At 49.9% G+C, this 144,179-nt stretch overlaps 1 protein-coding gene across 2 annotated transcripts; it reads right to left on the bottom strand.

Moving 5' to 3' along the window:
- Nucleotides 1-54,267: 54,267 nt before the first annotated feature.
- LOC136605486 (nuclear receptor coactivator 3-like) lies at nucleotides 54,268-112,369 on the bottom strand. Of its 2 annotated transcripts, none has more exons than XM_066588962.1 (22): nucleotides 112,323-112,369; nucleotides 110,430-110,537; nucleotides 108,361-108,533; nucleotides 108,076-108,176; nucleotides 107,200-107,374; nucleotides 106,893-107,081; nucleotides 106,702-106,803; nucleotides 106,475-106,615; nucleotides 106,193-106,331; nucleotides 105,659-106,047; nucleotides 104,595-105,466; nucleotides 73,914-74,049; nucleotides 67,994-68,182; nucleotides 67,684-67,917; nucleotides 63,607-63,730; nucleotides 63,354-63,525; nucleotides 62,962-63,264; nucleotides 62,763-62,867; nucleotides 62,406-62,631; nucleotides 62,144-62,309; nucleotides 56,465-56,603; nucleotides 54,268-55,973 (listed from the first exon to the last, which is right to left on the bottom strand). In XM_066588962.1, the coding sequence occupies exons 2-22, from the start codon at nucleotides 110,519-110,521 to the stop codon at nucleotides 55,962-55,964; spliced, it is 4,179 nt and encodes a 1,392-aa protein (XP_066445059.1). In that variant the 5' UTR covers nucleotides 110,522-110,537; nucleotides 112,323-112,369; the 3' UTR covers nucleotides 54,268-55,961. The 2 variants fall into 2 exon arrangements, with proteins under 2 accessions (XP_066445059.1, XP_066445060.1); XM_066588963.1 differs by having other exon boundaries at nucleotides 62,406-62,628.
- Nucleotides 112,370-144,179: the final 31,810 nt, after the last annotated feature.

Here is a 144,179-nt window from a genome sequence, read left to right as displayed (position 1 = left end):
GTCAGCGAGTCGGTCAGCGAGTCGGTCAGCGAGTCGGTCAGCGAGTCGGTCAGTGAGTCGGTCAGTGAGTCGGTCAGTGAGTCGGTCAGTGAGTCGGTCAGTGAGTCGGTCAGTGAGTCAGTCAGTGAGTCAGTCAGTGAGTCAGTCAGTGAGTCAGTCAGTGAGTCAGTCAGTGAGTCAGTCAGTGAGTCAGTCAGTGAGTCAGTCAGTGAGTCAGTCAGTGAGTCAGTCGGTCAGTGAGTCGGTCAGTGAGTCGGTGAGTGGGTCAGTCGGTCAGTGAGTGAGTCAGTCGGTCGGTCAGTGAGTCAGTCGGTCAGTGAGTCGGTCAGTGAGTCGGTGAGTGGGTCAGTCGGTCAGTGAGTGAGTCAGTCGGTCGGTCAGTGAGTCAGTCAGTGAGTCAGTCAGTGAGTCGGTCGGTCAGTGAGTCGGTCAGTGAGTGAGTGAGTCAGTCGGTCGGTGAGTCGGTCAGTGAGTCTGTCAGCAAGCGAGTGAGCCAGACAGCCTCGCTGACTCATAGTGAGCGAGTCAGTCAATGACTGACTGACTGACTGGCTGACTCACTCACTCACTGACTCGCTGGCTTGCTCACTCACTGGCTGACTGACTGACTGACTTGCTGAGTCACTCGCTGACTGACTCACTGCCTCACTGACTGACTGGCTGCCTCACTGACTGGCTGACTCACTGCCGGTCACTGGTCGGTCGGCGAGTCTGTGAGTGAGTGAGTCAGCCAGCCAGTCGGCGAGTCAGCCAATCGGCGAGTGAGTCAGTCGGTCGGTCAGCGAGTCAGTCAGCGAGTGGGTCAGTCGGTCGGTGATTCGGTCAGCCGGTCAGTGATTCAGTCAATCAATGAGTCGGTGAGTCAGTCAGCGAGTCAGCCAATCAGTCAGTGAGTGAGTGAGTAAGTGAGTGAGCCAGTCAGTCAGGCAACGAGTCAGTGAGTGAGCCAGTCAGTCAGGCAACGAGTCAGTGAGCGAGTCGGGCAGTCAGCGAGTCGGGCAGTCAGCGAGTCGGGCAGTCAGCGAGTCAGTCAGCCAGTCAATCGGTGAGTTAGTCAATCGGTGAATCAGTGAGTTAGTCAGCCAGTCAGTGAGTCAATCAGTGAGTCAGCCAGTGAGTGCGTCAGTGAGTGAGTGAGTGAGTCAGTCAGTCAGTCAGTGAGTTAGTCAACCAGTCAGTGAGTCGGTCAGTGATTCAGTCATTCGGTCAGTGAGTCAGTCAGTGATTCGGTCAGTGAGTCAGTCAGTCAGCGAATTAGTGAGTCAGCGAGCCAGTCAGTCAATCGGTGAGTTAGTCAATCGGTGAATCAGTGAGTTAGTCAGCCAGTCAGTGAGTCAGTCAGTGAGCGAGTCAGTCAATCAGTGCGTCAGTGAGTGAGTCTGAGTGAGTGAGTCAACCAGTCAGTCAATCAGTGAGTTAGTCAACCAGTCAGTCAGTGAGTCAGCAAGTGAGTCAGTCAGCAAGTGAGTCAATCAGCGAGTCAGTCGGTCAGTGAGTCAGCGAGTCAGTCAGCAAGTGAGTCAATCAGCGAGTCAATCAGCGAGTCAATCGGCGAGTCGGTCGGCGAGGCAGCCAGTCGGCGAGGCAGCCAGTCAGCGAGTGACTCAGCTAGTCAGTCAGCGAATTAGTGAGTCAGTCAGTGAGTGAGCAAGCCAGCGAGTCAGTGAGGGAGTCAGCCAGTGAGTCAGCCAGTGAGTCAGTCAGCGAGTCAGTCAGTCACTCACTGACTCAGTCAGTCAGTCAGTCAGTCATTGACTGACTCGCTCACTATGAGTCAGCGAGTCAGTTAGCGAGGCTGTCTGGCTCACTCGCTTGCTGACTGGCTCACTTGCTCGCTGACTGACCGACTGGCTGCCTCGCTGACCGACTGGCTGCCTCGCTGACCGACTGGCTGCCTCGCTGACCGACTGGCTGACTCGCTGACCGACTGGCTGACTCGCTGACCGACTGGCTGACTCGCTGACCGACTGGCTGACTGACTCGCTGGCCGACTGGCTGACTCGCTGACCGACTCGCTGACCCGCTGACCGACTGGCCGACTCGCTGAACGACTCGCTGACCGACTGGCCGACTCGCTGACCGACTGGCCGACTCGCTGACCGACTGGCCGACTCGCTGACCGACTGGCCGACTCGCTGACCGACTGGCCGACTCGCTGACCGACTGGCCGACTCGCTGACCGACTGGCCGACTCGCTGACCGACTGGCCGACTCGCTGACCGACTCGCTGACCGACTCGTTGACCCGCTGACCGACTGGCCGACTCGCTGACCGACTGGCCGACTCGCTGACCGACTCGCTGACTCGGCTGGCTGGCTGACTGGCTGACTCGCTGACTGGCTGACTGACTCGCTGACTGACTGACTCGCTGACTGACTCGCTGACTGGCTGACTGACTGGCTGACTGACTGGCTGACTCGCTGACTGAATCGCTGACTCGCTGACTGAATCGCTGACTCGCTGACTGAATCGCTGACTCACTGACTGAATCGCTGACTCGCTGACTGAATCGCTGACTGAATCGCTGACTGAATCGCTGACTCGCTGACTGAATCGCTGACTCGCTGACTGACTCGCTGACTCGCTGACTGAATCGCTGACTCGCTGACTGACTCGCTGACTGAATCGCTGACTCGCTGACTGACTCGCTGACTGAATCGCTGACTCGCTGACTGAATCGCTGACTCGCTGACTGAATCGCTGACTCGCTGACTGAATCGCTGACTCGCTGACTGAATCGCTGACTCGCTGACTGAATCGCTGACTCGCTGACTGAATCGCTGACTCGCTGACTGAATCGCTGACTCGCTGACTGAATCGCTGACTGAATCGCTGACTCGCTGACTGACTCGCTGACTGAATCACTAACCGACTAGTCAGTCAGTCGGCGGGCGGGTCGGCCGGCCGGTCGGCGAGTCAGTCAGCGAGTGGGCCAGTCAGTCAGGCAACGAGTCAGCGAGTGAGTCGGGCAGTCAGCGGGCCGGCCGGCGGGTCGGCCGGCCGGCCGGCGGGTCGGTCGGCCGGCCGGCGAGTCAGTGAGTGCGTCAGGGAGTCTGTGAGTGAGTGCGTCAGGGAGTCTGTGAGTCAGCCAGTCGGGGAGTCAGCCAATCGGCGAGTGAGTGAGTCGGTCGGCGAGTGAGTCGGTCGGTCGGCGAGTGAGTCGGTCGGTCGGCGAGTGAGTCGGTCGGTCGGCGAGTGAGTCGGTCGGTCGGCGAGTGAGTCAGTCGGTCGGTCAGCGAGTGAGTCAGTCAGTCGGTCGGTGATTCGGTCAGCCGGTCAGTGATTCGGTCAGTCAATGAGTCGGTGAGTCAGCCAGTCAGTCAGTGAGTGAGTGAGTGAGTCAGCGAGTGAGCCAGTCAGTCAGGCAACGAGTCAGTGAGTGAGTCGGGCAGTCAGCGAGTCGGGCAGTCGGCCGGCCGGTCGGCGAGTCTGTGAGTGAGTGAGTCAGCCAGTCGGCGAGTGAGTCAGTCGGTCAGTCAGCGAGTCAGTCGGTCGGTGATTCGGTCAGTGATTCGGTCAGCCGGTCAGTGATCCAGTCAATCAATGAGTCGGTGAGTCAGTCAGCGAGTCAACCAATCAGTGAGTGAGTGAGCCAGTCAGGCAACGAGTCAGTGACTGAGTCAGTGAGTGAGCCAGTCAGTCAGTGAGCGAGTCGGGCAGTCAGCGGGTCGGCCGGCCGGCGAGTCAGTCAGTTGGTCGGTCGGCGAGTCAGTGAGTGCGTCAGGGAGTCTGTGAGTGAGTGAGTGAGTCAGCCAGTCGGTGAGTGAGTCAGTCGGTCAGTCAGTCAGCGAGTCAGTTAGCCGGTCGGTGATTCGGTCAGCCGGTCAGTGATTCGGTGAGTCGGTCAGTGATTCAGTCAATCAATGAGTCGGTGAGTCAGCCAGTCAGTCAGCGAGCGAGCGAGTGAGTCAGCGAGTCAGCCAGTCAGTGAGTTTGACTGACTGACTGTCTAACTGACTTACTTGCTGACTGACTCGCTGACTGACTGACTCACTGAATGGTTGACTGTCAGCGAGTCAGCCAGCCAGCCAGTCAGTCAGTCAGTGAGTCAGTCAATCGGTGAGTCAGTCAGTCAATGAGTCATCGAGTCAGTCAGTAAGGCAGCCAGTCAGTCAGCGAGTTAGCCAGTCAGTCAGTGTGTCAGTCAGCAAGTCAGTCAGCCACTCGGTGAGTCAGTGAGTCGGTCAGTCAGTGAATTAGTGAGCCAGTCAGTCAGCGAGTAGGTCAGCCAGTCAGTCAGCAAATCAGTGAGCCAGTCAGCGAGTCAGTCAGTCAGCGAGTCAGTCAGTCAGCGAGTCAGCGAGTTAGTCAACCAGTCAGTCAGCGAGTCAGTCAGTGAGTCAGCGAGTTAGCCAGTCAGTCAGTGAGTGAGTGAGTCAGCGAGTTAGCCAGTCAGTGAATTAGCTAGTCAGTGAGTCAGCCAGTCAATCGGTGAGTTAGTGAGTTAGTCAGCCAGTCAGTGAGTCAGCCAGTCAATCGGTGAGTTAGTGAGTCAGTCAGCCAGTCAGTGAGTCAGCCAGTCAATCGGTGAGTTAGTGAGTTAGTCAGCCAGTCAGTGAGTCAGTCAATCAGTGAGTCAGCCAGTCAGTGAGTCAGTCAATCAGTGAGTCAGTCAATCAGTGAGTCAGTCAGTCAGTGAGTGCGTCTGTGAGTGAGTCTGTGAGTGAGTCAGTCAATCAGTGAGTCAGTTAGTCAACCAGTCAGTTAGTCAACCAGTCAGTCAGCGAGTCAGTCAGTCAGCGAGTCAGCGAGTGAGTCAGCCAGCGAGTCAGTCGGTCGGTCAGCGAGTCAGTCAGTCGGTCGGTCAGCGAGTCAGTCAGTCGGTCGGTCAGCGAGTCAGTCAGTCGGTCGGTCAGCGAGTCAGTCAGTCGGTCGGTCAGCGAGTCAGTCAGTCGGTCGGTCAGCGAGTCAGTCAGTCGGTCGGTCAGCGAGTCAGTCAGTCGGTCGGTCAGCGAGTCAGTCAGTCGGTCGGTCAGCGAGTCAGTCAGTCGGTCGGTCAGCGAGTCAGTCAGTCGGTCGGTCAGCGAGTCAGTCAGTCGGTCGGTCGGTCAGCGAGTCAGTCAGTCGGTCGGTCGGTCAGCGAGTCAGTCAGTCGGTCGGTCAGCGAGTCTGTCGGTCGGTCAGCGAGTCTGTCGGTCGGTCAGCGAGTCTGTCGGTCGGTCAGCGAGTCGGTCAGTCAGCGAGTCAGTCGGTCGGTGATTCGGTCAGTGATTCGGTCAGCCGGTCAGTGATCCAGTCAATCAATGAGTCGGTGAGTCAGTCAGCGAGTCAACCAATCAGTGAGTGAGTGAGCCAGCCAGTCAGGCAACGAGTCAGTGAGCGAGTCGGGCAGTCAGCGGGTCGGGCAGTCAGCGGGTCGGCCGGCGGGTCGGTCGGCCGGCGAGTCAGTCAGTTGGTCGGTCGGCGAGTCAGTGAGTGCGTCAGGGAGTCGGCGAGTCAGTGAGTGCGTCAGGGAGTCAGCCAGTCGGTGAGTCAGCCAGTCGGTGAGTGAGTCAGTCGGTCAGTCAGTCAGCGAGTCAGTTAGCCGGTCGGTGATTCGGTCAGCCGGTCAGTGATTCGGTGAGTCGGTCAGTGATTCAGTCAATCAATGAGTCGGTGAGTCAGTCAGCCAGTCAGTCAGTCAGCGAGCGAGCGAGCGAGTCAGTCAGCGAGTCAGCCAGTCAGTGAGTTTGACTGACTGACTGTCTCACTGACTTACTTGCTGACTGACTCGCTGACTGACTGACTCACTGAATGGTTGACTGTCAGCGAGTCAGCCAGCCAGCCAGTCAGTCATTCAGTCAGTCAGTGAGTCAGTCAATCGGTGAGTCAGTCAGTCAATGAGTCATCGAGTCAGTCAGTGAGTCAGTCAGTAAGGCAGCCAGTCAGTCAGCGAGTTAGCCAGTCAGTCAGTGTGTCAGTCAGCGAGTCAGTCAGTCAGTGGGTCAGCCACTCGGTGAGTCAGCCACTCAGTGAGTCGGTCAGTCAGTGAATTAGTGAGCCAGTCAGCCAGTCAGTCAGCAAATCAGTGAGTCAGTCGGCGAGTCAGTCAGGTAGTCGGTGAGTCAGCCAGTCGGTGAGTCAGCCAGTCGGTGAGTCAGCCAGTCGGTGAGTCAGCCAGTCGGCGAGTCAGCCAGTCGGCGAGTCAGCCAGTCGGCGAGTCAGTCAGTCAGCGAGTCAGTCAGTCAGCGAGTCAGTCAGTCAGCGAGTCAGTCAGTCAGCGAGTCAGTGAGTCAGTGAGTCAGCGAGTTAGCCAGTCAGTCAGTGAGTGAGTGAGTCAGCGAGTTAGCCAGTCAGTGAATTAGCTAGTCAGTGAGTCAGCCAGTCAATCGGTGAGTTAGTGAGTCAGTCAGCCAGTCAGTGAGTCAGCCAGTCAATCGGTGAGTTAGTGAGTTAGTCAGCCAGTCAGTGAGTCAGTCAATCAGTGAGTCAGCCAGTCAGTGAGTCAGTCAATCAGTGAGTCAGTCAATCAGTGAGTCAGTCAGTCAGTGAGTGCGTCTGTGAGTGAGTCTGTGAGTGTCAGTCAATCAGTGAGTCAGTTAGTCAACCAGTCAGTTAGTCAACCAGTCAGTCAGCAAGTCAGTCAGTCAGCGAGTGAGTCAGCCAGCGAGTCAGTCGGTCGGTCAGCGAGTCAGTCAGTCGGTCGGTCAGCGAGTCAGTCAGTCGGTCGGTCAGCGAGTCAGTCAGTCGGTCGGTCAGCGAGTCAGTCAGTCGGTCGGTCAGCGAGTCAGTCAGTCGGTCGGTCAGCGAGTCAGTCAGTCGGTCGGTCAGCGAGTCAGTCAGTCGGTCGGTCAGCGAGTCAGTCAGTCGGTCGGTCAGCGAGTCAGTCAGTCGGTCGGTCAGCGAGTCAGTCAGTCGGTCGGTCAGCGAGTCGGTCGGTCGGTCAGCGAGTCGGTCGGTCGGTCAGCGAGTCGGTCGGTCGGTCAGCGAGTCGGTCGGTCGGTCAGCGAGTCGGTCGGTCAGCGAGTCGGTCGGTCAGCGAGTCAGTCGGTCGGTCAGCGAGTCAGTCGGTCGGTCAGCGGGTCAGTCGGTCGGTCAGCGAGTCAGTCGGTCGGTCAGCGAGTCGGTCGGTCGGTCAGCGAGTCAGTCAGCGAGTCAGTCAGTCGGTCAGCGAGTCAGTCAGCGAGTCAGTCGGTCGGTCAGCGAGTCAGTCGGTCGGTCAGCGAGTCGGTCAGCGAGTCAGTCGGTCGGTCAGCGAGTCAGTCAGCGAGTTAGTCAGTCAGTCGGTCGGTCGGTCAGCGAGTCAGTCGGTCGGTCAGCGATTCAGTCAGTCAGCGAGTCAGGTAGTCAGTGAGTCAGCCAGTCAGTCAGTCAGCGAGTCAGCCAGCCAGTCAGTCAGTGAGTCAGTCAGCCAGCGAGTCAGTCAGTCAGTGAGGCAGCGAGTCAACCAGCCAGTGAGTCAGCCATCCAGCCAGCGAGGCAGTGAGTGAGTCAGTGAGGCAGTCAGTACATTAGTGAGTCAGCCAGTCAGTGAGTCAGTCAGTCAGCGAGTCAGCCAGTACATTAGTGAGTCAGCCAGTCAGTGAGTCAGTGAGTTTGACTGACTGACTGACTGTCTCGCTGACTTACTTGCTGACTGACTCGCTGACTGACTGACTCACTGAATGGTTGACTGTCAGTGAGTCAGTCAGCCAGCGAGTCAGCCAATCAATGAGTCAGTCAGTTAGTCAGCGAGCCAATCAGCGAATCAGTGAGTCAGTCAGCGAGTCAGTCAGGTAGTCAGTGAGTCAGCCCGTCAGTCAGCGAGTCAGTCAGTCAGCGAGTCAGTCAGTCAGCCAGCGAGTCAGTCAGCCAGCGAGTCAGCCAGCCAGTGAGCCAGCCAGCCAGTGAGTCAGCCAGTCAGTGAATGAGTCAGTGAGTGAGTCAGGCAGTCAGTCAGCGAGTCAGTCAGTACATTAGTGAGTCAGTCAGTCAGCCAGCCAGTCAGTGAGTCAGCCAGCCAGTCAGTGAGTCAGTTAGCCAGTCAGTGAGTCAGCCAGCCAGTCAGTGAGTCAGTTAGTCAGTGAGTCAGTCAGCCAGCCAGTCAGTGAGTCAGTTAGCCAGTCAGTGAGTCAGTCAGCCAGCCAGTCAGTGAGTCAGCCAGTCAGTGAGTCAGCCAGTCAGTGAGTCAGCCAGTCAGCGAGTTTGACTGACTGACTGTCTCACTGACTTACTTGCTGACTGACTCGCTGACTGACTGACTCACTGAATGGTTGACTGTCAGCGAGTCAGTCAGCCAGCGAGTCAGTCAGCCAGCGAGTCAGTCAGCCAGCGAGTCAGGCAGTCAGCGAGTCAGCCAATCAGCGAGTCAGCCAATCAGCGAGTCAGCCAATCAATGAGTCAGTCAGTAAGTCAGTCAGTGAGTCAGCGAGCCAATCAGCGAATCAGTGTGTCAGTCAGCGAGTCAGTAAGGTAGTCAGTGAGTCAGTCAGTCAGCCAGTCGGCGATTCAGCCAGTCGGCGATTCAGCCAGTCGGCGAGTCAGCCAGTCGGCGAGTCAGCCAGTCGGCGAGTCAGCCAGTCGGCGATTCAGCCAGTCAGTCGGCGAGGCAGTCGGTCGGCGAGTCAGTCGGTCAGCCAGTCAGTCAGTCGGTCAGCGAGTCAGTCAGTCAGTGAATCAGCGAGTCAGTCAGTCAGTGAATCAGCGAGTCAGTCAGTGAATCAGCGAGTCAGTCAGCGAGGCAGTCAATCAGCGAGTCAGTCAGCGAGGCAGTCAATCAGCGAGTCGGTCAGCGAGGCAGTCAATCAGCGAGTCGGTCAGCGAGGCATTCAATCAGCGAGTCGGTCAGCGAGTCAGTCAATCAGCGAGTCGGTCAGCGAGTCGGTCAGCGCGTCAGTCAGTCGGTCAGCGAGTCAGTAAGTCAATGAGTCAGCGAGTCAGTCAGTCAATGAGTCAGCGAGTCAGTCAGTCAATGAGTCAGCGAGTGAGTCAGCCAGTCAGTGAGTCAGTCAGTGATTCAGTCAGTCGGTCAACGAATCAGTGACTCAGTCATTCAGTGAGTGAGTCAGTGAGTGAATCAGCTAGTCAGTGAGTCAGTGAGCCACCCAGTCAGTGAGTCAGCCAGTCAATCGGTGAGTTAGTCAATCGGTGAGTCAGTGAGTTAGTCAGTCAGTGAGTTAGTCAGCCAGTCAGTGAGTGCGTCAGTGAGTCTGTGAGTGAGTGTCAGTCAATCAGAGAGTCAGTCAATCAGAGTGTCAGTCAATCAGAGAGTCAGTCAATCAGAGAGTCAGTCAATCAGTGAGTCAGTCAATCAGTGAGTCAGCGAGTCAGTCAGTCAGCGAGTCAGTCAATCAGTGCGTCAGTGAGTGCGTCAGTGAGTCAGTCAATCAGTGAGTCAGCGAGTTAGTCAACCAGTCAGTCAGCCAGTCAGCGAGTCAGTCAGTCAGTGAGTCAGTCAATCAATCAGTGAGCCAGTCAGCGAGTCAGTGAGTCAGTCAATCGGTGAGTCAGTCAATGAGTCAGCGAGTGAGTCAGCCAGTCAGTGAGTCAGTCAGTGAGTCAGTCAGTCGGTCAGCGAGTCAGTGACTCAGTCATTCAGTGAGTGAGTCAGTGAGTCAGCCAGCCAATCGGTGAGTTAGTCAATCGGTGAGTCAGTCAGCCAGTCAGTGAGTGCGTCAGTGAGTCTGTGAGTGAGTGTCAGTCAGTCAGAGAGTCAGTCAATCAGAGAGTCAGTCAATCAGAGAGTCAGTCAATCAGTGACTCAGTCATTCAGTGAGTGAGTCAGTGAGTGAGCCAGCCAGTCAGTGAGTCAGCCAGTCAATCGGTGAGTTAGTCAATCGGTGAGTCAGTCAGCCAGTCAGTGAGTGCGTCAGTGAGTCTGTGAGTGAGTGTCAGCCAGTCAGAGAGTCAGTCAATCAGTGAGTCAGTCAATCAGAGAGTCAGTCAATCAGAGAGTCAGTCAATCAGTGAGTCAGCGAGTCAGTCGGTCAGCGAGTCAGTCAATCAGTGCGTCAGTGAGTGAGTGAGTCAGTCAATCAGTGAGTCAGTGAGTCAGTCAGCGAGTCAGTCAGTGAGTCAGCCAGTCAGTCAGTGAGTCAGTGAGTGAGTCAGTCAGTGAGTGCGCCAGTGAGTCTGTGAGTGAGTGTCAGCCAGTCAGTGAGTCGGAGAGTCAGTCAATCGGAGAGTCAGTCAATCGGTGAGTCAGTCAATGAGTCAGCGAGTGAGTCAGTCAATCAGTGAGTCAGTCAATCGGTGAGTCAGTCAATGAGTCAGCGAGTGAGTCAGCCAGTCAGTGAGTCAGTCAGTGATTCAGTCAGTCGGTCAGCGAGTCAGTGACTCAGTCATTCAGTGAGTGAGTCAGTGAGTGAGTCAGCTAGTCAGTGAGCCAGCCAGTCAGTGAGTCAGCCAGTCAATCGGTGAGTTAGTCAATCGGTGAGTTAGTCAATCGGTGAGTTAGTGAGTTAGTCAGCCAGTCAGTGAGTGCGTCAGTGAGTCTGTGAGTGAGTGTCAGTCAGTCAGAGAGTCAGTCAATCAGAGAGTCAGTCAATCAGAGAGTCAGTCAATCAGTGACTCAGTCATTCAGTGAGTGAGTCAGTGAGTGAGCCAGCCAGTCAGTGAGTCAGCCAGTCAATCGGTGAGTCAGTCAGCCAGTCAGTGAGTGCGTCAGTGAGTCTGTGAGTGAGTGTCAGCCAGTCAGAGAGTCAGTCAATCAGAGAGTCAGTCAATCAGAGAGTCAGTCAATCAGTGAGTCAGCGAGTCAGTCGGTCAGCGAGTCAGTCAATCAGTGCGTCAGTGAGTGAGTCAGTCAATCAGTGAGTCAGTGAGTCAGTGAGTCAGTCAGCGAGTCAGTCAGTGAGTCAGCCAGTCAGTCAGTGAGTCAGTGAGTGAGTGAGTCAGTCAGTGAGTGCGCCAGTGAGTCTGTGAGTGAGTGTCAGCCAGTCAGTGAGTCGGAGAGTCAGTCAATCGGAGAGTCAGTCAATCGGTGAGTCAGTCAATGAGTCAGCGAGTGAGTCAGTCAATCAGTGAGTCAGTCAATCGGTGAGTCAGTCAATGAGTCAGTCAGTCGGTCAGCGAGTCAGTGACTCAGTCATTCAGTGAGTGAGTCAGTGAGTGAGTCAGCTAGTCAGTGAGCCAGCCAGTCAGTGAGTCAGCCAGTCAATCGGTGAGTTAGTGAGTTAGTCAGCCAGTCAGTGAGTGCGTCAGTGAGTCTGTGAGTCTGTGAGTGTGTCAGTGAGTCAGTCAATCAGCGAGTCAGTCAATCAGCGAGTCAGTCAATCAGCGAGTCAGTCAATCAGCGAGTCAGTCAATCAGCGAGTCAGTCGGTCAGCGAGTCAGTCGGTCAGCGAGTCAGTCAATCAGTGCGTCAGTGAGTGAGTCAGTGAGTTAGTCAACAAGTCAGTCAGTGAGTCAGCCAGTCAGTGAGTGAGTCAGTTAGTCAGTGAGCCAGCCAGTCAGTGAGCCAGCCAGTCAATCGGTGAGTTAGTCAATCGGTGAGTCAGTGAGTTAGTCAGCCAGTCAGTGAGTGCGCCAGTGAGTCTGTGAGTGAGTGTCAGCCAGTCAGAGAGTCAGTCAATCGGAGAGTGTCAATCGGAGAGTCAGTCAGCCAGTCAGTGAGTCAGTCAATCAGAGAGTCAGTCAGCGAGTCAGTCAATCAGCGAGTCAGTCGGTCAGCGAGTCAGCAAGTGAGTCGGTCAGCGAGTCAGTCAGTCGGTCAGCGAGTCAGTCAGTACCTTAGTAAGTCAGCCAGTCAGTGAGTCAGTCAGCCAGTCAGTGAGTCAGTGAGTTTGACTGACTGACTGTCTCGCTGACTTACTTGCTGACTGATTCGCTGACTGACTGACTCACTGAATGGTTGACTGTCAGCGAGTCAGTCAGTCAGCCAGCGAGTCAGTCAGTCAGCGAGTCAGCCAATCAATGAGTCAGTCAGTCAGTCAGTGAGTCAGCGAGCCAATCAGCGAATCAGTGAGTCAGTCAGCCAGCCAGCGAGTCAGTCAGCCAGCGAGTCAGTCAGCCAGCCAGTGAGTCAGCCAGCCAGTGAGTCAGCCAGCCAGTGAGTCAGCCAGCCAGTGAGCGAGTCAGTGAGTTAGACTGACTGACTGTCTCACTGACTTACTTGCTGACTGACTCGCTGACTGACTGACTCACTGAATGGTTGACTGTCAGCGAGTCACTCAGCAAATCAGTCAGTGAGTCAGTCAGTCAGTGAGTCAGTCAGTCGGTGAGTCAGTCAGTCGGTGAGTCATCGAGTCAGTCAGCCAGCCAGCGAGTCAGTGAGTCAGTCAGTCAGTGAGTGAGTCTGTGAGTGAGTCAGTAAGGCAGCCAGTCAGTCAGCGAGTTAGTCAGTCAGTGAATTAGTGAGTCAGTGAGTGAGTCAGTCAGCTAGTCAGTGAGTCAGCCAGTCGGTGAGTCAGCCAGTCGGTGAGTCAGCCAGTCGGTGAGTCAGCCAGTCGGCGAGTGAATTAGTGAGCCAGTCAGTCAGCGAGTCGGTCAGCCAGCCAGTCAGTCAGTGAGTCAGTGAGCCAGTCAGCCAGTCGGCGAGTCAGCCAGTCGGCGAGTCAGCCAGTCGGCGAGGCAGCCAGTCGGCGAGGCAGCCAGTCGGCGAGGCAGCCAGTCGGCGAGGCAGCCAGTCGGCGAGGCAGTCAGTCGGCGAGGCAGTCAGTCGGCGAGGCAGTCAGTCAGTGAATCAGCGAGTCAGTAAGTCAATGAGTCAGCGAGTCAGTCAGTGAATCAGCGAGTCGGTCAGCGAGGCAGTCAATCAGCGAGTCGGTCAGCGAGTCAGTCAGCGAGGCAGTCAATCAGCGAGTCGGTCAGTGAGGCAGTCAATCAGCGAGTCGGTCAGCGAGGCAGTCAATCAGCGAGTCGGTCAGCGAGGCAGTCAATCAGCGAGTCGGTCAGCGAGGCAGTCAATCAGCGAGTCGGTCAGCGAGTCAGTCAATCAGCGAGTCGGTCAGCGCGTCAGTCAGTCGGTCAGCGAGTCAGTCAGTGAATCAGCGAGTCAGTAAGTCAATGAGTCAGCGAGTCAGTCAGTCAATGAGTCAGTCAATCGGTGAGTCAGTCAATGAGTCAGCGAGTCAGTCAGTGAGTGAGTCAGCCAGTCAGTGAGTCAGTCAGTGATTCAGTCAGTCGGTCAGCGAGTCAGTGACTCAGTCATTCAGTGAGTGAGTCAGTGAGTGAATCAGCTAGTCAGTGAGTCAGCCAGTCAATCGGTGAGTTAGTCAATCGGTGAGTCAGTGAGTTAGTCAGCCAGTCAGTGAGTGCGTCAGTGAGTCTGTGAGTGAGTGTCAGTCAATCAGAGAGTCAGTCAATCAGAGAGTCAGTCAATCAGTGAGTCAGCGAGTCAGTCAGTCAGCGAGTGCGTCAGTGAGTCAGTCAATCAGTGAGTCAGCGAGTTAGTCAACCAGTCAGTCAGCCAGTCAGCGAGTCAGTCAATCAATCAGTGAGTCAGTCAGTCAGCCAGTCAGTGAGTCAGTCAATCAGTGAGTCAGTCAATCGGTGAGTCAGTCAATGAGTCAGCGAGTGAGTCAGCCAGTCAGTGAGTCAGTCAGTGATTCAGTCAGTCGGTCAGCGAGTCAGTGACTCAGTCATTCAGTGAGTGAGTCAGTGAGTGAGCCAGCCAGTCAGTGAGTCAGCCAGTCAATCAGTGAGTTAGTCAATCGGTGAGTCAGTCAGCCAGTCAGTGAGTGCGTCAGTGAGTCTGTGAGTGAGTGTCAGTCAGTCAGAGAGTCAGTCAATCAGAGAGTCAGTCAATCAGAGAGTCAGTCAATCAGAGAGTCAGTCAATCAGAGAGTCAGTGAGTCAGTCGGTCAGCGAGTCAGTCAATCAGTGCGTCAGTGAGTGAGTGAGTCAGTCAATCAGTGAGTCAGCGAGTCAGTGAGTTAGTCAGCGAGTCAGTCAGTGAGTCAGCCAGTCAGTGAGTGAGTCAGTGAGTGAGCGAGTCAGTCAGTGAGTGCGCCAGTGAGTCTGTGAGTGAGTGTCAGCCAGTCAGTCAATCGGAGAGTCAGTCAATCGGAGAGTCAGTCAATCGGAGAGTCAGTCAGCGAGTGCGCCAGTGAGTCAGTGAGTGAGTGTCAGCCAGTCAGTGAGTGAGTCAGTCAATCAGAGAGTCAGTCAATCAGAGAGTCAGTCAATCAGAGAGTCAATCAGCGAGTCAGTCGGTCAGCGAGTCAGTCAGTCGGTCAGCGAGTCAGTCAGTGATTCGGTCAGTGAGTCAGCAAGTGAGTCAATCAGCGAGTCAGTCGGTCAGCGAGTCAGTCAGTCGGTCAGCGAGTCAGTCAGTACATTAGTGAGTCAGCCAGTCAGTGAGTCAGTCAGCCAGTCAGTGAGACTGACTGACTGACTGTCTCGCTGACTGACTCGCTGACTGACTGACTCACTGAATGGTTGACTGTCAGCGAGTCAGTCAGCCAGCGAGTCAGTCAGTCAGGCAGTCAGCGAGTCAGCCAATCAATGAGTCAGTCAGTCATTCATTCAGTGAGTCAGCGAGCCAATCAGCGAATCAGTGAGTCAGTCAGGTAGTCAGTGAGTCAGTCAGCCAGCCAGTGAGTCAGTCAGCCAGCCAGTGAGTCAGCCAGCCAGTGAGTCAGCCAGCCAGTGAGTCAGTCAGTACATTAGTGAGTCAGCCAGTCAGTGAGTCAGTCAGTGAGTTAGACTGACTGACTGTCTCACTGACTTACTTGCTGACTGACTCGCTGACTGACTGACTCACTGAATGGTTGACTGTCAGCGAGTCACTCAGCAAATCAGTCAGTGAGTCAGTCAGCCAGCGAGTCAGTCAGTCATTCAGTCAGTGAGTCAGACAATCAATGAGTCAGACAATCAATGAGTCATCGAGTCAGTCAGCGAGTCAGCCAGTCAGTCAATGAGTCAGTGAGTCAGTCAATCAGTGAGTCAGTCAATCAATCGGTGAGTCAGTCAATCGGTGAGTCAGTCAGTCAATGAGTCATTGAGTCAGTCAGCCAGCGAGTCAGTCAGTCAGTCAGTGAGTGAGTCTGTGAGTGAGTCAGTAAGGCAGCCAGTCAGTCAGCGAGTTAGTCAGTCAGTGAATTAGTGAGTCAGTGAGTGAGTCAGTCAGCTAGTCAGTGAGTCAGCCAGTCGGTGAGTCAGCCAGTCGGTGAGTCAGCCAGTCGGTGAGTCAGCCAGTCGGTAAGTCAGCCAGTCGGTGAGTCAGCCAGTCGGCCAGTGAATTAGTGAGCCAGTCAGCGAGTCGGTCAGCCAGTCAGCGAGTCAGCCAGCCAGCCAGTCAGTCAGTGAGCCAGTCGGCGAGTCAGCCAGTCAGCGAGTCAGCCAGTCGGCGATTCAGCCAGTCGGCGATTCAGCCAGTCGGCGATTCGGCCAGTCGGCGATTCGGCCAGTCGGCGATTCGGCCAGTCGGCGATTCGGCCAGTCGGCGAGGCAGCCAGTCGGCGAGGCAGTCAATCAGCGAGGCAGTCAGTCAGCGAGTCGGTCAGCGAGGCAGTCAATCAGCGAGTCAGTCAGTCAGTGAATCAGCGAGTCAGTAAGTCAATGAGTCAGCGAGTCAGTCAGTGAATCAGCAAGTCAGTCAGTGAGCCAGTCAATCAGCGAGTCGGTCAGCGAGTCAGTCAGTCGGTCAGCGAGTCAGTCAGTCGGTCAGCGAGTCAGTCAGTCGGTCAGCGAGTCAGTCAGTCGGTCAGCGAGTCAGTCAGTCGGTCAGCGAGTCAGTCAGTCGGTCAGCGAGTCAGTCAGTCGGTCAGCGAGTCAGTCAGTCGGTCAGCGAGTCAGTCAGTCAGTGAATCAGCGAGTCAGTCAGTCAGTGAGTCAGCGAGTCAGTCAGTGAATCAGCGAGTCAGTCAGTCAATGAGTCAGCGAGTCAGTCAATCAGTGAGTCAGTCAATCGGTGAGTCAGTCAATGAGTCAGCGAGTGAGTCAGCGAGTCAGTGAGTCAGTCAGTGATTCAGTCAGTCGGTCAGCGAGTCAGTGACTCAGTCATTCAGTGAGTGAGTCAGTGAGTGAGTCAGCTAGTCAGTGAGCCAGCCAGTCAGTGAGTCAGCCAGTCAATCGGTGAGTTAGTCAATCGGTGAGTTAGTCAGCCAGTCAGTGAGTGCGTCAGTGAGTCTGTGAGTGAGTGTCAGCCAGTCAGTGAGTCAGTCAATCAGTGAGTCAGTCAATCAGTGAGTCAGCGAGTCAGTCGGTCAGCGAGTCAGTCGGTCAGCGAGTCAGTCAATCAGTGCGTCAGTGAGTGCGTCAGTGAGTGAGTGAGTCAGCGAGTCAGTCAGTGAGTCAGTCAGTCAGTCAGTCAGTCAGCCAGTCAGTCAATCAGTGAGTCAGCGAGTCAGTCAGTGAGTGCGCCAGTGAGTCTGTGAGTGAGTGTCAGTCAATCAGAGAGTCAGTCAATCAGAGAGTCAGTCAGCAAGTGAGTCAGTCAGCAAGTGAGTCAATCAGCGAGTGAGTCGGTCAGTGAGTCAGTCAGTCGGTCAGTGAGTCAGTCAGTCAGCCAGTCAATCAGTGAGTTAGTCAATCGGTGAGTCAGTCAGTCAGTCAGTGAGTCAGCCAGTGAGTGCGTCAGTGAGTGAGTGAGTCAGCCAGTGAGTGAGTCAGTGAGTGAGTCTGTGAGTGAGTGAGTGAGTCAGCCAATCAGTGAGTTAGTGAGTTAGTCAGCGAGTCAGTCATTCGGTCAGCGAGTCAGTCATTCGGACAGCGAGTCAGTGATTCGGTCAGCGAGTCAGTGATTCGGTCAGCGAGTCAGTCATTCGGACAGCGAGTCAGTGATTCGGTCAGCGAGTCAGTCAGTCGGTCAGCGAGTCAGCCCAGTCGGTGAGTCAGTCAATCGGTGAGTCAGTGAGTTAGTCAGCCAGTCAGTGAGTCAGTCAATCAGTGAGTCATGAGTCAGTCAGTGAGTGCGTCAGTGAGTCTGTGAGTGTCAGCCAGTCAGTGTGTCAGTCAACCAGAGAGTCAGTCAACCAGAGAGTCAGTCAACCAGAGTCAGTCAATCAGTGAGTCAGTCAGTCGGTCAGTGATTCAGTCAGTCGGTCAGTGAGTCAGTCAGTCGGTCAGTGAGTCAGTCAGTCGGTCAGTGAGTCAGTCAGTCGGTCAGTGAGTCAGTCAGTCGGTCAGTGAGTCAGTCAGTCGGTCAGTGAGTCAGTCAGTCGGTCAGTGAGTCAGTCAGTCGGTCAGCGAGTGGGTCGGTCAGCGAGTGGGTCGGTCAGCGAGTGGGTCGGTCAGCGAGTGGGTCGGTCAGCGAGTGGGTCGGTCAGCGAGTGGGTCGGTCAGCGAGTGGGTCGGTCAGCGAGTGGGTCGGTCAGCGAGTGGGTCGGTCAATCAGCGAGTCGGTCGGTCAATCAGCGAGTCGGTCGGCGAGTCAGCCAGCCGGTCGACGAGTCAGCCAGCCGGTCGGCGAGTTAGTCAATCGGTGAATCGGTGAGTCAGTGAGTTAGTCAGTCAATCAGCGAGTCAGTCAGTCAGCGAGTCAGTCAGCCAGCGAGTCAGTCAGCCAGCGAGTCAGTCAGCCAGCGAGTCAGGCAGTCACGAGTCAGTGAGTGAGTCAGTGAGGCAGCCAGTCAGTCAGCGAGTTAGCCAGTCAGTCAGTGAATTAGTGAGTGAGTCAGCTAGTCAGCGAGGCAGCTAGTCAGTGAGGCAGCGAGTCAGCCAGCGAGTGAGTCAGCCAGTCAGTGAGTCAGCCAGTCAGTGAGTCAGCCAGTCAATCGGTAGGTTAGTCAATCAGTGAGTCAGTCAGTCAGCGAGTCAGTGAGTCAGTCAGTCGGTCAGTGAGTCAGGCAGTCGGTCAGTGAGTCAGGCAGTCGGTCAGTGAGTCAGGCAGTCGGTCAGTGAGTCAGGCAGTCGGTCAGTGAGTCAGGCAGTCGGTCAGTGAGTCGGTCAGTGAGTCAGGCAGTCGGTCAGTGAGTCAGTCAGTGAGTCAGGCAGTCACGAGTCAGTGAGTGAGTCAGTGAGGCAGCCAGTCAGTCAGCGAGTTAGCCAGTCAGTCAGTGAATTAGTGAGTCAGTCAGCGAGTCAGCTAGTCAGTGAGGCAGCGAGTCAGCCAGCGAGTCAGTCAGCCAGTCAGTGAGTCAGCCAGTCAGTGAGTCAGCCAGTCAATCGGTGAGTTAGTCAATCGGTGAGTCAGTCAGTCAGCGAGTCAGTCAATCAGTGAGTCAGTGAGTGCGTCAGTGAGTGAGTCTGTGAGTGAGTCAGTGAGTTAGTCAACCAGTCAGTCAGCGAGTGAGTTAGTCAACCTGTCAGTCAGCGAGTGAGTTAGTCAACCAGTCAGTCAGCGAGTGAGTCAGTCAGCGAGTGAGTCAGTCAGCGAGTGAGTCAGTCAGTCGGTCAGTCGGTCAGTGAGTCAGTGAGTCGGTCAGTGAGTCAGTCAGTCGGTCAGTGAGTCAGGAAGTCAGGGAGTCGGTCAGTCAGTCGGTCAGGGAGTCGGTCAGTCAGTGATTCAGTCAGTCGGTCAGCGAGTCGGTCAGTCAGCGAGTCAGTGAGTTAGTCAACCAGTCAGTCAGTCAGCGAGTTAGCCAGTCAGTCAGTGAATTAGTGATTCAGTGAGTGAGTCAGCTAGTCAGTGAGTCAGCGAATTAGTGAGCCAGTCAGTCACTGAGTCAGCCAGTGAGTGAGTCAGTCAATGAGTCAGTGAGTCAGTCAATCGGTGAGTCAGTCAGTCAGCGAGTCAGTCAGTCAGTCAGTCAGCGAGTCGGTCGGTCGGCCGGCGAGTCGGTCGGTCGGCCGGCGAGTCGGTCGGTCGGCCGGCGAGTCGGTCGGTCGGCCGGCGAGTCGGTCGGTCGGTCGGCGAGTCGGTCGGTCGGTCGGCGAGTCGGTCGGTCGGTCGGTCAGCGAGTCAGCCAGCATGTCAGCGAGTCAGCCAGCGAGTTAGGCAGTCAGTCAGCCAGTCAGTGAGTCAGCCAGTCAATCGGTGAGTTAGTCAATCGGTGAGTCAGTCAGTCAGCGAGTCAGTCAATCGGTGAGTCAGTGAGTGCGTCAGTGAGTGCGTCTGTGAGTGAGTGAGTCAGCGAGTCAGCGAGTTAGTCAACCAGTCAGTCAGCGAGTCAGTCGGTCAGCGAGTCAGTCGGTCAGCGAGTCAGTCGGTCAGCGAGTCAGTGGGTCAGCGAGTCAGTGGGTCAGCGGGTCAGTCGGTCAGCGGGTCAGTCGGTCAGCGAGTCAGTCAGTCAGCCGGTCAGTCAGTCAGCCGGTCAGTCAGTCAGCCGGTCAGTCAGTCAGCCGGTCAGTCAGTCAGCCGGTCAGTCAGTCAGCCGGTCAGTCAGTCAGCCGGTCAGTCAGTCAGTCAGTGAGTCAGCGAGTCGGTCAGTGAGTCAGCGAGTCGGTCAGTGAGTCAGTCAGTCGGTCAGCGAGTCAGTCAGTCAGTGAATCAGCGAGTCAGTCAGTGAATCAGCGAGTCAGTCAGTCAGTGAATCAGCGAGTCAGTCAGTCAGTGAATCAGCGAGTCAGTCAGTCAGTGAATCAGCGAGTCAGTCAGTCAATGAGTCAGCGAGTCAGTCAATCAGTGAGTCACGTCAATCGGTGAGTCAGTCAATGAGTCAGCGAGTGAGTCAGCCAGTCAGTGAGTCGGTCAGTGAGTCAGTGAGTCAGTCATTCAGTGAGTGAGTCAGCTAGTCAGTGAGCCAGTGAGTCAGTGAGCCAGCCAGTCAGTGTCAGCCAGTCAATCGGTGAGTTAGTCAATCGGTGAGTCAGTGAGTTAGTCAGTCAGTCAGTGAGTGCGTCAGTGAGTCTGTCAGAGAGTCAGTCAATCAGAGAGTCAGTCAATCAGTGAGTCAGTCAATCAGTCAGTCAGCGAGTCAGTCAATCAGTGCGTCAGTGAGTCAGTCAATCAGTGAGTGCGTCAGTGAGTCAGTCAATCAGTGAGTCAGTGAGTTAGTCAACCAGTCAGTCAGCCAGTCAGCGAGTCAGTCAATCAGTGAGTCAGTCAGTCAGCGAGTCAGTCAATCAGTGAGTCAGCGAGTCAGTCAGTGAGTGCGCCAGTGAGTCTGTGAGTGTCAGCCAGTCAGTGAGTCAGCCAGTCAGAGAGTCAGCCAGTCAGAGAGTCAGCCAGTCAGAGAGTCAGCCAGTCAGAGAGTCAGCCAGTCAGAGAGTCAGCCAATCAGAGAGTCAGCCAGTCAGTGAGTCGGTCAGTGAGTCAGTGAGTCAGTCATTCAGTGAGTGAGTCAGTGAGTGAGTCAGCTAGTCAGTGAGCCAGTGAGCCAGCCAGTCAGTGTCAGCCAGTCAATCGGTGAGTTAGTCAATCGGTGAGTCAGTGAGTTAGTCAGTCAGTCAGTGAGTGCGTCAGTGAGTCTGTCAGAGAGTCAGTCAATCAGAGAGTCAGTCAATCAGTGAGTCAGTCAATCAGTCAGTCAGCGAGTCAGTCAATCAGTGCGTCAGTGAGTCAGTCAATCAGTGAGTGCGTCAGTGAGTCAGTCAATCAGTGAGTCAGTGAGTTAGTCAACCAGTCAGTCAGCCAGTCAACCAGTCAGTCAGCCAGTCAGCGAGTCAGTCAATCAGTGAGTCAGTCAGTCAGCGAGTCAGTCAATCAGTGAGTCAGCGAGTCAGTCAGTGAGTGCGCCAGTGAGTCTGTGAGTGTCAGCCAGTCAGTGAGTCAGCCAGTCAGAGAGTCAGCCAGTCAGAGAGTCAGCCAATCAGAGAGTCAGCCAATCAGAGAGTCAGCCAATCAGAGAGTCAGTCAATCAGAGAGTCAGTCAATCAGCGAGTCAGTCAGCGAGTCAGCCAGCCGGTCAGCGAGTCAGCCAGTCGGTCAGCGAGTCAGTCAGCCGGTCAGCGATTCAGTCAGCCGGTCAGCGATTCAGTCAGCCAGTCAGCGATTCAGTCAGCCGGTCAGCGAGTCAGTCAGTGATTCGGTCAGCGAGTCAGTCAGTGATTCGGTCAGCGAGTCAGTCAGTGATTCGGTCAGCGAGTCAGTCAGTGATTCGGTCAGCGAGTCAGTCAGTGATTCGGTCAGCGAGTCAGTCAGTGATTCGGTCAGCGAGTCAGTCAGTGATTCGGTCAGCGAGTCAGTCAGTCGGTCAGTGAGTCAGTCAGCCAGTCAGTGAGTCAGCCAGTCAATCAGTGAGTTAGTCAATCGGTGAGTCAGTCAGTGAGTCAGTCAATCAGTGAGTCAGCCAGTGAGTGCGTCAGTGAGTGAGTCTGTGAGTGAATGAGTCAGTCAATCAGTGAGTCAGCGAGTCAGTCATTCGGTCAGCGAGTCAGTCATTCGGTCAGCGAGTCAGTCATTCGGTCAGCGAGTCAGTCATTCGGTCAGCGAGTCAGTCATTCGGTCAGCGAGTCAGTGATTCGGTCAGCGAGTCAGTGATTCGGTCAGCGAGTCGGTCAGGGATTCGGTCAGCGAGTCGGTCAGTGATTCGGTCAGCGAGTCGGTCAGTGATTCGGTCAGCGAGTCGGTCAGTGATTCGGTCAGCGAGTCGGTCAGTGATTCGGTCAGCGAGTCGGTCAGTGAGTCAGTCAGTCGGTCAGTGAGTCAGTCAGCGAGTCAGCCAGTCAGTGAGTCAGCCAGTCAATCAGTGAGTTAGTCAATCGGTGAGTCAGTCAGTGAGTCAGTCAATCAGTGAGTCAGCCAGTGAGTGCGTCAGTGAGTGAGTCTGTGAGTGAGTGAGTCAGTCAATCAGTGAGTCAGCGAGTCAGTGAGTTAGTCAGCGAGTCAGTCATTCGGTCAGCGAGTCAGTCATTCGGTCAGCGAGTCAGTCATTCGGTCAGCGAGTCAGTCATTCGGTCAGCGAGTCAGTCATTCGGTCAGCGAGTCAGTCATTCGGTCAGCGAGTCAGTCATTCGGTCAGCGAGTCAGTCATTCGGTCAGCGAGTCAGTCATTCGGTCAGCGAGTCAGTCATTCGGTCAGCGAGTCAGTCATTCGGTCAGCGAGTCAGTCATTCGGTCAGCGAGTCAGTCATTCGGACAGCGAGTCAGTCATTCGGACAGCGAGTCAGTCATTCGGACAGCGAGTCAGTCATTCGGACAGCGAGTCAGTCATTCGGACAGCGAGTCAGTCATTCGGACAGCGAGTCAGTCATTCGGACAGCGAGTCAGTCATTCGGACAGCGAGTCAGTCATTCGGACAGCGAGTCAGTCATTCGGACAGCGAGTCAGTCATTCGGACAGCGAGTCAGTCATTCGTACAGCGAGTCAGTCAGTGATTCAGTCAGCGAGTCAGTCAGTGATTCGGTCAGCGAGTCAGCCCAGTCGGTGAGTCAGTCAATCGGTGAGTCAGTGAGTTAGTCAGCCAGTCAGTGAGTCAGTCAATCAGTGAGTCATGAGTCAGTCAGTGAGTCTGTGAGTGAGTGTCAGCCAGTCAGTGAGTCAGTCAACCAGAGAGTCAGTCAACCGGTCGGCGAGTCGGTCGGTCGGTCGGCGAGTCGGTCGGTCGGTCGGCGAGTCAGTCGGTCGGTCGGCGAGTCAGTCGGTCGGTCGGCGAGTCAGTCGGTCGGTCGGCGAGTCAGTCGGTCGGTCGGCGAGTCAGTCGGTCGGTCGGCGAGTCAGTCGGTCGGTCGGCGAGTCGGTCGGCGAGTCGGTCGGTCGGCGGGTCGGTCGGTCGGCGAGTCGGTCGGTCGGCGAGTCGGTCGGTCGGTCGGCGAGTCGGTCGGCGAGTGAGTCGGTCAGTCGGTCGGCGAGTGAGTCGGTCAGTCGGTCGGCGAGTGAGTCGGTCAGTCGGTCGGCGAGTGAGTCGGTCAGTCGGTCGGCGAGTGAGTCGGTCAGTCGGTCGGCGAGTGAGTCGGTCAGTCGGTCGGCGAGTGAGTCGGTCAGTCGGTCGGCGAGTGAGTCGGTCAGTCGGTCGGCGAGTGAGTCGGTCAGTCGGTCGGCGAGTGAGTCGGTCAGTCGGTCGGCGAGTGAGTCGGTCAGTCGGTCGGCGAGTGAGTCGGTCAGTCGGTCGGCGAGTCGGTCAGCGAGTCAGTCAGTCGGTCAGCGAGTCGGTCAGTCGGTCAGCGAGTCAGTCAGCGATTCGGTCAGTCGGTCAGCGAGTCAGTCAGCGATTCGGTCAGTCGGTCAGTCAGTGATTCGGTCAGTGAGTCAGTCAGTGATTCGGTCAGTCGGTCAGTCAGTGATTCGGTCAGTCGGTCAGTGAGTCAGCAAGCGAGTCAATCAGCGAGTCGGTCAGCGAGTCGGTCAGCGAGTCAGTCAGTCGGTCTGCGAGTCAGTCAGTCGGTCTGCGAGTCAGTCAGTCGGTCTGCGAGTCAGTCAGTCGGTCAGCGAGTCAGTCAGTCGGTCAATGATTCAGTCAGTCCGTCAGCGAGTGGGTCGGTCAGCGAGTGGGTCGGTCAGCGAGTGGGTCGGTCAATCAGCGAGTCGGTCGGCGAGTCAGCGAGTCGGTCGGCGAGTCAGCGAGTCGGTCGGCGAGTTAGTCAGTCGGTCGGCGAGTTAGTCAATCGGTGAATCGGTGAGTCAGTGAGTTAGTCAGCGAGTCAGTCAATCAGTGAGTCAGCGAGTCAGTGAGTGCGTCAGTGAGTGTCAGCCAGTCAGTGAGTCAGTCAGTCAGTGAGTCTGTGAGTCAGTCAATCAGCGACTCAGTCTGTCAGCGAGTCAGTCAGTCAATCAGCGACTCAGTCTGTCAGTGAGTCAGTCAGTCGGTCAGTGAGTCAGTCAGTCGGTCAGTGAGTCAGTCAGTCAACCGGTCGGCGAGTCAGTCGGTCGGTCGGCGAGTCAGTCGGTCGGTCGGCGAGTCAGTCGGTCGGTCGGCGAGTCAGTCGGTCGGTCGGCGAGTCGGTCGGTCGGCGAGTCAGTCGGTCGGTCGGCGAGTCGGTCCGTCGGTCGGCGAGTCGGTCGGTCGGTCGGCGAGTCGGTCGGTCGGTCGGCGAGTCGGTCGGTCGGTCGGCGAGTCGGTCGGTCGGTCGGCGAGTCGGTCGGTCGGTCGGCGAGTCGGTCGGTCGGTCGGCGAGTCGGTCGGTCGGTCGGCGAGTCGGTCGGTCGGTCGGCGAGTCGGTCGGTCGGTCGGCGAGTCGGTCGGTCGGTCGGCGAGTCGGTCGGTCGGTCGGCGAGTCGGTCGGTCGGTCGGCGAGTCGGTCGGTCGGTCGGCGAGTCGGTCGGTCGGTCGGCGAGTCGGTCGGTCGGCGAGTCGGTCGGTCGGTCGGCGAGTCGGTCGGTCGGTCGGCGAGTCGGTCGGTCGGTCGGCGAGTCGGTCGGTCGGTCGGCGAGTCGGTCGGTCGGTCGGCGAGTCGGTCGGTCGGTCGGCGAGTCGGTCGGTCGGTCGGCGAGTCGGTCGGTCGGTCGGCGAGTCGGTCGGTCGGTCGGCGAGTCGGTCGGTCGGTCGGCGAGTCGGCCGGTCGGTCGGCGAGTCGGCCGGTCGGTCGGTCGGTCGGCCGGTCGGTCGGTCGGTCGGCCGGTCGGTCGGTCGGCCGGTCGGTCGGTCGGTCGGCCGGTCGGTCGGCGAGTCGGTCAGTCGGTCGGTCGGCGAGTCGGTCAGTCGGTCGGTCGGCGAGTCGGTCAGTCGGTCGGTCGGCGAGTCGGTCAGTCGGTCGGTCGGCGAGTCGGTCAGTCGGTCGGTCGGCGAGTCGGTCAGTCGGTCGGTCGGCGAGTCGGTCAGTCGGTCGGTCGGCGAGTCGGTCAGTCGGTCGGTCGGCGAGTCGGTCAGTCGGTCGGTCGGCGAGTCGGTCAGTCGGTCGGTCGGCGAGTCGGTCAGTCGGTCGGTCGGCGAGTCGGTCAGTCGGTCGGTCGGCGAGTCGGTCAGTCGGTCGGTCGGCGAGTCGGTCAGTCGGTCGGTCGGCGAGTCGGTCGGCGAGTCGGTCAGTCGGTCGGCGAGTCGGTCAGCCGGTCAGCGAGTCGGTCAGCCGGTCAGCGAGTCGGTCAGCGATTCGGTCAGTCGGTCAGCGAGTCAGTCAGCGATTCGGTCAGTCGGTCAGCGAGTCAGTCAGCGATTCGGTCAGTCGGTCAGCGAGTCAGTCAGCGATTCGGTCAGTCGGTCAGTCAGTGATTCGGTCAGTCGGTCAGTGAGTCAGTCAGTGATTCGGTCAGTCGGTCAGTCAGTGATTCGGTCAGTCGGTCAGTGAGTCAGTCAGTGATTCGGTCAGTCGGTCAGTCAGTGATTCGGTCAGTCGGTCAGTGAGTCAGCAAGCGAGTCAATCAGCGAGTCGGTCAGCGAGTCGGTCAGCGAGTCAGTCAGTCGGTCTGCGAGTCAGTCAGTCGGTCTGCGAGTCAGTCAATCGGTCTGCGAGTCAGTCAGTCGGTCTGCGAGTCAGTCAGTCGGTCAATGATTCAGTCAGTCCGTCAGCGAGTGGGTCGGTCAGCGAGTGGGTCGGTCAGCGAGTGGGTCGGTCAATCAGCGAGTCGGTCGGCGAGTCAGCGAGTCGGTCGGCGAGTCAGCGAGTCGGTCGGCGAGTCAGCGAGTCGGTCGGCGAGTTAGTCAGTCGGTCGGCGAGTTAGTCAATCGGTGAATCGGTGAGTCAGTGAGTTAGTCAGCGAGTCAGTCAATCAGTGAGTCAGCGAGTCAGTCAGTGAGTGCGTCAGTGAGTCTGTGAGTGTCAGTCAGTCAGTGAGTCTGTGAGTCAGTCAATCAGCGACTCAGTCAGTCAGCGACTCAGTCTGTCAGCGAGTCAGTCAGTCGGTCAGTGAGTCAGGCAGTCGGTCAGTGAGTCAGTCAGTCGGTCAGCGAGTCAGCCAGCCAGCGAGTCAGGCAGTCACGAGTCAGTGAGTGAGTCAGTGAGGCAGCCAGTCAGTCAGCGAGTTAGCCAGCTAGTCAGTGAGGCAGCGAGTCAGTCAGCCAGTCAGTGAGTCAGCCAGTCAATCGGTGAGTCAGTCAGTCAGCGAGTCAGTCAATCAGTGAGTCAGTGAGTGCGTCAGTGAGTGAGTCTGTGAGTGAGTCAGTGAGTTAGTCAACCAGTCAGTCAGCGAGTGAGTCAGTCAGCGAGCGAGCCGGTCAGCGAGCCGGTCAGCGAGTCGGTCAGCGAGTCGGTCAGTGAGTCGGTCAGTGAGTCAGGGAGTCGGTCAGCGAGTCAGGGAGTCGGTCAGCGAGTCAGTCGGTCGGTCAGCGAGTCAGTCGGTCGGTCAGCGAGTCGGTCGGTCAGCGAGTCGGTGAGGCAGCCAATCGGTGAGTCAGTCAATCGGTGAGTCAGCGAGTTAGTCAGCCTGTCAGTGAGTCAATCAGTGAGTCAGTCAATCAGTGAGTCAGCGAGTCAGTCAATCAGCGAGTCAGTCAGTCAGCGAGTCAGTCAGTCAGCGAGTCAGTCAGTCAGCGACTCAGTCAGTCAGCCAGTGAGTCAGTCAGTCGGTCAGTGAGTCAGGCAGTCGGTCAGTGAGTCAGTCAGTCGGTCAGCGAGTCAGCCAGCGAGTCAGGCAGTCACGAGTCAGTGAGTGAGTCAGTGAGGCAGCCAGTCAGTCAGCGAGTTAGCCAGTCAGTCAGTGAATTAGTGAGTCAGTCAGCGAGTCAGCTAGTCAGTGAGGCAGCGAGTCAGTCAGCCAGTCAGTGAGTCAGCCAGTCAGTGAGTCAGCCAGTCAATCGGTGAGTTAGTCAATCGGTGAGTCAGTGAGTCAGTGAGTGCGTCAGTGAGTGAGTCTGTGAGTGAGTCAGTGAGTTAGTCAACCAGTCAGTCAGCGAGTGAGTTAGTCAACCAGTCAGTCAGCGAGTGAGTCAGTCAGCGAGTGAGTCAGTCAGCGAGCGAGTCGGTCAGCGAGTCGGTCAGCGAGTCGGTCAGCGAGTCAGGGAGTCGGTCAGGGAGTCGGTCAGGGAGTCGGTCAGGGAGTCGGTCAGGGAGTCGGTCAGGGAGTCGGTCAGGGAGTCAGGGAGTCGGTCAGCGAGTCAGGGAGTCGGTCAGCGAGTCAGTCGGTCGGTCAGCGAGTCGGTCGGTCAGCGAGTCGGTCGGTCAGCGAGTCGGTCGGTCAGCGAGTCGGTGAGTGAGTCAGCGAGTCGGTGAGTGAGTCAGCGAGTCGGTGAGTGAGTCAGCGAGTCGGTGAGGCAGCCAATCGGTGAGTCAGTCTATCGGTGAGTCAGTGAGTTAGTCAGTCAGTCGGCGAGTCAGTCAGTCGGCGAGTCAGTCAGTCGGCGAGTCAGTCAGTCGGCGAGTCAGTCAGTCGGCGAGTCAGTGAGTTAGTCAGTCAGTCAGCCAGTGAATTAGTGATTCAGTGAGTGAGTCAGCTAGTCAGTGAGTCAGCCAGTCACTGAGTCAGCCAGTGAGTGAGTCAGTCAATGAGTCAGTCAATCGGTGAGTCAGTCAGCGAGTCAGTCAGTCAGTCAGCGACTCAGTCATTCGGCGAGTCGGTCGGTCGGCGAGTCGGTCGGTCGGTCGGTCAGCGAGTCGGTCGGTCGGTCAGCGAGTCGGTCGGTCGGTCAGCGGGTCGGTCAGCGAGTCGGTCGGTCGGTCAGCGAGTCGGTCGGTCGGTCAGCGAGTCGGTCGGTCGGTCAGCGAGTCAGTGAGTCAGCGAGTCAGTCAGCGAGTTAGCCAGTCAGTCAGTGAATTAGTGAGTCAGTCAGTGAGGCAGCGAGTCAGCGAGTCAGTGAGTCAGCCAGTCAGTGAGTCAGCCAGTCAGTTAGTCAGCGAATCAGTGAGTCAGCCAGTCAATCGGTGAGTTAGTCAATCGGTGAGTCAGTGAGTCAGTCAGTCAGCGAGTCAGTCAATCGGTGCGTCAGTGAGTGCGTGAGTCAGTGAGTCAGCGAGTTAGTCAACCAGTCAGTCAGCGAGTCAGTGACTCAGTCAGTGATTCAGTCAGTCGGTCAGCGAGTCAGTCGGTCAGCGAGTCAGTCGGTCAGCGAGTCAGTCGGTCAGCGGGTCAGCCGGTCAGTGCGTCAGCCAGCCGGTCAGTCGGTCAGTCAGTGAGTCAGCCGGTCAGTGAGTCAGCGAGTCAGTCAGCGAGTCAGTCAATCAGCGAGTCAGTGAGTCAGTCAGGGCTTTCTTCTATATATATATATATATCTATATATATAAAATTGAATGTATGTCTGTCTGCGTGCGTGCGTGCGTGTTTGTCCTTTATGCGCTACTACACCATTCATCCGATCGCCATGAAACTTTGGGAAGTTGTTGAGTACACTCCTGGGAAGATTATAGGCATAGTACAAATATCCTACGATAAATGGCGCGCGCGCGAGCGTCGAAAGTTACGCCCCCCCCCACGTAGATCGAATAAGTAAGCCACCTGCTATTGTGATGTCATCACTGATGTCATCAACATCGGACGCCCTTGAACATGCCCCAACATGTTCTATAAAGCTGCATTGTGAGACCTCCTGCTCATATATTAATATATTAAACAGACGACCTCCTCCTCATATACTAATATATTACACAGACGACCGCACCGCCTCCTCATATACTAATATATTACACAGACGACCTCCTCCTCATATACTAATTCTATGCGCAAAAGAATTAGCGTCCAAATTTTACGTACGGAACCGAATTCTCTCGCTTCGCGATGTAATAGAAACTTGAAATTTGGCACGAGCATTGAATATGTCATAAATAGGAAAAGCTAATCAGTCCCAACTCGATTATTCGAGATTCTATGCGCAAAAGAATTAGCCTCCAAATTTTACGTACGGAATGTAATTTTCTCACATAGAAACTTGAAATTTGGCATGGGCATTGAATATGTCATAAATAGGAAACGCTAATGGGTCCCAACTGGATTATTCAATTCTATGCGCAAAAGAATTAGCGTCCAACATGTTCTATAAAGCTGCATTGTGATGTCATTAAGGCTCTATTATGACACGTACAGCTTGGAACCACTAGAGCACGCCAGCCAATTACCATTGGAGTTGGAAGTGGGTAAACAAGTACTAGGATATCTTCCTAAGAAGCCACAGCAGCCGGATAAATTGTATGTTCCACCCAACGGCTATTTTATTCAGCCCGCAAGGGGGAAGCAGCGGCCTACAAAATCTAATTCTCTCATTTCCTGATGAGATAGATAGATAGATAGATAGATAGATAGATAGATAGATAGATAGATAGATAGATAGATAGACAGACTGTATGCAATGACACGTACAGCTTGGAACCATAAATACTAGAGCACGCCAGCCATTTACAGTCAGTCTCCATTGGAGTTGGAAGTGGGCAAACATGTACTAGGCTATCTTCCCAAGAAGCCACAGCAGCCGGATAAATTGGATGTTCCACACAACGGCTATTTTATTCAGCCTGCAAGGGGGAAGCAGCGGCCTACAAAACCTCAGTGGTCGCTGCTGCCGTCATCTAGATATATAAAAACGAAGTATGTATGTATGTCTGTCTTCGCAGCAACGCGCGACGGGTACGCTAGTTATATATAAAATTGAATGTATGTCTGTCTGTCTGTGTGTCTGTGTGTCTGTTTGTCCTTTATGCGCTACTACACCATTCATCCAATCGCCATGAAACTTTGGGAAGTTGTTGAGTGCACTCCTGGGAAGATTATAGGCATAGTACAACTATCCTACGATAAATGGCGCGCGTGCGTGCATCGTCGACAGTTACGACCCCCCCACGTAAATCGTTTGATTTCCATCACTGCCACTAATTCTCTCACTTCCCGATGTTGTAGAAACATGAAATTTGGCACGAGCATTGATTATGTCATAAATAGGAAAAGCTAATGGGTCCCAACTCCATTATTCAATTCTAAGCGCCAAAGAATTAGCGTCCAAATTTTACGTACGGAATCTAATTTTCTCGCTTCCCAATGTCATAGAAACTTGAAATTTGGCACGAGCATTGATTATGTCATAAATAGGAAAAGCTAATAGGTCCCAACTCGATTATTCAATTCTATGCGCAAAAGAATTAGCGTCCAAATTTTACGTACAGAATGTCATTTTCTCACATAGAAACTTGAAATTTGGCACGGGCATTGAATATGTCATAAATAGGAAAAGCTAATGGGTCCCAACTCCATTATTCAATTCTATGCGCAAAAGAATTAGCGTCCAAATTGTACGTGCGGAATGTAATTTTCTCACATAGAAACATGAAATTTGGCACGGGCATTGAATATGTCATAATTAGGAAATGCTAATGGGTCCCAACTCGATTATTCAATTCTAAGCGCAAAAGAACTAGCGTCCAAATTTTACGTACGGAATGTAATTCACTTCCTGATATATATAAATGAATGTCTGTCTGTCTGTCTGTCCTTTATGCATTCCTACACCATTCATCCAATTGCCATGAGACTTTGGGAAGTTGCTGAGTACACTCCTGGGAAGGTTACTGGCATAGTACAACTATCCTACCATAGGTGGCGCGCGTGCGAGCGTCGTCAACAGTTATGCCCCCCAGACAAAGATCGTTTGATTTCCATCTCAAGCACGAAAGCAAAAGGCATTACGAGCAACGGGAGGCGTGTTCAACTACAAGATGATGCATCTGCCGAACGTATCACAAGACAATTGCTGGATATTGAGAATGCTGAGGTAACATGAAAGCTGCGCTGTGATTGGTTGTTATATATTATACTGCTGAGGTAACATGAAAGCTGCACTGTGATTGTTTGTTATATATTATACTGCTGAGGTAACATGAAAGCTGTGCTGTGATTGGTTGTTATATATTATACTGAGGTAACATGAAAGCTGTGCTGTGATTGGTTGTTATATATTATACTGAGGTAACATGAAAGCTGTGCTGTGATTGGTTGTTATATATTATACTGCTGAGGTAACATGAAAGCTGCGCTGTGATTGGTTGTTATATATTATACTGCTGAGGTAACATGAAAGCTGCGCTGTGATTGGTTGTTATATATTATACTGCTGAGGTAACTTGAAAGCTGCGCTGTGATTGGTTGTTATATATTATACTGAGGTAACATGAAAGCTGCGCTGTGATTGGTTGTTATATATTATACTGAGGTAACATGAAAGCTGTGCTGTGATTGGTTGTTATATATTATACTGCTGAGGTAACATGAAAGCTGCGCTGTGATTGGTTGTTATATATTATACTGAGGTAACATGAAAGCTACGCTGTGATTGGTTGTTATATATTATACTGAGGTAACATGAAAGCTGTGCTGTGATTGGTTGTTATATATTATACCGCTGAGGTAAAATGAAAGCTGTGCTGTGATTGGTGGCTACTTCTTTTACTACTGAGGTTGCATGAAAGCTGTGCTGCGATTCGTTGTTATATATTATACCACTGAGGTAACAGGAAAGCTGCGCTGTGATTGGTTGCTATTTTTTATATTGCTGAGGCAGAATAAAAGCTGCGCTATGATTGGTTGTTATATATTATACTGAGGTAACATGAACGCTGTGCTGTGATTGGTTGTTATATATTATACTGCTGAGGTAACATGAAAGCTGCACTGTGATTGGTTGTTATATATTATACTGAGGTAACATGAAAGCTGCGCTGTGATTGGTTGTTATATATTATACTGAGGTAACATGAAAGCTGCGCTGTGATTGGTTGTTATATATTATACTGAGGTAACATGAAAGCTGTGCTGTGATTGGTTGTTATATTATACTGAGGTAACATGAAAGCTGCGCTGTGATTGGGTGTTATATATTATACTGCTGAGGTAACATGAAAGCTGCGCTGTGATTGGGTGTTATATATAATACTGCTGAGGTAACATGAAAGCTGCGCTGGGATTGGTTGTTATCTAGATATATAAAAACGAATGAATGCCTGTCTGTCTTCGCAGCAACGCACGACGGGTAAGCTAGTATCTATAGGGGGGGAGAGAGAGATTACAATTTATTAAAATCTCAAGCAATATATTCCTTTTTCCAAATAATTTTTTTATGTATATATTTCAAAGATGATACAATTTTTCCCATATAATTATTATTAGTAAATACTAAAAATGATCTGTCTAAAAGTAGGAATATATAGTATACACAAAGAATATAAACAAGCTAATTCTTATTAAAATCATCACATTTTTTCTAAAGCCTCATTCAGACCTGATGGTATTATTGTATTTAAACGATAAAGCCAGAACATTTTTTTTTTGTGTAATTGACTAATAGAATGGGACGGTACATGTTCTAATGGAGTGACTTTGAGAGATGTTGTATGATGAAAGGCCACCAAGGATACTATGTGCCGGCGGATATCCCCTAGGGGGTAATCTGCAGAGCACCAGGTGGGTGCCATTAATTTCTTACGTGAGTTTGTATTAGAGGATGACATTTCCCATGATAAGGCGCTGATTTATGTCCTTTCTGCTATTTCCATAGACAAACTGGAGCAAGTTCAGAGAAGAGTCACCAAGATGGTGAGCGGTCTGCAAATCATGTCCTATGAGGAACGGGTAAAGGATCTGGGAATGTTTAGCAGAAGAGAAGGCTGAGAGGAGACTTAATAGCTGTCTACAAATATCTGAAGGGCTGTCACAGTGCAGAGGGATCAGCCCTATTCTCATCTGTACAAGACTAGAAGCAATGGGATGAAACTGAAAGGGAGGAGACACAGATTAGATATTAGACAGTGAGGGGGATCAATGAGTGGAACAGGTTACCACGGGAGGTGGGGAGTTCTCCTTCAATGGGAGTCTTCAGAGGCTGGACAAGTATTTGTCTCGAGAATACCAAAAGAATATCTACATGTGCTCCATCGACTACATCAAGGCCTTTGACTGCGTCACCATGACAAGCTATGGCGCCCCCTACAAGAGCTGGGCGTTTCGGCACATCTAGTGTCTTATAGGTCACCTGGAGATGCCGCCACAGATGACGGGAAGCATCAGCTAAGTCCCGCTCACGAGGCAATTGGAGTTCTTAAAAAACATTTACTACAGAGTCTCCGATAGTTGTTTGTGCTGCACAATTCTATCCCGCTGCAATAAAGGTGCCAACCGCAGACAATAGAACCCGCTGATTTCAATGGGCTCCCTCACATTCAGCATTTTTACACTCATTTGTATCGAGTGAAAAAATATGCGACTTGCTCTTTTTGTGCACATTTGCGCACCCGAGGCTCACTGGGAGTCTATGGGGGTGCACAAATGCATTCCCCATATGCATAAACTCACCCACGTAACTGCACTATTTCATGGTGTTAATTGCGAACACCAGGGACAGGTTAGGTTGCTCAGCCAATTCAAAATCGCCATGGGACACAGCAGCGCAAAAATGTACAGTGAAATGTGTGGGCACGCACGTGATAGCCCATGATCGCGCTACATTCAGAGCACAATCGTGTCATCTTCTCGGATACGTGCGTGTGCAGGAGCCCGAACTGACAAATCCAATGTGATCAGTATCGACCCAAGCGCAGTGTGGGGCCACAATTACGAATCAACTTTGTATGCAGATGGGGATGTATGCAGCACCCATATACACGCCAGAGAGACCAGCCGCCCGCAGGAGAGCCCCACCATCCTGCTAATAGTGGACCCCGATCTGCTGATCGATGCCTGTCCTCCTCTGACCTTGGGGGGTTGCTTGGAAACCTTGATTGCGGCCTGCTAAAGCCCAAGGGTCCCAGTGGAAAGCCCACTTAGAACCCTCCTGCTGCCCGGCCTACGAAGTGGACCGACCTGGGACTTGCAGAGGCATTGCAGCTGTATACCTCTCCATTCACCCTGCTCCTGTAGTGGCGATCCGGTGAGGGAGCAACGCCGGCAGCAGTTCTGGTGGAGACTTTGCTCCTGGCCTATAGACTCCCATCTCAGGCCCCCTGCACTTCAGTGCCGCTGCTGCGTTGGTGCCTGCACAGCAGGAGCTGCTCTGATCCCTGGCCCCACTCCACAGTCTACCTGATGAGCAGCTGCCATCTTGGGGACCAGGAAGCGGGGAGATATCAGCCCTCCACTTCTCCCTCACGCCCACAGAGGGGGGAATATTGCAGAAGAGGGGAAGGAGAAGAGGAATTATGGGGAGAGGGGGAGAAGAAAGCCACAAGAAGCAGCCAGAAAAGCACAGAAGTGGTCACCCTCCCCCATCCATTACCCACTTAGACAACATCTTGGGAACAAGGAGAGAGGGGGGAGACAGAGAAGTCGGGTACAACTTCTGCTTCATGAGAACAGAACTTTTACTATGCTGTGCTGCCACCTAGTGGACTCTCGCTGAAATGACATATCCTGCATAATACCGCTGCTGCAGAGTTCTGATTTTGAAACTATAAATTGGGAAGTGTATTGCCGCGGACACGACAAATTCCTGATACTACATACCCCACATGCTGCGGAGGGTGGGCGCTCGCAGATGGAGTAGCGGTAGAAGTCGTGCGAGGACTCCCCTGTGATACAAAAATAGCTCTAGTGAGGCAAAGTCTCTGCTTCCAAATAGGTTTCTCTAGACTTCGAATATACCTTCTGCCTGTATGGCCCTACAAAGCAAACCTAGCTGACTAATAGAGGACAGAAGCTGGCAAAACCTGGAAGATACTCAACCCAATGTGTCTAACGCGTCTCGGGGGTCTCACCCACCGCCTTAAGTCCAACTATTGCGGATGTTCTCGGGGCCATAACAAAGTGTTGATCTGCTCTTACGGGGATGATTGACGCCCTGCAAGCTGACTACGGCCTGCCAGAGCACATGCCGCTTAGGGTGCAAGTAGATGCGGTGGAGTCGGCCACTTCCACCCAGCAGTTGAAGATTGACGACTTGGAGAACCGCTCCTGTAGATGTAATATCAGACTGGTCGGCCTGCCGGAGGGAGTTGAGAGGACCCTGTGAATAGACTCACTCGGCTCTGCCTCCTCTTCTCGTGGACCGTGCACACTGTACCCCGCCTCCGTGCACTTTTATCGCCAAGCTCCTAAATTACAGGGACCCCTTAGATGTGCAAGGACAGCATATGAGAATCTTCCCGACTATTCCTTAGAGGTGCAGATGTGTCCCCTACGTTCTACACAGCGGGACTATGCAATGGTGTACCCAGCTAAAGGTGATCAGCAACAACCGAGCTGGAGGATGTGACCGCTCGGCTGCAGAGCCAATAAATCCTGTCCCTAAATATCTGAATGGGACCGGCCGGTCCAAATGACTGCTGATGTTTTTTGATGCCATTAACCCCTTCTCGCCACAGGACCAAATGTACTTAATGCAACAGGACGTACATTTACATCCTGGGGATAGCGCAAGATCAGAAGAGATCCCGTGCTATTTCGCAGTAGGAGCAACAGCAGGGGTGCATCGGGACAGCAACCTCCACTGTTAACCCCTTCCCTGACGAGATCTATGTAGATCGTGGTATGTAAAGGATTCACAGAGGGAGCGCTCTCCCTCTACACGTCATCAGGCTCTCGCCACCTACAGGCGTCCTGCATTGCCTATGATTGCTGTAACAAGCAATAAGGCATTGCAGGGCAGAAGTCCTGCCATGCTTTATCATAGCAATCATAAGTGGTATGATGCAAGTCCCCTATAAGGACATAAAAAGTGTAAAAAGAGGATAAAATTAATGTAATAAAAATAACTTTTTTGTGCTTTGCCCCATATTAGCATAATTTTTTTTTAAATTAAAATCCTACATATTTGGTATCACCGTATCCCTAACGACACATACAATAAGTTGAACATGCTTTTTATCTTGCACGGCAAAAAGCGCTAAAAAATCCCTAAAGAGCTAAGGCAAAATACTTATTCTTTTTTCATTTTGCCTCACAAAAAACCCAATAAAAGTGATCAATAAAGCTAAAAATGATACCAAAAACTACAGCTCGTCTCGCAAAAAATAAGCCCTCACAGAGCTCCGTCCATTGAAAAAAATTAAAAAGTTATAGGACTTTGAATGCAGCGATTTAGAAAGAAGAAAGGATTTCCAAAAAAGGGTTTTCATTGCACAAAAGTGCAAAAAACTAAAAAAAAATATAGATATAAGGATTATGGTATCGTAATCGTACCGACCTGCAGAAAAAACGTATTGTGTCGTTTAAGATGCAGGATTAACGCTATGAAAAAAACACAAAAAACTTTGGCAGAATTGATGCGTTTTCTCTCCCTGCTATCATAAAAAAGATTAACAAATGTAATACAATACAGTCAACGTACCCAAAAATGGTAGCGATAAAACTACAGCTCGTATCGCAAAAAAATAAGCACTGTCCTCTGTGGTGACATGTTTGCACGACAGCGACGGTTTGTTCCCACACTACACAACGGTTGAGGATTAGATAAAGGTTGGATTGGTGTTGGCGGCGTTAGCACTGGAGATTACATCATATCACATTGCGGAGATGTGAAGATAGCGGTGAAGGACTATGCTACAATGTTGTTGGTCAGTACGCACCGCCAGCCATATATGTGGACATTTGTGAGGTGTCATTTATTGGAGTCTCCACACAGGTGTTCAGCTGTCTCACAACCAGCTACCAACTGCCAGACTGAGTACTGCTGTATCCATAGCAACTGAGGCAGCAGGAGGTTGTGGGAGATGTAGTCTGGCCATAATTTCTCATTTACTGCACAAGGATAAGGAACCTGTGAATGACATCATCATCATATGATCAGGGGGCGGAGCTCAGAGCCAGTAACTGATTACATGGTGGTGACATCATCACAGGTGCTGTCAGGCTCTGTATGTAGCTCACAGCACACACGGACTGATGGACAAGTGATTATTAACACTGATGCTAGGGCCAGCACTACTCTACACATATATAATAACACCATGAATGTAACTGTTTTACATTAAATATTCTACATATTCTCCTATTCCCTTTTAGGCTTTTGATCAGCCAGCCCCAAAGTCAAATCTGACCTAAAAAGTTTAATATACTGTAGCCTTCATGCAGTGGTTACCTCAGAGCTGACAGTCTGCATACAGTGGTTACCTCACAGCTGACAGTCTGCATACAGTGGTTACCTCACAGCTGACAGCCTGCATACAGTGGTTACCTCAGAGCCGACAGACTGCCTACAGAGGTTACCTCAGAGCCGACAGACTGCCTACAGAGGTTACCTCAGAGCCGACAGACTGCCTACAGAGGTTACCTCACAGCTGACAGTCTGCATACAGTGGTTACCTCAGAGCTGACAGTCTGCATACAGTGGTTACCTCAGAGCTGACAATCTGCATACAGCGGTTACCTCAGAGCTGACAATCTGCATACAGTGGTTACCTCAGAGCTGACAGTCTGCATACAGTGGTTACCTCAGAGCTGACAGTCTGCATACAGTGGTTACCTCAGAGCTGACAGACTGCATACAGTGGTTACCTCACAGCTGACAGTCTGCATACAGTGGTTACCTCACAGCTGACAGTCTGCATACAGTGGTTACCTCACAGCTGACAGACTGCCTACAGAGGTTACCTCAGAGCTGACAGTCTGCATACAGTAGTTACCTCAGAGCTGACAATCTGCATACAGTGGTTACCTCAGAGCTGACAATCTGCATACAGTGGTTACCTCACAGCTGACAGTCTGCATACAGTGGTTACCTCAGAGCTGACAGTCTGCATACAGTAGTTACCTCAGAGCTGACAATCTGCATACAGTGGTTACCTCAGAGCTGACAATCTGCATACAGTGGTTACCTCACAGCTGACAGTCTGCATACAGTGGTTACCTCAGAGCTGACAGACTGCCTACAGAGGTTACCTCACAGCTGACAGTCTGCATACAGAGGTTACCTCAGAGCTGACAGTCTGCATACAGTGGTTACCTCAGAGCTGACAGTCTGCATACAGCGGTTACCTCACAGCTGACAGTCTGCATACAGTGGTTACCTCAGAGCTGACAGTCTGCATACAGTGGTTACCTCAGAGCTGACAGTCTGCATACAGTGGTTACCTCAGAGCCGACAAACTGCCTACAGAGGTTACCTCAGAGCTGACAGTCTGCATACAGTGGTTACCTCAGAGCTGACAGTCTGCATACAGCGGTTACCTCACAGCTGACAGTCTGCATACAATGGTTACCTCAGAGCTGACAGTCTGCATACAGCGGTTACCTCAGAGCTAACAGTCTGCATACAGTGGTTACCTCAGAGCAGACAGACTGCATACAGTGGTTACCTCAGAGCTGACAGTCTGCATGCAGTGGTTACCTCAGAGCTGACAGTCTGCATACAGTGGTTACCTCACAGCTGACAGTCTGCATACAGTGGTTACCTCAGAGCTGACAATCTGCATACAGTGGTTACCTCACAGCTGACAGTCTGCATGCAGTGGTTACCTCAGAGCTGACAGTCTGCATACAGTAGTTACCTCAAAGCTGACAGTCTGCATACAGTGGTTACCTCAGAGCTGACAGTCTGCATACAGCGGTTACCTCAGAGCTGACAGTCTGCATACAGTAGTTACCTCAGAGCTGACAGTCTGCATACAGTGGTTACCTCAGAGCTGACAGTCTGCATACAGTGGTTACCTCAGAGCTGACAGTCTGCATACAGTAGTTACCTCAGAGCTGACAGTCTGCATACAGTGGTTACCTCAGAGCTGACAGTCTGCATGCAGTGGTTACCTCAGAGCTGACAGTCTGCATACAGTAGTTACCTCAGAGCTGACAGTCTGCATACAGTGGTTACCTCAGAGCTGACAGTCTGCATACAGTGGTTACCTCAGAGCTGACAGTCTGCATGCAGTGGTTACCTCAGAGCTGACAGTCTGCATGCAGTGGTTACCTCAGAGCTGACAGTCTGCATACAGTAGTTACCTCAGAGCTGACAGTCTGCATACAGTGGTTACCTCAGAGCTGACAGTCTGCATACAGTGGTTACCTCAGAGCTGACAGTCTGCATGCAGTGGTTACCTCAGAGCTGACAGTCTGCATACAGTAGTTACCTCAGAGCTGACAGTCTGCATACAGTGGTTACCTCAGAGCTGACAGTCTGCATACAGTGGTTACCTCAGAGCCGACAGACTGCCTACAGAGGTTACCTCAGAGCTGACAGTCTGCATACAATGGTTACCTCACAGCTGACAGTCTGCATACAGTAATTACCTCAGAGCTAACAGTCTGCATACAGTGGTTACCTCAGAGCAGACAGACTGCATACAGTGGTTACCTCAGAGCTGACAGTCTGCATGCAGTGGTTACCTCAGAGCTGACAGTCTGCATACAGTGGTTACCTCACAGCTGACAGTCTGCATACAGTGGTTACCTCACAGCTGACAGTCTGCATGCAGTGGTTACCTCAGAGCTGACAGTCTGCATACAGTAGTTACCTCAAAGCTGACAGTCTGCATACAGTGGTTACCTCAGAGCTGACAGTCTGCATACGGCGGTTACCTCAGAGCTGACAGTCTGCATACAGTGGTTACCTCAGAGCTGACAGTCTGCATACAGTGGTTACCTCAGAGCTGACAGTCTGCATACAGTGGTTAGCTCAGAGCTGACAGTCTGCATACAGTGGTTAGCTCAGAGCTGACAGTCTGCATACAGTGGTTATCTCACAGCTGACAGTCTGCATACAGTGGTTACCACAGAGCTGACTGCCTGCATACAGTGGTTAGCTCAGAGCTGACAGTCTGCATACAGTGGTTAGCTCAGAGCTGACAGTCTGCATACAGTGGTTACCTCACAGCTGACAGTCTGCCTACAGTGGTTACCTCACAGCTGACAGTCTGCCTACAGTGGTTAGCTCACAGCTGACAGTCTGCCTACAGTGGTTACCTCAGAGCTGACAGTCTGCATACAGTGGTTACCTCAGAGCTGACAGTCTGCATACAGCGGTTACCTCAGAGCCGACAGTCTGCATACAGTGGTTACCTCAGAGCTGACAGACTGCATACAGTGGTTACCTCAGAGCTGACAGTCTGCATACAGCGGTTACCTCACAGCTGACAGTCTGCATACAGTGGTTAGCTCAGAGCTGACAGTCTGCATACAGTGGTTAGCTCAGAGCCGACAGTCTGCATACAGTGGTTACCTCAGAGCCGACAGTCTGCATACAGTAGTTACCTCAGAGCCGACAGACTGCATACAGTGGTTACCACAGAGCTGACTGCCTGCATACAGTGGTTACCTCAGAGCTGACAGTCTGCATACAGTGGTTAGCTCAGAGCCGACACACTGCCTGCAGTGGTTACTTCAGAGCTGACAGTCTGCATACAGTGGTTATCTCAGAGCTGACAGTGTGCATACAGTGGTTAGCTCAGAGCTGACAGTCTGCATACAGTGGTTACCTCAGAGCTGACAGTCTGCATACAGTGGTTACCACAGAGCTGACAGTCTGCATACAGTGGTTACCTCACAGCTGACAGTCTGCATGCAGTGGTTACCTCAGAGCTGACAGTCTGCATACAGTGGTTACCTCAGAGCTGACAGTCTGCATACAGTGGTTACCACAGAGCTGACAGTCTGCATACAGCGGTTACCTCAGAGCCGACAGTCTGCATACAGTAGTTACCTCAGAGCCGACAGACTGCCTGCAGTGGTTACCTCAGAGCTGACAGTCTGCATACAGTGGTTACCTCACAGCTGACAGTCTGCATACAGTAGTTACCTCAGAGCCGACAGACTGCCTGCAGTGGTTACCAGAGAGCTGACAGTCTGCATACAGTAGTTACCTCAGAACTGACAGTCTGCATACAGTGGTTACCTCAGAACTGACAGCGTGAATACAGTGGTTACCTCAGAGCTGACAGTGTGCATACAGTGGTTACCTCAGTGCTGACAGACTGCATACAGTGGTTACCTCACAGCTGACAGTCTGCATACAGTGGTTACCTCAGTGCTGACAGACTGCATACAGTGGTTACCTCAGAGCTGACAGTCTGCATACAGTGGTTACCTCAGTGCTGACAGTCTGCATACAGTGGTTACCTCAGTGCTGACAGACTGCATACAGTGGTTACCTCAGAACTGACAGTCTGCATACAATGGTTACCTCAGAGCTGACAGTCTGTATACAGTGGTTACCTCACAGCTGACAGTCTGCATACAGTGGGTACCTCAGAGCTGACAGTCTGTATACAGTGGTTACCTCAGAGCTGACAGTCTGCATACAGTTGTTACCTCAGAGCTGACAGTCTGCATACAGTTGTTACCTCAGAGCTGACAGTCTGCATACAGTGGTTACCACAGAGCTGACAGTGTGCATACAGTGGTTACCTCAGAGCTGACAGTCTGCATACAGTGGTTAGCTCAGAGCTGACAGTGTGCATACAGTGGTTAGCTCAGAGCCGACGGTCTGCATACAGTAGTTACCTCAAAGCCGACAGCCTGCATACAGTGGTTACCTCACAGCTGACTGCCTGCATACAGTGGTTATCTCAGAGCTGACAGTGTGCATACAGTGGTTACCTCAGAGCTGACAGTCTGCATACAGTGGTTACCTCAGAGCTGACAGTCTGCATACAGTGGTTACCTCAGAGCTGACAGTCTGCATACAGTGGTTACCTCAGAGCCGACAGTCTGCATACAGTGGTTACCTCAGAGCCGACAGTCTGCATACAGTGGTTAGCTCAGAGCCGACAGACTGCCTGCAGTGGTTACTTCAGAGCTGACAGTCTGCATACAGTGGTTATCTCAGAGCTGACAGTGTGCATACAGTGGTTACCTCAGAGCTGACAGTCTGCATACAGTGGTTACCTCAGAGCTTACAGACTGCATACAGTGGTTACCTCAGAACTGACAGTCTGCATACAGTGGTTACCTCAGAACTGACAGTCTGCATACAGTGGTTACCTCACAGCTGACAGTCTGCATACAGTGGTTACCTCAGAGCTGACAGTCTGCATACAGTGGTTACCTCAGAACTGACTGCCTGCATACAGTGGTTACCTCAGAGCTGACAGTCTGCATACAGTGGTTACCTCAGAGCTGACAGTCTGCATACAGTGGTTACCTCAGAGCTGACAGTCTGCATACAGTGGTTACCTCAGAGCTGACAGCCTGCATACAGTGGTTACCTCACAGCTGACAATCTGCATACAGTGGTTACCTCAGAGCTGACAATCTGCATACATTGGTTACCTCAGAGCTGACAGACTGCATACAGTGGTTACCTCAGAGCTGACAGTCTGCATACAGTGGTTACCTCAGAGCTGACAGTCTGCATACAGTGGTTACCTCAGAGCTGACAATCTGCATACATTGGTTACCTCAGAGCTGACAGACTGCATACAGTGGTTACCTCAGAGCTGACAGTCTGCATGCAGTGGTTACCTAACAGCTGACAGTCTGCATGCAGCGGTTACCTCACAGCTGACAGTCTGCATACAGTGGTTACCTAACAGCTGACAGTCTGCATGCAGCGGTTACCTCACAGCTGACAGTCTGCATACAGTGGTTACCTAACAGCTGACAGTCTGCATACAGCGGTTACCTCACAGCTGACAGTCTGCATACAGTGGTTACCTCACAGCTGACAGTCTGCATACAGTAGTTACCTCACAGCTTACAGTCTGCATACAGCGGTTACCTCAGAGCTGACAGACTGCATACAGTGGTTACCTCAGAGCTGACAGACTGCATACATTGGTTACCTCAGAGCTGACAGTCTGCATACAGCGGTTACCTCACAGCTGACAGTCTGCATACAGTGGTTACCTCAGAGCTGACAGTCTGCATACAGTGGTTACCTCAGAGCTGACAGTCTGCATACAGTGGTTACCTCAGAACTGACAGTCTGCAGACAGTGGTTACCTCAGAGCTGACAGTCTGCATACAGTGGTTACCTCACAGCTGACAGTCTGCATACAGTGGTTACCTCACAGCTGACAGTCTGCATACAGTGGTTACCTCAGAACTGACAGACTGCATACAGCGGTTACCTCAGAGCTGACAGACTGCATACAGTGGTTACCTCAGAACTGACAGTCTGCATACAGTGGTTACCTCAGAACTGACAGTGTGCATACAGTGGTTACCTCAGAGCTGACAATCTGCATACAGTGGTTACCTCACAGCTGACAGTCTGCATACAGCGGTTACCTCACAGCTGACAGTCTGCATACAGTGGTTACCTCACAGCTGACAGTCTGCATACAGTGGTTACCTCACAGCTGACAGTCTGCATACAGTGGTTACCTCAGAGCTGACAATCTGCATACAGTGGTTACCTCACAGCTGACAGTCTGCATACAGCGGTTACCTCACAGCTGACAGTCTGCATACAGTGGTTACCTCAGAGCTGACAGTCTGCATACAGTGGTTACCTCAGAGCTGACAGTCTGCATACAGCGGTTACCTCACAGCTGACAGTCTGCATACAGTGGTTACCTCAGAGCTGACAGTCTGCATACAGCGGTTACCTCAGAGCTGACAGTCTGCATACAGTGGTTACCTCAGAGCTGACAGTCTGCATACAGCGGTTACCTCAGAGCTGACAGTCTGCATACAGTGGTTACCTCACAGCTGACAGACTGCATACAGTGGTTACCTCACAGCTGACAGTCTGCATACAGTGGTTACCTCACAGCTGACAGTCTGCATACAGTGGTTACCTCACAGCTGACAGTCTGCATACAGTGGTTACCTCAGAGCTGACAGTCTGCATACAGTGGTTACCTCACAGCTGACAGTCTGCATACAGTGGTTACCTCAGAGCTGACAATCTGCATACAGTGGTTACCTCACAGCTGACAGACTGCGTGCAGTACTTACCTGAGAGGTAAAGGTAAAGGCAGCCCCTGCGTTCACGGCGCTGGTGGTTTTCTACTGATAAGTCCTCCTCAGATACAAGTGTTCACACAATGTCAGCAGTGCAGGCCAGGGGGAGCTGCAGAGGACAAGTCCTAAGCTGAAGCGCAGGGGATTCCAGACATCTGCGCAGCTATTCCTCACCGTCCGCTTCATACACGCCGACAATAAGCCGCTGCAGAAGGTCCTCCATCTTCACAGAGGATCTGAAGCTGTGACAGGAATTGTGAGGGGAGCTGACAGGAACAGGGAGCTGTCACCTGGATGCTGCTTGCTGCTTCCTTTCCAGATGATGGCCCACATCTCTGCACCTCCATATCTCACTGTTGCTCCTCTCAGCCTGCTCCTCTGGGCCAATCACCAGCCACTGCCAGGCCACCAGATTCTGCCTGACAACCACAGGCATTTCCCGCCAGTTTTCTTCAGCCAATCATCTGCTGCTGCCAACCAGTCCATCACTGGGCAGAACTCACTCTGTGCCATCTCATCTGACCCAGTAATGACCTTTGTAACATATAATGGTTAACCAGAAAACTTCCTCCATAGAAGGTGACATATCATCCACCCATCATGTAAATAAAGCTCCCAGAACCCACGAGGCTCCATAGGGAGTGACATATCATCCATCCATCATGTACATAAAGCTCCCAGATCCCATGAGGTTCCACAGAGGGTGACATATCATCTATTCATAATGTACATAAAGCTCCCAGATCCCATGAGGCTCCATAGAAGGTGACATATCATCTATTCATAATGTACATAAAGCTCCTAGATCCCATGAGGCTCCATAGAAAATGACATATCGTCCATCCACCATGTACATAAAGCTCCCAGATTCCATGAGGCTCCATAGGGAGTGACATATCATCCATCCATCATGTACATAAAGCTCCCAGATCCCATGAGGTTCCACAGAGGGTGACATATCATCCATCCATCATGTACATAAAGCTCCCAGATCCCATGAGGTTCCATAGAGGGTGACATATCATTCATCCATCACGTACATAAAGCTCCCAGATCCCATGAGGCTCCATAGAGGGTGACAAATCATCCATCCATCATGTACATAAAGCTCCCAGATCCCATGAGGCTCCATAGAAGGTGACATATCACCCATCAATCATGTATATAAAGCTCCCAGATGTCATGAGGCAGCATAGAGGGTGACATATCATCCATCCATCCTGTACACAAAGCTCCCAGATCCCATGAGGCTCCATAGAGGGTGACATATCATCCATCCATCATGTACATAAAGCTCCCAGATCCCATGAGGCTCCGTAGAAGGTGACATATCATCCATCCATCATGTACATAAAGCTCCCAGATCCCATGAGGCTCCATAGAGGGAGACATGTCATCCATCCATCATATACATAAAGCTCCCAGATCCCATGAGGCTCCATAGAAAATGACATATTATCCATCCATCATGTACATAAAGCTCCCAGATCCCATGAGGCTCCATACAAGGTGACATATCATCCATCCATCGTGTACATAAAGCTCCCAGATCCCATGAGGCTCCATAGAGGGTGACATATCATCCATCCATCGTGTACATAAAGCTCCCAGATCCCATGAGGTTCCATAGAGGGAGACATATCATTCATCCATCACGTACATAAAGCTCCCAGATCCCATGAGGCTCCATAGAGAGTGACATATCATCCATCCATCTTGTACATAAAGCTCCCAGATCCCATGAGGCTCCATACAGGGTGACATATCATCCATCCATCATGTACATAAAGCTCCTAGATCCCATGAGGTTCCATAGAGAGTGACATATCGTCCATCCATCATGTACATAAAGCTCCCAGATCCCATGAGGCTTCATACAGGGTGACATATCATCCATCCATCATGTACATAAAGCTCCCAGATCCCATGAGGCTCCATAGAGAGTGACATATCGTCCATCCATCATGTACATAAAGCTCCCAGATCCCATGAGGCTCCATAGAAGGTGACATATCATCCATCCATCATGTACATAAAGCTCCCAGATCCCATGAGGTTCCATAGAGGGAGACATATCATTCATCCATCACGTACATAAAGCTCCCAGATCCCATGAGGCTCCATAGAGAGTGACATATCATCCATCCATCTTGTACATAAAGCTCCCAGATCCCATGAGGCTCCATACAGGGTGACATATCATCCATCCATCATGTACATAAAGCTCCTAGATCCCATGAGGTTCCATAGAGAGTGACATATCGTCCATCCATCATGTACATAAAGCTCCCAGATCCCATGAGGCTTCATACAGGGTGACATATCATCCATCCATCATGTACATAAAGCTCCCAGATCCCATGAGGCTCCATAGAGAGTGACATATCGTCCATCCATCATGTACATAAAGCTCCCAGATCCCATGAGGCTCCATAGAAGGTGACATATCATCCATCCATCATGTACATAAAGCTCCCAGATCCCATGAGGCTCCATAGAAGGTGACATATCATCCATCCATCATGTACATAAAGCTCCCAGATCCCATGAGGCTCCATAGGGACTGACATCATCCATCCATCATGTACATAAAGCTCCCAGATCCAATGAGGCTCCATAGAGGGTGACATATCATCCATCCATCATGTACATAAAGCTCCCAGATCCCATGAGGCTCCATAGAAGGTGACATATCCATCCATCATATACATAAAGCTCCCAGATCCCATGAGGCTCCATAGAAAGTGACATATCATCCATCCATCCATCCATCATGTAGATAAAGCTCCCAGATCCCATGAGGCTCCATAAGGAGTGACATATCATCCATCCATCATGTACATAAAGCACCCAGATCCCATGAGGCTCCATACAAGGTGACATATCATCCATCCATCATATACATAAAGCTCCCAGATCCCATGAGGCTCCATAGAGGGTGACATATCATCCATCCATCATGTACATAAAGCTCCCAGATCCCATGAGGTTCCATAGAGGGTGACATATCCATCCATCATGTACATAAAGCTCCCAGATCCCATGAGGCTCCATAGAGGGTGACATATCATCCATCCATCATGTACATAAAGCTCCCAGATCCCATGAGGCTCCATAGGGACTGACATCATCCATCCATCATGTACATAAAGCTCCCAGATCCAATGAGGCTCCATAGAGGGTGACATATCATCCATCCATCATGTACATAAAGCTCCCAGATCCCATGAGGCTCCATAGAAGGTGACATATCCATCCATCATATACATAAAGCTCCCAGATCCCATGAGGCTCCATAGAAAGTGACATATCATCCATCCATCCATCCATCATGTAGATAAAGCTCCCAGATCCCATGAGGCTCCATAAGGAGTGACATATCATCCATCCATCATGTACATAAAGCACCCAGATCCCATGAGGCTCCATACAAGGTGACATATCATCCATCCATCATATACATAAAGCTCCCAGATCCCATGAGGCTCCATAGAGGGTGACATATCATCCATCCATCATGTACATAAAGCTCCCAGATCCCATGAGGTTCCATAGAGGGTGACATATCCATCCATCATGTACATAAAGCTCCCAGATCCCATGAGGCTCCATAGAGGGTGACATATCATCCATCCATCATGTACATAAAGCTCCCAGATCCCATGAGTTTCCATAGAGGGTGACATATCCATCCATCCATCACGTTTATAAAGCTCCCAGATCCCATGAGGCTCCAAAGAAGGTGACATATTATCCATCCATCATGTACATAAAGCTCCCAGATCCCATGAGGCTCCATAGAGGGTGACATATCATCCATCCATCCATCATGTACATAAAGCTCCCAGATCCCATGAGGTTCCATAGAGGGTGACAAATCATCCATCCATCACGTACATAAAGCTCCCAGATCCCATGAGGCTCCATAGAAGGTGACATATCATCCATCCATCATGTACATAAAGCTGCCAGATCCCATGAGGCTCCATAGGGAGTGACATATCATCCATCATGTACATAAAGCTCCCAGATCCCATGAGGCTCCATAGAGGGTGACATATCATCTATCCATCATGTACATAAAGCTCCCAGATCCCATGAGGCTCCATAGAGGGTGACATATCATCCATCCATCATGTACATAAAGCTCCCAGATCCCATGAGGCTCCATAGAGGGTGACATATCATACATCCATCATGTACATAAAGCTCCCAGATCCCATGAGGTTCCATAGAGGGTGACATATCATTCATCATGTACATAAAGCTCCCAGATCCCATGAGGCTCCATAGAGGGTGACATATCATCCATCCATAATGTATATAAAGCTCCCAGATCCCATGAGGCTCCATAGAAAGTGACATATTATCCATCCATCATGTACATAAAGCTTCCAGATCCCATGAGGCTCCATAGAGGGTGACATATCATCCATCCATCATGTACATAAAGCTCCCAGATCCCATGAGGCTCCATAGAGGGTGACATATCGTCCATCCATCATGTACATAAAGCTCCCAGATCCCATGAGGCTCCATACAGGGTGACATATCATCCATCCATCATGTACATAAAGCTCCCAGATCCCATGAGGCTCCATAGAAAGTGACATATCATCCATCCATCATATACATAAAGCTCCCAGATCCCATGAGGCTCTATAGAGGGTGACATGTCATCCATCCATCATGTACATAAAGCTCCCAGATCCCATGAGGCTCCATAGAAAGTGACATATCATCCATTCATCATGTACATAAAGCTCCCAGATCCCATGAGGCTCCATAGAGGGTGACATATCGTCCATCCATCATGTACATAAAGCTCCCAGATCCCATGAGGCTCCATACAGGGTGACATATCATCCATCCATCATGTACATAAAGCTCCCAGATCCCATGAGGCTCCATAGAAAGTGACATATCATCCATCCATCATATACATAAAGCTCCCAGATCCCATGAGGCTCTATAGAGGGTGACATGTCATCCATCCATCATGTACATAAAGCTCCCAGATCCCATCAGGCTCCATAGAAAGTGACATATCATCCATTCATCATGTACATAAAGCTCCCAGATCCCATGAGGCTCCATAGAGGATGTCATATCGTCCATCCATCATGTACATAAAGCTCCCAGATCCCATGAGGTTCCATAGAGGGTGACATATCATCCATCCATCATGTACATAATGCTCCCAGATCCCATGAGGCTCCATAGAAGGTGACATATCATCCATCCATCATGTACATAAAGCTCCCAGATCCCATGAGGCTCCATAGAGGGTGACATATCATCCATCCATCATATACATAATGCTCCCAGATCCCATGAGGCTCCATAGAAGGTGACATATCATCCATCCATCATGTACATAAAGCTCCCAGATCACATGAGGCTCCATAGAAGGTGACATATCATCCATCCATCATGTACATAAAGCTCCCAGATCCCATGAGGCTCCATAGAGGGTGACATATCATCCATCATGTACATAAAGCTCCTAGATCCCATGAGGCTCCATAGAAGGTGACATATCATCCATCCATCATGTACATAAAGCTCCCAGATCCCATGAGGCTCCATAGAGAGTGACATATCATCCATCCATCCATCATGTACATAAAGCTCCCAGATCCCATGAGGCTTTCCCTCCTAATTGTCCCCCAAGCCTTACAATAGTACTCTTGAGAGATGGGACTCTGATATTGCGGCCCTGGACCCAGACAACTGGAGCCCACCGCCGATTAGTGCTAGAGACAGACTAATTCAAGTTAAGCGTCTTCATCGGGTCTATTACACCTCTGCACATTCACATGCTGGGGGCTAATCTCCTGATGTAGTCTATCCAAGATGTCTGACGGATATGGGTGCAATCATGCATATGTTCTGGGAATGTCGTGTCCTTCAGACTTACTAGAGGGACATTTTTGAGCTTATAGAAACAATTTTTGGAGCCCTGCGTATCTTACACCCCAAAATCTGCCCCATTGGCCTTTTGGAAGACATCGCGGTTGATGCAACAACACGCACTCTATGCTAGAAAAGTAATACTGCCCAATTAGAAGCCTCCCATAGATAGTGCGACCCCCATATAACACCCAAAATATATATATAACACCCGAAAACACATTTATACGGATGTGAATTGTAGCTGTGGGAACAACACAGGAGTAGATTTCTGCACGTACATGAAAGTGTTAAATACCACACCGCTCCCGTGTGAAGAATGGCGCACAAGTGCAATGTGATTTTTTGTTTTTGCTCCCATAAAAAATGATGGTCAATTCTTCAACAGGAATCCCCTACAAACAGGCGGCGCTGCGACTTCTCTCTCCTAACCACCGGGCGCAGGTGGGTTAACCCATTACAGTCAGCGGGCTCTTTTCCCGCGGACGTTCCATAGAAGGTGACATATCATCCATCCATCATGTACAAAAAGCTCCCAGATCCCATAAGGCTCTATAGAGGGTGACATATCATCCATCCATCATGTACATAAAGCTCCCAGATCCCATGAGGCTCCATAGGGAGTGACATATCATCCATCCATCATGTACATAAAGCTCCCAGATCCCATGAGGCTCCATAGGGAGTGACATATCATCCATCCATCATGTACATAAAGCTCCCAGATCCCATGAGTCTCCATAGAAAGTGACATATCATCCATCCATCATGTACATAAAGCTCCCAGATCCCATGAGGCTCCATAGAGGGTGACATATCGTCCATCCATCATGTACATAAAAGCTCCCAGATCCCATGAGGTTCCATAGAGGGTGACATATCATCCATCCATCATGTACATAATGCTCCCAGATCCCATGAGGTTCCATAGAAGGTGACATATCATCCATCCATCATGTACATAAAGCTCCCAGATCCCATGAGGCTCCATAGAAGGTGACATATCATCCATCCATCATGTACATAAAGCTCCCAGATCCCATGAGGCTCCATAGGGACTGACATCATCCATCCATCATGTACATAAAGCTCCCAGATCCCATGAGGTTCCATAGAAGGTGACATATCATCCATCCATCATGTACATAAAGCTCCCAGATCCCATGAGGCTCCATAGAAGGTGACATATCCATCCATCATGTACATAAAGCTCCCAGATCCCAGGAGGCTCCATAGAGGGTGATATATTATCCATCCATCATATACATAAAGCTCCCAGATCCCATGAGGCTCCATACAGGGTGACATATCATCTATCCATCACGTACATAAAGCTCCCAGATCCCATGAGGCTCCATAGGGAGTGACATATCATCCATCCATCATGTACATAAAGCTCCCAGATCCCATGAGGCTCCATAGAGGGTGACATATCATCCATCCATCATGTACACAAAGCTACCAGAGCCCATGAGGCTCCATAGAAGGTGACATATCATCCATTGATCATGTACAAAAAGCCCCCAGATCCCATAAGGCTCTATAGAGGGTGACATATCCATCCATCCGTCCATCATGTACATAAAGCTCCCAGATCCCATGAGGCTCCATAGAGGGTGACATATCATCCATCCATCATGTACATAAAGCTCCCAGATCCCATGAGGCTCCATAGAGGGTGACATATCATCCATCATGTACATAAAGCTCCTAGATCCCATGAGGCTCCATAGAAGGTGACATATCATCCATCCATCATGTACATAAAGCTCCCAGATCCCACGAGGCTCCATAGAGAGTGACATATCATCTATCCATCCATCATGTACATAAAGCTCCCAGATCCCATGAGGCTTTCCCTCCTAATTGTCCCCCAAGCCTTACAATAGTACTCTTGAGAGATGGGACTCTGATATTGCGGCCCTGGACCCAGACAACTGGAGCCCACCGCCGATTAGTGCTAGAGACAGACTAATACCCTAATACACCCCAAAATCTGCCCCATTGGCCTCGTGGAAGACATCGCGGTTGATGCAACAACACGCACTTTATGCTAGAAATGTAATACTGCCCAATTAGAAGCCTCCCATAGATAGTGCGACCCCCATATAACACCCAAAATATATATATAACACCCGAAAACACATTTATATGGATGTGAATTGTAGCTGTGGGAACAACACAGGAGTAGATTTCTGCACGTACATGAAAGTGTTAAATACCACACCGCTCCCGTGTGAAGAATGGCGCACAAGTGCAATGTGATTTTTTGTTTTTGCTCCCATAAAAAATGATGGTCAATTCTTCAACAGGAATCCCCTACAAACAGGCGGCGCTGCGACTTCTCTCTCCTAACCACCGGGCGCAGGTGGGTTAACCCATTACAGTCAGCGGGCTCTTTTCCCGCGAACGTTCCGTACATATTGCAATTGGACATAACTTGTGCAGGAATAAATACACCAAGTGGCAGTCCTCGGATATCCAACATACGGGCACACCTTCTGATCCCCAGGACGTCTTCACACGTACTATTCTGCACCTTCTGATCCCCAGGACGTCTTCACACGTACTACTCTGCACCGTCCGATCCCCAGGACGTCTTCACACGTACTACTCTGCACCGTCCGATCCCCAGGACGTCTTCACACGTACTACTCTGCACCGTCCGATCCCCAGGACGTCTTCACACGTACTACTCTGCACCGTCCGATCCCCAGGACGTCTTCACACGTACTACTCTGCACCTTCCGATCCCCAGGACGTCTTCACACGTACTACTCTGCACCGTCCGATCCCCAGGACGTCTTCACACGTACTACTCTGCACCGTCCGATCCCCAGGACGTCTTCACACGTACTACTCTGCACCGTCCGATCCCCAGGACGTCTTCACACGTACTACTCTGCACCGTCCGATCCCCAGGACGTCTTCACACGTACTACTCTGCACCGTCCGATCCCCAGGACGTCTTCACACGTACTACTCTGCACCGTCCGATCCCCAGGACGTCTTCACACGTACTACTCTGCACCGTCCGATCCCCAGGACGTCTTCACACGTACTACTCTGCACCGTCCGATCCCCAGGACGTCTTCACACGTACTACTCTGCACCGTCCGATCCCCAGGACGTCTTCACACGTACTACTCTGCACCTTCCGATCCCCAGGACGTCTTCACACGTACTACTCTGCACCTTCCGATCCCCAGGACGTCTTCAGACGTACTACTCTGCACCGTCCGATCCCCAGGACGTCTTCACACGTACTACTCTGCACCGTCCGATCCCCAGGACGTCTTCACACGTACTACTCTGCACCGTCCGATCCCCAGGACGTCTTCACACGTACTACTCTGCACCTTCTGATCCCCAGGACGTCTTCACACGTACTACTCTGCACCGTCCGATCCCCAGGACGTCTTCACACGTACTACTCTGCACCGTCCGATCCCCAGGACGTCTTCACACGTACTACTCTGCACCTTCTGATCCCCAGGACGTCTTCACACGTACTACTCTGCACCTTCTGATCCCCAGGACGTCTTCACACGTACTACTCTGCACCTTCTGATCCCCAGGACGTCTTCACACGTACTACTCTGCACCGTCTGATCCCCAGGACGTCTTCACACGTACTACTCTGCACCGTCTGATCCCCAGGACGTCTTCACACGTACTACTCTGCACCGTCTGATCCCCAGGACGTCTTCACACGTACTACTCTGCACCGTCTGATCCCCAGGACGTCTTCACACGTACTACTCTGCACCGTCTGATCCCCAGGACGTCTTCACACGTACTACTCTGCACCGTCTGATCCCCAGGACGTCTTCACACGTACTACTCTGCACCGTCTGATCCCCAGGACGTCTTCACACGTACTACTCTGCACCGTCTGATCCCCAGGACGTCTTCACACGTACTACTCTGCACCGTCTGATCCCCAGGACGTCTTCACACGTACTACTCTGCACCGTCTGATCCCCAGGACGTCTTCACACGTACTACTCTGCACCGTCTGATCCCCAGGACGTCTTCACACGTACTACTCTGCACCGTCTGATCCCCAGGACGTCTTCACACGTACTACTCTGCACCGTCTGATCCCCAGGACGTCTTCACACGTACTACTCTGCACCGTCTGATCCCCAGGACGTCTTCACACGTACTACTCTGCACCGTCTGATCCCCAGGACGTCTTCACACGTACTACTCTGCACCGTCTGATCCCCAGGACGTCTTCACACGTACTACTCTGCACCGTCTGATCCCCAGGACGTCTTCACACGTACTACTCTGCACCTTCTGATCCCCAGGACTTCTTCACACGTACTACTCTGCACCTTCTGATCCCCAGGACGTCTTCACACGTACTACTCTGCACCGTCCGATCCCCAGGACGTCTTCACACGTACTACTCTGCACCTTCTGATCCCCAGGACGTCTTCACACGTACTACTCTGCACCTTCTGATCCCCAGGACGTCTTCACACGTACTACTCTGCACCGTCTGATCCCCAGGACGTCTTCACACGTACTACTCTGCACCTTCTGATCCCCAGGACGTCTTCACACGTACTACTCTGCACCTTCTGATCCCCAGGACGTCTTCACACGTACTACTCTGCACCTTCTGATCCCCAGGACGTCTTCACACGTACTCTGCACCTTCTGATCCCCAGGACGTCTTCACACGTACTACTCTGCACCTTCTGATCCCCAGGACGTCTTCACACGTACTCTGCACCTTCTGCCGGGTTTGCATATTCATTGCGTAAATGTGCAGCGAATACAAATGTATTTAATATATTCCCTGCGCATTTACGCCATTTCTGTCTGGAATCCGAACCAAAATAGGACAAGCTGTGATTTGTTGTCTGCATCCCTTCAGCTCGCCGTGTTACGCGGCTGATCTCCCCTCAGCGTTCTCATATCCCCGGAGCCCGTCAGCAGGTTTGCTGGTGAGGGGAGTCATGAGAGGTCCCTTAGGGAGGACCTTCCTTCTGAAGTGCCCTCCGCTCCATCCAGCAGTGACTGGTGTAGAAGATGTCATTGAGAATCAGTAAGGGAAGGACGGCCGGCGCTCGCTGCCACGTCTGCCACATCCCTCTCCGCATTTAGATCATCAGCCACAAGACGCTGCGGACTGGAAACTGACACAAAGCCTTTTATTCCACAGAAATGTAAAATATACAATTGTACAGATTATTACATGTAGAGCCCCTCGCCGGCCGCTCGTCTCCTGCCAATGGCGCTGCATGTAGGGGGAGGGGCGTCGAGTCCACCGGGAAGGCACGGGAGGAACGGATTCATTATTGCTCAATAAACAAGTGCCCCCCCCCCCCACCCCCCAAACTGACGGGTGAAACAGGACAGCGAACAAAGCGGAAGACTGAGCGGCTCCAGGAAGCGGCCGGAACGGCTCGCCATGGCGCACGGAAATTATTCCGTTGATGGAGAGTATGAGGGGCTGCGACTGAATGGGGGGGACAAATCCAAGGAATGTTCCGGGGAGGGGGGGGGGGGGCAGCAGAGCCAACACTGGTAGCACCTGAATGGGAGGTCCATGGGGAGGGGCAGCCGCCAGCTACCTACACAAGGACACTCCGCGAGGGCCGGCGCAGTCCTACGGAACTAGCAGCGGATAATGGAAACCTCTGCCACATTCAATAAGACTTTTCTAAGATCTCTGCTTGCTGTCAGACTGAACACTTACTGAATTCAGCTCACATACATGAATGCAAAGGTCATCATAGGCTGAAACTCCTGCTTGCCGTCAGTGAATGAGATTTTTCTTTTGAATTAAAGCAATATTATAAAGTTGTAAGTAGTTTCATCGCAGGATCCCTTTAAGGTGGACGATGCAGAAGCTTCCTTAGCGCCGGCTTTAAAGCTCAACTCATTCCTAACTCTAATGACTGGAGAGCGACTAATGGATACGGAGCGTCACCTATGAAGCCCCGTCAGTGCATGTCTATCCCGGGGCCCCTGGTGGATGAGTCACATGATCATAGGGGATCCTTAAAGGATGAATCTGCATTGCCCTGTCTGAGCTGTGGCCACAGGGAATACACCGTGGAAATGGCGGAGCAGACAAGGACCGCGCCGATGAACATGTAACATACAAAAGACACGGATATTGCTGTATCCACCTCCCATGTAACACTGAAGAGATGGAACTTGTCCCCACAAGTCGTCAGAATGGAAGCCACCAGGCCTATGGCAGTCAAAGGGTTAAATACGCAGCTTTAGAAGCTCGAAACCAGAACAAAAGGAAACAGACAGCGACCTAAAAAAGTCCATATACAATAATAAGGTCTCCTCTTCATATGTACAAAATGTTTACACAAGGGGGAGGGGCGAGACGAGCCGAATTCCTGGCTGCGCTCTTTAGATCCGCCAGAGACTTGGGATTGGGGGAGGTTGAAATTTCACTATTGACCCCCCCAAAAAATCCTGGGGATCAACAGTCGTAAAGTGCAAATCTACTGCACGGCGAGGTCATCCGCTCATCCTCCTACATCATCAGAAGTCACAAAGGGTTCTAGGAATCTACTCCAAAAACAAAGTTGCAGGAAATGAGATTAAAGGAGTCGCAGGTGCTTTGGGATTAAACTGTCAGGACTTCAAAAACAGAGCAACAAGGCGGCCGCGGCCACTCGGAGACGCCATCGCCAGATTCACACCGCGAGTTCACCGGCACAACTGCTGCTCCTTCCAGGTTACGTCCGGACTCTCCGACGGGCACGGGGTTCTTGGTTAGGCTGAAGCAAGAACATGACCTGTCGTACAGTCACTCCCATCATCTCTCGTCAGCCGCCACCGAGGAGCAGCGGTGTCAGCAGTATTTCTGGAAGACCAAGAATAAAAGCAATTGGAGAATAAGTCACTTCCTCTTCGATAACAGAGACAACATTCTCTTCTGCACAAGGAAAGACTAGAAGCAATGGGATGAAACTGAAAGGGAGGAGACAGATTAGATATTAGACAGTGAGGGGGATCAATGAGTGGAACAGGTTGCCACGGGAGGTGGGGAGTTCTCCTTCAATGGGAGTCTTCAGAGGCAGACAGACATCTGTCTGGGATGATTTAGTGACCCTGCACTGAGCAGGGGGTTGGACCTGATGACCCCAGAGGAGCCGATGACCCTGGAGGACCCGGTGGACCCTTTCAACTCTAGGATTCTATGACCACTTGGGTTACGAGAGCAGCGGCAATGGACATGCACTATACCACCACAAGAGGGCGCACCGACTACACCATGTATGGTCACTAGAGGCCGTGGTCAGGGGAGCCCAGATATCTATACGTGTGGCAACGTTGCAGGCAGGAGAGAGTCACCTGATCCGGCCCCATCGGCATCCCAGACATCGGTAAGCTGTTCATCTGTATCTGCCCCATGTGACTGCCGTTGCTGTTCATGTGCATCATGTTGTACGTTCCGGGGGCGGTTTGGTGCCCGTACTGCTGTGGGAACGAGCTGCAACACAAAAACAGAAAATCAGCAAGACAAAAACCACCCTTTATGTGCCAGAAACATCAGCGCCCCGGCCGCTGCAGTCAGAGTTCTGCCGGGTAACCAGAAGCTGCAGCTTATCTGAGCGCACACAATAAACCACTTCTAGCGGCCGACCAAGTAAGGCGATCTCAGACCGAACGGTCGTCACTCAGTCCTTGGTTGGAGTTTAGACCGAATGATTAACGATTGCACTGGGGAACAAATAGAGTTTTTTCTTGGCGCCGGGAATCTCCGACCTGATTGAGAGTCTTTTTGTGCCGCTGATTAGAGAAACGCTTTTCTTTTCTTTGCAGGAGCTCCAGTTTTTGAGATATGGCTGACATCCCGTTATTTTGGCTGCTGGCGTACTTTGTATTGGTGGTTGGGCTGATGTTATAGGTGTGTTGTTTGTATCCCGGACAGAGATATGGTGACATTAGGAAGACAACGTGTCTATCGTCCTGATGTTTCGGGTTTCCTTCCCTCAGTAGAGAGGAGCCAGAATGGACTTTATGAAAAGTGCTTATTTACCTTCCTCCACAGACTGGGGACTAAGACGAGCCAAAACACCACATATTGTGCGCAAAACCTGTACAGCACACCTGCCACAATGGTGGAACGGGGAAAGGAAGTGCATGAAATGTGGTATCCCAACGGTACGGTGCGAGCAGCGCAACCAGAGAGACGACGGCTACTTTGGTTGGGTGAATATAAAGGACATCAATGGAAAAACCGGAGTAAGGGGACAAATCCGGATTTGGCCGCCGCTAAACACCCCATGCCACATCCAGAAGATATACCTGACCCAACATGTAGCAGCCGTCCAGAGCTCCTTAAAGAAACAGATGAGCCGGGAGCTGGGAGCAACGTGACAACGATTTCCAAGGAGCTTCATCAGCGGCATAGGGCTTCAATCCAACAGAACTGAACGACCTCTAAAGAGACCGAACTCTTCCAAAGAAAGCGTCCGAGTGGTCAGCTTCTGGCCAGCCGACAAAAGTTAACTGGGAACTAAAATCACAGCGCAACGCAACAGAGGGGAGGAGTTTCTGAGAGTCTTCACAGAAAATGGTTTTATTTTCTGCAACAACATGCGAGGCTTCCTCGTCAAACTGAATGGGGGTGAATGCACACCAAGCCAATGGCGGTTGTTCTTCGCTCTGAACGCAGCCTGAAACGTGTACGTCTACATAACGGAGACAGATAGATGTCGGTTCTTATTGGTCACTCAGTATGCAGGAAGATCAGGCGACAATAGCCACAGTCCTACAGAAGATGGACCATCTGTGCGGATCTCCTTCTAGGGCAGCAGGGTGGGTACACGGGGCACCATGTCTTCTATGTCTGTGGGACAGCAAAGCTAAAGATCAACACCGGGTGAGAAGATAACGGCCTTCCGGAGAAAACAGTATCACAGAAGCTTTGGCGGACGGAGAGGAGATCCTACTGCCACCATTAGACAGTCAACTTGGTTGGATGAAGCAGTTTGTAAAGGCTCTCGGGAGATGGAATGCGCTTCAACTACATATGTAGAAACTTAAAGCAGCTATATTCAATGGAATGAAAATCAGGGAACTCGCGAGAGCCCAGCGTTTACTAACTCCTCCCGTGCGCGGTCGCCGTTCTGGTTGGCTGTAAGGAATGGCGGGTGACTACAGAGCACTGGTGCAGAATACGAGGGGGTGCTGATAAGTATTGAGCCTTACCCAGAATTGAGCTAGGACGCTGTAAATTGGGGGCTGTACTTGTCTATTGGTCTATGTTCAATGTGAAGTCTCCCTGCAGCCTAACATACCAGGCAGCATCTCCAAAGACGTTCATAGTGGAAGAGCAGAGAACCAGAATCACAATCCTGTTTCTCCAAGGTGGATGTGCGAAGCAGATTCATGATGACGGTCACAAGCTTTAGGTGACGGCGGCCCTTCATAGGCAACAGGTAAACGTCGGGCTGTAAATTTTAAAACTGGCCATTTCGGTGTTGAACGTGATAAACCCAGTGAAGCCCGATCTCCGTCTCCTTGCCTGCAAATGTAAAATCCATCCATGACGTGATCATTGAGGACCGCCGAATATGGCTACACATCTGGGGAGATCAGTGAGAGAGCTGGTGCCGTTATCCACAACGACTGGGGAAGGAGAACGCTTCCAGCCAAGTGGATCCCGGACAGAAGAGACGTGTGGAGACATCGGCGGCAGCTGCTGTGGAGCATTCTGCTAGTAAGGAGGCAGATTTCCTGGACAATCTGGTAACTGCTGATGATGGATCTACTGATCCAGAGACAAAGGAACGGAGACGCAGCGGATCCCCCGGCCAAAGACCTCCCTGTGCAAAGGTCAGCACCGAAGCAAATGGCAGCCATGTTTTGGGATGAGAAGGGAGTTCTGCTCGTGGACCTCCCAGAGGGTTCAACCATTAATGCAACATATTACTGTTCGTTATTCACAAAGCTGAGGCAAAATATTAAGGAAAAACGATGTGGAAAGCTCTCCAAAGGTGTCATCCGCTGCCTGACAATAACCATCACACACGGCAGGTGCTAGCATTACAAAAATGACCTCCATAGACTTTCAGCTGATGCCCCACCCACCCTATTCGCCCGGCCTAGCTCCATCTGACAACCATCTATTTCCCAATCTCAAAAAAACACCTAAAGGGACAATGGTTTAGGCGTGTTGTGGAGGCAACTAATGCTGCATGAGTGGTCGGACCGGCAGTCGGAAGAATTCTATTTGCAGGGACTTAAAAAGCTGCAGGAGAGACGTCACAAGTGCATCCTGGGGGATATGTAGAATCGACAGGTTCAGCTTCCTAGCTCCATTTTTTCTGGGCAAGACTCAATACTCACAGCACCCCCTGTATGCGCACAGCATCCTGGACGAGTATGGCGTTCCTCTATCTGTACAGTCATTGGGATCCATTGTGCCTTGGTGATGTTGGCGACAAACAGGGGGAACAATTTCCCTAAGGACCATGGAAGAACGTGGACAATGGCGTATATACATGGTGGCGGACTACTGTTGGCCATCGTAGGACATCGCAGAGACGAGGGTTCAGTCACACGTCCCAATGAACAAACTGCTTTGTAGTTGGTCTTCCGGCACCAGAGATTGTTATAGTTAGTGGTGTGAAATAGTCTGTAGTGGAAAGGAGCCCCGAACGTGGTCCTCGGCATCTACGAGCCGGGACCATCCAGATGCTCTAACCAAACCTCGTGTCCCGGGGCAGCGGCTGCAATAAGCTAGGCTCTGACATGGCACACTACATGGCGTGGTGTAACCCGCAGGGACCATCCAGATGCTCTAACCAAACCTCGTGTCCCAGGGCAGCGACTGCAATAAGCTAGGCTCTGACATGGCACACTACATGGCGTGGTGTAACCTGCGGGGACCATCCAGATGCTCTAACCAAACCTCGTGTCCCGGGGCAGCGGCTGCAATAAGCTAGGCTCTGACATGGCACTCTACATGGCGTGGTGTAACCCGCAGGGACCATCCAGATGCTCTAACCAAACCTCGTGTCCCGGGGCAGCGGCTGCAATAAGCTAGGCTCTGACATGGCACACTACATGGCGTGGTGTAACCTGCGAGGACCATCCAGATGCTCTAACCAAACCTCGTGTCCCGGGGCAGCGGCTGCAATAAGCTAGGCTCTGACATGGCACACTACATGGCGTGGTGTAACCTGCAGGGACCATCCAGATGCTCTAACCAAACCTCGTGTCCCGGGGCAGCGGCTGCAATAAGCTAGGCTCTGACATGGCACACTACATGGCGTGGTGTAACCTGCAGGGACCATCCAGATGCTCCAACCAAACCTCGTGTCCCGGGGCAGCGGCTGCAATAAGCTAGGCTCTGACATGGCACACTACATGGCGTGGTGTAACCTGCGGGGACCATCCAGATGCTCTAACCAAACCTCGTGTCCCGGGGCAGCGGCTGCAATAAGCTAGGCTCTGACATGGCACACTACATGGCGTGGTGTAACCTGCAGGGACCATCCAGATGCTCTAACCAAACCTCGTGTCCCGGGGCAGCGGCTGCAATAAGCTAGGCTCTGACATGGCACACTACATGGCGTGGTGTAACCAGCAGGGACCATCCAGATGCTCTAACCAAACCTTGTGTCCCGGGGCAGCGGCTGCAATAAGCTAGGCTCTGACATGGCACACTACATGGCGTGGTGTAACCTGCAGGGACCATCCAGATGCTCTAACCAAACCTCGTGTCCCGGGGCAGCGGCTGCAATAAGCTAGGCTCTGACATGGCACACTACATGGCGTGGTGTAACCTGCAGGGACCATCCAGATGCTCTAACCAAACCTCGTGTCCCGGGCAGCGGCTGCAATAAGCTAGGCTCTGACATGGCACACTACATGGCGTGGTGTAACCTGCAGGGACCATCCAGATGCTCTAACCAAACCTCGTGTCCCGGGGCAGCGGCTGCAATAAGCTAGGCTCTGACATGGCACACTACATGGCGTAGTGTAACCTGCGGGGACCATCCAGATGCTCTAACCAAACCTCGTGTCCCGGGGCAGCAGCTGCAATAAGCTAGGCTCTGACATGGCACACTACATGGCGTGGTGTAACCTGCGGGTACCATCCAGATGCTCTAACCAAACCTCGTGTCCCGGGGCAGCGGCTGCAATAAGCTAGGCTCTGACATGGCACACTACATGGCGTGGTGTAACCTGCAGGGACCATCCAGATGCTCTAACCAAACCTCGTGTCCCGGGGCAGCAGCTGCAATAAGCTAGGCTCTGACATGGCACACTACATGGCGTGGTGTAACCTGCAGGGACCATCCAGATGCTCTAACCAAACCTCGTGTCCCGGGGCAGCGGCTGCAATAAGCTAGGCTCTGACATGGCACACTACATGGCGTAGTGTAACCTGCGGGGACCATCCAGATGCTCTAACCAAACCTCGTGTCCCGGGGCAGCAGCTGCAATAAGCTAGGCTCTGACATGGCACACTACATGGCGTGGTGTAACCTGCGGGTACCATCCAGATGCTCTAACCAAACCTCGTGTCCCGGGGCAGCGGCTGCAATAAGCTAGGCTCTGACATGGCACACTACATGGCGTGGTGTAACCTGCAGGGACCATCCAGATGCTCTAACCAAACCTCGTGTCCCGGGGCAGCGGCTGCAATAAGCTAGGCTCTGACATGGCACACTACATGGCGTGGTGTAACCTGCGGGGACCATCCAGATGCTCTAACCAAACCTCGTGTCCCGGGGCAGCGGCTGCACATTAAGTTTCTAAAGAGCTAAAATTAACAATTGTTCAGTGTAAACGCAGCCGCCGATCGGACGAACGGTAAATCGCTCATTTTGTGCTCAACTTTCATTTTTTGAAGGGGCAGCGTAGATAGACGAGAACCGAAAAACAGAAGAATTATGACTGCAGCTCTGAAGTATAATACCTGATAGACCAGATGGAGATAACTGGTTGTACACCGAACACGTAGAACACACTGAGGACCAGACCGGGTTGAAGAGGAGGATTTGCTGAACTTACCTGGGCCTCGCCATGTTTCCTGATGGCCAACCCTTCATGTCTGGCGACTGGTACATTTGTGCGCTCTGCGAGTGTGGGTTCTGAGAGGGAGCCATTCTCGATGTCATCATGGGGTTGGGGGGGCTGGAGACTCTTCCAAATGTGGGATCAGCCTGCTGATTCATCCCTACAGTGAGGAGCACAATGCAAATGCCACCCATGAAGGAAGTCAGGAGACACTTATCTCTCAGACATCTCACCATTTACCTCTCATCCAGCTTACCATAATTGGGTGGGTAGGGGAACTGCTGAGGAGGGGCTTGAGGCATGGGGGGGCCACCCAGTGGATTCTCCATACTGGCCGTAGCAGTGACATTGGGCGGGGGACTGAACCCCTGGGACTGTCCTTGCTGCTGCTGGATAAGCATTGCCATTCGTTGCTGGCGGAGTTGGTGACTGATCAGTTCCCGGTTTCGCTGGGCGACCATCTGAGCATTCAGAAATCCCTGCTGCGAAAAGAGGAGCATAAAATCCAGCAAACGCATCCGCCAGCTACTAATCTGCAATCCACTGCGGGTGAAAACACAACTGCCACCATATTAGATTGTGACACCGTATATGAAGTGCCAGCGCCCCTCACCTGCGATGCTACAGGCGTCTGCATCACTGGCCGCATCACCCCCGCTCCGCTGACATTCATGCTCTCCACCTTCATCTCCAACGCTTGTCGGCTTTGGTTTAAGAACTGAAGACAGAACAACAGGCGTCAGCGGCTCGTCCTACACTAGAAGGACACAGTCTGCTGCTGTGTGTAGGTTACCTGGAGGGGGCGCTCTTACCTGCTGCCCCTGTAGCCTCTGCTGGAGCTGCATCCTCAGCTGTTTTGGGATGTTTGTTCGGGGTCTTATGAGATTAGCCCGCGGGTGTATTCCTTGCAGGGGGAAGTTGCCTTGTTGCTGTCCCATTTGACCCATCATGGAGTTGAAGGGTGCGTGTTGCCCCTGTATGTTACTGAAGCCTCCAGCTTGCATCGTAGACCCCTGCCCTGGGTATGGCTGCCCGTACATAGGAGGCTTCTGATCCATCAGCACCGGGGAGTCTTGACGCTGGAAGGTGTCCGGTTGGGGTTCTAGGGCCTGGCCCTGCAAAGAGTTAACAACAGTGAAGTGAATTATGAGCCGCTTAAGGTCATTCTATACAGACTCCTTCCCCCAATATGCCCCACACCCACCTGATTGACAAGCTCTGGGATCCCCAAGGCCCGATCTATTTCTTCCAGCCCATTGGGGTCGGTGTTGCTCAGGAGGGTGTGCAGCTGGTCCAGCAGAGCAATCTCATCCGTCTGTCCTTCTACAGTTGATGGAGGACACAGGAGATCATCCAAGGAACTGCGGCCAAGCTGCCTGCAAGGTGAAGAGAGAAAATACGGGTTAACCCCAAGACTCACAGAAGTAAAGGCCACGTCGTGGGAGAGCTGCTCGCACCGGTTCTGAGGTCCGCTAGGTGCCTGCTCCATAGACATCATGCTATCCGGCCAGGACCCTGCAGGGTTAGACGGAGCTTGTGAGTAAGGGTTGGAGCCCATTCCCATTGCCAAGTCATTCGGTCCTAGAAAAGTAAGATACAATTATTGGAAGACTACAAAACTGACGGCTAAAAGTCTGAATGAGCAATCCGGCACGCAATTCTGAACTTCATACACCATGCTGCACCGCCACCTCTCACATCCAGATAGATTAATTTACTCTCGGAAGGGAAGGCGAGAGGGGAGGCGCGAGGGAAGGCGAGAGGGGAGGCGCGAGGGAAGGCGAGAGGGGAGGCGCGAGGGAAGGCGAGAGGGGAGGCGCGAGGGAAGGCGAGAGGGGAGGCGCGAGGGAAGGCGAGAGGGGAGGCGCGAGGGAAGGCGAGAGGGGAGGCGCGAGGGAAGGCGAGAGGGGAGGCGCGAGGGAAGGCGAGAGGGGAGGCGCGAGGGAAGGCGAGAGGGGAGGCGCGAGGGAAGGCGAGCGGGGAGGCGCGAGGGAAGGCGAGCGGGGAGCCCGAAGGGAAGGCGAGCGGGGAGCCCGAAGGGAAGGCGAGCGGGGAGCCCGAAGGGAAGGCGAGCGGGGAGCCCGAAGGGAAGGCGAGCGGGGAGCCCGAAGGGAAGGCGAGCGGGGAGCCCGAAGGGAAGGCGAGCGGGGAGCCCGAAGGGAAGGCGAGCGGGGAGCCCGAAGGGAAGGCGAGCGGGGAGCCCGAAGGGAAGGCGAGCGGGGAGCCCGAAGGGAAGGCGAGCGGGGAGCCCGAAGGGAAGGCGAGAGGGGAGCCCGAAGGAAAGGCGAGAGGGGAGCCCGAAGGGAAGGCGAGAGGGGAGCCCGAAGGGAAGGCGAGAGGGGAGCCCGAAGGGAAGGCGAGAGGGGAGCCCGAAGGGAAGGCGAGAGGGGAGCCCGAAGGGAAGGCGAGAGGGGAGCCCGAAGGGAAGGCGAGAGGGGAGCGCGAAGGGAAGGCGAGAGGGAAGCCCGAAGGGAAGGCGAGAGGGAAGCCCGAAGGGAAGGCGAGAGGGAAGCCCGAAGGGAAGGCGAGAGGGAAGCCCGAAGGGAAGGCGAGAGGGAAGCCCGAAGGGAAGGCGAGAGGGAAGCCTGAAGGGAAGGCGAGAGGGAAGCGCGAAGGGAAGGCGAGAGGGAAGCGCGAAGGGAAGGCGAGAGGGAAGCCCGAAGGGAAGGCGAGAGGTGAGTCGGGAGGGAAGGCGAGAGGTGAGTCGGGAGGGAAGGCGAGAGGTGAGTCGGGAGGGAAGGCGAGTGTAACAGAAAGGAAGAAGAGAGGAGAAGGGAGCGGAGCCAGAAAGGAAGAATAGATGAGAATAGAGAAGGGAAGGCAAGAGAAAGGAAGAAGAGAGGGTGGTGCCGGAAAGGGGGTAAGAGTGGAAGGGAGAGGCAAGCTGGAAGAAAGGAGCAACACGAAGGGAGGAGATGTCGCTCCACCACCTGCGCTAGCGACCCCCTCCCCTCACACCTCCTCCGATCCTTCTCCCCAGTGGTCATCTCCCATCTAACCACTATATTCAACCTCTCTCTGACCTCTGGCATGTTTCCCTCTTCTTTCAAACACGCCATCATATCCCCACTGCTAAAGAAGCCGACTGGACACGACTGATGCTGCCAACTACCGACCCATCTCACACCTCCCCTTCATCTCCAAACTACTAGAACGCCTGGTTTATTCCCACCTTGTAAGCTATCTATCAGAGCACTCTCTCCTAGACCCCCTACAGTCTGGATTCCGACCTCAACACTCGACAGAAACTGCCCTTACAAGGGTATCCAATGACCTACTGACAGCCAAATCGAGGGGCGATTACTCCCTACTGATCCTCCTCGACCTCTCCGCAGCATTTGACACTGTTGACCACAAACTCCTCCTCAGTATGCTACGCTCCATCGGCCTAAAGGACACTGCCCTCTCCTGGTTCTCCTCCTACCTATCTGACTGCTCTTTCAGCATCTCCTTTGCTGGCTCTACCTCCCCTCCTCTTCCCCTTGCTGTTGGGGTCCCCCAGGGCTCGGTCCTCGGCCCCCTCCTTTTCTCTATCTACACAGCCCCTATTAGACAGACCATCAGGAGATTCGGCCTCCAATACCCCCTCTATGCTGATGGCACCCAGCTATACACCTCTGCCCGTGACATCTCTGCACCTTTACTCCAAAACATCACTGACTGTCTGTCCGCTGTCTCTAACCCCATGTCCTCTCTCTACCTAAAACTAAACCTCTCTAAAACTGACCTGCTGGTATTTCCACCCTCCACTAACCAACCTCCTCCTGACATCTCCATCTCAGTGTGTGGCACCATAACTCCCAGCACGCCCGCTGCCTTGGGGTCATATTTGATTCTGATCTCTCTTTTACCCCCTACATCCAATCTCTGGCCCGAACATGTCAGCCGCACATCAAGAACATCGCAAGAATCCGCTCTTTTCTCGCTGCAGACACGCTAAAAACGCTCACTGTCGCCCTCATCCGCTCCCGGCTGGATTATTGCAACCCACTGCTGATTGGCCTCCCCTGCACCAGACTCTACCCCAATCCATCCTGAATGCGTCAGCCAGGCTCATCTTCCTGTCCAGCCGCTACTCGGACACCTCTGCCCTGTGCCGGTCACTGCACTGGCTGCCCGTTAAATACAGAATTCAATTCAAACTCACCACCTTCATCCGCAAAGCCCTCCACAGTGCAGCGCCCCCCTATATTGTATCCCTCATCCACAGCACCGCGCCGCCCTATATTGTATCCCTCATCCACAGCGCCGCCCCCCTATATTGTATCCCTCATCCACAGTGCAGCGCTCCCCTATATTGTATCCCTCATCCACAGCGCAGCGCCGCCCTATATTGTATCCCTCATCCACAGTGCAGCGCCCCCTATATTGTATCCCTCATCCACAGCACCGCGCCGCCCTATATTCTATCCCTCATCCACAGCGCAGCGCCCCCCTATATTGTATCCCTCATACACAGCGCAGCGCCCCCCTATATTGTATCCCTCATCCACAGCGCAGCGCCCCCCTATATCGTCTCCCTCATCTCAATCCATCACCCAGCCCAGGCTCTCCGCTCTGCTAACGAAACCAGACTGAGCACCCCTTTAATTCGAACTTCTCATTCCCGCCTCCAAGACTTCTCCAGAGCAGCACCGGTCCTCTGGAACGCACTACCAAAGGCTACCCGGGCAATCCAGGACTCGCAGAACTTCAAGCGTGCTCTAAAAACGCACCTCTTCAGGGAGGCATACCGCATTCCCTAAACAAACCCCTCTGTACTCCACCTGATAACATGCTCTCTGACCTACTGACTGCAATCCCTGCTAGCCATCATAAACCGATCCTGCCGTCACATGGCTAAATGTCTGACCATTGTCTGTGTATAGCATCCCTCACACTACACCCCGCCATACCGTGCACATCTCCACCCCGCCATACCGTGCACATCTCCACCTCACCATACCGCATTCCCTAAACAAACCCCTTTGTACTCCGCCTGATAACATGCTCCCTGACCTACTGACTGCAATCCCTGCCCCCTGCAGTTATACCGATCCTGCTGTCACACGGCTAAATGTCTGACCATTGTCTGTGTGTAGCATCCCTCACTCTCCACCTCACCATACTGTGCACATCTCCACCCCCCCCCCCCATACCGTGCACATCTCCATCCCCCCATACCGCGCACATCTCCAGCCCCTTTACCTTCTGTATCCCCCCATTACTTGTAGTATGTAAGCTCGTTGGAGCAGGACCCGCACCCCTATTGTTTCCATCAGCTGATTACTATGTAACCGTGGTTCTGTAATGTTTGTCCTTCTGTCTTTCTGTATCCCCTGTCTGTGTAAGCGCTGCGGGATATGTTGGCGCTATACAAATACAGATTATTATTATGCAAAGGTCATTATCCGTATACATCCCCCGCCTTGCCCTCCCGAGCAGTCTGCTCAATGTACCGATCACACCAGATGGAGGAACACTACAACTACCATCATCAAGCGGGAAGTGGATTTTAATAGCTTTCTAGTCTCATCCTGGATACATGCACTCACTCATCGGCATCATCTGCTGCTGCAGCACCGGCTGGCTCCCTGGAATACTGTTGGACCGCGCTGGAAGCCCCGCCATGTTTCCACTCATTGCCGGCCGTGGCATGGATGTGTTGTACTCCGGTCCCTGCCTCCCAACTGGCCCAGTGCTGGAGGGCTCCATGCGGCTGACAGCCGAGTTCTGCACAGCCCACTCACCCGCTGGGTGCTGGCTCATGCCCCTGCTGGGACCGTTACCTGAAAAGGAAGGGGAATAGTTAAAGTCCCAGAATGACCAACCCAGCTCACTTCCCCAGTACAACCAGCTGCGTACCCATCAGCCCAAAGCCATCTTGTGCGTCCATCATTCGCGGACTTCCCATCATACTTTGCTTTGGCATAATTGGAAAATTACTGACACTCCTGACCGGCGGGGTGGCGTTGCCTGGGATGGTGCTGTCCAATGACATTGCCCGATTGAAAGGAGGCCGAGTGACTTGTACATTCTGTGGACTCCTCATACCTAAAGATTAGAGAGCCAAATCAGGTAAAACCGGAAACACAGTGCAATCAAAATAACATGGTATAGCGCAAATGTAAGAACCGCCCAGAGAACGGAACCAAAGGGGTTAACCAGCTTATAAAAACGCCTATTAACCCTGCATACATGACAAGAGTGAGGCCCTCTTACCTGCGGTGATCTAGCAGGCCTGCCGGTCTTAAGCCGATAACACATGACCGCTGCAGCCAATCAGAGGCCATAGTCACCTGCTGCAGCGACTAGTATCATGGCTTCCACTGCTGAGAGGTAATGCCAGCCGACTGACATGTGACCGCTGCAGCCAATCAGAGGCCATAGTCACCTGCTGCAGCGACTAGTATCATGGCTTCCACTGCTGAGAGGTAATGCCAGCCGACTGACATGTGACCGCTGCAGCCAATCAGAGGCCATAGTGCTCACCTGCCGCAGCGACTAGCATCACGGCTTCCACTGCTGAGAGGTAATACCACCCGCCCGGCATGTGACCTCTGCAGCCAATCAGAGGACATAGTGCTCACCTGCCGCAGCGACTAGTATCACGGCTCCCACTGCTGAGAGGTAATACCACCCGCCCGGCATGTGACCTCTGCAGCCAATCAGAGGCCATAGTGCTCACCTGCCGCAGCGACTAGTATCATGGCTCCCACTGCTGAGAAGTAATGCCACCCGCCCGGCATGTGACCTCTGCAGCCAATCAGAGGCCATAGTGCTCACCTGCCGCAGCGACTAGTATCATGGCTCCCACTGCTGAGAGGTAATACCACCCGCCCGGCATGTGACCTCTGCAGCCAATCAGAGGCCATAGTGCTCACCTGCTGCAGCGACTAGTATCATGGCTCCCACTGCTGAGAGGTAATGCCAGCCGACTGACATGTGACCTCTGCAGCCAATCAGAGGCCATAGTGCTCACCTGCCACAGCGACTAGTATCACGGCTTCCACTGCTGAGAGGTAATACCACCCGCCCGGCATGTGACCTCTGCAGCCAATCAGAGGCCATAGTGCTCACCTGCCGCAGCGACTAGTATCATGGCTCCCACTGCTGAGAGGTAATGCCACCCGCCCGGCATGTGACCGCTGCAGCCAATCAGAGGCCATAGTGCTCACCTGCTGCAGTGACTAGCATCATGGCTCCCACTGCTGAGAGGTAATGCCACCCGCCCGGCATGTGACCGCTGCAGCCAATCAGAGGCCATAGTGCTCACCTGCCGCAGCGACTAGTATCACGGCTTCCACTGCTGAGAGGTAATACCACCCGCCCGGCATGTGACCGCTGCAGCCAATCAGAGGCCATAGTGCTCACCTGCCGCAGCGACTAGTATCACGGCTCCCACTGCTGAGAAGTAATGCCACCCACCCGGCATGTGACCGCTGCAGCCAATCAGAGGCCATAGTGCTCACCTGCCGCAGCGACTAGTATCATGGCTCCCACTGCTGAGAGGTAATACCACCCGCCCGGCATGTGACCGCTGCAGCCGCAGATCGCTGGGGAATTAGAGGTGATCACTCGTTTTCTAATACTTGCAGGATTTCAGGTCTCTTTACAGAGTGCGGCCACTTAAAGCGCTGTGAGAAGTTACTCAACTGTTTAATAACCTCTGCTACTGATCAGTGAACAGGAACAAATCCAGAGGAGCTCCTGACCCCAGACTTCCCACAGAGGAGAGTCTGTTACAGTGTATCAGTAATGAAATCCACCCCGAGCTGAACACAACAGCAGCTCAAATCCCTCTCCTGGGCGGGATTGTTCCCATTCACTGACAGCAAGCAGACATTTTGGAAATTGATTAAAAACTGAAACACAAATGGGAGAATAATTATTATTACAGCCTTAAATTTAGTGTAAAACTACTGCCGGCTGAAGATGCGCCAAATGCGTCCCCGTCTCGCACCGCAGCGCCGGCGCATCTTGCTGCACATATCAGACCCTTCCGTCCTGACAACGCCTTTTGCTCCTTTTACTTTGGGCCAAAACTTTGACAAATTTAAAAGACGCATCTAGGCCACGCCCCCTCTGAGGTGCTAAAAGCGTTTCACACGCAAATATGAAGGGCAGCCTGGATGCCCCCTGAGTGAACGGGCGAGTGACATCACTGCTCATTAGTTGGCACTCATCGTTAAGAATCGCTCACTTCTCTTCAGCGTTTCACATTCCTGCACAAGCGGCGAGTGTTTAAGCGAGAAGTGAATGAGCCAACGGTGTTATTCAGTCCTGTTGCGTCTGAACGATGAATGAAGCGCGCACTATTGTCATCCGTCATTCTGTCGTTGGCGAGCGATTACCGGGGAACACGATTTTCGTTGACTTGGATCTTACATTTTATTTTACTAACTTTTGGCCTTTGAATAAAAAAATGCCCCCAGTTTTTCTCTCTCACATATTTAAGGATACAGGATGGCCTCCGCCATACAAAATGTACAATCAACAAGCATCTACATGTGAGGTTCACTTACTTATTAGAGATGAGCGAGCACCAAAATGCTCGAGAGCTCGTTTCAAGTAACGAACCCCATTGAAGTCAATGGGGGACTGAAGCATTCTTCAACGTGCCCGATGCTCCGCACTGTTCTCAATGGAGCCGCGGCTGCGGCCGGCACCCCGAATTGTTTTTCATGGAAGGGCTTTACATATCAGCCCTTCCCTGAAAACAATCATTTTAGGATTAAAGATCAGGACTACCAAGCCGGGGACGGTGCGGAGAAGTCGCGGCTGAGCCCCGGCAGCCAAGGGCAAGTGAGTCAACATTTTTTTGGACACTATTTTTCAGGTTTTTTTTAGGGAAGGGCTTATATTTAAAACCCTTCCCTGAAATCTAATTCCTGGGGGGCGGCAGCAGGATCCTCTACCGCAGCTGTCATGTGTGACAGCTGCGGTAGGGAATTGAAGAATGTGACAGATGTAGCAGCAGGGAATTCTTTTTACTAGCGGGGATGAAGGAAACATAAGCCACATGCGGCAGGTGTGTTCTTCATCCCCGCGGGGGACACGGCAGCAACGGAGAGGTAAGTTTTTTTTTTACACTAAAACTATTGTTTTTCAGGGAAGGGCTTATATGTAAAGGGGTGTCGGCAGCAGCCGCGGCTCCATTGAAGACAGGTGGGGAGGAGAGGGTCAAGATTTTCTCGAGCACCTCGTGGTGCTCGGCTCGAGTAACGAGTACATCGCGTATGCTAATGCTCGGACGAGCATGCTCGCTCATCTCTATTAGTTATCTTGTCCTTACAGAGATATTGTTTTTGTACGTCAGATTGTGTGCAAGTAGCAGCAGTTAGAGGGGTTCTAGTCTTCCCTTGTACAGATGAGAATAGGGCTGATCCCTCTGCACTGTGACAGCCCTTCAGATATTTGTAGACCGCTATTAAGTCTCCTCTCAGCCTTCTCTTCTGCTAAACATTCCCAGATCCTTTACCCGTTCCTCATAGGACATGATTTGCAGACCGCTCACCATCTTGGGAACTCTTCCCTGAACTTGCTCCAGTTTGTCTGTGTCTTGTATAAAGTGGGGTGCCCAGAACTGGACCCAGTATTCCAGATGGGGTCTGACTAAGGAAGAGTAGAGGGGATAATGACCTCACGTGATCTAGACTCTGTGCTTCTCTTAATACATCCCAGAACTGGACCCAGTATTCCAGATGGGGTCTGACTAAGGAAGAGTAGAGGGGATAATGACCTCACGTGATCTAGACTCTATGCTTCTCTTAATACATCCCAGAATTGTGTTTGCCTTTTTGGCTGCTGCATCACATTGTTGACTCATGTTCAGTCTATGATCTATTAGTATACCCAAGTCTTTTTCACATGTGCTGCTGCTAAGCCAAATACCCCCATTAAACCATGTATGTTACGGCAATACACAAAGCCACTGCCACTTCAAAAGTAGTGCAGAAATGCAATTTTATCTGAATGGAAAGTAGGATGCCTTCACTTCTTTTACAAATAAGTTTTCCTCGTGCAGTTTAGCTGCTCGGAGTTCTGAAGCCTTTATTGATAGTCCCAGACCTCGTGCCAAATCATTCAGCTCTTCCTGATCAAATCCCTTACGAACTAAGTCATCTTCAATTTCAACATCTTCATCATTGCTGTCACTTAGTTTTTCACCAATCATGTTCTTCAAGAGAGGGTAGTTCAAGGGTAGGCCCTGAGATTTCAGCTGAATGAGACACTGGACGTCGAGCCGCTGGTAGACTCGGACGTCGAGCCGCTGGGAGACTCGGACGTCGAGCCGCTGGGAGACTCGGACGTCGAGCCGCTGGGAGACTCGGACGTCGAGCCGCTGGGAGACTCGGACATCGAGCCGCTGGGAGACTCGGACGTCGAGCCGCTGGGAGACTCGGACGTCGAGCCGCTGGGAGACTCGGACGTCGAGCCGCTGGTAGACTCGGACGTCGAGCCGCTGGTAGACTCGGACGTCGAGCCGCTGGTAGACTCGGACGTCGAGCCGCTGGTAGACTCGGACGTCGAGCCGCTGGTAGACTCGGACGTCGAGCCGCTGGTAGACTCGGACGTCGAGCCGCTGGTAGACTCGGACGTCGAGCCGCTGGTAGACTCGGACGTCGAGCCGCTGGTAGACTCGGACGTCGAGCCGCTGGTAGACTCGGACGTCCAGCCACTGGTAGGGAGAATTCCTGTCGGTACTTTTAGTAAACAAATCCGTTCCCACCATGGAATCTATAATCGATACTCTCACATTGAGGAAATTGATGGAAAAAAGTCTTTTCTTAAGAAAAGGTTCACTTGCACAACTTCCTTTGTTGTATATTTTATTACGTGCCCCTGCGATTTGGGCTATGTAGGTAAAACGAGCATGGAGGCTCGCACTCGCATAGTCAACCATAAACGCACAATCCGCAAAGGTAGGACCGACTTACTAATTCCAAAGCATTTTAGTGAATGCAGACACTCCATTTGCCAGTTAAAAGTTATAATTCTAGACTGGGTGGCTCCGTTGCCAAGCGATGGAGATCGGTTGGGCCTTTTGAAGCACAAAGAATCCTAGAATGGTAGAGTTGAAAGGGACCTCCAGGGTCATCGGCATCTTCGGGGTCATCGGGTCCTCCAGGGTCAGTGCAGGATTCACTAAATCATCCCAGACAGATATTTGTCCCGCCTTTGTTTGGAGACTTCCATTGAAAGAACTCACTGCATTGAAAGTGTCAAAAGTTGTTCACTAAGTCATAGAAGAATCTGGGAATAAACATTTATAACAACTTTTGACACTTTCAATAGAGGGCTAAACTCTTCATGAAGATGTGTGCGTCAGTGGGAGGTATGGGACATCTACAGCACAGATAACACTGCTGACCTGGTGACCCCCTAACACTAATTCAGGGACTATCAAACCTTCACTCCCATATCAGTGACTATTATTCCCACCCAGGTCTATGCCTTGCCAGAGGTTTGTGTGTATATATGCATGCCTCTTCGGATCCATTTCATTTAAGCCTGAAGCAGACCCCTGCGTTGGTTCGGTAGCTGCTGTAACATCATGTATTTTTGTAGCCAGTAAAAGGTATCATATCTACAAGACGACTTGGTTGATTTAGATAAAAATATGATTGTTCCCAGCCAGAGATACCAAGAAACCAAAGTCAACAAAAACTTTTTTTTAAATTGTTCCCCGGTGTTATCGCTCACTTTTGTTCAACGAACCTTTAAGCTCCTCAAAAGGCAGAATGTTTATCATACAGCAATTAGCAGAGAACTGCTGGCGTACCTAGTGGTGGATTGTCCTGGAACACCGGCTGCTTGGTCGGCATGTTACCGGCATTAGAGCTGACAGAATTGGTATAGAAGTCAGAACCAGCAAGGTCACCAAGTATCGCGTCCAAGTGATCCAGGTCTCCGGACACCTGAGGAAAAACAGATCACATTGTCTGCACTCATAGATAAATGGAGGCATGGCGCTATAATCTATGTGAGATGGGTAGCCGAGACTCAGAGATCAGGGCATAAGATTACTGCCACCCGAAGGCAAATACATATATAATTTTATAATAAACTAGCTGACCCGTCGCGCGTTGCTGCGAAGACAGACAGACATACATTCATTCGTTTTTATGTATCTAGATAACAACCAATCACAGCACAGCTTTCATGTTACCTCAGCAGTATAATATATAACAACCAATCACAGCGCAGCTTTCATGTTACCTCAGCATTCCCAATATCCAGGAATTGTCTTGTGATACGTTCGGCGGATGCATCATTTTGTAGTTGAACACGCCTCCCGTTGCTCGTAATGCCTTTTGCTTTCGTGCTTGAGATGCAAATCAAACGATCTTTGTCTGGGGGGGGGGGGGGGGGCGTAACTGTCGACGACGCTCGCACACGCGCTCCATTTATCATAGCATAAATGTACTATGCCTATAATCTTCCCAGGAGTGTACTCAACAACTTCCCAAAGTCTCATGGCGATCGGATGAATGGTGTAGGAATGCATAAAGGACAGACAGACATTTATATATATCAGGAAGTGAGAGAATTACATTCCGTACGTACGATTTGGACGCTAATTGTTTTGTGCTTAGAATTGAATAATGGAGTTGGTACCCAATAACTTTTCCTATTTTTTTTAACTTTATTTTCTTTATTAAGGAAAATCTGCACAGTACATGATAAAGTCATGTGGTAAATAAACCCGATATTGCATATGGTACATGCTGTGCTATAACTTGCTGAGACGTATAACATAACGTTTTCCTTGTACATTTTTTCTTTTGGACCGTCCATGCCTATTGGTTGGATTCCTTATGAGATAGAGCTCTGCGTTTGCTATTTGCTTAGTAAATGGGGGCACAGGAGAGCGTGTGGGGGGGGGGGGGGGGAACATAAGTCTGGGAGTTCAGTCTGCAGATAAGGTGGAGTTGGTATCCAGCCAGATAGCCCACATTTTATGACATTTGTTTGGGCAGCCTCTGTTTTGGTAAATAATTTTTTCGTAGGAGATTACTGTGTTCACCGACCGAACCCAACATGAGATGGTAGGGATTCCCGCAGCCATCCAGTAAGTGGCTATTGTTTTACGTGCCAGGAATAAGGTCTTCTGTAGGAAAGTGCGGGTGTGGTGGGGCCACTCCTCTTCCTCCAATAGGCCGAATAGGATCGTCTTGGGGTCCATCCCAATATTAAGGGGGGGTGGTAGTAGTGAGTTTAGGAAGGATACAATCTCAGACCAGAATCCGTTTACCAGGGGGCAGTCCCAAATCAAATGCCAGAAGTTAGCTTCTGGCTGGCGGCATCTATGGCAGGAGTTTGAGGAAGAGTTGCCCATTTTATATAGACGGCTGGGTGTGAGGTATGCTTGGTGGATAATATATAGCTGGATCAGTTTATTGTTGACTGCAGGGGAGACTAAGAGATGGGATTCGGATATATCCGTCCAGTCCTCCGGTGTTAAGGACGGGATGGCAGTCTTCCATCTATCGTAGGCTGAGGGCAGGTTATGGTCGGTTTTTGCTGAGAGGAGATGCGTGTAGAGCACCGAGATTAGGCCCTTGGGCCCCTGGGATCTGAGGATACCAATTGTGGGGTATTTGGATATGTTTGTGGAGGTGGGTGGGAATTGGGAGTTCAGGGCATGCCTCAGCTGGAAGGATCTAAACAGCTGAAGTTGTGGGGACTGTATTTTTTCCCGCAATTGGTTAAATGTGAGGAGACTCCCGTCCGTATAAACGTCTCCCACCGACACCACCCCAAAAGACCTCCAGTATTGGGGGTCTGGGACCAACTGCAGGGCCTTAAGGCCGGGATTGTTCCATAAGGGAAGTTCACACATTACTCCTTTGTACTGTTGGATGGCCTTAGCCTCCTTCCACACCTTTAAAGCTAGTTTGTGAAGTGGCAGTGTATCGGGGGGGTTGGTATGTTCTGGGAATTCCAGGAAATTTAAAAGGTTGTTACCCTTTACTTGTTTTGCCAGGTATTGGTCAGCGATGGGCATTTCCCGCTCTAGGAACCAGCTCCGGACGTTGCGTAGCTGTCCGGCTAGGTAATATACGTGCAGGTCTGGGAGCGCCATTCCAGCCCGCTCCTTCGGTCTCTGTAGGGTCGAAAGACTAAGCTTGGATCGTGTGGAGTTCCAAATGAAAGATGTAGTGAAGGAATTGAGGGCTTGGAAGATGCGTTTGGGTACAGTTATTGGCATATGTTGTAGTATATACAGGCATTTAGGTTGAATAGCCATCTTTATCAGGTTTATGCGGCCAGCCACCGAAAGCGGTAATTTGGCCCATCGCTCTAGTTTATTTTTGACATTTCCGAGCAGTGGGTCGATATTATCTTTTATGGCGTTATTTGGATTTCGGGACATATATATTCCCAAGTATTTGAATGTGGAGACCACGGCTAGGTTACATCTGGCGACACACGGGTCTGTTATTGGGTTGAGATTTGTATATAGAATCGTGGACTTGGGCCAGTTGACATGTAAGCCCGATAGGTGGGAAAATTTGTCAATTTGGGACATAGCGTGGGAGAAGGAGGTTATAGGGTCTGACAAAAATAGGATTGTATCATCCGCATATAAGCCTACTTTACTTTCAAGGCCCGCCCATTTAATGCCGGTTACTTCAGGGGTGCTTCTTAACCGAATCGCCATGGCTTCGATGGCCATGGCAAATAGAGCCGGGGACAGCGGGCAGCCCTGACGGGTGCCTCTTGCGAGGCGGAACTCGGTGGATGGGATGCCATTTACTATTACATTGGCGCTTGGCGATTTGTAAATGGTTTTAACCCATTGTAAGAATTGGGGGCCAAACCCGAAGCGAACCAGGCAGGCCTCGAGAAAAGTCCACTCCAGCGAATCGAAGGCCTTCATTATGTCTAGTGAGACCAATGCCCAGGGCATGTTAAACTGTTTGCCCAGTTGAATTGCTGTCTGTACTCTCCGTATGTTGATTGTTGTGGATTTTCCTGGCATGAAGCCGGTCTGGTCAGGGTGTATAATGGATAGGATTACTTGATTTAGTCTTGTGGCCAGGAGTTTTGTTAGGATTTTGGCACCGACATTTACCAGGGATATGGGCCGGTATGAGCTACAGTCTGTGGGGTCTTTGTCCGGTTTCAAAATGACTATAATAGATGCTCCGTAGAACGAGGGTGGGAGGGATTGGTCTAATTGGGCCTGTTGTAATGTTTCTAATAGCAGCGGGGCCAGTTGTTCGTCATATTTCCGGTACACTTCAATCGGGAGGCCATCGGGGCCCGGGGCTGTATTAGGTGCCATGTCTCGGATTGTCTGCCGTATTTCGTCTAGGGTGATTGGGGCCTCCAGGAACTCTACCTGTTCTTCGGACAATGTTGGAAAGGTCAGGTCACTCAGGTAGTCTAGAATATCTGCCTTTGTAAAATTTGTGGGTGAGCTATACAGGTTCGCGTAGTATTCTTTAAAGCGATTTGTGATGGCTGGGGCGTCGGTCAGCTCCTCACCATTTTGATCTTTTATCTGAAGGATCGTGTTTAGGCGTTTCTCGTGTTTAATCAGATTGGCTAACAAATGGCTGGATTGGTTACCTAGTTCGAAATTATATTGCTTCGCAAAGAATAATTTGCGTTTGGCCTTAGCGTGGACTTGGTGTTTGTAGAGGCGGGAACAACTGAGCCATGAGTCCGTGGGGTTATCAGTGTAGGTCTTTTCTGCCTCAAGTGTCTTGATTTCTATCTCTCTGTCCGCCTGGGATGTCGTTTGTTTGATATATGCAATGGCTGATTTAAGGAACCCCCGAAGGTATGCTTTAAGGGTATCCCATCTCAGGGCCGGGTGGGTGTTGTTATTATGGGCATCTAAGAAGAGGGATATGTGGAACGGAGTTTGGTCGTCTGGGCCTAACAATTTGAGCCAAAACGGGTGTAGTTTCCAGATAGGCAAAATTTTGAGTTGGGGAAATTTCAGTGTTAGGAGTATGGGACTGTGGTCCGATATTCCCCGCGGACAATGTGCTATATCTGAAAGATATACTGCCACCTCCGCGGAGCTGAATATATAGTCAATTCTTGAGAGGGAGTTCTGGCCGGGGGAGTGGCAAGTGTATTCCAGGGTGTCAGGATGGTGTAACCGCCAGAGGTCGACCCAACCCACGCTCTCGGTTATCTGCCGGAGGGAGGAGTTAGTGCTTGTAGTTGTGTTGGCCAGGGCATAGAATTTGTCCTTGGTCGGGTCCATTACCAGGTTAAAGTCTCCCATACAGAGTACTCCTACTGAGGGGTATTGGTGTGCGAAGGTCACAGCCGTCTGAAGGAGGGAGAGGTTATTGTGTGGTGGGTTATAGATACATAAGATGACATAGGGTTTGGAATCTATTTCTGCATACACAAATATTGATCTACCCTCCGGGTCGGACATTAATAGGATTCCATCTTATGGATCTGTGTATAAGCAATGTAACGCCTCTGGAAGAGGAGGTGTGAAAGGAGTGGGCCGCCCACTGTACCCACAGCTTCTTAAGAGTATCGGCCCTGTCCCTGGTGAGGTGGGTCTCCTGCAGGCACACGATATGGGGGTTTGTTTGTTTAATAAAGGAGAAGACTTTCCTGCGCTTAAGGGCTGTGCCGAGACCGGGTACGTTCCAGCTAAGATATTTTAAAGACATTGGTATCGGTGTAAATATAGGTCTCAATCGGCGCCCCTATAATTGGGGGGGGGGGGGGGGGGGAAGGACTTTGCAAGTACAGAGCAGTGGGGGTCATCGGCACAGACAGTTCAGAACATATAACAACAATTGTCTCAAAACAGTTTAAACCGTTGGCTATTGGCATCCTGTCTGAATATGAACGTAGGAATCCCAAATTAGGGTTCCGGTAAATCTAAAGACAGGAGTCAATGAAAAACTTAAGCTACAAACTATCTGTAGGTAGCTGATCTTGCTGGGGGGTAAAGATCCCAGTGGCCTATGGGTGGCTGGCTTTGTCTGGTGGACTTAAATTATTAAATTAAAGTAACGTTGAGACACGGGAGGTCCCAGGCTACAGGTCCGCGGCATGGACGGCCGGCACACCACCAGTAGGTCAGGGGAATAATAAGCTTCTCAGCCACATTTCAACTTAGTATACATATTTATACATGTCATGGATTGGCGCCTCTTGGTGACACCGGATGCATTCTGAGCCACTCCAGAGCTTCAGTAGGAGAGTGTAAAAAAACTGCTTTTCCCTCTGCGGCGATGCGCAGGCGGGCCGGGTATGCCATTGAATAGGGAATATTTCTATCCCTAAGTTTCTTTTTGACCTCCATAAAGGTAGCTCTTTGTTTTTTCAAATCCGCAGAAAAGTCAGGGAAGATAGAGATCACTGAGTTGTCGTGTTTGAGTGGGCCTTTTAATCTGGCTTGGCGCAGGGCGGCGTCGCGATCTCTGCAGTTAAGAATTCTTGCTAGAAACGGGCGTGGGGGTGCGCCCGGCTGTGGTGGTTTCGCCGGGACGCGATGAGCTCTCTCCACGGCAAAGTGGGTAGAGAAGGTGTCTTCGCCCAACAATGATTTTAGCCAATTTTCCGCAAAGAGTTCTGGTTGTGAGCCTTCTGTCTTCTCAGGTAGGCCGATTATGCGTAAATTGTTGCGGCGCGCACGGTTTTCAAGATCGTCGGTTTTTGCTTGACAATATTCCGCTATTCTCATGGCTTTTTTAACTGTTGTGGGGATTGGACGCAGGGAGTCCTCCACATGCGAAATGCGGTCCTCCATCTCCCTCACCCTGCCGCGCATATTTTGTAGATCTTGTCTCAGGAGGGCTACGTCTGACTTGACCTCTTCTATCTTATCTGTAAGGGCGGACTTGCTTCCAGGAGTTGACGCATTGTTGCTTCCGGTGGCTGCCCGGATGCATCTTCGGTTTCTTTTGTTTGAGCGGGTCGCGTCGCTCGAGGGGTATGATCTGGAGTTTCGGTGCGTGAGAATTCTTTTAGTCTCTCTGCCGCAGAGCCGCTTTTTGCGAGCTCATGTTCACGGGCAGTTGTTTAACGTGTTTGACTGAGAGCGTAAGCGGTTTCTTTGGTGATGTGAACGTGTGAGTATTTCTGAGATTACTTGCTTATAGGCTTGGTTAGTCGATCCGGTAGCTTGTGAGGGTTCTGATAGAGAGTTTAGATTGTTATGGTCTCCGGGGGCCTCACTGTCACAGGGTCTCGACCGTCTTCCGGAGTTTGGCGTAGCGGTGAGATGAGTTATCAATATGGGGAGATATTATTTTTTGGCTCAGGTCAGTTCAGGTAGCTCAATCGGATAGTCGTCGGGTCTTAGCGGTCTCCTCTGTAGCGGTTAGGGGGTCTCAACAGAGCCGCAGAGGGGAGAGTCATAGAGTGGGGGGATACTTTTACGTTTTGCTGGCTCAAGTCCAAATTAGTTCGGAGGGGATGGGATTTCCCCGTCCGGGCTTCTCCTCTCCGGGCACTTGGCGTCTAGCTCGGCGGCGTGCCGCTGCTAGGTGTTGTCCCCCGACCTTTGTCCCCACTTACGATTTTTGTCGCCGGCTTCGCTGGGCCGGATCACGGTCGACGGGTCGTCTTGCCCCCGGCGTCCAGCCAGGTGTGGTGAGTCGCGTTCACTGCGGTGGTGAGAGTGCCGGGCGGTCAGCCGAGTCACGGTTCTCGGCGGCTCCGCGTCTGGCGAACCGCGGCAGGGGAATAGAGAGTTCTGCCTCTTCGCAGCAGCAAGGGGTCTCTGTTTCGCCAAACGGCTGGGGGCAGCGTGTTCCCAGGAGTCGTCAAGCCCAGCAACAGGCAACGGGACCGCCCGGACGGCTGTTCCACCAGGCCCGGTGCGTCGTGTCTTCGCGGCAGCGGGGAGAGGGCGCCAGCCGGTCCGTCAGGCCGTTCAGACCGTCAGCCCACGGCCCTCCGCGGATCGCGGATCGGCCGGGTCGTCTCAGGTGGCGAGTAGATAGCGCAGCCGGGTGCAGGAAATCCCAGTCCCGCGGGAGGCGTCTGGTCTCAGGGCCGTCGGCCGCTCAGGAGCAGAGGGGTTGATGTTTGTTCAGTCCCCAGCGGTGTGCACCAGGAGGCAAGGAAGCCGCTCGTGTACCCCCCGCGGTCGGGCTCAGGTATTTCGGCGGCGGCACTCTCAGCGGCGGCAGGGAGGGGAGTCCGGGAGGAAGTTCGGAGGCGGCTGCTCCTCAAAATGTAGTAGCGCTTGTCTCCCTGCAGCGCCCAGTCGGGACAACGAGCGCTCGACCCGCAGCCGCGGGAGAGGAGGGGAGGGGGATTCGCAGCAGGAGAAGAAGAAGAGATCGCTCGTGCACCTTCCGCAGTCGGGCTCAGGTGCTCCGGCGGAGGCGCTCACAGCGGCGGCAGGGGGGTAAGTCCAGGAGGGGGTTCGGAGGCGGCTGCACCGCAAGGTGGAGGATCGCGTGTCCCCCTGCAGCGCCCAGTCGGGACGGTGAGTGTTCGCCCCGCAGCCGCAGGAGGGGAGGGGGGTTCCAGGCGGCCGCCCGGACAGCTCGGGCCGACGGGTCAGCTCCGCGAGCACCGGCTTGTTTTTCGGAGGGAGAGGAGAAGGGCTGTTCTGCCTTTCAGATCAGTTCGCAGGCGGGGTAGGTCTCCGGCAATGCCACTCCGGACGCCAGCAGCGGCGGGAAGCAGACAGGGCGTTGGCGCGGTCTCACCTCCGGGCCGGTCCACGCCGCTCCACAGTACGTTCGACGGGTGTAGTCAGTCCCGGTTCCGTCCCAGCCTCCTGCAGCAGGTTTTAGAAGACTTTCTTGTCCTATTATGGCACCCTAAGGTCAGGATTCTTGCAGGATTAGCTTTTCCCCTGGGGAGCTCCTCTTAAGTGCGACTTGCCATGTTGGTAGCTGGCCACGCCCCCCTAACTTTTCCTATTTATGACATAATCAATGCTCGTGCCAAATTTCAAGTTTCTATGACACCGGGAAGCGAGAAAATTAAATTCTGTACGTAAAATTTGGACGCTAATTCTTTGGCGCATAGAATTGAATAATCGAGTTGGGACCCATTAGTGTTTCCTATTTATGACATATTCAATGCTCGTGCCAAATTTCAAGTTTCTATGACATTGGGAAGCGAGAAAATTAGATTCCGTACGTAAAATTTGGACGCTAATTTTTTGGCCCTTACAATTGAATAATCGAGTTGGGACCCATTAGCTTTTCCTATTTATGACATAATCAATGCTCGTGCCAAATTTCATGTTTCTGCGACATCGGGAAGTGAGAGAATTAGTGGCAACGATGGAAATCGAACGATCTACGTGAGGGGGGGGCGTAACTGTCGACGACGCTCGCATGCGCGCCATTTATCATAGAATATTTGTACTATGCCTATAATCTTCCCAGGAGTGTACTCAACAACTTCCCAAAGTTTCATGGCGATCAGATGAATGGTGCAGTAATGCATAAAGGACAAACAGACAGACAGGCACGCAGATAGACAGACACGCAGACAGACAGACACGCAGACAGTCAATTTTATATATATAGAAAAGCCAGCCAATGCAAATATTTCTAATTCCACTCTAAATTACAACTAACACTGATTATACCAGCTTATAAACACTCAAACACTACGCCCCCTATGTACAAGAATATAACTACTATAATACTGCCCCCTATGTACAAGAATATAACTACTATAATACTGCCCCCTATGTACAAGAATATAACTACTATAATACTGCCCCCTATGTACAAGAATATAACTACTATAATACTGCCCCCTATGCACAAGAATATAACTACTATAATACTGCCCCCTATGTACAAGAATATAACTACTATAATACTGCCCCTATGTACAAGAATATAACTACTATAATACTGCCCCCTATGTACAAGAATATAACTACTATAATACTGCCTCCTATGTACAAGAATATAACTACTATAATACTGCCCCCTATGTACAAGAATATAACTACTATAATACTGCCCTCTATGTACAAGAATATAACTACTATAATACTGCCCCCTATGTACAAGAATATAACTACTATAATACTGCCTCTTATGTACAAGAATATAACTACTATAATACTACCCCCTATGTACAAGAATATAACTACTATAATACTACCCCCTATGTACAAGAATATAACTACTATAATACTGCCCCCTATGTACATGAATATAACTACTATAATACTGCCCTCTATGTACACGAATATAACTACTATAATACTGCCCCCTATGTACAAGAATATAACTACTATAATACTGCCCCCTATGTACAAGAATATAACTACTATAATACTGCCCCCTATGTACAAGAATATAACTACTATAATACTGCCCCCTATGTACAAGAATATAACTACTATAATACTGCCCCCTATGTACAAGAATATAACTACTATAATACTGCCTCCTATGTACAAGAATATAACTACTATAATACTGCCCCCAATGTACAAGGATATAACTACTATAATACTGCCCCCTATGTACAATAATATAACTACTATAATACTACCTCCTATGTACAAGAATATAACTACTATAATACTGCCCCTATGTACAAGAATATAACTACTATAATACTGCTCCTATGTACAAGAATATAAGTACTGTAATACCGCCCCTATGTACAAGAATATAACTACTATAATACTGCCCCCTATGTACAAGAATATAACTACTATAATACTGCCCCCTATGAACAAGAATATAACTACTATAATACTGCCTCCTATGTACAAGAATATAACTACTATAATACTGCCCCCAATGTACAAGAATATAACTACTATAATACTGCCTCCTATGTACAAGAATATGACTACTATAATACTGCCTCCTATGTACAAGAATATAACTACTATAATACTGCTCCTATGTACAAGAATATAACTACTATAATACTGCCTCCTATGTACAAGAATATAACTACTATAATACTGCCCCCTATGTACAAGAATATAACTACTATAATACTGCTCCTATGTACAAGAATATACCTACTATAATACTGCTCCTATGTACAAGAATATAGCTACTATAATACTGCCCCCTATGTACAAGAATATAACTACTATAATACTGCCCCCTATGTACAAGAATATAACTACTATAATACTGCCTCCTATGTACAAGAATATGACTACTATAATACTGCCTCCTATGTACAAGAATATAACTACTATAATACTGCCCCCTATGTACAAGAATATAACTATTATAATACTGCCCCCTATGTACAAGAATATAACTACTATAATACTGCTCCTATGTACAAGAATATAACTACTATAATACTGCCCCCTATGTACATGAATATAACTACTATAATACTGCCCCCTATGTACAAGAATATAACTACTTTAATACTGCCCCCTATGTACAAGAATATAACTACTATAATACTGCCCCCTATGTACAGGAATATAACTACTATAATACTGCCCCCTATGTACAAGAATATAACTACTATAATACTACCTCCTATGTACAAGAATATAACTACTATAATACTGCCCCCTATGTACAAGAATATAACTACTATAATACTGCCCTCTATGTACAAGAATATAACTACTATAATACTGCCCCCTATGTACAAGAATATAACTACTATAATACTGCCCCCTATGTACAAGAATATAACTACTATAATACTGCCCCCTATGTACAAGAATATAACTACTATAATACTGCCCCCTATGTACAAAAATATAACTACTATAATACTGCCTCCTATGTACAAGAATATAACTACTATAATACTGCCCCCTATGTACAAGAATATAACTACTATAATACTGCTCCCTATGTACAAGAATATAACTACTATAATACTGCCCCCTATGTACAAGAATATAACTACTATAATACTGCCCCCTATGTACAAGAATATAACTACTATAATACTGCCCCTATGTACAAGAATATAACTAGTATAATACTGCCCCCTCTGTACAAGAATATAACTACTATAATACTGCCCCCTATGTACCAGAATATAACTACTAGAATACTGCCTCCTATGTACAAGAATATAACTACTATAATACTGCTCCTATGTACAAGAATATAACTACTATAATACTGCCCCTTATGTACAAGAATATAACTACTATAATACTGCCCCCTATAGAATATAACAACTATAATACTGCTGCCTCTGTACAAGAATATAACAACTATAATACTGCTGCTATGTACAAGAATATAACTACTATAATACTGCCCCCTATGTACAAGAATATAACTACTATAATACTGCCCCCTATGTACAAGAATATAAATACTATAATACTGCCCCCTATGTACTAGAATATAACTACTATAATACTGCCTCCTATGTACAAGAATATAACTACTATAATACTGTCCCCTATGTACAAGAATATAACTACTATAATACTGTCCCCTATGTACAAGAATATAACTACTATAATACTGCCCCCTATGTACAAGAATATAACTACTATAATACTGCCCCCTATGTACAAGAATATAACTAGTATAATACTGCTCCCTATGTACAAGAATATAACTACTATAATACTGCCCCATATGTACAAGAATATAACTACTATAATACTGCCCCCTATGTACAAGAATATAACTACTATAATACCGCCCCCTTTGTACAAGAATATAACTACTATAATACTGCCCCCTATGTACAAGAATATACCTACTATAATACTGCCCCCTATGTACAAGAATATAACTACTATAATACTGCCTCCTATGTACAAGAATATAACTAATATAATACTGCCTCCTATGTACAAGAATATAACTACTATAATACTGCGCCCTATGTACAAGAATATAACCACTATAATACTGCTCCTATGTACAAGAATATAACTACTATAATACAGCCCCCTATGTACAAGAATATAACTACTATAATACTGCCCCCTATGTATGAGAATATAACTACTATAATACTGCCCCCTATGTATGAGAATATAACTACTATAATACTGCTCCCCTATGTACAAGAATATAACCACTATAATACTGCCCCCTATGTACAAGAATATAACTACTATAATACAGCCCCCTATGTACAAGAATATAACTACTATAATACTGCCCCCTATGTACAAGAATATAACTACTATAATACTGCCCCCTATGTACAAGAATATAACTACTATAATACAGCCCCCTATGTACAAGAATATAACTACTATAATACTGCCCCCTATGTACAAGAATATAACTACTATAATACTGCCCCCTATGTACAAGAATATAACTACTATAATACTGCCTCCTATGTACAAGAATATAACTACTATAATACTGCCCCCAATGTACAAGGATATAACTACTATAATACTGCCCTCTATGTACAATAATATAACTACTATAATACTACCTCCTATGTACAAGAATATAACTACTATAATACTGCCCCTATGTACAAGAATATAACTACTATAATACTGCTCCTATGTACAAGAATATAAGTACTGTAATACCGCCCCTATGTACAAGAATATAACTACTATAATACTGCCCCCTATGTACAAGAATATAACTACTATAATACTGCCCCCTATGAACAAGAATATAACTACTATAATACTGCCTCCTATGTACAAGAATATAACTACTATAATACTGCCCCCAATGTACAAGAATATAACTACTATAATACTGCCTCCTATGTACAAGAATATGACTACTATAATACTGCCTCCTATGTACAAGAATATAACTACTATAATACTGCTCCTATGTACAAGAATATAACTACTATAATACTGCCTCCTATGTACAAGAATATAACTACTATAATACTGCCCCCTATGTACAAGAATATAACTACTATAATACTGCTCCTATGTACAAGAATATACCTACTATAATACTGCTCCTATGTACAAGAATATAGCTACTATAATACTGCCCCCTATGTACAAGAATGTAACTACTATAATACTGCCCCCTATGTACAAGAATATAACTACTATAATACTGCCCCCTATGTACAAGAATATAACTACTATAATACTGCCCCCTATGTACAAGAATATAACTACTATAATACTGCCTCCTATGTACAAGAATATGACTACTATAATACTGCCTCCTATGTACAAGAATATAACTACTATAATACTGCCCCCTATGTACAAGAATATAACTATTATAATACTGCCCCCTATGTACAAGAATATAACTACTATAATACTGCTCCTATGTACAAGAATATAACTACTATAATACTGCCCCCTATGTACATGAATATAACTACTATAATACTGCCCCCTATGTACAAGAATATAACTACTTTAATACTGCCCCCTATGTACAAGAATATAACTACTATAATACTGCCCCCTATGTACAGGAATATAACTACTATAATACTGCCCCCTATGTACAAGAATATAACTACTATAATACTACCTCCTATGTACAAGAATATAACTACTATAATACTGCCCCCTATGTACAAGAATATAACTACTATAATACTGCCCTCTATGTACAAGAATATAACTACTATAATACTGCCCCCTATGTACAAGAATATAACTACTATAATACTGCCCCCTATGTACAAGAATATAACTACTATAATACTGCCCCCTATGTACAAGAATATAACTACTATAATACTGCCCCCTATGTACAAAAATATAACTACTATAATACTGCCTCCTATGTACAAGAATATAACTACTATAATACTGCCCCCTATGTACAAGAATATAACTACTATAATACTGCTCCCTATGTACAAGAATATAACTACTATAATACTGCCCCCTATGTACAAGAATATAACTACTATAATACTGCCCCCTATGTACCAGAATATAACTACTAGAATACTGCCTCCTATGTACAAGAATATAACTACTATAATACTGCTCCTATGTACAAGAATATAACTACTATAATACTGCCCCTTATGTACAAGAATATAACTACTATAATACTGCCCCCTATAGAATATAACAACTATAATACTGCTGCCTCTGTACAAGAATATAACAACTATAATACTGCTGCTATGTACAAGAATATAACTACTATAATACTGCCCCCTATGTACAAGAATATAACTACTATAATACTGCCCCCTATGTACAAGAATATAAATACTATAATACTGCCCCCTATGTACTAGAATATAACTACTATAATACTGCCTCCTATGTACAAGAATATAACTACTATAATACTGTCCCCTATGTACAAGAATATAACTACTATAATACTGTCCCCTATGTACAAGAATATAACTACTATAATACTGCCCCCTATGTACAAGAATATAACTACTATAATACTGCCCCCTATGTACAAGAATATAACTAGTATAATACTGCTCCCTATGTACAAGAATATAACTACTATAATACTGCCCCATATGTACAAGAATATAACTACTATAATACTGCCCCCTATGTACAAGAATATAACTACTATAATACCGCCCCCTTTGTACAAGAATATAACTACTATAATACTGCCCCCTATGTACAAGAATATACCTACTATAATACTGCCCCCTATGTACAAGAATATAACTACTATAATACTGCCTCCTATGTACAAGAATATAACTAATATAATACTGCCTCCTATGTACAAGAATATAACTACTATAATACTGCGCCCTATGTACAAGAATATAACCACTATAATACTGCTCCTATGTACAAGAATATAACTACTATAATACAGCCCCCTATGTACAAGAATATAACTACTATAATACTGCCCCCTATGTATGAGAATATAACTACTATAATACTGCCCCCTATGTATGAGAATATAACTACTATAATACTGCTCCCCTATGTACAAGAATATAACCACTATAATACTGCCCCCTATGTACAAGAATATAACTACTATAATACAGCCCCCTATGTACAAGAATATAACTACTATAATACTGCCCCCTATGTACAAGAATATAACTACTATAATACTGCCCCCTATGTACAAGAATATAACTACTATAATACAGCCCCCTATGTACAAGAATATAACTACTATAATACTGCTCCTATGTACAAGAATATAACTACTATAATACAGCCCCCTATGTACAAGAATATAACTACTATAATACTGCCCCCTATGTACAAGAATATAACTACTATAATACTGCCCCTATGTACCAGAATATAACTACTATAATACTGCCCCCTATATACAAGAATATAACTACTATAATACTGCCTCCTATGTACAAGAATATAACTACTATAATACTGCCCCCTATATACAAGAATATAACTACTATAATACTGCCCCCTATGTACAAGAATATAACTACTATAATACTGCCCCCTATATACAAGAATATAACTACTATAATACTGCCCCCTATGTACAAGAATATAAATACTATAATACTGCTCCTATATACAAGAATATAAATACTATAATACTGCTCCTATGTACTAGAATATAACTACTATAATACTGCTCTTATGTACAAGAATATAACTACTATAATACTGCCCTCTATGTACAAGAATATAACTACTATAATACTGCCCCCTATGTACCAGAATATAACTACTATAATACTGCCTCCTATGTACAAGAATATAACTAATATAATACTGCCTCCTATGTACAAGAATATAACTACTATAATACTGCGCCCTATGTACAAGAATATAACCACTATAATACTGCTCCTATGTACAAGAATATAACTACTATAATACAGCCCCCTATGTACAAGAATATAACTACTATAATACTGCCCCCTATGTATGAGAATATAACTACTATAATACTGCCCCCTATGTATGAGAATATAACTACTATAATACTGCTCCCCTATGTACAAGAATATAACCACTATAATACTGCCCCCTATGTACAAGAATATAACTACTATAATACAGCCCCCTATGTACAAGAATATAACTACTATAATACTGCCCCCTATGTACAAGAATATAACTACTATAATACTGCCCCCTATGTACAAGAATATAACTACTATAATACAGCCCCCTATGTACAAGAATATAACTACTATAATACTGCTCCTATGTACAAGAATATAACTACTATAATACAGCCCCCTATGTACAAGAATATAACTACTATAATACTGCCCCCTATGTACAAGAATATAACTACTATAATACTGCCCCTATGTACCAGAATATAACTACTATAATACTGCCCCCTATATACAAGAATATAACTACTATAATACTGCCTCCTATGTACAAGAATATAACTACTATAATACTGCCCCCTATATACAAGAATATAACTACTATAATACTGCCCCCTATGTACAAGAATATAACTACTATAATACTGCCCCCTATGTACAAGAATATAACTACTATAATACTGCCCCCTATGTACAAGAATATAACTACTATAATACTGCCCCCTATATACAAGAATATAACTACTATAATACTGCCCCCTATGTACAAGAATATAAATACTATAATACTGCTCCTATATACAAGAATATAAATACTATAATACTGCTCCTATGTACTAGAATATAACTACTATAATACTGCTCTTATGTACAAGAATATAACTACTATAATACTGCCTCCTATGTACAAGAATATAACTACTATAATACTGTCCCCTATGTACAAGAATATAACTACTATAATACTGCCCCTATGTACCAGAATATAACTACTATAATACTGTCCCCTATGTACAAGAATATAACTACTATATACTGTCCCCTATGTACAAGAATATAACTACTATAATACAGCCCCCCTATGTACAAGAATATAACTACTATAATACTGCCCCCTATGTACAAGAATATAACTACTATAATACTGCCCCCTATGTACAAGAATATAACTACTATAATACTGCCCCCTATGTACAAGAATATAACTACTATAATACTGCCCCCTATGTACAAGAATATAACTACTATAATACTGCCCCCTATGTACATGAATATAACTACTGTAATACTGCTCCTATATACAAGAATATAACTACTATAATACTGCTCCTATATACAAGAATATAACTACTACAATACTGCCCCCTATGTACAAGAATATAACTACTATAATACTGCTCCTATGTTCAAGAATATAACTACTATAATACTGCCCCCTATGTGCAAGAATATAACTACTATAATACTGCCCTCTATGTACAAGAATATAACTACTATAATACTGCCCCCTATGTGCAAGAATATAACTACTATAATACTGCCCCCTATGTACAAGAATATAACTACTATAATACTGCCCCCTATGTACAGGAATATAACTACTATAATACTGCCCCCTATGTACAAGAATATAACTACTATAATACTGCCCCCTATGTACAAGAATATAACTACTATAATACTGCTCCGTATGTACAAGAATATAACTACTATAATACTGCCTCCTATGTACAAGAATATAACTACTATAATACTGCCCTCTATGTACAAGAATATAACTACTATAATACTGCCCCCTATGTACAAGAATATAACTACTATAATACTGCCCCCTATGTACAGGAATATAACTACTATAATACTGCCCCCTATGTACAAGAATATAACTACTATAATACTGCCCCCTATGTACAAGAATATAACTACTATAATACTGCTCCTATGTACAAGAATATAACTACTATAATACTGCCCCCTATGTACAGGAATATAACTACTATAATACTGCCCCCTATGTACAAGAATATAACTACTATAATACTGCCCCCTATGTACAAGAATATAACTACTATAATACTACCCCCTATGTACAAGAATATAACTACTATAATACTGCTCCTATGTACAGGAATATAACTACTATAATACTGCCCCCCTATGTACAAGAATATAGCTACTATAATACTGCCCCATATGTACAAGAATATAGCTACTATAATACTGCCCCATATGTACAAGAATATAACTACTATAATACTGCTCCCTATGTACAAGAATATAACTACTATAATACTGCCTCCTATGTACAAGAATATAACTACTATAATACTGCCCTCTATGTACGAGAATATAACTACTACAATACTGCCTCCTATGTACAAGAATATAACTACTACAATACTGCCTCCTATGTACAAGAATATAACTACTATAATACTGCCTCCTATGTACAAGAATATAACTACTATAATACTGCCCCCTATGTACAAGAATATAACTACTATAATACTGCCTCCTATGTACAAGAATATAACTACTATAATACTGCCCCTATGTACAAGAATATAACTAGTATAATACTGCCCCCTATGTACAAGAATATAACTACTATAATACTGCCTCCTATGTACAAGAATATAACTACTATAATACTGCCCCCTATGTACAAGAATATAACTGCTATAATACTGCCCTCTATGTACAAGAATATAACTACTATAATACTGCCCCCTATGTACAAGAATATAACTACTATAATACTGCCCCCTATGTACAAGAATATAACTACTATAATACTGCCCCCTATGTACAAGAATATAACTACTATAATACTGCCCCCTATGTACAAGAATATAACTACCATAATACTGCCTCCTATGTACAAGAATATAACTACTATAATACTGCCCCCTATGTACAAAAATATAACTACTATAATACTGCCTCCTATGTACAAGAATATAACTACTATAATACTGCCCCCTATGTACAAGAATATAACTACTATAATACTGCCCCCTATGTACAAGAATATAACTACTATAATACTGCCCCCTATGTACAAGAATATAACTACTATAATACTGCCCCCTATGTACAAGAATATAACTACTATAATACTGCCCCCTATGTACAAGAATATAACTACTATAATACTGCCTCCTATGTACAAGAATATAACTACTATAATACTGCCCCCTATGTACAAGGAAATAACTACTATAATACTGCCCCTATGTACAAGAATATAACTACTATAATACTGCTCCCTATGTACAAGAATATAACTACTAGAATACTGCCCCCTATGTACAAGAATATAACTACTATAATACTGCCCCCTATGTACAAGAATATAACTACTAGAATACTGCCCCCTATGTACAAGAATATAACTACTATAATACTGCCTCCTATGTACACGAATATAACTACTATAATACTGCCCCCTATGTACAAGAATATAACTACTATAATACTGCCCCCTATGTACAAGAATATAACTACTATAATACTGCTCCCTATGTACAAGAATATAACTACTATAATACTGCCTCCTATGTACAAGAATATAACTACTATAATACTGCCCCCTATGTACAAGAATATAACTACTATAATACTGCTCCTATGTACAAGAATATAACTACTATAATACTGCCCCCTATGTACAAGAATATAACTACTATAATACTGCCTCCTATATACAAGAATATAACTACTATAATACTGCCTCCTATGTACAAGAATATAACTACTATAATACTGCCTCCTATGTACAAGAATATAACTACTATAATACTGCCTCCTATGTACAAGAATATAACTACTATAATACTGCCCCCTATGTACAAGAATATAACTACTATAATACTGCCCTCTATGTACAAGAATATAACTACTATAATACTGCCCCCTATGTACAAGAATATAACTACTATAATACTGCTCCCTATGTACAAGAATATAACTACTATAATACTGCCTCCTATGTACAAGAATATAACTACTATAATACTGCCTCCTATGTACAAGAATATAACTACTATAATACTGCCCCCTATGTACAAGAATATAACTACTATAATACTGCCCCCTATGTACAAGAATATAACTACTATAATACTGCCTCCTATGTACAAGAATATAACTACTATAATACTGCTCCCTATGTACAAGAATATAACTACTATAATACTGCCTCCTATGTACAAGAATATAACTACTATAATACTGCCCCCTATGTACAAGAATATAACTACTATAATACTGCTCCCTATGTACAAGAATATAACTAGTATAATACTGCCTCCTATGTACAAGAATATAACTACTATAATACTGCCTCCTATGTACAAGAATATAACTACTATAATACTGCCCCCTATGTACAAGAATATAACTACTATAATACTGCCCCTATGTACAAGAATATAACTACTATAATACTGCCCCCTATGTACAAGAATATAACTACTATAATACTGCTCCCTATGTACAAGAATATAACTACTATAATACTGCCTCCTATGTACAAGAATATAACTACTATAATACTGCCCCCTATGTACAAGAATGTAACTACTATAATACTGCCTCCTATGTACAAGAATATAACTACTATAATACTGATCCTATGTACAAGAATATAACTACTATAATACTGCCCCCTATGTACAAGAATATAACTACTATAATACTGCCCCCTATGTACAAGAATATAACTACTATAATACTGCCCCCTATGTACAAGAATATAACTACTATAATACTGCCCCCTATGTACAAGAATATAACTACTATAATACTGCCCCCTATGTACAAGAATATAACTACTATAATACTGCCTCCTATGTACAAGAATATAACTACTATAATACTGCCCCCTATGTACAAGAATATAACTACTATAATACTGCTCCCTATGTACAAGAATATAACTACTATAATACTGCCCCCTATGTACAAGAATATAACTACTATAATACTGCCCCCTATGTACAAGAATATAACTACTATAATACTGCCCCTATGTACAAGAATATAACTAGTATAATACTGCCCCCTCTGTACAAGAATATAACTACTATAATACTGCCCCCTATGTACCAGAATATAACTACTAGAATACTGCCTCCTATGTACAAGAATATAACTACTATAATACTGCTCCTATGTACAAGAATATAACTACTATAATACTGCCCCCTATAGAATATAACAACTATAATACTGCTGCTATGTACAAGAATATAACTACTATAATACTGCCCCCTATGTACAAGAATATAACTACTATAATACTGCCCCCTATGTACAAGAATATAACTACTGTAATACTGCTGCCTCTGTACAAGAATATAACAACTATAATACTGCTGCTATGTACAAGAATATAACTACTATAATACTGCTCCTATGTACAAGAATATAACTACTATAATACTGCCCCTTATGTACAAGAATATAACTACTATAATACTGCCCCCTATAGAATATAACAACTATAATACTGCTGCCTCTGTACAAGAATATAACAACTATAATACTGCCCCCTATGTACAAGAATATAACTACTATAATACTGCCCCCTATGTACAAGAATATAAATACTATAATACTGCCCCCTATGTACTAGAATATAACTACTATAATACTGCCTCCTATGTACAAGAATATAACTACTATAATACTGTCCCCTATGTACAAGAATATAACTACTATAATACTGCTCCCTATGTACAAGAATATAACTACTATAATACTGCCCCCTATGTACAAGAATATAACTACTATAATACTGTCCCCTATGTACAAGAATATAACTACTATAATACTGTCCCCTATGTACAAGAATATAACTACTATAATACTGCCCCCTATGTACAAGAATATAACTACTATAATACTGCCCCCTATGTACAAGAATATAACTAGTATAATACTGCTCCCTATGTACAAGAATATAACTACTATAATACTGCCCCATATGTACAAGAATATAACTACTATAATACTGCCCCCTATGTACAAGAATATAACTACTATAATACCGCCCCCTTTGTACAAGAATATAACTACTATAATACTGCCCCCTATGTACAAGAATATACCTACTATAATACTGCCCCCTATGTACAAGAATATAACTACTATAATACTGCCTCCTATGTACAAGAATATAACTAATATAATACTGCCTCCTATGTACAAGAATATAACTACTATAATACTGCCCCCTATGTACAAGAATATAACCACTATAATACTGCTCCTATGTACAAGAATATAACTACTATAATACAGCCCCCTATGTACAAGAATATAACTACTATAATACTGCCCCCTATGTATGAGAATATAACTACTATAATACTGCCCCCTATGTATGAGAATATAACTACTATAATACTGCTCCCCTATGTACAAGAATATAACCACTATAATACTGCCCCCTATGTACAAGAATATAACTACTAGAATACTGCCTCCTATGTACAAGAATATAACTACTATAATACAGCCCCCTATGTACAAGAATATAACTACTATAATACTGCCCCCTATGTACAAGAATATAACTACTATAATACTGCCCCCTATGTACAAGAATATAACTACTATAATACAGCCCCCTATGTACAAGAATATAACTACTATAATACTGCTCCTATGTACAAGAATATAACTACTATAATACAGCCCCCTATGTACAAGAATATAACTACTATAATACTGCCCCCTATGTACAGGAATATAACTACTATAATACTGCCCCTATGTACCAGAATATAACTACTATAATACTGCCCCCTATATACAAGAATATAACTACTATAATACTGCCTCCTATGTACAAGAATATAACTACTATAATACTGCCCCCTATATACAAGAATATAACTACTATAATACTGCCCCCTATGTACAAGAATATAACTACTATAATACTGCCCCCTATATACAAGAATATAACTACTATAATACTGCCCCCTATGTACAAGAATATAAATACTATAATACTGCTCCTATATACAAGAATATAAATACTATAATACTGCTCCTATGTACTAGAATATAACTACTATAATACTGCCCCCTATGTACAAGAATATAACTACTATAATACTGCCCCCTATATACAAGAATATAACTACTATAATACTGCCCCCTATGTACAAGAATATAAATACTATAATACTGCTCCTATATACAAGAATATAAATACTATAATACTGCTCTTATGTACAAGAATATAACTACTATAATACTGTCCCCTATGTACAAGAATATAACTACTATAATACTGTCCCCTATGTACAAGAATATAACTACTATAATACTGCCCCTATGTACCAGAATATAACTACTATAATACTGTCCCCTATGTACAAGAATATAACTACTATATACTGTCCCCTATGTACAAGAATATAACTACTATAATACAGCCCCCCTATGTACAAGAATATAACTACTATAATACTGCCCCCTATGTACAAGAATATAACTACTATAATACTGCCCCCTATGTACAAGAATATAACTACTATAATACTGCCCCCTATGTACAAGAATATAACTACTATAATACTGCCCCCTATGTACAAGAATATAACTACTATAATACTGCCCCCTATGTACATGAATATAACTACTGTAATACTGCTCCTATATACAAGAATATAACTACTATAATACTGCTCCTATATACAAGAATATAACTACTACAATACTGCCCCCTATGTACAAGAATATAACTACTATAATACTGCTCCTATGTTCAAGAATATAACTACTATAATACTGCCCCCTATGTGCAAGAATATAACTACTATAATACTGCCCTCTATGTACAAGAATATAACTACTATAATACTGCTCCCTATGTACAAGAATATAACTACTATAATACTGCCTCCTATGTACAAGAATATAACTACTATAATACTGCCCCCTATGTACAGGAATATAACTACTATAATACTGCCCCCTATGTACAAGAATATAACTACTATAATACTGCCCCCTATGTACAAGAATATAACTACTATAATACTGCTCCGTATGTACAAGAATATAACTACTATAATACTGCCTCCTATGTACAAGAATATAACTACTATAATACTGCCCTCTATGTACAAGAATATAACTACTATAATACTGCCCCCTATGTACAAGAATATAACTACTATAATACTGCCCCCTATGTACAGGAATATAACTACTATAATACTGCCCCCTATGTACAAGAATATAACTACTATAATACTGCCCCCTATGTACAAGAATATAACTACTATAATACTGCTCCTATGTACAAGAATATAACTACTATAATACTGCCCCCTATGTACAGGAATATAACTACTATAATACTGCCCCCTATGTACAAGAATATAACTACTATAATACTGCCCCCTATGTACAAGAATATAACTACTATAATACTACCCCCTATGTACAAGAATATAACTACTATAATACTACCCCCTATGTACAAGAATATAACTACTATAATACTGCTCCTATGTACAGGAATATAGCTACTATAATACTGCCCCATATGTACAAGAATATAGCTACTATAATACTGCCCCATATGTACAAGAATATAACTACTATAATACTGCTCCCTATGTACAAGAATATAACTACTATAATACTGCCTCCTATGTACAAGAATATAACTACTATAATACTGCCCTCTATGTACAAGAATATAACTACTATAATACTGCCTCCAATGTACAAGAATATAACTACTATAATACTGCCTCCTATGTACAAGAATATAACTACTATAATACTGCCCCCTATGTACAAGAATATAACTACTATAATACTGCCCCCTATGTACAAGAATATAACTACTATAATACTGCCCCCTATGTACAAGAATATAACTACTATAATACTGCCCCCTATGTACAAGAATATAACTACTATAATACTGCCTCCTATGTACAAGAATATAACTACTATAATACTGCCCCTATGTACAAGAATATAACTAGTATAATACTGCCCCCTATGTACAAGAATATAACTACTATAATACTGCCTCCTATGTACAAGAATATAACTACTATAATACTGCCCCCTATGTACAAGAATATAACTGCTATAATACTGCCCTCTATGTACAAGAATATAACTACTATAATACTGCCCCCTATGTACAAGAATATAACTACTATAATACTGCCCCCTATGTACAAGAATATAACTACTATAATACTGCCCCCTATGTACAAGAATATAACTACTATAATACTGCCCCCTATGTACAAGAATATAACTACCATAATACTGCCTCCTATGTACAAGAATATAACTACTATAATACTGCCCCCTATGTACAAAAATATAACTACTATAATACTGCCTCCTATGTACAAGAATATAACTACTATAATACTGCCCCCTATGTACAAGAATATAACTACTATAATACTGCCCCCTATGTACAAGAATATAACTACTATAATACTGCCCCCTATGTACAAGAATATAACTACTATAATACTGCCCCCTATGTACAAGAATATAACTACTATAATACTGCCCCCTATGTACAAGAATATAACTACTATAATACTGCCTCCTATGTACAAGAATATAACTACTATAATACTGCCCCCTATGTACAAGGAAATAACTACTATAATACTGCCCCTATGTACAAGAATATAACTACTATAATACTGCTCCCTATGTACAAGAATATAACTACTAGAATACTGCCCCCTATGTACAAGAATATAACTACTATAATACTGCCCCCTATGTACAAGAATATAACTACTAGAATACTGCCCCCTATGTACAAGAATATAACTACTATAATACTGCCTCCTATGTACAAGAATATAACTACTATAATACTGCCCCCTATGTACAAGAATATAACTACTATAATACTGCCCCCTATGTACAAGAATATAACTACTATAATACTGCTCCCTATGTACAAGAATATAACTACTATAATACTGCTCCTATGTACATGAATATAACTACTATAATACTGCTCCTATGTACAAGAATATAACTACTATAATACTGCCCCCTATGTACAAGAATATAACTACTATAATACTGCCTCCTATGTACAAGAATATAACTACTATAATACTGCCCCCTATGTACAAGAATATAACTACTATAATACTGCTCCTATGTACAAGAATATAACTACTATAATACTGCTCCTATGTACAAGAATATAACTACTATAATACTGCCCCCTATGTACAAGAATATAACTACTATAATACTGCCTCCTATATACAAGAATATAACTACTATAATACTGCCTCCTATGTACAAGAATATAACTACTATAATACTGCCTCCTATGTACAAGAATATAACTACTATAATACTGCCTCCTATGTAAAAGAATATAACTACTATAATACTGCCCCCTATGTACAAGAATATAACAACTATAATACTGCCCCCTATGTACAAGAATATAACTACTATAATACTGCCCCCTATGTACAAGAATATAACTACTATAATACTGCTCCCTATGTACAAGAATATAACTACTATAATACTGCCTCCTATGTACAAGAATATAACTACTATAATACTGCCTCCTATGTACAAGAATATAACTACTATAATACTGCCCCCTATGTACAAGAATATAACTACTATAATACTGCCCCCTATGTACAAGAATATAACTACTATAATACTGCCTCCTATGTACAAGAATATAACTACTATAATACTGCTCCCTATGTACAAGAATATAACTACTATAATACTGCCTCCTATGTACAAGAATATAACTACTATAATACTGCCCCCTATGTACAAGAATATAACTACTATAATACTGCTCCCTATGTACAAGAATATAACTACTATAATACTGCCTCCTATGTACAAGAATATAACTACTTTAATACTGCCTCCTATGTACAAGAATATAACTACTATAATACTGCCCCCTATGTACAAGAACATAACTACTATAATACTGCCCCTATGTACAAGAATATAACTACTATAATACTGCCCCCTATGTACAAGAATATAACTACTATAATACTGCTCCCTATGTACAAGAATATAACTACTATAATACTGCCTCCTATGTACAAGAATATAACTACTATAATACTGCCCCCTATGTACAAGAATGTAACTACTATAATACTGCCCCCTATGTACAAGAATATAACTACTATAATACTGCCTCCTATGTACAAGTATATAACTACTATAATACTGCTCCCTATGTACAAGAATATAACTACTATAATACTGATCCTATGTACAAGAATATAACTACTATAATACTGCCCCCTATGTACAAGAATATAACTACTATAATACTGCCCCCTATGTACAAGAATATAACTACTATAATACTGCCCCCTATGTACAAGAATATAACTACTATAATACTGCCCCCTATGTACAAGAATATAACTACTATAATACTGCCTCCTATGTACAAGAATATAACTACTATAATACTGCCCCCTATGTACAAGAATATAACTACTATAATACTGCCCCCTATGTACAAGAATATAACTACTATAATACTGCTCCCTATGTACAAGAATATAACTACTATAATACTGCCTCCTATGTACAAGAATATAACTACTATAATACTGCCCCCTATGTACAAGAATATAACTACTATAATACTGCCTCCTATGTACAAGAATATAACTACTATAATACTGCCCCCTATGTACAAGAATATAACTACTATAATACTGCCCCCTATGTACAAGAATATAACTACTATAATACTGCCCCCTATGTACAAGAATATAACTACTATAATACTGCCTCCTATGTACAAGAATATAACTACTATAATACTGCCCCCTATGTACAAGAATATAACTACTATAATACTGCCCCCTATGTACAAGAATATAACTACTATAATACTGCTCCCTATGTACAAGAATATAACTACTATAATACTGCCTCCTATGTACAAGAATATAACTACTATAATACTGCCTCCCATGTACAAGAATATAACTACTATAATACTGCTCCTATGTACATGAATATAACTACTATAATACTGCCCCCTATATACAAGAATATAACTACTATAATACTGCTCCTATGTACATGAATATAACTACTATAATACTGCCTCCTATGTACAAGAATATAACTACTATAATACTGCCCCCTATGTACAAGAATATAACTACTATAATACTGCTCCTATGTACAAGAATATAACTACTATAATACTGCCCCCTATGTACAAGAATATAACTACTATAATACTGCCTCCTATATACAAGAATATAACTACTATAATACTGCCTCCTATGTACAAGAATATAACTACTATAATACTGCCTCCTATGTACAAGAATATAACTACTATAATACTGCCTCCTATGTACAAGAATATAACTACTATAATACTGCCCCCTATGTACAAGAATATAACTACTATAATACTGCCCTCTATGTACAAGAATATAACTACTATAATACTGCCCCCTATGTACAAGAATATAACTACTATAATACTGCCTCCTATGTACAAGAATATAACTACTATAATACTGCCTCCTATGTACAAGAATATAACTACTATAATACTGCCCTCTATGTACAAGAATATAACTACTATAATACTGCCCCCTATGTACAAGAATATAACTACTATAATACTGCCCCCTATGTACAAGAATATAACTACTATAATACTGCCTCCTATGTACAAGAATATAACTACTATAATACTGCTCCCTATGTACAAGAATATAACTACTATAATACTGCCTCCTATGTACAAGAATATAACTACTATAATACTGCCCCCTATGTACAAGAATATAACTACTATAATACTGCTCCCTATGTACAAGAATATAACTACTATAATACTGCCTCCTATGTACAAGAATATAACTACTATAATACTGCCTCCTATGTACAAGAATATAACTACTATAATACTGCCCCCTATGTACAAGAATTTAACTACTATAATACTGCCCCTATGTACAAGAATATAACTACTATAATACTGCCCCCTATGTACAAGAATATAACTACTATAATACTGCTCCCTATGTACAAGAATATAACTACTATAATACTGCTCCTATGTACAAGAATATAACTACTATAATACTGCCCCCTATGTACAGGAATATAACTACTATAATACTGCCCCCTATGTACAGGAATATAACTACTATAATACTGCCCCCCTATGTACAAGAATATAACTACTATAATACTGCCCCCTATGTACAAGAATATAACTACTATAATACTGCCCCCTATGTACAAGAATATAACTACTATAATACGTCCCCCTATGTACAAGAATATAACTACTATAATACTGTCCCTATGTACAAGAATATAACTACTATAATACTGCCCCCCTATGTACAAGAATATAACTACTATAATACTGCTCCCTATGTACATGAATATAACTACTATAATACTGCCTCCTATGTACAAGAATATAACTACTATAATACTGCCCCCTATGTACAATAATATAACTACTATAATACTGTCCCTATGTACAAGAATATAACTACTATAATACTGCCTCCTATGTACAAGAATATAACTACTATAATACTGCCTCCTATGTACAAGAATATAACTACTATAATACTGCCCCCTATGTACAAGAATATAACTACTATAATACTGCCCCCTATGTACAAGAATATAACTACTATAATACTGCCCCCTATGTACAAGAATATAACTACTATAATACTGCCCCCTATGTACAAGAATATAACTACTATAATACTGCCCCCTATGTACAAGAATATAACTACTATAATACTGCCTCCTATGTACAAGAATATAACTACTATAATACTGCCCCCTATGTACAAGAATATAACTACTATAATACTGCCTCCTATGTACAAGAATATAACTACTATAATACTGCCTCCTATGTACAAGAATATAACTACTATAATACTGCCTCCTATGTACAAGAATATAACTACTATAATACTGCCTCCTATGTACAAGAATATAACTACTATAATACTGCCCCCTATGTACAAAAATATAACTACTATAATACTGCCCCTATGTACAAGAATATAACTACTATAATACTGCCTCCTATGTACAAGAATATAACTACTATAATACTGCCTCCTATGTACAAGAATATAACTACTATAATACTGCCCCCTATGTACAAAAATATAACTACTATAATACTGCTCCTATGTACAAGAATATAACTACTATAATACTGCCCCCTATGTACAAGAATATAACTACTATAATACTGCCCCCCTATGTACAAGAATATAACTACTATAATACTGCCCCCTATGTACAAGAATATAACTACTATAATACTGCCTCCTATGTACAAGAATATAACTACTATAATACTGCCTCCTATGTACAAGAATATAACTACTATAATACTGCCCCCTATGTACAAAAATATAACTACTATAATACTGCCCCTATGTACAAGAATATAACTACTATAATACTGCCCCCTATGTACAAGAATATAACTACTATAATACTGCCCCCCATGTACAAGAATATAACTACTATAATACTGCCCCCTATGTACAAGAATATAACTACTATAATACTGCCTCCTATGTACAAGAATATAACTACTATAATACTGCCCCCTATGTACAAGAATGTAACTACTATAATACTGCCCCCTATGTATGAGAATATAGCTTCTATAATACTGCCATAACGTAGCAGTGTGAACAAGCCGTGACTCCAGTGCTGCAGGGCGCTGACGTGGTACCGCAGACCGTCACTGACATGCACTTACCTCTTCGGCAGGCTCTGTCTTGATCTTGATGTCCTTCTCTTGGCTGGAGCTTGGGACACTGGAGCTGCTGCTGCTCTGGCTGAGTTTGCTGTCCATTGGCTCCACTTTGGGCTTCACATCCTTGGTCAATGAGTCCTTGCCCTCGTCCTTGTCCAGTAGGTACCGCAGCAGCGCATTATTCTCCTTCTTCTTGGGGCTCAGCTGTTCCTGCTTCACCGTCGCTTCTGGCGCGGAGCTGACCGTCTCTATGAAGCTGTCCTTGCCGGTGGCTTCTGCGGTGATTTTGGCGACCTCAGCAGGGGAATTTCCGTTCTGCAGGAGCTTATGCAAAATGCGGTGCTTCTCCTGGAGCATGGAGCCATGCAGGTTAGAGGTGGAGCTGACACCTGAGGAGGTAGAGGAGGACACTCCGGAGGGACTGGTAACATTGGTGGAGGTATCTTTACAGCCGGCGTCCATGCTGGAGCTGCTCATGGTGCCGTGGCCGCGCTCCTCCGTGGAGCAGGTCAGCAGCTGCAGAAGCTTCTTGTGCCCCTTACTCTCTGCCTGTGCCCGCTGCCCGTCTGAGCCTTCCATGATGTTCTCTTTGACGTCCTTCTCGCCAAGATGGTCTCTCCCGCTGGACTGACACACAGAGCTCTCCACCTGCTCACAGAATAACCCCGAGGGGCTCTTGCACTCCTGGTTCCCCATCTTACTCTGCTGCGGCAGGTTCATGTTGGAGGCGCTCTCCGCTTTTTGACCAGGAGAGGATAAAGACGACAGGAGGGAGCTGCCGACTCCTTCACTAATGGCGTGCAGGGCGCTGAGTGAGCTGCTGGAGAAGCTGCCGCCGCCGGCGTTCCCGGAAGATCCCATAGGAGAGTTCATCCCTGGGTAAGAAAGCAAAGAGGTCAGGGGGTTCCCAGCGATGACCACATGACACGTGTGCTGGGACTTGTGGTTGTTACTCAAGGACTCCCATCGGGGGCCTTTTTATCTAACTTTACCCAGTATTCACGTGTTCGACATCTCAATGTACACCGCCACAGACGACGCTGGAGCTATACAAAGTTGGGAGATACCTGGAATAGGAGAGAACTGGCTGGATCCCATTTTCGGACTGCCTCGATTGCGGGGTGACATTATCAGGTTGGGTTGGTTGCTGCTCATGCCGGGGCTCCCATGCGGGGGGCTGCTCATATTTAGTCCATAGTTACTGTTGTTCTGGTATGGGGGCTGGGCCATTCCTGGAGCTTGGGACACCGGCCCCATGTTACCGGTTGATCCGTATCTCATGCCAGGCATTGGTGCCATGTTGTTGGCCTCCCCCATGCCATAACTGCGGTTCTGTGGCGGTACAGCCTGAGCAGATGTGACATTCATAGCAGTGCCGGCAGCGGGATTTGACTGCAAGGGCGGACGACCTCCTTGGGCCATAGGATTGGGATTCGGCCGGTATCCATTCTGCTCCCTGAAACAGCAATAGCAGACAATGGAGTCACGTGACATACGAGGACTAAACCGCTCTTGGAAAGGGATGCGTTATACAACTAGTTCCTGCGTCGGAGGACATTTTAACGATAGCTACATCAGCACCCTCCAGCGGCAGTACTTACCTCTGCAGGAAATGAGTGGATACGAAGCCATGAGGCTCAGGATTTCGGAATAATTTGCTCTTGGTCTGTGCCGTGACCATTGTGCCATCCGCTAGAGAGAAGCGGTAGAGCGGCGTCTCTGAGTGACCGTGGACATATGCTGCGTGGACAAGAGGACATCCCATTAACAAGCTGCAGCCTCGCACAGAGGACCCAGAAGCCACCGCTCACACGGACAGCCCTGCTGGGGTCTGCTGCCCTCCATGGCAGCAGCTGTGGATGTTCCTGCCACGTCACACTCACCTTCCTGATAATGGCGTTTATACGTCCACGGCTGTCCGTTACTATGACAAAGGAACCTCTGAATACAGCGGCGGATCGTGTCCTCGAATCCCGGCCTCATGGAGTTCCGGAGAGAATTGGGGTCGATGTTCACCACTTTGCCTGTTAGAAGAGTTCGGTACAGATAAGGGTGCGGTCCGATGATAGGACAGCGGTCGACTACACACGGCGGGGGACAGCGCTCTCACCCGAGAGGTCGTGCCTGGTGATGAAACTCTCAGGATTGGATGTGAACGCTCTCTCGACATTTGTAATTCGTCGGGCAACGCAAATCATGCAGGACTGAAGATCTAATGAAAAACAGAGTAATCAGAGACCGCGGGCGACAGGTGTAATACATCCTCCTCACCACAAGGTGGGCACACACCACCGGACTCACCTTCACCTTCCTCCATGATGGCACGAGGCTGAGAGAGTGCAAAGCACTGCATGGTCTCGTATCTCTGCCGTGGGTCCATCCCGCCGCTGCCGTCGTCCAGGTGATCCAGCGCATTCTTGACCAGCATGCGGCAGTTGAACGTGTGACTTTTCTGCCGGGGGGCTTCATTGGACCAGGGGACCCCATTAACTTTGACGATAGAAAACAGACCAGTAGGAATGCGAGAGCACAACATCTGACCGAGCGCACCTACCTGATCAGCGAGGGTACAGACAGCGAAGGATGGCTCCCCGCAGGTAAGCCTCACCTGTGGACTTGGGCAGGTTCTTGAGGAAGTCTTTGCGGTCGTCATCGTGCAGGATGCTGTAGACGCTGGTGTTGACCAGATCTTCTTGCTTGTATTGTAAGTATTGGGTGACGTTCTCCGACACAAACACAATGTTACCGTCCCGATTCACCACAAAGAGGAAACCATCCAGCGCCTGGAGACAGAGGACAGCAGCGTGACAGACGGTGGCGCTCTCACCCAGCATCCCACTGACCCCACCACAAAGCACTAAATACAGCAACCACCAATAACCACAGGTCACATTAAAGGGGATGTCCGACCCCAAGGGCACCGGAGCACCGCCTGACAGGTGACGTCACATGGCTAAAAGGCATTCTGATGGAGGAGCCCCAGCAGGTTTACGGGATGCCACTGATGACGGCCCTGTTGGGCCTTCTATTGGCTGCAGTGGTTACATGGGTAAACAACCTACGTGACCGCCAAAGTAAACAGAAGAGCGGCAGCGCTCAGGGGAGCAGAGATTTAGCTTTTAAAGGCTATTTTGCTCCCGCATTGCCTCCAAGGTCACCAAAGTCTGAAAAACCCCTTTATCATGGAGGGGCTACGAGAAGGATGGAGTGAAGCACATCACCAACAGTGGAAGGGTGCGTTCACACGGAACATCCGCAACACAAAAACCCTATCAACATCCGTGCCATTGGTGCAGATTTCACCCTTTCGCTATTAGTGAAGTCCGCTGCGGATCGGCACCAATGGCAGAAATGATGTCCGTTTCTGAAGCGGAGATGACGGGGGTTGGGGTGTACAGAAGGCAGCCCAGCGGTGGTCTCCCAATCTGAGGATGTGGGGTGCTTCCAGCCCGTCTCCCCTCCGCGAACACATGATCCTACTCACCTGCAGGAGGAGCGGCCCCAGCGAATCCTTATCTATGACCCCCTGGCCCGTAGAGGACACATCTGCCTTCTGGACGTCGTCATCGTTGGAGGAAGCTTTTCCTGTAATACACGGAGAACAGAGCATCAGCCCAAGAGCGGAGCGACGCACGTCACAAGGTCCAGTCTGGGGGCAATCACATCTGACAATGGAGGTCCGAGCGCAGTAACCACAAGGCAAGGAACGAGCGCAGCCTATAGCCCTCACCAGCAGGAGGCGACGTCTCAGGCTGTCCTCGGTGCTCACCTTGCTCCTTGATCTGACGGATCTGCCTGACCGTCTCCTTCAGGATTGCACATTTGTCCGGTTTGACGTTGAAGTTGTCGATGTCGCTGAGGTTCGCTGAGATCAGCTCGGCCAGCTCCTCGATGTACTTGCTCTCCTGCTCGCGTCGCCTCTTTTCACCGCTACAGGTCAAACTGGAAGAGAAGGAGATCAGCGAACCATCAACACTTCACATGCATTACAGAAGACAGACACAAGTCTGCCACAGGAGGAGCAAGAAGTTCTCAGTACCAAGAATAAACTTCCTAAGAGTGGGAGTGGTCAGTGGTGAAGCCCCGCCCTCATAACCAAACACTGCATTTACCCCTCTAAAAACTGAATTAAGCTCTAATGTCAAAGAGTCTCATCTTCTTTCTAATTGCAGAGAATACCTGAGGCTGCACTACTGACGACCCAGCATCCTCTGCTGTTCTGGAGCCACTATCCACATCAGCGACCACCAGAGGTGTAACTTAAAGCTCCTGGGCCCCAATGCAAAACCTGCAATGGGGCCCCCATTTATCCGTAGTACTGGGCTTCCCATATGGCACTAAGGCTCCTGGGCCCAGGTGCAACCGCATCTTCTATAGTTACGCCTCTGGGGGCCACATATACAGCTGCAATCAAAATCCCCCCCCCCATTTACAAATTCAGTTTATTTGCCAAATTTACAAAGTTTCAGCCGTTTGCAAAAAAGCAGAATGTAAATCGCCCAACACAACTAATCCATCAAGCGGTTTCACCACAAGACGCCCCTTCTCCTGGCTGCCGCGGTCTCAGGATTGCCCCCTTCATGCCCGGCCTCTCTAGTACTTAGTGGAGACCCTTTCTCTGTTCTGACCGGCTGCAGACGTGATGTATGACCCGACGGCGTTCCTGAGGACTCCTACCCCGTTCCTCATGGCCAATGGCCGCCAGCTCTAATATTCTTGGGTTTGTGTCCTGCAGCCGCCTTCACATCCCTTGTATGGGGTGCAGGTCAGGTGACTGCGGCGGCCACTCCGGAATCTTCCTGGACTTGGGGTCCGGTTGGAAGATCCGATGACGCCCGAGCTTCAGCTTCCTCCTGGAAGCCATGATGTGTTCCCCTGGGACTCCCTGATACGTGATGGACTCCATCTTCCCCTCCTGCAGGTTTCACTGCAGGGTTCAGTATGCGCCTGGAAACAGAACCCTCAGTGCTGCCGCCACCGGATCCCGCTGCAGGCATTTTGCAGTCACTGATGGATTGTTGACCACCTGCCTCCTCAGGGATCTGGGGGCAGCCGGTGATAGCGCCCTCTTTCTGCCACGTCCAGGTAGTGCAGCCAGTGTCCCCGTGACATTGAACTCATGAGCTGCTTCCAGCCGTATCTCTAGGAGCATTCAGCGCCTTTCTATCCTTTTGTACCCTTTTCCTTGCTTGTACATGGCAGTGATCTCTTCTATAACTTTTTGGACCCATCTCTTCACTTATGGGACTTTACATGGACCGACAGTCATCCGGGGTAAACGCTTAAACAAGCCTATTATTGTATAGAAAGGCCGGGCAAGTAAACGACAATTGCTGTGACAACTGTTGGGCGTGTAGGCCTCGCCAGTCCAGATATGTTATGTGTTTAGCTCAAGTACACCTGATGCAACTAATGAAGGCCTTGACTAGTGGCCTCAGGTGCGCTTGCAACAAGACCCAACTTGCAAATGTGCTCTCATGAAGGATCCTGTTCAGGGAATGAATAACTGTGACTCTGCAGCAATCAGCAGGGCGGCCATCACACAAGCCCCAGTGGGTGCCGCTAGCACTCACGTGTGCCTGACATTTGCCGAGCTCCCTGGTATTGGGGCTCATGTAATAACACCCGATGGTGGCATTCTGTGGTGAACTTGGACAAACCGCTTGTTCTACTAGTTGCGTTCAGCCATTTACATTCTTCTTGTTTGATTGTTTTGTTGTAAAAAGCTGAAAGATTTTAAGTTTGGAAAATTAACCTCATTGATTGCAATTGTAGTTGGCCCCATTCAGGGCCGGCAGGACAACATTGCAGCCCCCAGGCTTGTAGAGGGGACCTTACCTGGGGCCGGGGGTGTCACACAGCGATGGCTTCCTCTTCCTGGAGTCTGAAGACAGAGGATCCAAGGAGTTCTCACCTAATCCGCTCATCATGAACCAACATCAGAAGCTGCAAGACAAAATCAGGGGGAGGTTACTGGGGCAATAACTGCACCCCTGAACCCCAAAACAAAGCACAAACGGGGGCAACAGCTTCAGCACTTCATCCTAGTAGGGCGGTAATAGATTCAAGGCCCACGGTGCAGCAAGAGCTGAACTCCGTATTACACACTTCTCCCAGCACTACAGACTCTCCCCCTCGGCATTATGGACCCCCTTCTTCCCCCCTGGCATTACGGACCCCCTTCTCCCCCTCCCCCCCGGCATTACGGACCCCCTTCTTCCCCCCACCCCGGCATTACGGACCCCCTTCTTCCCCCCAGCGTTACGGACCCCCTTCTTCCCCCCAGCGTTACGGACCCCCTTCTTCCCCCCAGCGTTACGGACCCCCTTCTTCCCCCCAGCGTTACGGACCCCCTTCTTCCCCCCAGCGTTACGGACCCCCTTCTTCCCCCCAGCGTTACGGACCCCCTTCTTCCCCCCAGCGTTACGGACCCCCTTCTTCCCCCCAGCGTTACGGACCCCCTTCTTCCCCCCAGCGTTACGGACCCCCTTCTTCCCCCAGCGTTACGGACCCCCTTCTTCCCCCAGCGTTACGGACCCCCTTCTTCCCCCAGCGTTACGGACCCCCTTCCCCCAGCGTTACGGACCCCCTTCCCCCAGCGTTACGGACCCCCTTCCCCCAGCGTTACGGACCCCCTTCCCCCAGCGTTACGGACCCCCTTCCCCCAGCGTTACGGACCCCCTTCCCCCAGCGTTACGGACCCCCTTCCCCCAGCGTTACGGACCCCCTTCCCCCAGCGTTACGGACCCCCTTCCCCCAGCGTTACGGACCCCCTTCCCCCAGCGTTACGGACCCCCTTCCCCCAGTGTTACGGACCCCCTTCCCCCAGTGTTACGGACCCCCTTCCCCCAGTGTTACGGACCCCCTTCCCCCAGTGTTACGGACCCCCTTAGCTTACACATTTTCCCCCAGCGTTACAGATGACAGCTGGAAAGGTCTATAACAATGGAGTTTGTACAAAACTGCTCCCCGCTGCTCGCCCTTCTATGGGTTTGCCTCTATAGTCAGTGTGAGAGGCGGTGGGCTGGGTGCATCTTGTCCTGTCCCCAGCAGATGGCGCCGCTGCTCCTTGTAAAGGCCGCTCATCTCTGGGATCATCAGTAAACAGCCGGCATCCCCAAGGTTATTCTGACTCTGCGGCTGCAGTCCTGGCGGTGATCAGGACACCTCGAAATAGCCGAGACCACCTATAGTGTACACTTTACTGCCATGAAACTATGGCTGGGAGATTACAAGGACCCCCCAGTCCACCATGAATGACCCATGCCCCGCTGACCCCAGGCACCGAAGCCCCCGGGAGAGCAAACAGCACAGCGAGACGGAAGCAGGATGTGCCGCGCCCCAGAGATAGGAGGGGATATAGAGGAACTACACGGGGGTATACAATACCACCCGACCGCTCTGCGCCGCCGAATCGCCACTGACCTTGTGCTTATTCTCTTTAAATCCTCTTACTCTTAGGATCATCTAGAGGCGGCTTAATTTGTCCGATGACCCAAGAAGCGTCCGCCGCCATCTATACCGTAAACGGGACGTCGGGCTATAAAGCCCCCGCGCAATGTGACAAGGGATGCGCAAGCTCTTGTGAGGCAGCCCCATCCAAGATGGCTGCTCCCATGAAGTACACAACGAGGGGGGCTACATAAAGATGGCAGCTCGGACAGCAGGTTGGCAGCTGCTGACGCCCCCCGCAGGCCACCAAATATCATGGCACGTGGGACCACCGCTCACCTGAGCTACACGGACTGGTGGGACTGCGCGCTGCTCCTCCTCCCCATCTGCAAGAACAACATGGAATACACGTTAGTGCTGAAGGGCGCCCCGTATGAATACCGCCACTGGGCGCACACGAGGGGTGGGATACATTGCGGCCCCGCTTGCCCCACCGTCGACAGCTACATTAGTTGTTGCCCCAGTTTGAGAACGTCTCCGTCTCCACCGGCTCCCCTACAGTACAGACCGCCCAACGAAGGCACACAGCTTTCCCAGAATCCTGCAGATCGCTTGGAAGTACTAATAATCTTTATTTGTATAGCGCCAACTTATTCCGCAGCGCTTGCAGAAGTTTGAGAAAGTTGAGTCAAGCATTTGCCTTTCTCTTCCCTCATTGTGGGCCCCCGGGTCCCCCAGGATAGAAATGTCACAATGTCAGCAATGGCCAAGGGGAGGCAGGATGACCGTCAGGTACGAGGCACAGGACGGGGATCCCTTACACACCCGGCCCAGAGCTGCAGTCGACGCCATATCGGAGCTTAGAGAGTCGCCTTGCCCCCAACGCACCTATGAGTCTGAACGCATCCAATCCTGGGAAGACCGCATCAAGACCTCTCAAAGGGGTCACTGTACAAAGACCACCGGCCCACTTACACAGGATGAGTGTGGGGCAAACGATGGCCGCCAGTCGTCCTGTACATACTGTCTGCAGTGCTCCTACATAAACGATGGCCGCCCCTCGTCCCCCACATACTGGCTGCGGTGCTCCTACATAAGCGATGGCCGCCCCTCGTCCCGTACATACTGGCTGCGGTGCTCCTACATAAACGATGGCCGCCCCTCGTCCCGTACATACTGTCTGCGGTGCTCCTACATAAACGATGGCCGCCCCTCGTCCCCCACATACTGGCTGCGGTGCTCCTACATAAGCGATGGCCGCCCCTCGTCCCGCACATACTGGCTGCGGTGCTCCTACATAAACGATGGCCGCCCCTCGTCCCCCACATACTGGCTGCGGTGCTCCTACATAAACGATGGCCGCCCCTCATCCCGTACATACTGGCTGCGGTGCTCCTACATAAACGATGGCCGCCCCTCGTCCCCGCACATACTGGCTGCGGTGCTCCTACATAAACGATGGCTGCCCCTCATCCCGTACATACTGGCTGCGGTGCTCCTACATAAACGATGGCCGCCCCTCGTCCTGTACATACTGGCTGCGGTGCTCCTACATAAACGATGGCCGCCCCTCGTCCTGTACATACTGGCTGCGGTGCTCCTACATAAACGATGGCTGCCCCTCATCCTGTACATACTGGCTGCTGTGCTCCTACATAAACGATGGCCGCCCCTCGTCCCCCACATACTGGCTGTGGTGCTCCTACATAAACGATGGCCGCCCCTCGTCCCCCACACATACTGGCTGCGGTGCTCCTACATAAACGATGGCCGCCCCTCGTCCCCACATACTGGCTGCGGTGCTCCTACATAAACGATGGCTGCCCCTCATCCTGTACATACTGGCTGCGGTGCTCCTACATAAACGATGGTCGCCCCTCGTCCCGCACATACTGGCTGCGGTGCTCCTACATAAACGATGGCCGCCCCTCGTCCCCACATACTGGCTGCAGTGCTCCTACATAAACAATGGCCGCCCCTCGTCCCCCACATACCGGCTGCGGTGCTCCTACATAAACGATGGCCGCCCCTCGTCCCCCACATACAGGCTGCGGTGCTCCTACATAAACGATGGCCGCCCCTCGTCCCGCACATACTGGCTGCGGTGCTCCTACATAAACGATGGCCGCCCCTCGTCCCGCACATACAGGCTGCGGTGCTCCTACATAAACGATGGCCGCCCCTCGTCCCGCACATACTGGCTGCGGTGCTCCTACATAAACGATGGCCGCCCCTCGTCCCGCACATACTGGCTGCGGTGCTCCTACATAAACGATGGCCGCCCCTCGTCCCCCCACATACTGGCTGCGGTGCTCCTACATAAAGGATGGCCGCCCCTCGTCCCCCCACATACTGGCTGCGGTGCTCCTACATAAACGATGGCCGCCCCTCGTCCCCCACATACTGGCTGCGGTGCTCCTACATAAGCGATGGCCGCCCCTCGTCCCCCCACATACTGGCTGCGGTGCTCCTACATAAACGATGGCCGCCCCTCGTCCCCCACATACCGGCTGCGGTGCTCCTACATAAAGGATGGCCGCCCCTCGTCCCCCCACATACTGGCTGCGGTGCTCCTACATAAAGGATGGCCGCCCCTCGTCCCCCCACATACTGGCTGCGGTGCTCCTACATAAAGGATGGCCGCCCCTCGTCCCCCCACATACTGGCTGCGGTGCTCCTACATAAAGGATGGCCGCCCCTCGTCCCCCCACATACTGGCTGCGGTGCTCCTACATAAAGGATGGCCGCCCCTCGTCCCCCCACATACTGGCTGCGGTGCTCCTACATAAAGGATGGCCGCCCCTCGTCCCCCCACATACTGGCTGCGGTGCTCCTACATAAAGGATGGCCGCCCCTCGTCCCCCCACATACTGGCTGCGGTGCTCCTACATAAACGATGGCCGCCCCTCATCCCCCCACATACTGGCTGCGGTGCTCCTACATAAACGATGGCCGCCTCTCGTCCCGCACATACTGTCTGCGGTGCTCCTACATAAACGATGGCCGCCCCTCGTCCCCCACATACTGGCTGCGGTGCTCCTATATAACCGATGGCCGCCCCTCGTCCCCCACATACTGTCTGCGGTGCTCCTACATAAACGATGGCCGCCCCTCGTCCCGCACATACTGGCTGCGGTGCTCCTACATAAACGATGGCCGCCCCTCGTTCCCATATACTGGCTGCGGTGCTCCTACATAAACGATGGCCGCCCCTCGTCCCGCACATAGTGGCTGCGATGCTCTTACATAAACGATGGCCGCCCCTCGTCCTGCACATACTGGCTGCGGTGCTCCTACATAAACGATGGCCGCCCCTCGTCCCGCACATACTGTCTGCGGTGCTCCTACATAAACGATGGCCGCCCCTCGTCCCCCACATACTGGCTGCGGTGCTCCTATATAACCGATGGCCGCCCCTTGTCCCCCACATACTGGCTGCGGTGCTCCTACATAACCTATGGCCGCCCCTCGTCCCCACATACTGGCTGCGGTGCTCCTACATAAACGATGGCCGCCCCTCGTCCCCACATACTGGCTGCGGTGCTCCTACATAAACGATGGCCGCCCCTCGTCCCCCACATACTGTCTGCGGTGCTCCTACATAAACGATGGCCGCCCCTCGTCCCCCACATACTGTCTGCGGTGCTCCTACATAAACGATGGCCGCCCCTCGTCCCGCACATACTGGCTGCGGTGCTCCTACATAAACGATGGCCGCCCCTCGTCCCGCACATACTGGCTGCGGTGCTCCTACATAAACGATGGCTGCCCCTCGTCCCCCACATACTGGCTGCGGTGCTCCTACATAAACGATGGCCGCCCCTCGTCCCCCACATACTGCCTGCGGGGCTCCGGCCTGCTTGTGTGGGACGCCTGTGGGGATCCGGCCTGCTTGTGTGGGACGCCTGCGGGGCTCCGGCCTGCTTGTGTGGGACGCCTGCGGGGCTCCGGCCTGCTTGTGTGGGACGCCTGCGGGGCTCCGGCCTGCTTGTGTGGGACGCCTGCGGGGCTCCGGCCTGCTTGTGTGGGACGCCTGCGGGGCTCCGGCCTGCTTGTGTGGGACGCCTGCGGGGCTCCGGCCTGCTTGTGTGGGACGCCTGCGGGGCTCCGGCCTGCTTGTGTGGGACGCCTGCGGGGCTCCGGCCTGCTTGTGTGGGACGCCTGCGGGGCTCCGGCCTGCTTGTGTGGGACGCCTGCAGGGCTCCGGCCTGCTTGTGTGGGACGCCTGCGGGGCTTCAGGCTACTTGTGTGGGACGCCTGCGGGGCTCCGGCCTGCTTGTGTGGGACGCCTGCGGGGCTTCAGGCTACTTGTGTGGGACGCCTGCGGGGCTTCAGGCTACTTGTGTGGGACGCCTGCGGGGCTTCAGGCTACTTGTGTGGGACGCCTGCGGGGCTTCAGGCTACTTGTGTGGGACGCCTGCGGGGCTCCAGGCTACTTGTGTGGGACGCCTGCGGGGCTTCAGGCTACTTGTGTGGGACGCCTGCGGGGCTTCAGGCTACTTGTGTGGGACGCCTGCGGGGCTTCAGGCTACTTGTGTGGGACGCCTGCGGGGCTCCGGCCTGCTTGTGTGGGACGCCTGCGGGGCTTCAGGCTACTTGTGTGGGACGCCTGCGGGGCTTCAGGCTACTTGTGTGGGACGCCTGCGGGGCTCCAGGCTACTTGTGTGGGACGCCTGCGGGGCTTCAGGCTACTTGTGTGGGACGCCTGCGGGGCTTCAGGCTACTTGTGTGGGACGCCTGCGGGGCTCCGGCCTGCTTGTGTGGGACGCCTGCGGGGCTTCAGGCTACTTGTGTGGGACGCCTGCGGGGCTTCAGGCTACTTGTGTGGGACGCCTGCGGGGCTCCAGGCTACTTGTGTGGGACGCCTGCGGGGCTTCAGGCTACTTGTGTGGGACGCCTGCGGGGCTTCAGGCTACTTGTGTGGGACGCCTGCGGGGCTTCAGGCTACTTGTGTGGGACGCCTGCGGGGCTTCAGGCTACTTGTGTGGGATGCCTGCGGGGCTCCGGCCTGCTTGTGTGGGACGCCTGCGGGGCTCCGGCCTGCTTGTGTGGGACGCCTGCGGGGCTCCAGGCTACTTGTGTGGGACGCCTGTGGGGCTTCAGGCTACTTGTGTGGGACGCCTGCGGGGCTCCGGCCTGCTTGTGTGGGACGCCTGCGGGGCTTCAGGCTACTTGTGTGGGACGCCTGCGGGGCTTCAGGCTACTTGTGTGGGACGCCTGCGGGGCTTCAGGCTACTTGTGTGGGACGCCTGCGGGGCTTCAGGCTGCTCGTTTGGGATGTGCATGCCGACACATTCCGTGCCCAAAAGCATAGTTGACTTGGGACTATTTAATGTGGATTTTCTCTGCCCGTCAGCGCTGCAGTGTGATCCTTTCAGGCTCATTCACACCCGTGTCCTCAGCGCTGGGCTGTGAACATACGGAGTATTTATGAACGCTGCGTTCTGGCCTGGTTGCAGGTTTTTTCTGCACACGTTATAACATGCCCGCAGGTCCAATTGATTCCCTAATGCGTGGAGCGCGGTCATGCGCCCAGTGACTTCAATGGGTTATTTGTATCCGTAATTCGAACCGAAATAGATCATGGAGGGCCGTGAGAACCCTCCAACGCAGATCTGTGGGGCTTCAGTACGGCCTGTCATGCACGGCCTGTCAAGGCCTTCTAGAACACGTATGATGAGCCAAGTACACGGCTGCACTGGCGACCAGTAGGGATCACAATAACATCGCAGCCTTACACCACTCAACTATCCAAACCAAGCGGTTCACAGCTCCGCAGCCAGGATGTTAGGGGGGCTGCGCCCTTAGAGATGGGCTCTAGCGGACACTGCAGCGCCTTCCACCCATCGTGACATTTCCCCGTGCCACAGTATAGGTGTTCGCCTCGCTGCACTTTACTCTCTATCCTATCTGATGTCCTTGAACCCCCCTGTTGTGTGTCATTAGCATGTCACGTGTCATACACCATGCTACATAGCCCGCAGACACAACGGTGTGAGGAGCGCCATAGTTGGACATTTCAGAAATGGAAGAACGTTCTATGGAGTGACGGATCACGCTGCTCCATCCTCAAATCAGATGGCCGTCCCTGAGTGCGGAGGAGCCCAGGGAACGCCACCCGCCTGAATGTGCACGGCGGAGCTTCCTTTATGGTCGCGGGGTATTTTACATCACATGGTCTCGGTCCGCTGGGTTACGTTGGTTTGAAGATGCAGATGTTTCACGATCGGATCGGCCTGCACAGATTCACACCCGAACCCTACTGGACGTCGCTGAGGCAAACTGGAAGTATCAACAGTGTCCATCTTCGCTGAGAGAACTGGCCAGACGTTTGCAGGATGAATGGAGGGAAATACCAGCTGAAGTATTTTATACATGACTAGAGAGTATACCACGGCGAGTATCTGATGCCATTGGGACCAAAGGAGACCTGCAAAGTATTAACAGATGGACATAACGACTACTTGGGATTCTTGCTCCGGGGTCCTATTACTTTTCTCAGAAAAGCGCACAGCAATTGATATCCGATATATTAATAACGCAATCCGTGCCCCGACCCACCATTTTTCACCAGGTGGTATACTGCCCCTATAGGGCAGTGAGAAGTGCTCGGTACAGTCTGAATAGCAGGGTAGGTTGCAGAGAATTTGCCCCCATACACAAGCCTTTAGGCGCTTCTTACCAATTTCCTGCCAGCCTCCTCAACCAATCTCTGACATCATGTCTGAGCGGCGGGAGGCGGTGACCACGTTTTGGGAGTAGATGTGTGACCCAACAAGAGCTGCGCGCACCAGCCTGCGTCTGAGGACCGCCCGGTCTTGTCGGAGGTATTTCATATCACGTTCCAACACGAGCCGCTGCAGGATGGAGGCCGCGCTCAAGGAGGAACGGCGGCAAAACAGACAGCGAAAGAGGGCAAATTCTACACTAGTAGTTACACAAGCTGCAAGCTGCGTCTGTCGCCTCCCGGGTTCAGTCTCTTCACACATTACTGGACACGACACTCATCTACCAACTGGGCGGTCAGCGAGGTGGCGATTCCGTGTACTGCGCTCACACCCCCATCACCCTATGCAGCTGACAATTAGCGCCTCTACGGCTCGCGATCCCTGGCGCTCTGGTCGCAGCGTCTCAGACGGTCTCCCATTTGAGTTATGCAAACACTTCATCCTAAGAGGTTCACGCTGGTCAAGTTCCCACCGCAACGGCGAAACACGAGCTTTACTTACTGCGATAATGTGAGCGTGTCTGCGGCGCATCACTACGACCGGAGACGCAGTAATACCTAGCGATCGTGCGCTGTGGTGTACCTAGCATTGGCCCATCGGGTGTCACAGCCTCACGTGGTCAGCCACCATATAAATTTACATTCATCACCCAGGGAGGCGGGCACGCCCCACCTCTCACCCCACACCACATGTGGGGTGAGGACAGGTGGAGGGGGCCCATCACACAGCACGTGGCCGCAGGACGGGTGGAGAGGGCCCACCACACACAGCACGTGGGCGCAGGAGAAGCAGAGAGTGCTCCCTGCACCGCACATGGGCGCAGGACAGGTGGAGAGGACTCGCCACACAGCATGTGGGCGCAGGAGAGGCAGAGTGCTCCCTACACCGCATGTGGGCGCAGGAGACACAGAGAGGGCCCACTACACAGCACGTGGGCACAGGAAAGACGGAGGGGGCCCGACACACAGCACGTGGGCGCAGGAGAGATGGAGAGGGCGCAGCACACAGCATGTGGGCGCAGGAGAGGCATAGAGTGCTCCCTACACCGCACGTAGGCGCAGGAGACACAGAGAGGGCTCACCACACCACATGTGGGGTGAGGACAGGTGGAGGGGGCCCATCACACAGCACGTGGCCGCAGGACGGGTGGAGAAGACCCCACACACGGCACGTGGGCGCAGGAGAGACGGAGAGGGCCCCACACACAGCACGTGGGCGCAGGAGAAGCATAGAGTGCTCCCTGCACCGCACATGGGCGCAGGACAGGTGGAGAGGACTCACCACACAGCATGTGGGCGCAGGAGAGGCATAGAGTGCTCCCTACACCGCATGTGGGCGCAGGAGACACAGAGAGGGCCCACTACACAGCACGTGGGCACAGGAAAGACGGAGGGGGCCCGACACACAGCACGTGGGCGCAGGACAGATGGAGAGGGCCCGCCACACAGCACGTGGGCGCAGGAGAGATGGAGAGGGCGCAGCACACAGCACGTGGGCGCAGGAGAGACAGAGAGGGCGCAGCACACAGCACGTGGGCGCAGGAGAGACGGAGAGGGCTCCACACACAACACGTGGGCGCAGGAGAGACGGAGAGGGCCCCACACACAACACGTGGGCGCAGGAGAGACGGAGAGGGCCCCACACACAACACGTGGGTGCAGGAGAGACGGAGAGGGCCCCACACACAGCACGTGGGCGCAGGAGAGACGGAGAGGGCCCCACACACAGCACGTGGGCGCAGGAGAGACGGAGAGGGCCCCACACACAGCACGTGGGCGCAGGAGAGACGGAGAGGGCCCCACACACAGCACGTGGGCGCAGGAGAGACGGAGAGGGCCCCACACACAGCACGTGGGCGCAGGAGAGACGGAGAGGGCTCCACACAGCACGTGGGCGCAGGAGAGGCGGAGAGGGCCCCACGCACAACACGTGGGAGCAGGAGAGGCGGAGAAGACCCCACACACAGCACGTGGGCGCAGGAGAGATGGAGAGTGCCCCACACACAGCATGTGGGCGCAGGAGAAGCATAGAATGCTCCCTGCACCGCACATGGGCGCAGGAGAGATGGAGAGGGCCCCACACACAGCACGTGGGCGCAGGAGAGACGAAGAGGGCACACCACACAGCACGTGGGCGCAGGAGAGACAAAAAAAGGGCCCACCTCGCAGCACGTGGGCGCAGGAGAGACGGAGAGGGCCCCACACACAGCACGTGGGCGCAGGAGACGGAGAGGGCCCGCCACACCGCACGTGGGCGCAGGAGAGACGGAGAGGGCCCACCACACAGCACGTGGGCGCAGGAGAGACGGAGAGGGCCCACCTCGCAGCACGTGGGTGCAGGAGAGATGGAGAGGGCCCCACACACAGCACGTGGGCGTAGAAGAGATGGAGAGGGCCCCACACACAGCATGTGGGTGTAGGAGAGACGGAGAGGGCCCACCACACAGCATGTGGGCGCAGGACAGGTGGAGAGGGCCCACCACACAGCACATAGGCGCAGGAGAGACGAAGAGGGCCCACCACACAGCACGTAGGCGCAGGAGAGGCCCCCACACACAGCACGTGGGCGCAGGAGAAGCATAGAGTGCTCCCTGCACTGCACGTGGGCGCAGGACAGGTGGAGAGAACTCACCACACAGCATGTGGGCGCAGGAGAGGCATAGAGTGCTGCCTACACCGCACGTGGGCGCAGGAGAGACGGAGAGGGCCCACCTCAGTCTCTGCTCTGCCCACGTGCTGTGTGGTGGGCCCTCTCCGTCTCTCCCATGCCCACGTGCTGTGTGTGGAGCCCTCTCTGCCTCTCCTGCGCCCATGTGCACAGGAGAGGGCCCACCACACAGCACGTGGGCACAGGAGAGACTGAGAGGGCCCACCACACAGCACGTGGGCGCCCAAGAGACATAGAGTGCTCCCTACACTGAACATGGGCGCAGGACAGGTGGCAAGGACTCACCACACAGCACATGGGCACAGGAGAGGCATAGAGTGCTCCCTACACAGCACATGGGCACAGGAGAGGTGGAGAGAGCCCTCTACACAGCACATGGGCACAGGAGAGGCAGAGAGAGCCCTCTACACAGCACATGGGCACAGGAGTGGCGAAGAGCGCCCCCTACACAGCACATGAGCACACGAGAGGCATGGAGCGCCCCGTACACAGCACATGGGCACAGGAGAGGCGAAGAGCGCCCCGTACACAGCACATGGGCACAGGAGAGGCGAAGAGCGCCCCGTACACAGCTCATGGGCACAGGAGAGGCGAAGAGTGCCCCGTACACAGCACATGGGCACAGGAGAGGCGAAGAGCGCCCCGTACACAGCACATGGGCACAGGAGAGGCGAAGAGCGCCCCGTACACAGCACATGGGCACAGGAGAGACATGGAGCGCCCCGTACACAGCTCATGGGCACAGGAGAGGCGAAGAGCGCCCCGTACACAGCACATGGGCACAGGAGAGGCGAAGAGCGCCCCGTACACAGCACATGGGCACAGGAGAGACATGGAGCGCCCCGTACACAGCTCATGGGCACAGGAGAGGCGAAGAGCGCCCCCTACACAGCACATGGGCACACGAGAGGCATGGAGCGCCCCGTACACAGCACATGGGCACAGGAGAGGCGAAGAGCGCCCCGTACACAGCACATGGGCACAGGAGAGGCGAAGAGCGCCCCGTACACAGCTCATGGGCACAGGAGAGGCGAAGAGTGCCCCGTACACAGCACATGGGCACAGGAGAGGCGAAGAGCGCCCCGTACACAGCACATGGGCACAGGAGAGACATGGAGCGCCCCGTACACAGCACATGGGCACAGGAGAGACATGGAGCGCCCCGTACACAGCTCATGGGCACAGGAGAGGCGAAGAGCGCCCCGTACACAGCACATGGGCACAGGAGAGGCGAAGAGCGCCCCGTACACAGCACATGGGCACAGGAGAGGCGGGCGAGCTCTTGTCAGCAGCAAAATTGTTGCCCAGGTGTATTCCTATTAACGCGAGGACCCGGGTGCCGACTGCCCAAACCTCATTACGGTCACTGCCCATGGATTGGTAACGGGTGCGTCACTGTCTACATGTACACCAAATCCCCCTGACTCCGCCCACCCCAATATGGAGCTCCTACAACGCAGTACTGAGGGTCCGCCGTGACTCTGGTTACCGAGCGCTGGGAAGGCACGGGAGAAGCCAGCGTTGACCCAGCAGTGAAGTGGTTAATTGCGCTCTGACGACAGGAAGCTGAAAACCTATATTTAGTCAGAGTTTGCGTAAAACTCCCGCCGCCGCTAGTCGCGGATTTGCATTCTTGTGGTTCAGTGATAATTACCAGAGGCCAGAGCCAGCGAAGGGGAGCCACAGCGCCATTCTGGGAGGAGAGACCCCTGTCCCGGGAGCAAAGCTAGAAACCTCTACGCCGAGTCCAGCTGCAGGGGAGCGCCATTCAGTGACAGCTAGCGGGGTACAACTGTTTCCCAGAATGTCAGACGGATTGTAGCTGGCAGCCATCGGTGGCAGTGACCGAGCTGCTGACCATGAGAAGTCAGCGGAGACTGCCGGCCGGCACAGAGGAGGCAGTAAGGAGGCAGGAGTCTGGCAGGATGAGCGCGGCGCCCGCAGACATGTGCTGCACACGTGTGACTGACTACACGGAGCAGCGAGCGTTGATGGATGCCAGGCGATGCACAGACAGGGGGACCGCGCCATTCCTGCGCTCGTATGTAACGGATTAGCCATCCAGCGGGGTCAGAAGTTTACACATTTGTACTATGATACCGAGCAGAGGCCCCGGCATCACCGCGCCGGCGAGTATCGGCCCCGGCATCACCGCGCCGGCGAGTATCGGCCCCGGCATCACCGCGCCGGCGACTATCGGCCCCGGCATCACCGCGCCGGCGACTATCGGCCCCGGCATCACCGCGCCGGCGACTATCGGCCCCGGCATCACCGCGCCGGCGACTATCGGCCCCGGCATCACCGCGCCGGCGACTATCGGCCCCGGCATCACCGCGCCGGCGACTATCGGCCCCGGCATCACCGCGCCGGCGACTATCGGCCCCGGCATCACCGCGCCGGCGACTATCGGCGCCGGCATCACCGCGCCGGCGACTATCGGCGCCGGCATCACCGCGCCGGCGACTATCGGCGCCGGCATCACCGCGCCGGCGAGTATCGGCGCCGGCATCACCGCGCCGGCGAGTATCGGCACCGGCATCATCGCGCCGGCGAGTATCGGCACCGGCGCAGTCCCCACGCCAAACGCAGTTGAGGTCATCCGGGGACATCCAGCATCCATGTGGTGTAGGACGACCCGCTGCGGCCGGGCGACGTAGAGGAGGGAGGGGCGTCCGGGGAAAGCTTCCATCATCCAGACTCGCGTATGTGGCGCGCCAGCCAGGACGACCGCAGGGCATCATGGGAAGTGGCCCTGCAACACCCTCTTTATCCAGTCTGGTGCAACCGGAGAGTTTGGCGGACTCTACATGGTTTGGTTGAGTCGGGCAGAAGTGAGGAGGCCGCACTGACCGGCCAATCAGAGTACAAGACTGCGACCGCGCACGGAGGTCAGCGGGGTCACAGCGAAGGCTGCCACGAGAGCGAATTGCAAAAATTCCAACTTGGTAGAATTTCTTTGCGCCCCAACATGTTCTAACGCTCATTCACCCAATCCAAGCTCACATGCCGGGGGCGAGCGGGGACGCTGCGGCAGCCGGCCCACCAGGGGCCTCCTCCGAGGCCGGCTCTGCCGGGATGTATTGTGGGAGACGCAGAGTATATCATATACAACAGTAAGTGCGCCCCCTTTAGGGCTCGCAGCGCAGTACTTCTGTAGAGCGTTCTGCGTCACATGTACAAGAATGGCGGACAAGGGCCGCAGCCCACCAGCTGCTGCGCTGGACCCTGGGGGCCGGATATAATGCTGCTCCTTCCTGCCCCATCGCACCTGATGAAGGGGTCACAGCCGCCCGCTGACAGCAGACGGGGCCTTTACTCCGCAGGTCTGGTGAGGCGAGGGCTGCAGGACCGCCGCTCATCACATTCCAGTCCTTCAGCTGGCGAACGGCCGACAGGAGGCAGTAGGCGCGGCGCCCGGGAGGCAGTAGGCGCGGCGCCCGGGAGGCGAACAACGTCACTCCAACTGTGCGCTGATCCAATAGCCATAAATGATTGACGCAACGACCCGGGCGGCGGGCTGCACAGTTACAGTGAGGTCCATGAGTACCCCAAGAGAACGGGCAGGACGGTCCGGACCCCATGAGGCCGCGGCACGGTAACCCTTCATGCAGCTGAAGACGGAGAGTGGCAGAGAGGAACAAAAAATAGCGGCCTCCAAACGGCCGCGTCCGCACAGCGCGCCATTTATTCTTTACTAGCTGCCTGCTATGAGAAAGACAAGAAGGAACACGCAGAAGGCGAACCTCTGGCTTCAGGACGGAGCGGAGGCTGCAAGGAGGGAGAGGCTGCGGGAAGGAGGGAGAGGCTGCAAGGAGGGAGAGGCTGCGGGAAGGAGGGAGAGGCTGCAAGGAGGGAGAGGCTGCAAGGAGGGAGAGGCTGCAAGGAGGGAGAGGCCGCTCCACCAGCTCAGGGTCAAAAGTTTACTGTGGTTTCCATTTCACCTCCCAGCAGCCAATGGGAAGAGGCGCAGGAGATGCAGCAAACACGCCCCCTGCCAAGAAGGCCTTAACCCACGCTGTGCCAGCTGCTGCGGGCCTGGAGTTCCACTGCCGGCTGCACAACACGGACAGCTCCCGCTGCACTGAGGAGCAGGGCTCCCCCGGGTACACCCCAAGTGTCGCCCCACCGCGGGGCTCCGCCGGGTACACCCCAAGTGTCGCCCCACCGCGGGGCTCCGCCGGGTACACCCCAAGTGTCGCCCCACCGCGGGGCTCCGCCGGGTACACCCCAAGTGTCGCCCCACCGCGGGGCTCCGCCGGGTACACCCCAATTGTCGCCCCACCGCGGGGCTCCACCGGGTACACCCCAAGTGTCGCCCCACCGCGGGGCTCCACCGGGTACACCCCAAGTATCGCCCCACTCCAAGGTTCTGCTGGATAAACCCCAAGTGACACCCTACCTAGTGCCCCTGCCAAGTACACCCCAAAAGTCACCCCGCCCCGAGGCTCTGCTGGACCCACGCCAGGAGTCACCCTACTGGTAGACGTGCACCTCACCGATCCTCCGACATGCGCGAAATGACCATTTTCACAGAAGTGATGCGAGACGTTTTTGAATGAAGAGCGCCTTGCGTCGGCATGTACAGCGCCGGTTGGCGAGCCGGAGGTCTGGCTGAGTTTCCTGGCCCGATATCTCGCCCGCCCGGATGATTCCGCTCTCAGATTTGAGCTGCGGGTCCTCCTGAAGTGTGAACAAACCCTAAGGGCCGTTCGCACGGTCATATGTGGGCGCCAATACAGGGCGCTGAATCCCCACTGAGTGGCTTTGGGGTAATTCAGACCATGCGAGTGGAAAAAAGAAACAAAGCGCACAACGCGCAGCGCGGCGGGCGTACGTACGTACGGAAGTGGTGCCGTGTAGTCAGTGGCACCGCACACAACGCGCAGCGTGGCGGGTGTACGTACGGAAGTGGTGCCGTGTAGTCAGTGGCACCGCACACAACGCGCAGCGCGGCGGGCGTACGTACGGAAGTGGTGCCGTGTAGTCAGTGGCACCGCACACAACGCGCAGCGTGGCGGGTGTACGTACGGAAGTGGTGCCGTGTAGTCAGTGGGACCGCACACAACGCGCAGCGCGGCGGGCGTACGTACGGAAGTGGTGCCGTGTAGTCAGTGGCACCGCACACAACGCACAGGGCGGCGGGCGTACGTACGGAAGTGATGCCGTGTAGTCAGTGGCACCGCACACAACGCACAGGGCGGCGGGCGTACGTACGGAAGTGATGCCGTGTAGTCAGTGGGACCGCACACAACGCGCAGCGCGGCGGGCGTACGTACGGAAGTGATGCCGTGTAGTCAGTGGCACCGCACACAACGCGCAGCGCGGCGGGCGTACGTACGGAAGTGGTGCCGTGTAGTCAGTGGCACCGCACACAACGCGCAGCGCGGCGGGCGTACGTACGGAAGTGGTGCCGTGTAGTCAGTGGCACCGCACACAACGCGCAGCGCGGCGGGCGTACGTACGGAAGTGGTGCCGTGTAGTCAGTGGGACCGCACACAACGCGCAGTGCGGCGGGCGTACGTACGGAAGTGGTGCCGTGTAGTCAGTGGCACCGCACACAACGCGCAGCGCGGCGGGCGTACGTACGGAAGTGATGCCGTGTAGTCAGTGGCACCGCACACAACGCGCAGCGCGGCGGGCGTACGTACGGAAGTGATGCCGTGTAGTCAGTGGCACCGCACACAACGCGCAGCGCGGCGGGCGTACGTACGGAAGTGGTGCCGTGTAGTCAGTGGGACTGCGCAAATACACAGGTGAGACGCACGCTACCGCACAGTCACTGCATATCTGTGCTTGTGGCTCTTCTACACGCGTGTCAAGTGCAGTTAACACATGGGGGGGGCAACTGTGGCTGGATGCGCGAGGCATACCACGCTTTGTAGTCCACTAATATGCTGCATATTCAACTACCAAAAGCTGCAGACTCCTGTGTGAACGAGCCCTGAAGCCACATGAACGCATCCGCGGTGTCAGGCTTCATGCCCATAGAAAACTAACCGCAGATGGCGGCGACGGGTGCACACAGGGGGCACTCAGGTGGAAGGAAGACCACCATCACCATATAAACCAGGAGGAAATCTGCCCACGGAACAGCGATGACTGAAGTCCCGCAGCGCCTCACCCCATGCCCAAGAGCTCACCACGGGATCGACTGTGCCCACCACCCCAAAGTGGCTGCATAGCTGGACATAGACAGTGACCATTATACAGATCTGCAGCTCCTACACAGAGCCATGGGTCTCCCTGGTAACAGACAAACCCGACTCCCCCTGCACACTTTCTATCTACATGGTGGATGCAGGTTCGCCCCACAGGGGCCCATGCACACGGGCGAGACACTTGGCCCTACACGGCCCCTGCAGTCCTGTGATTTCTGTAGCCACTGCCATGCATTTTAGCAAGTAACTCTGCAACGTGTTTTTAACGAGCGCAAAAAAAAATGATTTTTTACTTACCGTAAAGTCCCTTTTTTGACCAGGATATCAGGGGTGCAGGATGCAGTGGGTAGCAGCTGCCACCAGGAGGCGACATAAAGCTTGACCAAAAGTTGGCTCCTCCCGTCAGCTGTACCCCTTCCTACCTGCTGGGGAAGCTCCGTTTGTCAGCAAGCAGTGGTAGGAGTCCTAGCAGAGAACAACACGATACTAGTAACATCATGTGAGATCTCAGCACCGAGGGCCCCAATAGGGAGCCACATAACCGGTAATACAATAAAGGGGTGCTGTATCCCAAATATCCTGGTCAACAAAGGGATTTTACGGTAAGTTTTGTCAGGAATATGGGGGATACAGGATACAGTGGGGCGTAGACGAGCCGCCCCCTTGGGTGGGTAGTATAACTCGCGGCCGCTGTCAGACCACAGCGGATTGTAGAACCATCAGCCGATGCCGCCACATGCACCCTGTAAAATTTGGTGAAGGTGCGCCTAGAGGACTATGTAGCCACCTTACACAGGTGTGTGGCAGACTGCCCATGATGAGCAGTCACTCAGGAGTCTGGCCCTTGGCACGATAGGGCTCAGCCAACGCTGAGCGAATCCAGTACAAAATCGTGCCTTTGGAGGCAGCTTGACCACAACGTGCCCCCTCGGGAAGCACAAGCAGGGCGTCAGAACGCTGGTACAAAGCTGTCTGCGCCAAGTAAATTCTGAGGGCTCGGACGAGATCGAGTTTGTAAAGGGCCCTCTCCGTGCGATGCACCAGATGTGGACAACAGGAGGGCAACACAATGTCCTCATTGAGGTGGAAAGCCGAAACCACCTTTGGCAAAAAAGGAAGGATTGGGACGCAGGACCACTTTGTCCTGATGAAACACCTTGAACGGTGGAACCGCTGAGAGTGCTACCAATGCCGACACCCTCCAAATGGAGGCGATTGCCACCAGGAACGCCACCTCGACGCTCACCCAGGGAGACGTTGGCTGAGAGAGCCAGAGAGACAGCTCAGTGGAGCTGGGAGGGCTGCTAGCCCAAGGTCTGGAGGTTGACAGGGTTGACTACCCTCAATACCCAGGCGGGGTGTGTACATGGACTTTATGTTTTACTGAAGCACATTATATGGACTCTGTTTACGTTGTTTGTGCTGTGAATAAAGACTGGCAGGAGCAAATCCACGTCTCCAGAGTGTTTCTACACGGCTGGTGCGCATTCCGGTCTGGAAGTTGGCGATCTGCAGGCAAGTAGACCCCAGCTTGCCACAGTATGTATGCTGCAGATATCGCCAGCACATTGACCTCGGCCAGGGTTAGAATGCAGGCCTCCTCTGCCAACGCCTGAGTGGCGAGGGTTCAGCCTGGTCGGTAGATATTTACGACGGCCGTTGCGTTGCCCATCTGGACCCAGAGTGGGTGGCCTTGTAATCGAGGTGTAAAGTTGAAAATTAACAGATACATTGTCCGAGGCTCCAGGACATTGATAGGGCAACGCGCTTCCACAGCAGACCACAGCCCCTGGGTCCTGTGAGGGGGAAGCGCGCACGCGGCACAAACTGGAACCATGTGGACTGGAACTTTTCCAACCAACCCCCTACAACAAGGATCGGCGGCGGAGGACCTTCATGCGGAGGGCTTAGCAGAAGAGGACTTTGTGGGGCGAGGATGCTGCTGCCCCACAGGGCGTAGTTTGTAGGAGGCACGTTTCCTTTGCTCCTGTGAAACTGTAGCGTGATGAAACAAACGAAAGGTCATTTTTACCTGTTTTGAGGTAGCCAAGTGCTTTTGCCCTCTGCAGCCTCTGCAATAATCTCGTCCAGCTTGTCCCCGAACAATATTAAGCCCAGGTAGGGAAGATTAGTTACCTTTTCCTTAAAAGTAGTGTCTGCAACCCATGCCTTCAGCCAGAGTATGCGACGACCTATCACTGACTATGCCGAGGCATGTACTAACAGTCTCGTAGAATATAGGGTGGCCTCAAAACCACCACCTACCTCTAGTTGCACAAGAAGAGTCTCCGCTTGTGGCAAGGTGTCAGCAGGGAGGACCTCTTAAAGTTGTTCGGCCCCTGTGACAACATTGTGACATACCCAGGTTGCTGCGAATACCAATCGCAGAGAAAACCCAAAGACTTAAAAAATCGCCTTCTAGGGGTATTCAGTAACGTGGGGCAGCGAATGATTCGCCATCCTCTACCGGAATGCTGGTATGCTTGGATAAGTGGGCAATCGGCGGTTCCACCATAGGGAGAAACGGACCACTTACAGATCAAATCCTGCGGCAAAGGGTATTAAACATCCAAACCTTTCAACTTAGCAGGAGGTCTGTCAAGCTTTCCCCATTCCATAGAATGGTAGAGTTAGAAGGGTCCTCTGGGGTCATCGGGTCCAACCCCCTGCTCAGCGCAGCATCACTAAATCATCCCAGACAGATGTCTGCCCAGCCTTTGTTTGAACACTTTCATTGAAGGAGAACTCCTCACCCCTCGTGGCAACCTGTTCCACTCATTGATCCCCTCACTGTCTAATACCTAATCTGTGTCTCCTCCCTTTCAGTTTCATCCCATTGCTTCTAGTCTTTCCTTGTACAGATGAGAATAGGGCTGATCCCTCTGCACTGTGACAGCCCTTCAGACATTTGTAGGCAGCTATTAAGTCTCCTCTCAGCCTTCTCTTCTGCTAAACATTCCCAGATCCTTTACCCGTTCCTCACAGGACATGATTTGCAGACCGCTCACCATCTTGGGAACTCTTCTCTGAACTTGCTCCAGTTTGTCTGTGGTTTTTTTTAAAGTGGGGTGCCCAGAACTGGACCCAGTATTCCAGATGAGGTCTGACTAAGGAAGAGTAGAGGGGGATAATGACCTCACATGATCTGGACTCTATGCTTATCATAAAGGGGTTGTCCCGCGGCAGCAAGGGGGTCTATACACTTCTGTATGGCCATATTAATGCACTTTGTAATGTACATTGTGCATTAATTATGAGCCATACAGAAGTTATAAAAAGTTTTTCACTTACCTGCTCCGTTGCTAGCGTCCTCGTTCCCATGGAGCCGACTAATTTTCGCCGTCTAATGGCCAAATTAGCCGCGCTTGCGCAGTCCCGGTCTTCTTCTTTTTTCAATGGGGCTGCTCGTGCTGGATGCCGGCTCCGTGTAGCTCCGCCCCGTCACGTGCCGATTCCAGCCAATCAGGAGGCTGGAATCGGCAATGGACCGCACAGAAGCCCTGCGGTCCACCGAGTGAGAAGATCCCCGCGGCCATCTTCATCATGTAAGTAAGAAGTCACCGGAGCGCGGGGATTAAGGTAAGCACTCTCCGGTGATCTTTTTTAACCCCTGCATCGGGGTTGTCTCGCGCCGAACGCGGGGGGGGGGGTTGAAAAAAAAAAAACCCGGTTTCGGCGCGGGACAACCCCTTTAATACATCCCAGAATTGTGTTTGCCTTTTTGGCTGCTGCATCACATTGTTGACTCATGTTCAGTCTATGATCTATTAGTATACCCAAGTCTTTTTCACATGTGCTGCTGCTTAGCCCAATTCCTCCCATTCTGTATGTGCTTTCTTCATTTTTCTTGCCCAGATGTAGGACTTTGCATTTCTCCTTGTTAAATACCATTCGGTTAGTCGCTGCCCACTGTACAAGCTTTTCTAGATCTTTTTGAATACTCTCTCTCTCCCCTAATGTTAGTTATCCCTCCTTGCTTTGTGTCGTCGGAAAATGTGATCAGTTTCCCATCAATTCCCTCCTGCAGATGATTTATAACAATGTTGACCAACACTGGGCCCAGGACAGAGCCTTGTGGTCCCCACTTGATACATTCTTCCACTTGGATGTGCAGCCATTTATGACCACTCTTTGAGTACGATCACTCAGCCAGTTGTGAATCCACCTAACAGTTGCCTTGTCAATCCCAGAATTGGTCATTTTTCTATAAGTATGGTATGAGATACTTTGTCAAATGCTTTATTAAAAGGTCAAGATATACTATATCCACCGCATTTCCCTGATCAACCCAATTGGTGATCCTGTCATAGAAGGACATTAGATTAGTCTGGCATGACTTGTTTGTTACAAACCCATGCTGGCTCTGGTTAATTACTCCATTCTCATCCAAGTACTTGCATACATGCTGTTTAATAATTTGTTCAAAGATCTTTCCCACTATAGAAGTCAGGCTCACAGGTCTGTAGTTTCCTGGATTCACCTTCTTCCCTTTTTTGAAGATGGGACAACATTTGTTCTTTTCCAATCTTTTGGGACTTCTCCTTTTCTCCTGGATTGTTCACAGATTATGGTGAGTGGTTCAGCAATTACCTCCGCTGTTTCCTTTAGTATCCTAGGATGTAAATCGAGACTTGAATTCATGTAAGTTAGCTAAGTGTTCCCTCACCATAGCCTGCACTCTTTTATTCCCCCAATACCACAGGAAAGATCAGTTGATGTTCCATCTACTTTATGAGAGAAAACAGATACAAAAATAGGAATTTAAATGTTCATCCTTCTCAACATCTTTCTTAACCAATTCACCATTTTCATCCTGTAAGCATCCAATAGCATCTTTGACTTTTCTTTTGCTTTCACTTTCGACACCCAAAATCCTTTATTGCTTCTGGCCTCTCTTGCAAGCCTCAATTCATTATTACCTTTTCTGACCCTTGCCCTACAGTTTCTGCAGACCCCATTATATTCTTCCTTAGATATTCCCCCCTCTTCCCATTTGATAAACATATCTTTCTTCCTCTTTAACATGTCTACAAGTTCTGTGTTCATCCATCCGGGTCTCTTTAAATGCTTCCCATTCTTCCTTCTTTTAGGGATTGGTAACGATCGTGCTTTGAGAATCTCATTTCACAATATTTCCCAACCTTCTTGGACATTTCTGTCCTTAAGAACATCCCGCCATTGGACTCTTCCTCTTTCTGAGTTCATTGAAATCTGCCTTTCTGAAATCCAACCTTGAGGTCTGAGTCTTCTCAGGTCTTCCTCCCCTTGTTATCCAACATCCAAGGATATCATGATCACTGCGTCCTAAGGTCCCAGCCACCCTTACTTCCCCAACCATTCCCTCCCTGTTGGTAAGAATTAGGTCCAAGATAGCAGATCCCCTTGTTTTCTCTTCTACCTTCTGGAAGATAAAGTTGTCACAAGAGCCGATAAGAATCTGTTGGATCCATTACTTTTACCTGAGAGATTCCCAACAAATGTCTGGATCGGTAAAATCTCCCATGATCACTATGTTGGGCTTCTTTGAGAGCTTGGCCATCTGATGTAGAAAGAGTTCCTCCATATCTTCTGCTAGTCCAGGCGGCCTATAGTAAATGCCTACAATGGTGTCCTTTCTGTTGTTCTCTCCTTGTATTCTTACCCAGTTCCTACAGAACTCCCAGCTCTGAAGCTTGAATCTCTGCGGAGATGAATGCTTTCCTACCATACAACACAACACCTCCTCCCCTTTTATTAGGTCTGTTTCTTATAAATACATTGTGGCCTTCAAGCCTTGTATCCAATCATGTGTATCATCCCACCAAGTTTCTGTGATGCCGATGACATCATATTTCTCTTCCTGTGCTCGGAGCTCCAGTTCTCCTTGTTTGTTTCCCAGCTCTGGGCATTTGTGTATAAACATGTTAGTTTGTGATCGGGGTCTCTTGTTCCTCTACTTTCCTTCTGAATTGTCTGTCCTTGTTCTTTCTTCCCACTTCTAATAGCGAGGTTCTCAGATGTATTAATTAGCTGTATATTTTTAGCTTTCACTTCCCTTCCCATAATGCTCTAGTTTAAAGCTCTCCAGATGAGTGAAGCAAGGCGCCCACCAAATATATGCTTACCTGTCTGTAAGATGCAACCCGTCTCTAGCAAGCAGTCCATCATATAGGTAATTCACTCCATGGTCTAGGAATCCAAATCTTTGCTGACGGCACCATTGACGTAGCCAGTTGTTCACCTCTAGAATCCTGTTCCATCTACTTATTCCATGACCATCCACTAGGAGGATGGATGAGAAGACCACCTGAGCTCCTAGTTCCATCACCTTCTTTCCGAGGTCTTCAAAGTCTCTGCAGATAGTTGCAAGGTCCTTTTTTGCAGTGTTATTTGTCCTACATGTATTAGTAGGAATGGGTGGTGTTCTGTAGGACTGAAGAGTCTTGACAGCCTATAAGTCACATCTGTGATTTGTGCCCCTGGAAGACAGCAGACCTCTCATGAGGCATCAGATCTGCAGACAGCGGCCTCTGTTCCTCTCAGTAGGGAATCCCCCACAACCACCATCTCCTCCTCTTCACAACAACACTTCTTTTTCTCCATTCAAGAGGACGCTGTGCATTAACTACACAGTTCTTTGTGGGTAGAGTCATTTCTTGCTGTACCTCTTTCTCCTCTGCTCTTTGTGGGTAGAGTCATTTCTTGCTGTACCTCTTTCCCCTCTGCTCTTTGTGGGTAGAGTCATTTCTTGCTGGACCTCTTTCTCCTCTCCTCTGTTCTTTGTGGGTAGAGTCATTTCTTGCTGTACCTCTTTCTCCTCTGCTCTTTGTGGGTAGAGTTATTTCTTGCTGTACCTCTTTCTCCTCTCCTCTGCTCTTTGTGGGTAGAGTCATTTCTGGCTGTACCTCTTTCTCCTCTCCTCTTTGTGGGTGGAGTCATTTCTTGCTATACCCCTTTCTCCTCTGCTCTGCTCTTTGTGGGTAGAGTCATTTCTTGCTGTACCTCTTTCTCCTCTGCTCTTTGTGGATGGAGTCATTTCTTGCTCTACCTCTTTCTCATCTCCTCTTTGTGGGTAGAGTCATTTCTTGCTGTACCTCTTTCTCCTCTCCTCTTTGTGGGTAGAGTCATTTCTTGCTGTACCTCTTTCTTCTCTGCTCTGTTCTTTGTGGGTAGAGTCATTTCTTGCTGGACCTCTTTCTTCTCTGCTCTGTTCTTTGTGGGTAGAGTTATTTCTTGCTGGACCTCTTTCTCCTCTCCTCTTTGTGGGTAGAGTCATTTCTTGCTGTACCTCTTTCTCCTCTGCTCTTTGTGGGTGGAGTCATTTCTTGCTGTACCTCTTTCTCCTCTGCTCTTTGTGGGTGGAGTCATTTCTTGTTGTACCTCTTTCTCCTCTCCTCTCCTCTTTGTGGGTAGAGTCATTTCTTGCTGTACCTCTTTCTCCTCTGCTCTGCTCTTTGTGGGTAGAGTCATTTCCTGCTGTACCTCTTTCTCCTCTGCTCTTTGTGGGTGGAGTCATTTCTTGCTCTACCTCTTTCTCCTCTGCTCTTTGTGGGTGGAGTCATTTCTTGCTCTACCTCTTTCTCCTCTGCTCTTTGTGGGTGCAGTCATTTCGTGCTCTACCTCTTTCTCCTCCGCTCTTTGTGGGTGGAGTCATTTCTTGCTCTACCTCTTTCTCCTCTGCTCTTTGTGGGTGGAGTCATTTCTTGCTCTACCTCTTTCTCCTCTGCTCTTTGTGGGTGCAGTCATTTCGTGCTCTACCTCTTTCTCCTCCGCTCTTTGTGGGTGGAGTCATTTCTTGCTCTACCTCTTTCCCCTCTGTTCTTTGTGGGTAGAGTCATTTCTTGCTGCACCTCTTCTCTGTTCTTTGTGGGTAGAGTCATTTCTTGTTGTACCTCTTTCTCCTCTCCTCTTCTCTTTGTGGGTAGAGTCATTTCTTGCTGTACCTTTCTCCTCTGCTCTTTGTGGGTAGAGTCATTTCCTGCTGTACCTCTTTCTCCTCTGCTCTTTGTGGGTGGAGTCATTTCTTGCTCTACCTCTTTCTCCTCTGCTCTTTGTGGGTGCAGTCATTTCGTGCTCTACCTCTTTCTCCTCTGCTCTTTGTGGGTGGAGTAATTTCTTGCTCTACCTCTTTCTCCTCTGCTCTTTGTGGGTGGAGTCATTTCTTGCTCTACCTCTTTCTCCTCTGCTCTTTGTGGGTGCAGTCATTTCGTGCTCTACCTCTTTCCCCTCCGCTCTTTGTGGGTGGAGTCATTTCTTGCTCTACCTCTTTCTCCTCTGCTCTTTGTGGGTGGAGTCATTTCTTGCTCCACCTCTTTCCCCTCTGTTCTTTGTGGGTAGAGTCATTTCTTGCTGCACCTCTTCTCTGTTCTTTGTGGGTAGAGTCATTTCTTGCTGTACCTCTTTCTCCTCTGTTCTTTGTGGGTAGAGTCATTTCTTGCTGGACCTCTTTCTCCTCTGTTCTTTGTCGGTAGAGTCATTTCTTGCTGTTCTTCTTTCTCCTCTGCTCTTTGTGGGTAGAGTCATTTCTTGCTGTTCTTCTTTCTCCTCTGTTCTTTGTGGGTGGAGTCATTTCTTGCTCTACCTCTTTCCCCTCTGTTCTTTGTGGGTAGAGTCATTTCTTGCTGCACCTCTTTCTTCTCTGTTCTTTGTGGGTAGAGTCATTTCTTGCTGTACCTCTTTCTCCTCCGCTCTTTATGGGTAGAGTCATTTCTTGCTGTACCTCTTTCTCCTCTGTTCTTTGTGGGTGGAGTCATTTCTTGCTGTACCTCTTTCTCCTCTGTTCTTTGTGGGTGGAGTCATTTCTTGCTCTACCTCTTTCCCCTCTGTTCTTTGTGGGTAGAGTCATTTCTTGCTGCACCTCTTTCTTCTCTGTTCTTTGTGGGTAGAGTCATTTCTTGCTGTACCTCTTTCTCCTCTGTTCTTTGTGGGTAGAGTTATTTCTTGCTGGACCTCTTTCTCCTCTGTTCTTTATGGGTAGAGTCATTTCTTGCTGGACCTCTTTCTCCTCTGCTCTTTGTGGGTAGAGTCATTTCTTGCTGTACCTCTTTCTCCTCTGTTCTTTGTGGGTGGAGTCATTTCTTGCTCTACCTCTTTCCCCTCTGTTCTTTGTGGGTAGAGTCATTTCTTGCTGGACCTCTTTCTCCTCTGCTCTGCTCTTTGTGGGTAGTCATTTCTTGCTGGACCTCTTTCTTCTCTGTTCTTTGTGGGTAGAGTCATTTCTTGCTGTACCTCTTTCTCCTCTGTTCTTTGTGGGTAGAGTCATTTCTTGCTGCACCTCTTTCTCCTCTGTTCTTTGTCGGTAGAGTCATTTCTTGCTCTACCTCTTTCTCCTCTCCTCTGCTCTTTGTGGGTAGAACTATAACTAAAATATAACTTATTACTATATCTTAAAACTTGTACGCGTGTGCATATATTGCTTATTTTTATTTAATACTTTTTAATAAAGACTACTACAGTGTATGAGAGATCTATCTGTGCCACTCAGGTAATTTGCATAAATGGTCAATCCACCATATTATACCAAGGTGGATTCACAGATAGCAGAAATCACAGGAGTAGTATAACTCTGCTAATTGTGTAAGGCACTGGACTCATCTTGATCTGTGCCAGTTGACCCATGTCCCATTAGAGACTCATCCCACACTATTCGTGGGTGGTTATTGTGTCCTCATATCGACCAACAATTCTCTCTTACTATTTGTGATGGCATTGGCTTCCTATTCACTCTCATGTTATTGGAGAGGAGCAGATATGCTAGTTGGAGTCCCTAGTGCGAAGTCACCCTTTACTGACTGATATTTGTGAACACTAATAGTATGAGAGCAGCCAATAAGTATGTGAACCAAGTGACATTGGCATAAATCTGCCCACCGGTATCTATTGCTGTCTCAGGCCTGACAAATAAAGCCCACCTGCAAGTTCTATATTGTGAACTCCTCTATTATTACTGATCCCTGCTCAGGGTTTAAACCTTTCCCCTATTCTCATGTGAGATTGATTACATGTCGGCTGATATTCCTTAGCGGACCATACATGACTATCTCTGTCTAGGAGATCTAGCCCGAGCAGTATGGGTGCTGGACGACTCCTGGTCCTCCTGCTTCTTGGGGTCACATGCTTCCGTTCCTCGGCTTCTGCAGGTACTCTGGACATTTCTTTTTCTTCATGCTTTGCTCTGTCAAGGAAATCCTCATCTTCCTTAATGAGCCTGAAGACTCTGCATCTTTTCCTCCAGTAGAGACACAAGCCGGTGAAGTTTGGCTTTTCTGGTTGGTCTGTAAACATATAGCATACGCTGCAGCTCACCATATGGCTGCTCTCCCTCCATGCTGTCAGTTGATGTCCACTTCTAAAAGTCAAGAATTGTAGTTAAGTTACTACCCACAGTGATTCTTTGCCCTTCCCAGAATGCAAAGGGAATATGCAAATGAACTTCCTGCAGCTCTAATGTCTGGTGTGGCGACGTCCTCCCGGCAGCTAGATCCGGCTAATCCCGACAATCTTACCAGGAAAGCGCTTCCTCAAACTCCTTGTGCCTGTGAAAGTGTTTAGGAGCCTCCTGTGTTATCTGACGCACGCTCGGCAGAGGAGCTCTCCTCAGATATAGTAAAGTTATCCTTTATGGCAGTATTCAGGCTATCAACTGTAGCCGCCAACTTGGATGAGCGTTCCGTCTCCAGCTCCAGTATGGAATGATCCACTAAGAGTTCCCCTTTCAAAAGTTTCAGATCCGTCGCCTGTGATAGAATCAGGGAGGCAAAGATGGGAAAATGGACTCTGGGGAGACACTGCAGCAGCTGCACCATGAATGCCTGCAGTGCTTGCATGGTCTACTGTGAGAGGGCATGCCACGGTCAAACCTATCCCCCATGGAAAGAACCGCCTGAGCCAGGGGTCTTAGCCATTTCAATGCTTCTGACAGCGTTCGCACACATAATAAGTGGGAAGACCCGGCATCGGCTCGGCCCCCTCAGATCTCAGTGACATGATGGGAGTAGGAAGTCTAGAACTACCACTGGCTGAGAACAATAAGGGGTTAACTTGTGCTGCCTGATGGCAGCTTCACCCACTGTAGACCAGCAGCTGGAGGCTCCAGAGGATGAGCCCGGCAGTCTAGCAGCAGCACGAGGGGAGCAGCAAGCAGCCCCAACCTTCTCCAACACATTTGGCCATGCTCACCCCCACCACCACCACCCTCGGCACGGGAAAGGGAGAGCGCATGGCCTAAACGGGTCTGAAGCCAGGGGCTCAATTATTAGCAAGGTTGGAAGCCAAAACCGAGCCGTCTGAGGGTCGTAGCAGGTAGGGCATGCCACAGAAGAGGGCGAAGGGGGGGGGGGGGGGTCTTGAGCTGTGGTTGAGCTGATGCAATAGCAGCCAGCAGTGAGACAAACGGGGATGGGGAGCCTGGATCCCCGCACTAACCCGGGGGCTGACCCGGCTGTGCGCCCCTGTAGCCTCCATATCCTGATGGGCTCCTGCAGCTTTCATTTTGAGTGGGCGAATAGAGCCTGGGACTCCTCTACTCCACCGGGCTGCTCATCTTCCATGAAACGGGTGCAGAGCAGCCTGCACGGTAGCCGGGGGGCAGCTCGCCTGGACGGCAGTGCCACAATCGCCTTCAGGAGCGGGAAAAACAAGTGAGCTACGAGGCTGCCTGTTTCCCGCTCCCCTGTGGGGAGGACAGGGAACCCACAGACATGCGTCTTCATAAAATAAAAAATTATTTTTGCAGACATGCGATTCATGTCTGACTCCTTCAGACATAAAGCTAAAACGGAGCTTCCCCAGCAGGCAGGAAGGGGTACAGCTGACAGGAGGAGCCAACTTTTGGTCCAGCTTTAAGTCGCCTCCTAGTGGCAGCTGCTACCCACTGCATCCTCGATATCCTGACAAGAAATTACAGGTTGTTTCAACAGAAAAAAATTAATCACCCAGTTTTTTTTCTCTCGTAATATTGATGTGGGGGAGCCACCCCCCCCCCCATCCCCCTCCTCCTCCTCCGCCTTGTTCTTCCTCTCTACAAGTCACTGGTCAGACCACACATGGGATATTGTGGACAGTTCTTGGCAGCAATACTCAGGAAGGACATATCAAAGCTTGGGCGGGTACAAAGGGGGCAACTAAAGTAATAAACGGAATGGGCGGACTACAATACCCAGAGAGGCTATCAAAAATGGGGTTATTTAGTGTAGAAAAAAAAAAAAAAGACGGGGCGACCTCAAGGGTCAGTACAGAGATCTCATAGAATGGAATCATAGAATCCTAGACTGGTAGAGTTGGAAGGGACCTCTGGGGTCATCGGGTTCTCCAGGGTCATCGGGTCCAACCCCCTGCTCAGTGCAGCATCACTAAATCATCCCAAACAGATATTTGTCCAGGCTTTATTTGAACCCTCCCATTGAAGGAGAACTCCCCACCTCCTGTGGCAACCTGTTCCACTCACTGATCCCCCTCACTGTCTAATATCTAATTTGTGTCTCCTCCCTCTCAGTTTCATCCCATTGCTTCTAGTCTTTCCTTGTACAGATGAGAATAGGGCTGATCCCTCTGCACTGTGACAGCCCTTCAGGTATTTGTAGACAGCTATTAAGTCTCCTCTCAGCCTTCTCTTCTGCTAAACATTCCCAGATCCTTTAACCGTTCCTCATAGGACATGATTTGCAGACCGCTCACCATCTTGGTAACTCTTCCCTGAACTTGCTCCAGTTTGTCTATGTCTGTTATAAAGTGGGGTGCCCAGAACTGGACCCAGTATTCCAGATGAGGTCTGACTAAGGAAGAGTAGAGGGGGATAATGACCTCACGTGATCTAGACTCTGTACTTCGCTTAATACATCCCAGAATTGTGTTTGCCTTTTTGGCTGCTGCATCACATTGTTGACTCATGTTCAGTCTATGATCTATTAGTATACCCAAGTCTTTTTCACATGTGCTGCTGCTTAGCCAAATACCCCCATTAAACCATGTATGTTACAGCAATACACAAAGCCACTGCCACTTCAAAAGTATTGCAGAAATGCAATTTCTCTGGATGGAAAGTAGGATGCCTTCACTCCTTTTAACAAGAGGTGAACAAGGGGGCGCCTTCTATATCTAGATAGAAGGTTTCTACAACATAGAAGGGGTTCTTTAGTGTAAGGGCAGTGAGACTATGGAACCCTCTCATGCGGACGCGGTGATGGTGATATGATATAAGAGGTTCTGGGCATCTTTCTTGAATATTACATGTTATATCACTGATTTCTCAGAAGCGTCGGCGCTCCGGGGATTATTCTGATTGCCAGATTGGAGTCGGGAAGGAATTTTTTTCCCTAAAATGAAGAAAACTGGCTTCTACCTCATTGGGGTTCTTGCCTTCTTCTGGATCAGCATTGGGGGATAATAGACGGGACTGGAGAAGTGGGGGGCCCTCTTCAGGCTTACATACTAGGCTACCCATAAATAGAAGGTGCAGTCCGCATGCCACAAGTTCAGTCCAGTAAAGCGCTTCATTTGCTGCAAACAGGTATGACTTCTAACTACAACAGACTTCTTCTGCCCCTGTCAGTGTTCACAGCAGATCTGGCATGCTATTCAGTAAAGAGTCTAGCAAGTGATTTATTGCCGAGGAGGACAGCCTTCCTGGTCACAGTGGTCTTTACATCTCCAATAGCTTGGAGTACGCAATGAACAGTCTTGGTTGTCAGACGGAATGCAGGCGGGAAAACTATTGCCAAGTGTATATCCAAAGATCCGATAGAAAAAAGTCCGGAAGTCGTCGGTGACTGAAAGCGGCAACTGATCGGAAACCCAAACAAAGTGCCACCTCTGACCTGCCAAGAGCCGGGGATGAAGGGGTTACAGATCAGAGTACTTCCTAGGATTAGAGAGCACAACCAGCAAGCAGAGTGTGAAGACGCCTTCATTGTGGCCACTGAGGGGAGAAGGGTTTATTGTAGCCTTAGCTGCTAAACAAGAGCCTGGAAGAGGAGCAGTTCTTGCAATGGGAGGTCCCACTCCGAGGGTCCGCACCCAAGTCGCCCCCTAGCTTGTGCTGCAAGAGAAGAGCACAAAAGAACCAACCGCAAAGGAAACCTGTGTCCCCCTGGATCCTCACCAACATCAGAGGCGCCAGAAAACCCATCCTGTCAAGTCTTATGGAGATCCAGTAATCTACAGCACAGGCTCCTGGGAGATCCCTCCGGTAAATCCTATAGAGATCTAGTAATCTACAGCGCAGACTTCTAAAAGATCTCTGTTGTCAATCCTATAGAGATCCAGTAATCTACAGCACAGGCTCCTGGGAGGTCCCTCCGGTAAATCCTATGGAGATCCAGTAATCTATAGCGCAAACTCCTGGGAGATCCCTCCTGTAAATCCTATGGAGATCTAGTAATCTACAGTGCAGCCTCCTGGGAGGTCCCTCCTGTAAATCCTATAGAGATCCAGTAAGCCTCCTAAAAGATCTCTTGTCAATCCTAGAGAGATCCAGTAATCTACAGCGCAGACTCCTGGGAGGTCCCTCTGGTAAATGCTAGAGAGATCCAGTAATCTACAGCACAGACTCCTAGGAGATCCCTCATGTTAAGGCTGCCTGTCCATGTCCAAGGTGGAATATCGCTAATGATCTTCTGCCGCGGGGGAGCAGGGGGGGGGGGCACTGACAGGTCTCCGCGGTGAGACTATTTAATAGATAGGCTCACCGTGGAAAATCGCAGCATGTCGTGATTTGAATCCCATGAGCGGAGAATAGCTATGGTTCTCCGCTCACGGACATCGGGGCTGCGCTTTCTATAGCAACGCTATGGGAAGCACTCACTGCATTACCGGGAGCCGGATAATCGCCGCGGATAATGCAATGAACCGGCAGCCTAAAGGCCCTTTTACAGAGGACGAGTGTTGTGCACAGGAGCTCGCAGAGCTGTCTCGCTTGCGGAGCGGCCAGCAGGGGGCGGGGCAGTGCAGGAGATTTCTCTCCTCCAGCTCCTTCCTCTTGCTCCCCGCCCCTCTCCACTGAGATACACAGCGGCCATTCAGTACTGAACAGCCGCTGTTTAAACTGAACAATGAGTGGGTATTATTGTATCTTGACGCCACCAGGAAGTCCCAGGGGAGACAAGACTGACAGGGGGTGACGCCATGAAGGGGGTTCTCCTGCAGCCCACTAGTGCGCACCGCGTTTAACTTACTGATGGCGGCCGCACCAGGGGGAGGCACTGTCACAGTCCGCAGCACACCACAGATCGCATTGCGCACCAGGACATAAGCACGATTATGAGTGGCGGCGCCTGCACATCCTCTCAATAGTCGTTCTGTAGCGAACAGCCGCTGTGTTATCTCAATGGAGAGAGGCGGGGGAGCGAAAGGAGAGAAATCTCCTGCCCCGCCCCCTGCTGGCGGCTCCCCCAGCGAGACAGCTCTGCTAGCTCCTATGTGACAGCACGGGAGCGTGGACACACAGGGACGAGTCCAGTAATCAACAGAATAGATTCCTGGGAAATCCTTCCAGTCAGTCTTGTGGAGATCCCTAGTCAATCCCATGAAGATCCAGTAATCTACAGCACAGACTCCTGGGAGATCCCTCCTGTCAGTCTTATGGAGATTTAGTAATCTACAGGAGTGAAGAATAAACTAGACCTGCTTGCATACAACATACTGCGCAGCGCTGCACAGGGCGGTCACCACTCACCGGTAGAGCTGACAATCTAATCTCCCGTCGTTATGGCCCATAATCCTCTTATACAAATGAAGGGCCTGTGATCACCAACAGCGGAGGGGCGCCGTGAGATCACATAAGGAGATTCACGTATGTGACACAACTACGTCCGTGCTGGCAGAGCGGCAGTCACCAGGTCACATGACGTCAGCGCTCCGAAGGATACATTGTTGCCCATAGTAGAATCTACAAACTCCTTGCAGATATTGTCACAGGGTGCACTTACATTACCAACTCTGCAGGAACTGGTTAACAGCTGGCGGAGGGGCGCCATTTCCTGAGGAAGAGCCGTATTTGTGCCGGGTTGTCATAGGAACTGCTTCTACCATCCTGCCTCAAGGTCAGGCCCGCACGGAAATCTCAGAAGGAGCGAAAACCGCCAGAGATGCCGATGAGAGCAGATATTATAAATGGTTGTATCATCTCAGATAGGCACACAGGGGGCGCTACAACTCCTAGCGGGAGAGCGGTTACTATCTACAGTCACGGAAAAGGGCGGCACCGAGCAGACGCGAGTTCTAGATAGATGGCCGCTCGGACGCGCACAGCACCGCGCTAACGACTGCAGACAATCACACCGGAGCGGGGGCCGGTGACGGACTCCGCAGCGTTACCCTCCAGACGCGAGTATTAGTAGCCTCCGCGGAGGTTACATACAAGTCGTGACTCATCGCCACAAAGGCCAGCTCAAATATTCAAAGAAGCTGCAGAAACAGCAGTGGAAAATTCCATCAATCACCCAACGAGCGCCAAGGAGGCGGGCAGACGGGCTGCCGGTGACTTCTAGGGTGCAAGCAAGGACAGGGAGCTGCCAGGCGTCACTTATCTAGAGAGGACCATGAAGCCAGGAAGTATTGTCAGCCTCACCCACCTACAATGGTCAGCAGACCCCAAAGTGTACCATTGTCTCCGTGAGATAAGCGGTGTCAGACAGCCACTTCTCTCTGGTCCCACCATAGACGCTACA

This window comes from Eleutherodactylus coqui, unplaced genomic scaffold, assembly GCF_035609145.1.
Source record: "Eleutherodactylus coqui strain aEleCoq1 unplaced genomic scaffold, aEleCoq1.hap1 HAP1_SCAFFOLD_183, whole genome shotgun sequence".
NCBI classification, from domain to species: Eukaryota; Metazoa; Chordata; class Amphibia; order Anura; family Eleutherodactylidae; genus Eleutherodactylus; species Eleutherodactylus coqui.
This window is presented reverse-complemented; position numbering and strand designations above follow the sequence as displayed.

Excerpts from the sequence above, each read along its gene's own strand:
- LOC136605486 (XM_066588962.1), bottom strand. The coding sequence starts at position 110,521 with ATGATGAGCGGATTAGGTGAGAACTCCTTGGATCCTCTGTCTTCAGAC. Across the intron at positions 106,616-106,701 it reads CACCAGGCACGACCTCTCGG|GCAAAGTGGTGAACATCGAC; the intron begins GTGAGAGCGCTG and ends CTCTTCTAACAG. Across the intron at positions 62,868-62,961 it reads AGAGGCTACAGGGGCAGCAG|TTCTTAAACCAAAGCCGACA; the intron begins GTAAGAGCGCCC and ends TTCTGTCTTCAG.